Source organism: Papilio xuthus, unplaced genomic scaffold (genome assembly GCF_000836235.2).
Source record: "Papilio xuthus unplaced genomic scaffold, Pxut_1.1 DF825017.1, whole genome shotgun sequence".
Taxonomy (NCBI): Eukaryota; Metazoa; Arthropoda; class Insecta; order Lepidoptera; family Papilionidae; genus Papilio; species Papilio xuthus.
In genome coordinates, this window is record NW_013533632.1 from 3,937,336 (window position 1) to 4,069,774 (window position 132,439).

The 132,439-nt window shown below is 32.5% G+C and overlaps 9 protein-coding genes across 18 annotated transcripts in view; 4 read left to right on the forward strand and 5 right to left on the reverse strand.

Annotated features, from left to right (window-relative positions):
* Positions 1 to 12,346: 12,346 nt before the first annotated feature.
* Positions 12,347 to 17,861, reverse strand: LOC106126259 (N(G),N(G)-dimethylarginine dimethylaminohydrolase 1). Its single transcript, XM_013323794.1, has 5 exons — positions 17,373 to 17,861; positions 16,625 to 16,727; positions 15,869 to 15,966; positions 15,261 to 15,488; positions 12,347 to 14,659 (listed from the first exon to the last, which is right to left on the reverse strand). Exons 1-5 carry the CDS (start codon positions 17,634 to 17,636, stop codon positions 14,552 to 14,554), a joined length of 801 nt encoding a protein of 266 aa, XP_013179248.1. The 5' UTR covers positions 17,637 to 17,861; the 3' UTR covers positions 12,347 to 14,551.
* Positions 17,862 to 18,814: 953 nt separating this feature from the next.
* On the reverse strand, positions 18,815 to 20,670 carry LOC106126258 (transcription initiation factor TFIID subunit 7). Its single transcript, XM_013323793.1, has one exon. The coding sequence runs from the start codon at positions 20,500 to 20,502 to the stop codon at positions 19,312 to 19,314; it is 1,191 nt and encodes a 396-aa protein (XP_013179247.1). The 5' UTR covers positions 20,503 to 20,670; the 3' UTR covers positions 18,815 to 19,311.
* Positions 20,671 to 20,955: 285 nt separating this feature from the next.
* On the forward strand, positions 20,956 to 28,133 carry NUCB1 (Nucleobindin 1). Of its 2 annotated transcripts, none has more exons than XM_013323791.1 (10): positions 20,956 to 21,132; positions 21,476 to 21,595; positions 22,786 to 22,893; positions 22,998 to 23,105; positions 23,541 to 23,711; positions 24,407 to 24,529; positions 25,336 to 25,438; positions 26,716 to 26,949; positions 27,137 to 27,240; positions 27,324 to 28,133. In XM_013323791.1, exons 2-10 carry the CDS (start codon positions 21,482 to 21,484, stop codon positions 27,954 to 27,956), a joined length of 1,698 nt encoding a protein of 565 aa, XP_013179245.1. In that variant the 5' UTR covers positions 20,956 to 21,132; positions 21,476 to 21,481; the 3' UTR covers positions 27,957 to 28,133. The 2 variants fall into 2 exon arrangements, with proteins under 2 accessions (XP_013179245.1, XP_013179246.1); XM_013323792.1 differs by lacking the exon at positions 25,336 to 25,438 and adding an exon at positions 25,183 to 25,282 and having other exon boundaries at positions 20,958 to 21,132.
* A 7,610-nt stretch (positions 28,134 to 35,743) lies between these two features.
* Positions 35,744 to 43,684, forward strand: Idgf (imaginal disk growth factor). Its single transcript, NM_001312778.1, is given in 9 exon segments — positions 35,744 to 35,852; positions 39,798 to 40,048; positions 40,308 to 40,440; positions 40,643 to 40,813; positions 41,512 to 41,680; positions 41,956 to 42,086; positions 42,345 to 42,470; positions 42,979 to 43,078; positions 43,301 to 43,684. Coding segments are annotated over 8 exon segments (1,182 nt in total). The 5' UTR covers positions 35,744 to 35,852; positions 39,798 to 39,808; the 3' UTR covers positions 43,413 to 43,684.
* A 1,004-nt stretch (positions 43,685 to 44,688) lies between these two features.
* On the forward strand, positions 44,689 to 55,013 carry babo (TGF-beta receptor type-1 babo). Of its 3 annotated transcripts, none has more exons than XM_013323858.1 (10): positions 44,689 to 45,027; positions 47,923 to 48,040; positions 48,892 to 49,043; positions 50,848 to 51,078; positions 51,774 to 52,004; positions 52,148 to 52,315; positions 52,404 to 52,576; positions 52,881 to 53,114; positions 53,428 to 53,566; positions 54,044 to 55,013. In XM_013323858.1, the coding sequence occupies exons 1-9, from the start codon at positions 44,928 to 44,930 to the stop codon at positions 53,551 to 53,553; spliced, it is 1,533 nt and encodes a 510-aa protein (XP_013179312.1). In that variant the 5' UTR covers positions 44,689 to 44,927; the 3' UTR covers positions 53,554 to 53,566; positions 54,044 to 55,013. The 3 variants fall into 3 exon arrangements, with proteins under 3 accessions (XP_013179312.1, XP_013179313.1, XP_013179314.1); XM_013323859.1 differs by lacking the exon at positions 48,892 to 49,043 and adding an exon at positions 49,283 to 49,401 and having other exon boundaries at positions 44,690 to 45,027; XM_013323860.1 differs by lacking the exons at positions 44,689 to 45,027; positions 48,892 to 49,043 and having other exon boundaries at positions 47,967 to 48,040.
* A 4,740-nt stretch (positions 55,014 to 59,753) lies between these two features.
* On the reverse strand, positions 59,754 to 61,239 carry wrm1 (wurmchen 1 transmembrane protein). The gene is given in 3 exon segments (NM_001312001.1): positions 59,754 to 60,302; positions 60,748 to 60,976; positions 61,211 to 61,239. Coding segments are annotated over 2 exon segments (420 nt in total). The 5' UTR covers positions 60,953 to 60,976; positions 61,211 to 61,239; the 3' UTR covers positions 59,754 to 60,087.
* Positions 61,240 to 61,797: 558 nt separating this feature from the next.
* syd (JNK-interacting protein syd) lies at positions 61,798 to 81,126 on the forward strand. 3 transcript variants are annotated; one of them, XM_013323938.1, is made up of 24 exons: positions 61,798 to 62,402; positions 63,230 to 63,539; positions 63,859 to 64,046; positions 65,160 to 65,298; positions 65,379 to 65,414; positions 66,619 to 66,636; positions 68,358 to 68,409; positions 68,564 to 68,723; positions 68,830 to 68,952; positions 69,250 to 69,374; positions 70,638 to 70,800; positions 72,914 to 73,056; positions 73,247 to 73,410; positions 73,660 to 73,814; positions 74,154 to 74,300; positions 74,765 to 74,839; positions 75,078 to 75,210; positions 75,427 to 75,613; positions 75,980 to 76,140; positions 76,514 to 76,674; positions 76,900 to 77,176; positions 77,327 to 77,578; positions 78,795 to 78,911; positions 79,592 to 79,683. In XM_013323938.1, the coding sequence occupies exons 1-23, from the start codon at positions 62,073 to 62,075 to the stop codon at positions 78,860 to 78,862; spliced, it is 3,567 nt and encodes a 1,188-aa protein (XP_013179392.1). In that variant the 5' UTR covers positions 61,798 to 62,072; the 3' UTR covers positions 78,863 to 78,911; positions 79,592 to 79,683. The 3 variants fall into 3 exon arrangements, with proteins under 3 accessions (XP_013179392.1, XP_013179390.1, XP_013179391.1); XM_013323936.1 differs by lacking the exon at positions 78,795 to 78,911 and having other exon boundaries at positions 79,592 to 81,126; XM_013323937.1 differs by lacking the exons at positions 66,619 to 66,636; positions 78,795 to 78,911 and having other exon boundaries at positions 79,592 to 81,126.
* Positions 81,127 to 92,507: 11,381 nt separating this feature from the next.
* Positions 92,508 to 120,302, reverse strand: LOC106126101 (transcriptional repressor scratch 2-like). The gene is made up of 2 exons (XM_013323565.1): positions 120,143 to 120,302; positions 92,508 to 93,722 (listed from the first exon to the last, which is right to left on the reverse strand). Exons 1-2 carry the CDS (start codon positions 120,300 to 120,302, stop codon positions 92,647 to 92,649), a joined length of 1,236 nt encoding a protein of 411 aa, XP_013179019.1. The 3' UTR covers positions 92,508 to 92,646.
* A 6,793-nt stretch (positions 120,303 to 127,095) lies between these two features.
* The window catches only part of LOC106126488 (uncharacterized), a 21,299-nt gene continuing 15,955 nt past the window's right edge, over positions 127,096 to 132,439 (reverse strand). For 4 of the 5 annotated variants that reach the window (XM_013324188.1, XM_013324186.1, XM_013324187.1 and 1 more), the window contains 2 exons: positions 129,140 to 129,472; positions 127,096 to 127,928 (listed from right to left, as the gene is read on the reverse strand). In XM_013324188.1, the coding sequence (XP_013179642.1) occupies positions 127,660 to 127,928; positions 129,140 to 129,472 (602 nt within the window). In that variant the 3' untranslated portion in view covers positions 127,096 to 127,659. The remainder of the gene's footprint in view (positions 127,929 to 129,139; positions 129,473 to 132,439) is intronic. The other variant, XM_013324190.1, reaches the window with a different exon arrangement.

Genomic DNA, 132,439 nt, shown 5'->3' on the forward strand with positions numbered 1-132,439 from the left:
TGATAAATTTCACAGAATTGGTAAAGAAAAAACTTGATAGAATAGATTTTATTAGATTACAACAACGAGGATACTCAAAAGTAAACATAGAAGACTATAGTGCCGCGTATAATTATAAGAAAATCATTGAATATTACGTTATAAAGGCTTTTTTGTATCTTGATTTCTATTCCCCATTTTAAAAGGTGTCCTAATTGTGTCTTTCCAACAAAAATTCACATGAAATATAATCACTTAATATAACCACAATAACCAAGCTATTAGTATGAAAAGTAGAGCGAAAAAATAAAATAAAATTATACATCGAAAAAATGTGACAATTTGGCAACTACAACTCTATTATCTGACACAGCAAACCACGTCGCTTGTACTGCACTTACTTCAAATTAACTACTATTAAAAATTTTATTCGACCATTTTTATCGGAAAAAGTACTATTTTCTATTTTATATCCAAATGGCATTCATAACATTTGAAATATCACAAAAAAATGCAACGCTACCATAAATTTAAAATATGAAGCACTTCGTACATAACTAACGTTAATCAAACTCGGCGATTTTAATTGCTCAGCTACTTAAGTCCAATTTTATAGAATTTCCCATAGAGGCACTATAGAGCCATGTTCTTTCGTCGCCAAAATTGATCGTTCGCAACTGGTTTTTCAAAATCATAGTGAGAAAAATTTTTCGAAAGCGATTTTCGAAGAGGTAATTAAGAATGTTACATGGATAATTACGCAAATAAAAAGTAAACTGAAATGATTATATATATTACTTCGTCGGTGATTCTCGTGTTAAGAATAGTTGCAAACTTTTACTTACACAAACGCTACGACATTTCGGGTACTCAAACAGAAAATAGTTTCCAAACATTAAATGAAGCAGTTTCCAATGCCTTTGTCGTTTACCAATTTCTCGTCTTTCTATGTCTGAAATTTGTCGTTTCATCGTTATGCATTTACTGGAAACTTTCCGATGATAGCCAACTGTACTTGTCTATGATTTGACCGAATTAAATTATTCCTGTAATATAGTACTTCTAAACTAGAAATATCTAAACGGTACCCTTCTATAGAACTAAGGCTAGATTAATATGAATACTTTGATTAATGATATCCTATTTAATTTAGTAAAATGTACACAACGTGCCGCACGCGTCTTTGCGTCATAAATATCATAATTCTCTGACCACATGTTATAAATAAGTATGCTTATAATCACCCACGAAAACGTCCAATTACCATACGGTTAAGGTAATACACTACCGATTTATGTATTCGTGGGTTCGATTCCCATCTTTTGACTATTCTCGTAAGCTATATATTAGCACAAATCTAGAGCTCACGAAGAACGACATTATCTTGTATATAAAATTCTCGTGTCACAATTTTCGTTCCCATACTCCTCCGAAATGGCTTGACCGATTCTCATGAATTCTCTTCTCATTTTGTGGGCATATTGAGTAGGTCTGAGAATCGGCTACTACGTATTTTTTATCACGTATTTATTATTTATAGTATCCCGCGCGAACGGAGTCGAGGGCGACAGCTAGTATTACATATATGAATTCTTTCCATGCAAAACCAGGGTGTATCACTAGTTTTGTGATTGTAGTGTAAGTAGATATTGTACCCATTGGCAAACCGCACAGTGAGTCCCCAAGCTAAAGCAATTGTCGAAACTCTGTTTCCGAACATTTGTTATATAAATCAACATAAATTTACTGAATCAGTTACCGAATTGCCAGTCGCGTTACTTCGTTAATATTTGTCCACAACGACCAATTCCCGCACCGTGTATAAATTAGTTTGTGTATATTGTAATTAGCCTTTGGCCGAGGTGCTATATAAATACTTTTAAGTTACTATAAACAGTTTTATTGATTTTTAATGTAACTAAATTTTAAATAAGATTGTTTCTTCCAGATAAACTTAAAACTACTGAACTTGTCTCTGGTTTCTGAGTCCAAAATCCCATTTAAAACATTATTATCTCTGTTTTGTCAAAGATGAAAGACTGGGATGACGATATGTTTTATACATAGATTTTGTCGTCAAAAACCAACCGTTATTCAACAGTTTTAACCTTCGCTAAGCTCTAAATATTTTAATAAAATATTATGATTCATTCATAGTTCCGAATTTTGCTTTTAAACTTGTAGAATCGAAGGTACGTCGGTAGATAAGATAATTTAGCAAGTATGTTCCAAAGTTATTTAAATGCTAGAGCCTTTACAAACCGTTATTCTTCTAAATATATACCTTCAATATAAAAGGTTATAATAACTTTGATTTTACAAAATCACCACAACATTTAACAATCAATTAAAGTAAACCACAATATAAATGCGTATGTTCGGATGGTTGTTTGTGCTAGTTAACATAACAAAACATAGTCTGGAAGAACACATAGGCTACCTATGTTTGATTAACACATTTATTTGATAACTCTGCAATGTTTCTACAAAATCATCATCATCATCAGCTCACTATACGTCCGCTCCGAGGGGCTCGGAGCCTACCCTAAGTTAAGGGTGATTAGGCCATATTCAACTACGCTGGCCAAGTGCGGGTTGGTTGAATTCACTTATCTTTAAATTTATTCTAAGATATGTGCAGGTTGCATCACGATATTTTCCTTCACCGCAAGAACGTCGGATTAATGTTTTCGATTTCTACATAGTTTATTTAAATTTGGCTCAGCTATAGAATATTGTTTCAAATAACTATGGTACTTCTATTAGAAGTTGCGGGCAAAAGCTAGTTTCTGCGTTAAAATGAACGTCATATCACAAGTTTCGTTTTGTATTACCTCTCTTTTTAATTTATCTCAGTAGTATTGAAGTTAATATAATAAAATGAAGTGCAGACGATGTTGGATAACTTTTCAATTTTGAACCTATTAAGCATACGCTTTGAAGTCTGAATAGCAATGAATTAAAAGATACTTGCGTTTCCATTATATCCTTAAATTAATTGCAACTTCTTCAATCTAAACTCGACTTTACAATCCAATGACTAACTTTAAGATATTTTTCATTCCGTCTAGAAAATATTCTAATTAGTTTCATTTTTTAGTTGAAATGCAAAAGTCTGTATGATGTAATACTGCAGTTAAGCAAATAAATCTTTGTAAAAAATAAATGCAGTAAATATATAACTTATTTAGTTCTTAAACATTTTTATGAGATGGAAAGTTGTAGTAATAAAAGACATAAGTGAGTGCCAAGTCTCAGAAGAAGATGTCATGAACAGAGCGAAATGGAAGAGACGGATTGGGAAAGCTGACCCCACCACCTTGTGGGATACAAGCTAGGGAGGGAGAGAGAGAGAGTTCTTAAATATTTTGTGTGATTAACTATTAGAATAACACTTACTACAATGTATCAATGTTATTTTTTTTTTATTAAAATTGTGGCTTAAATTATTTCGTATCATAAGTTAAATTATTTAAAATTTATTTCATATATTTAATAGATTATTTTTTTAAGTACCAAAGATGTCATCAGCTCACTATAAGTACATATATGTAGAGATAAAAATCAGTTTAACTTTAAATGTAGTTTCGAATAAACAAGTTTTTAAATCTCCTTTTAGTCCTTGACAATCTTCGTTTGCTAAAGCGCTTTCAATTCGACTTTGACTCAGTAAATTCAAATCAAATTAAGCCACGAGTATTTTAGGATCCTTAAATCAATAAAATAAACTACGTTATTTAGTGAGATGTAAGTTATAGTGAATAGTATAGAATAAATTTAACTTTATTAACTAACAGTCGCCCGCATCTTTGGCAGGGCGAAATAAAAGAAGCACCAATAGCCTAATAGTTAAGGATACGGATTTCCGATCACGTGATCGAAGATTCGAATCTCGCCATTCGACTATTGTCGTAAACCATATCCAAGCACAAGCCTAGAACTTAGTTGGAATGGTACGTGATATACTATATATATAATTTAATTTACTTAAAGGAAATCTGCTATTATTTCACAAAAAATTATAAAAATCACATAGCCTAAGTAAATCCAACTCAGTCTTAGCTACCTTTCAATAGAAGTCCTGTCAAAATCGGTGCAGCCATTTCAGAGATAACCCAGAACAAAACTGGATTTGCGTACAGAGGCAGAATTTTTAATAATAACGCAAATGTATCGTTTTCCTGAAATAAAGATTTATAATACGATATTATATTTCATTAATTGTATAGATAAATATAACTTGGTTTAAAGAAAAGAAATGATTTGTCTTACACACATGTTTCACATGTGGAAACCTACGCTGATCCAAAGATTATAATTCGGACTAGAAAAATAAATCGGGAGATTAAATGTTACTAATGAAACGAATGAGGACTATGCTGTTAAAAAACTTAGTAACTACATGTCATATTTACTGTTATACTCGTATGACGAGTTATGACACTAACTTTTTACTCTTGGCCTTTAGGTTTTACATTTAAATTTAAAATCTCCTTTCTGATAATTTGAATGATTTACATGAATCAATATTTGGTTTAGAATTAATTTAATTATAATGCAGTTTAATGGTATATTTCAAATAAAAAAAAAAAACAAATGATGCGTTAGACAAAAGCTTCGGTGACGCAAAACACATTCACACATCTCCATAGACTTTTATATCAATGGTAGTACCTGAAAGTATTGTAGGTCGGGCCGCCTCTCTCGCCGGCGGCGGTAACGCTCAATTGAGCGCAATATTCCCGTTTCATCACATCACATTTGTTAGATTAAAATGTTACCTTTTGTACTATATTATAGTTGTATTCAAATATTGTATTAGGTATAAATTAAAATCAATATCTGTAAGTGTGTACCATTTGCCTTCCTGAACCACTGGATAGATTTTAGTGAAACTTCTACAGGTTGTTCTTAAGATTAGCTCAAAAACTAAAACTTGGGGAAGGTTTAAAAGGTGAGAAAATTTGAATAATTGCCGGGAACTAATGATGTTTTTAGGGTTCCGTACCTCATAGGAAAAAAACGGAACCCTTATAGGATAACTTTGTTGTCCGTCCGTCCGTCTGTCAAGACCCTTTTTTTAATAACGCGCGGACGGAATCGCGGGCGACAGCTAGTTTTTAATATAAAAGTATAGTATGTACCTTCCAAGTACTTACCTATCAATTAAGGATTTTATTATAAAACCGTTGATCATGGAAGTTAGTAGTCAAACTATTAAACAGGTAAATCAACTTTAATTGCTTTAAAGGATCTGTGCAACCTTAATAAAGTTAAATTTTATTCTTCGTTGTTTGTATTTATCTGACGCGTTGTGATATTCAAAAGCCAACAAAGTCCAGGGATGTTTAATGAAAGTTTTATGATTTGTAAAAGATCAGTTTTAAAGTAGCAATAACAAAAATGGCGCGGATAAATATTTTAATTGTTTTATGATTGTATCTTTATTAATTTATTCCCATCGCTTTATATATATATATATATATATATATATATATATATATATATATATATATATATATATATATATATATATATATATATATATATATATATATATATATATATAGAGTAACGAAAACTAAATCCTTACAGCGCAAACTTCTTGGCATTTTAACGACTTTGACTTGTAAAAAGAAATGAAAACTTACACGTTTTTAACAAGCAGTATACATGTTCATCTCAATCGATATAACCGCTGCTAGACTGACGTTCTTAGACAACTCAACTAAAATTGATGACCCGCAGATCAACTCACGGTCCACATATATGAAGCAAATCTATGAACCGCATCACAGCTCAGCTCAATTTGTACCTGCATAATTATGATAAACTTATTGAATAATTGAATGCATATATATTCGCGTTTCGAGCTAGAAAATGAGAATCACCAGACAACTGGTGGCTCGTCGACTCTCATAGTTATAGTACATCACGATAAATTGTGAGCTGCCAATTTAGTTTTTGAGCCACTGCTCAACGGTCAACTCTTGTGACCTGAATTTTTGAACCGGTTCAAAGCTGTATTACACACGTCTAGACGTTCCTAATGAGCCTCCCACAACTCGCTTTTGCCTAAGGGAAGGAAACAGCACGGTTATTATGCATAAGTACTTATTTTTTTCTGCACGTTAAACACATACGATATTGATACCCCATAGTAGTTATTAACATCGAACAATACATGATCTTACCAAGTGTTTAACTTTAAAAATAATTTCTTTATAATAGAAACTTCCTCCTTTATTTATACAACGAAGCTAATTATAAACTTCGCAATAAATTATTACTAGCAAAAAGTTAAGAAATAAAAAGCTGCACGGAAAATGAAACATAACTTATTTACAACTTCTTACCAATTATTTCTTTAGATAATGGAGTAAATGGAGTAAGGAATACAATAAATAATGAAATAAATTCTTCGATTTTTTTATAGTTATAATTCAAACTAAAAAGCCTTTAAAAGAGTAAAAGTTTCTTAGTAAAATATACCACCGTAAACATTGTGAGATAGTACAGGGCTCTGTTAGCTATGTGCGAAGAGTTGAGTACTCGGTGCCTATACTCTGGTAAACAGTGAGTCGAGGGAACCAGAGGGGTTTAATGGGTAGGCTCCATGTCACTTTAGGAACGTGGAGATAGTCCCACATAACCGGAGTGTCTTTCCCCGAGGCACGCGGTACGCGTAAAGCAATCCCCCTCTTTAAAAAAAAGGCTCTGTTAGCTCGCCATGATTAAAGTAGTACTTAACTACACTTGTCTTTTTGCTTAATTTAATTATATAGGAATCTTAGCTCTTTGAAAGTAAACGAAGAAGACATATCTCTGAATCTCTTTGGTCTGAGCTTCGCGAGACAATGAAGAAATTCTTTTCTTTGAGTTCGTATTGTTGTAATGTGATAACTGGCTGACGCCATTAATGTCGAGTAAGCACTATTTTTGTAAAATACACTTTAATTTAAAATCTCAGCTCCTTTTAGTTTATTCTATTCCCGACATTTCGTATTTCAATTATTATTTTTTTTAAGAAAGATAAGTAATAATTAGTTTATGTATACTCGTACGAATTTTAACAGGGCCTTTTTTATAAGTTATGTATGAAAATAAAATAATCTACATACTTAAATAAATACTTTCTTAGGAGTTATTTAAAGACGACAACCACATATTAAAAGTACCGTTTGTATCTAAATGCCTTGAAATGAAAATCTCGAGCAACTACTTTTAAATTTCACAAAGCGAAAGGAAATGCAAATAAGCGAGCTGCCTCCGCATTCAGTTTTCGGTTTCCTTTAATTTGTATTTTAAATGTTAGGGTTGTGGTTGGAGCATGTAAATTTATTTAGCAGTAATATAACATTAACTCAATTTTAAGTGTAAACTGGGACTGTGCAAATAACATCTTACTGCAAACATCCACTGGTGTTTGTAACCTAAGTATTAGCTATGATAACATATAATATATATAAATCAATTGCTGTATGTTAGTCTCACTAAAAGTCAACAGCAGCTCAAAGGATTTATCTTATCTTGGTCTTGAAATGTTCGTGGAGGTCAAGGAAAGGAAGGAAGGTACGAATAATTCAAATAATTGCCGGGAACGAATTATGTTTTTTTTTTAATTCTGCGCGGACGGAGTCGCGGGCGACAGCTAATGAATGAGAAAATTCTGTTTTTACAGTTGTTGCTTCTGTAAATTTTTAATCTTTTATCTATGAGTCAGACCTTCTGATAGTCCCTGTACGTTCCTATGGGTATTCCGGGATTCTCACCAGTTGCATTTTAGGCCACCGAGGGGTTTAAGTATCCCTATCTTTCCCCCAGAAGGCAAAGCATCTTTTGAAGATTTCCCGCGCACAAATAAAAGGGAGTCAGACTTACGTGAACCTCTTTCATTATTGAAACTAAAGTGGAACTTAGCATCTCCGTGCAAAACTGTACTTTGCAATTTAATTTACTTTTCTCAGTCATCATCAAAACGGCGTATCTTATGTAATTTTAAAATATACAAAAAACGTAACAATATGCATTTTCGGTAACAAATTAAATTCTCTTGAATAGACACAAACCTTGGAAATTTCTATTTTATTCTCTGCCGGCAACAAATGTTAAGATGTTCCCACGAAAACGGGCCAAGGTGAATAGCTATGCGGTCTATTTGTTTGCAAAGGTACGAATTTTCTAGACTCTTAATGTGCTTTTTGCCACACACAAACAAGCTTAACATTCATGTATCAAAACGAAACAAGACGCTTAAAAACTTACTAGGCAAATGTATACATTTTCTTTAAAACCAGCATAAGCCAATCTTACTTATATAATATTATAAATGCTAATGTATGGATGGATGGTTAGAACGGCTGCATGGATCTCGCTGAAATTTGGCATAGATGTAGAACATAGTCTGGAAGACCACATAGGCTAATATTTTTTTTTAATTTCGCGCGGACAAAGACGACAGCGAGTAAAGTAATAAATGCAAAATATTTATCAAAGCTAACTAGTACATAGGTACATAAAGTTAGTTTGTTTGCTTTGTAAATAATTAACTGTTAATAGAACAACTCTCATGTTCAAGCAGCTCTCTGTTGTACAGTCAGCGTCATATAGATCGTCACAGACAAGATATGCAAATATATAGGTACATCAAAAGTAATCAATTATATCGGTACAACAAAAGTCCTCAAAATAATAGATACATTCACCCTGCTCAAATACATCGGTACATACACAGCGTCAAATATATGAGTACATGCAAGATGCTCATAAATATCGTAGCAGCCACAGCGTCATAAGTAACGAAGCAGTCAAGGTGCGCAAAAATATCGGTACATTTGACAAAATTGAACTCTATCTCTATATACTTGTGATACAATTTGGAATAAACTACTTCTGTTACATTCATTTGACACTTTGCATCAAACCATTTTTCAAAATTTACTAAAAGTGTTCGACGCGGATGACAGATATTAGGTAGATAAAACCAACATCAAATTTAAGTTTGTCATCATATATGCTAGTTTGGTCTCGTGGCCTTACCGTTCGCCGCCGTTGGTACGTAAGGTCGGCGGTTCAAATCCCAAGCCACTATTTTTTTTTGATATTTTAACTTTTTAATTTTAATATCGTAGTTATTAGGTACTTTTTAATATTGCCTTGGACTAATGAGTTTGACCGTTAAAGTACTTTTCTATTTCAAACAAAAATGAAGGAGATAAAGCGATGCTATTGGCATGTAATTTGTTTATTAGTCATGTTTGTTAAACTTGTACCGGTAAAAATAACACTTTTACTTTTACCTTTTACTGATACTGATTATATATAAGAAACAAAGAAAAAAAACTGAATGTCAATATCCAAACTACATCAAATTTTTGGTCGATTGCAATAAACATTCCAGTGTGCGTGGGCGCGCACACATATGTAGATAACACTTGTACGTATAGTTTCCGCGCGTACCATTCTTAAAACCCGCAAAGACAATCCACGCTCCGCCCACTCACTTCACCCGCGATAATCTGACCTAATTGTTGTTAACTTTATTTAAATTTCTTTCTACCCGAGAGCGAAAATTATAAAAAAAAATTGTCGAGCAAAATTTTACATTACCAAATTTTTACTGGTTATGAAAAAATAACCCCGTGATTGATAAAATGAAAAAAAAAATAGCCTGAGATTCGAACCGGTAAACTTACATATTACGGCAAACATACTAGAATACTGCGCCAAACTAGTATATATTGTGACAAGGCAAAATTCGATATTAGTTAATACGTATCTGTCATATTCGGCGTGACAAACTTTTATATTTAAGCGTTATGACAGGAGAAGAAAAATATTGGGTTGCCCAGTAAGTTCGTGCCGCTTTATAAGAAAAATTGAAACCCTGTTCTCTTAAATTTTTGGAAATGTTTTTAAATTATATTGGTACGACTCTATACCTAAAACGTCTTTTATTATTGGATAAAATTTTAAAAATTAGTTTTTATCTCAACCAATGAAATGAAATTATTCACAATATAGAAATTTTTGTGACGTTTGATAATGGTGGAAATCCGAAAATGAATCCACTTCAGCTACAGTCTATTGTAAGCTTTATATCGAAAATCAGAATGAACTTTCCGGACAACCTATAATGTTAATACAAAGTGTCAAATGACTGTAACAGAAGTAGTTTATTCCAAATTGTATCACAAGTATATAGAGATAGAGTTCAATTTTGTCAAATGTACCGATATTTTTGCGCACCTTGACTGCTTCGTTACTTATGACGCTGTGGCTGCTACGATATTTATGAGCATCTTGCATGTACTCATATATTTGACGCTGTGTATGTACCGATGTATTTGAGCAGGGTGAATGTATCTATTATTTTGAGGACTTTTGTTGTACCGATATAATTGATTACTTTTGGTGTACCTATATATTTGCATATCTTGTCTGTGACGATCTATATGACGCTGACTGTACAACAAATTCCACTCGTCCACTAAAACTTAGCTCGTAATTTCTCAAAGTCAGTATCCCGTGGAATCTGATGCTTAAACAAATATCCAGCATAGCTCTCTCACTGGTTACTGCTTTCTATATAAGGAGTATTATTAATAATGCACATTAACTTTAAATATTGTCCAATATGAACAAAAATTGTAATACTTCTAATTTCTTCTTATTTTTAATTGATGAAGGAAATGTACGCCCTTCATATATATACTCGTATAACCACTGAATAAATCTCTTCTGTTTTACCACGTCTAAAATTAGGTGACTTATACCAGTTTTTAGTTATTTTTCTATTGTGCAATGATTAATTACTGATAACTATAAGTTCAACTCTCGTTAAGGTTCTGATCATCAAACAAAGCATTCAGTACTTGTGGAACCTATACCGTCGAAGGCATTAGGGAAGGCCTATGTCTACCAATGGACAGATATTAGCCTATAGCCTTTTACCCAGGTCCATGGTAAAAGAGAGCCCGGTAAAAATCTCGATCAGGGCTTTTTTAGAGATAAAATTATAAATGTTTGAAAAAGGCTTAATATAATTTTTGGGTATTAAAAAGCTGCATTTGAAAGGATTAGGATTACTAACTCTGTATTTTTAATTGCTTTTAACTGGATACAATATTTCAATTTGGCACAAGGTTACAAAAAGGTTATCAATTCGTCTGTATTTTTTTATGTGTTACACCGCGTAGCTCCGCTCTTGATGTTCCAATTTTTTGTGTTTCTTTTCCTAGATATTTGTTATTGCCACCGTTAAGATTCAATCAAAAATATAATTGTTAGTACACATTATTTATTTGCATTACCGATTTTTCTTAAAAAAGATTTTTTTTTATCTTTATGTTTTTGCTGGACAACGTTGACGGGACAAGTAACCAATCATAAACCTGCCCTTATCCCTATCGAGGGTCGGCACAGCATGTACTACTCCTCCATACATCTCTATCAACCGTCATATCAGAGTCTACCCCCTTTTTACGCATATCCTCTTTCACACAGTCATTCCATACTTTTTGCAAGTTAACAATGAAACTACATAATACTCTATTTAATTTTATTTATTAGTTCAAATAGAAAGAATACAGATAAATATGTGTTGGCTAAGCATGAACAAAATACACATTAATACAATGAATAATTTGATATTCTGAAAATATTTATTCGAAAGCTAAAATGAAATTACTAAACAGAGCGAATGATATATATTAAGAATAGAGAGCAAAAATATCTAGCAACTTTCAATTTACTTGTTTACAATTTATTATTTTCACTAATCTATGTCTGAATATAATAGCATAATAATTAAATTTTATGAAATCCACAGATCCTGTTCATTCTGGTTCAAACTGATAAATACACATCACACAATCTAATACAAATGTCATTTTCCAAAGATAAAGCAGAGTAAAACATTAATAATATTCTAGACAATAATATTTCAACTAATATGTTATTTATTGCTACCACGAAAGACGAAGAATGTCATTTGAATTTAAAAAAAAAACAATATTACAATTTAAAAATATGATGCGTAAACTTATTCAAACTATCTAAAAGAATACTAACAAAATAATATAAATAATAATTTATATTATGAATTATATTTTATGCTTGATTTAAAACTCACTGTTTTTCAATTAAACATAATTTGTGCGGCAATGTACGACAAAAATATATGTTATAAGCAAACATAGCAACAAATATACTGTTACTGAATACAAATAGATTAATAAATATGAAGTAATTTAAATTTGCTTTGTATATTTACGACCGAAATCAACTTTTTTAATATTATATAGTGCAAACGAGCGAACGGCCCAGTGACCGTTGCCAATAGACATACGCAATTGCATATGCGTTACCTATAATCGACGGAGGAGGGATATTTAATCATTTTGGCCAACTGCGCTTTTCTTAATTAACTTTTTATTCAAATTCAATCGATTCAAAGATGGCAATATCAATCGATAAACATGATCTGTCTATAAGGAGATTGAGTTGTTGAAATCTGTTTCGTAAAAATTACTAATTTTTGAATTGTAATTTCGGTCGTTAAAACATAAATGTACTACTTTTGCCTACAATTTAATTCAAAGCTAATATAAACAGCTATAACATATATACAAACAACAATAAATAAATAATTTTACGCTAAATCAGTACATCCATTACATGAACATAAAGTGAAAAAATGTCTAATAAATAATCTCCATCTAACATCTATATCGAATTAAAAAAAATTCAATATATATTTCAAAACAGAAGTTTTTTTTTATAATTACCAAAGATTAACAACTTTCAATCGAGAGAAACTATCAAAGATTTTTTAAAATGACAAACATCAAAATATTAATACGTTTTAAACTATACGTGAAATTACAATAAAATATGTTAATAATTTTACATACAATCAATACTTATAGTCTATTTACTAACAGGGTTATATAATTTAAAATATTCAAGTAGTGAATAAAAATTCAATAGCTCACACACAGCAAAAGTACTGAATTAAATTATTTAATGCTCAAAGCATTAGAGATAAACTTTGTCAGTGGCTTCTTATTACGAAAACATTTGCAAAAAAAGCTAATATTTTTGAGATTCACTTTTATTAGTATTTCACCTTTCACAATAAGTCCTCATTCGTACGAGCGCTTTTTTTAACCCAGCGTTAAAACTCGAAAAGCGACTCTGTAGCGACAAATGCTTTAAAATTACTTTTATTCCGTTTAATAGGAATCAAAATACAACAATGCGCGATAAAAAGTACTGTTACAAAAGCGCTGTAGTATAAACAGATATATTGAAATTATTGGTCTATTTGCAAGCTTTTTTAACGCGCGTGAAAAAAACGCTAGTTCGAATGAGGGTTTAATTGAAATGAAAATACACAAATTCTTATAAATATAAAAATAAATAAATTAAAACTTAAAGAAATGCTTATAATACTGAAATATTTAAGAGGAATGTACGTAGCTAACACACATGGAATGTAATAAATATTTGAAATGTATAGTAAAATCCATAGACTATGTTGAGAAGGACTAATTTTTATTCTATGGAAGTCAGTCTTATAACTTAGGGAATGGATAATTTGTGTACTAACTAAGTATGAGGTAAATATAGTTATTTTCTGACGATTACATTAAAATACTGCAAAGATATGAAAGTTACTAATACTAAATATATTTTCCAAGATTGTCATAACTAATTTATAATAGGAAATACTATAGGTCTATTGTTAAATATATTTTTTGCTTCTAAAATGTATATGGAAAATCAAGTCATTATTATTTTATTGTCAATTACTGATTATCTAATTATATTTAATGAGAGCTCTATTTGAAGTTCATCATCATCATCAGCTCACTATACATCCCCACCGAGGGGCTCGGAGCCTACACTAATTTAAGGGTGATATTTAAAGTTGCTACTTGTTATTTATTCAGACTATTTCTGGGTAAATGGAAGTTAAATCGGGAAGTATAAATATAAAGTTCACTGTCAACATGAAATTTTAACCCTTAATTTGACAATATATGTTGTGGCATACATAAGCTTTCAGGAAAACTAAGCTTTTCAAATTTTTTAATTATTTTTTTATAATAGTTTTATGTGTATCAATTACAATTACAACAACAAAAAAAGCTTTTTACTGCGTTTCATACTTTGCGAAATTAAGGGTTAAAGGCAAATTTGATGTCTAGAAATTTCTCAAGATTATTGTTTTGATATAAACCAAATTTTGCAACATCATAAAGATATAGCAAAAGTTGAATAATATTTTAAATGCATATAAATTGAAATTAATAACATTTGCATGAAATTTTAACATTAAATATTAATAATAGAATGCCAAATATTATATTTATTAATTTAATCATTTGTTACTTTAATATAACTGATGCTGCCACTTTTATATAATCAGGCAAAAAGCGCCCATAAAGCGTTATATAAACATTTTATTACAACAATAATTTAGCCACGGCAATAATGTTCAGAAAATCCTCAGGCACACACAGTATCTGAATAACAAAATTCTGTGATGAAATCACATACCAAAGATTTATGTCTTCCTAACAAGAAGAACACATGCGCTGAGACCAGTTGATATCTTAGCCAGTTCCGAGAAACAGATGGATCGTCTGGCAAAATCAATCTTCTCACAGAAGGTCTGAAATTAATATAAATGTGTTATTAATCACCAAATAAGTATTGTTACTGAATTTAGTATCACTATTTATCTTAGCACTTGACTAGCAATCTGCAGGTCCTGGGTTCGAATCCCGCCATGTACCAATGAGTTTTTAAATTTCCGATTTACATATGTACATTTATCCGACGTTCTTACGATGAAGGAAAACATTGTGATGCAACCTGCACATATCTGAGAAGAAATTCAAAGATATGTGTGAAGTCAACCAACCCGCACTCTGCCATCGTGGTTGACTATGGCCTAATCACCCTGAACTTAGGGTAGACTCCGAGCCCCTCGGTGGGGACGTATAGTGAGCTCATGATGATGATGATGATGATTTATCTTAGTTTGTCTCTTACATGGACAATGTATTTACATGTTAGGATTTGTAGATGGCTGAAATAAAGAGAATGTAGGAACTTCAAGTTCTCGGGATCCCACAAAATCTTTTATATAAACCTCCATATTGGACCACTTTCAGACTTTAGAAAGTAAACACTACAACATCAATTTGGTTAAGTAAGTGCAATTATAGTTTGTATGTAGTTTAAAGAGTTTCATATCTTTTAATTCTTACCTTGAAAGAATCAGGTATTTCTTCAATGGCTCTGTGAATAAGCGTCCCGTTGATGTAGAGACAATTTGCAGCCTCATCCTCTGGGACCGTTAGAGTTTGGTAAGAAAAAGTTGCTTCCCTTTCCATTCTTTTCAATAATTCTTGTGCCTCTTTGCTAGCACCTACGCAAAGTATCTCGGGTCCCGCCATAGTAATATAACTCTTCAAATGTCGTGCACCTTTTGACATCTGTAAATAGTAAATGTGTTCTTTACTAGTTATTACCCAGGTTTTTATAAGTTCTCAAGGAATATTTATGAATGTCAAAGTTGTTAATTTTCTTGTCATTATAATACCATGTGTTGTAAACAGCTGGCTGGATTAATAAAATACTGAAATGCCACAGAAAACAATGTAAAATGCAATCTGTGTCAGTAGTTAGGTTGTGTAAACAAACCAAAGAGCACAACAAAGTACCACAGAGTACCAAAAAGTATATATCTCTCAGGTTAGTTGTGGCATTACTAATACTTGTTACGTGAACTTGTAACCTTATCTTAATCCCTGTTTCCCAAACTAATACTTTAATGAGAAAAAATAAACCACCTGTATAAATAAATATAACAAACCTTAATAGGAGTGCAAGGAAATTCCGGAAATGCTTCTGCAACAGCGCTCGCTCCTGCTTCATTGCTTGTATCCGAAATGCCCACAAAAAATTCGCGACCTATGAGAAAACATGATTCAACTTTATTTACGAAAAACTATGACTTTTATCTAAAATATTTTTTTTCTACTTTTCTCTAATTTTATCTAGACTTTTATCTATTATACATTGTTTTAATGATGAATAAGCTTGCACTTGACCATAATCTCACATGATGTTAAGTGATGGTGTCATCGGTAGATGGTATGCATTAGTCTAATAAATGCCTATTCACTCTACTCTTTAAAGTACTAGAATGGTGCAAGCTTGTTGGCTAAGGCTTTGGTCTTTTTTATATGATACTGCCATCACAGCATATCATTATTATGTGTATCTAAGATTCAAATTTAAAATGATTTGTGACAATAAGATGACTCCTTCTAAGACATCACTAGTTAGAACATTCATAATTAAATTGAAAACAATTGCAATAACTGTATTCCCAAATATAAAAAAAAATCTGGATTTATAAATCTTACTAATATTATAAATGCAAAACTTTAGATGAATTGATAGATGTTTGTTTGAAGGTATCTCTAAAATGGCTGAACGGATCTCGATGACTTTTGGCATACATATAGAATATGGTCTGAAAGAACATGTAGGCTACTTTTATTTTTTTCTAACTCAATGCAGACAGAGTTGCGGGCTGACCGCTATAATTTATATAAACATTTACCTGTGAATAATACATCAGAACCATTGACTTTGGCGTAAGGATCCGACAATTCAATCACTGTTTGACCAAGATCTTTTTGCATGACTTCTTTGAGTATTTTAAGCTGTAAAACAAGATAACATTTTGTCATAATGACTGAATGCTTAGTCAGCCCATCTTTAAATACAGACACTATACTAAACCTTTGAAATCCCTAGCTTGAAACTATCCGAGGTGCAAGAAAAATTATTTCAGTTAAATCACCATCATTCTCTGCTTTGTCTTTTCTAATATTACAGATACCAATATTCATGTTTCTGGTTCAAATAATAAATTAACTATTGGTATCACAGCTACAAGTCTTGGTTCAATTATTAACATGTACCGATGAGGTTTTTAAATTTTACACTCATTTATCTTACATTTTTACATTTAAAGAAAACATTGTGACTTGATTTGCACACATTATTTATTTGTATTTGGTACAAATTTGTTAATTTACTGATATTTCTTATACCATTCCAATTAAACTTGAAGAAATGGTTTATGACAATAGAGGAATAGTAGAATTTGAACCATCAACAACAATGTTGAAAATCCTTTCCCTAAATCATTAGGTTGATTTAGACTTGATCACTAAGATAGCAAAGGCTTGAGCCCCTTAAGTAGGGTCTAACACATATGTTACAAACTTAAATTAATAAACAAGAACTCCATTTCAAAGACTGAAGACTATGTTGTTAAGCAAAATCACACCAAAAAAACATACCATATCATCTTCCATGTTAGATGTTGGTTTCATAAGAAGGGCAATACCATGGCAAACGATAGAAATATGTTCTAACAGAGCATTTTCTGGGAATGGATAACCAAAATCAATTTCCACCACTTCCAAATTGAGTTCTCTAAGAAGTCGTAAGAAGCAGTCATGTTGCCGTCGCGCATCGTTAAGATCAGCTCTGTCTGTTATCCTCAAAGCCGGAGTCACTTTACCAACCACAGCGTGTGTGTATTCATGCATTTTGAAGTCCATTTTCGATGCAGATACAACGCCCTTCCAAGTCAATTTTATACAGAGTTTTTGCGATTCTAACGTAAAGTGCTGTATTAACTCCGATTACTAGTTTTTACACCACTTCTAATACGTTTAATTGACAGTTGTATTGAGATTCTAGAAGGTCGCAGTTAAATCTTTTAATTGGGTATTTGGGTAAATTATTATTGAAGATGGGGCGCCATAATTCAATCGTATATTCCAAATCAGTATTGCCATTTAAAAAATTTGAAATCCCGATAGTCAATCTTTATTCTTTATGCCAAATTCATCTATTCTCCCATAACATCAACAACTCCTCATAGTATTTCATTAAAACATTGTCTTATTAAGTTGAAGTAGAATTTAGTTATATATACTGCATTTTTAACTTATAAACTTATCAGGTTAAGAAAAACCCTTTAAATGCATAAATTACAATATATTCGAACCTGGATAAACAAGAAACCTCTATAAGCAAAAGTCATTATCCAATCCTAACGGTCAACCTCCTTAATCGAAAAACCTCTGTCTTCTTCTTATTCTTAAGGTGCCTCTCCGACTAACGAAGGTTGGCGATCAGTTCTCCATATTTAAACCTCTGTAAGCGAGAAAAATATTCATTTTAGATCTTTCAACAGTATTTTAAATCGCACATTGGCCTCACAGCAAAATATTATTTTCCAACCTACCGTTATTTTATGCCGTTTTAACATAAAAATAAACTAGGAAACGAGATGTAGCGCGATTTTGTTTTAATATGACAACACTGCATAATTTTACCCGATTAAGGGTCTTTTGCAGTCTTTTGGGTAAAAAAAATCAATGCAGCCGCACATTCTACACACACAACTAACTTTCACTTTTCACGAAAATGGAAAATAACTGATGGTATGATCATTGTTTAGGATGTCTGCTGTGTTGGCACTAAATTCTAACATCATTTAATGGTTTACAATTACCAAATGAATAGTAAAAGTCTATATCTGCAACATCCCACGACCTTAAAGAATAAGCTGCAATTTATCTATTTTGATGTTTATGAAAATCAGTGTGTTACACTAACACTGAAGAAAAGATATTAATATATTAGAGTAGGTGTTGTAGTTGGTTAAAATAAAACTAAGCATATATTCTAACATTTAATGCATAATAAAAATAACAAAATGATAAAAAATAATAATAAAAACTACATATCCATCATTAACATTGTAATATTTAGATTTTCTACACTATGCATCTACTGCTACTATTATATACCTGAATCGGATTATAAAATACATTTATATTTGACTAAGAGATTCACTTATTCTAATTACAAAATACTTATGCAAATAAGTATAAAAAAAAGTAAGCAAAAGTGTTATAATAGATTAAGACAAAAAATTCCTATGTGATCTTAGAGAAACTAATTACATTCTTATCCATACAGAAGATTAATCTTCAAAATTTGTGCATGGATTGTACTTGATATGTTCTATGTATAATCCTCATAAACTCATTGGAAGTGTATTGTAAAGATCAATTTGACACTAATTTTTAATACATATAAAATAAATGTAGTGGATGTAAATATTAATTTGACAATAATTATTTTAATACATTATAAATAACATGATTTATATCAATAGAGTGCTAATATGTAATAGAATAAATGTATTATATGTATTATAATTTAAATATCATCTGAAGTTTGAAGGGTGATCAAGCCTTGACGCTCCATTTCTTTATACATGATGTCTTGATTCAGAGTGTGTAAAATGTCTTGGAATCTTTGTCGCAAAGTCAAATTTTCCATGCCAGCAATTTCATGTTGAGTTCTTTGTCGACGTTGTTTCAACTCTTCCAATTCAGCTGCTAATTGATCAATTCTAAATTGCATATTGTCTTTAGACATGTCACGTGAATTGTATTCAAGCTCTTCTTCAGAAGAAAGAGTACCACTTTTTGATATTTGGGATGCAGATGTTATAGTACTGTTACGACCAGCAGATTTCTTTGAACTTGGCCCTGCAAACATTTGTGACTCAAACTCAATTTCATATTCTCTTCTTGAGTGTGTATCTCCAATTCCATACATTGAGTTATTGTCGCTCAGTCGGCTATCATATGGTGATAAGCGATCATCCATATCAACATTAGCATTTTCATCATCACTATCACTGACGGCTCCACCAAAAATGTCGTCAACATTTGAAGATCTTTGATTTACAGTCTCTGAAGTAACTGTCTCTTTCTTATGTCTTTCAGACTTTGTTTTGCGTTCTGGCTTAGTATGAGCAGATGTGCTAGCTTCAGGCTTCGGATGTTCGTCTTCATCCTTGATGACTTCCCAATTCACACTTACGGCTTCATTGTCTGCTCGTAGAAGTCTTTTTATTTCTTTTTCTATTTCTGGTGCTTCCACATACTTTTTCTTCAATGTTTTTCTAAATCGCCTCTTTCTAACATTTTTTGTAGGGGGTGTTATACCGTGCGGCCACAAGAACTTTTTGTCAACTTTATATGGATCTTTCTTTTTATTTTTTGATGGTGACTCTTCTTCCACTGTGGGTGTATCTGGTTCATCTTTACAAATCATCATTTGGCATATATCTGCGGTCTTATAGAAACTTTTGTTATCAATAGTTTTCAGGGATTCTACAATGGTCGGCAAATCCATAATTTTAGCATGCATTAACCAGTGGTCGAACCGGACTTCGCCATGTCTCATATCGTTATCGATTTGTATTGTCAAACGATTTTTAAGGTTCTCTCCTGTTTTAAGCACATCACGAAGTAACTTGGCTGGTTCTTCGGGAAGCCTTAACACAAATTGGGACTCTAGTTCTGAGGGATACTCGGGGTCTCTTTTTTCTTTACTCATTGTGAATAATTTACTTATGTTTTATTTAAAAAAATTACTTATATATAGTACCACAAATATAACTGAAGCTTTTTTAAACACCAACTAAATATAAAACTCTTTGTTAAATATTCCATTCCATATTCACTTTTCACTTAAAATCAATATTCTCGTTCGACTGCAAAGTGCACAAACAGTAATCGATAAGATAAGAAGATGTTGCCAGTAGTTAAGAACTACTCGATTCTTTTTTTTTATTAAAAAAAATAGACAATAATTGATTATTTATTTATTATCCTAAGAAGACGACGTACAAATGTGATTGAATTATAATCATTTTTTTCGTTTTGAAACATAGCGCTTACATAATGTGAAAGCTAAGTCTTGTTTAAATAGCATAGGTAAATGCTCTTTGCATAGACCACAAACGATCTTGGACGGTCTCTCGCCTCTCCTAGCTGTGATTGGTTGATCAGTTCTTAATCCTATGATGTGATTTGGACACGTCAATACCAAAATACCAAGAAATTAAAAAAGGTGCATCAAAAATATCAAACGAGTTCATATGACGATTGACGATACATTATATAAAATTAGCGTCTCACTATAGAAATCGTATATTGAAATAAATGATAAGTGATTATAAAAACAGTGAGTACAGATAAACATGTAAATAATTTATATAGATTAATGGTATGAAGTTTGTAGCACATAAAATAAAATAATTAAAAAGTTACATTTTTAAGTAATTAGTATGTATAATTAGTATAGTTGTAATTTGGTCTCGAATATATATTTTACACTCTTCAGATAGTTTATAGTAGATAGGTCGTGTTTTTCCAAATTCTATACCATCATTAAATTTTTATTTGATTATAAGTGTTATGCGTTTCAATTAGCATACTACTATTTGTAGAAAGATTGTCGTTAATTCTATAAACAATTGTACATTGGATTAGTCTATCCTTATATTGTACTTCTCGATTTTTGTCAGACTACAATGAAGATCAAAGAAAGTATCATTTGTCTACTTGTGATATTTCACTGGTCATATGCACCTCCGGTTTCCCAGGATAAATCTAAGGAGCAGGACAGTGAAATAAAGGATGATCTGGTAAGTGTTGTTACCCCATCCATACTTATTATGCACATTGCATATCATGTATATATTATATGTAATACTTCCAATAGGGGACTTCTTAAAATTAATCCATCAAAGTTTCCAAATGAACTGGATGACGGCTATTTAAACTCTGCACACAGAAGATGGACAGTAGCAGATTAATATATACATGTTGCATCACCCCTTAGGAACTTTTTACTCTCTATTATTACCATGATGTATGAATGACCCGCTTAACATGCTACAACCATTTCCCTGTAATTGTTTTGCTGCGTTATTGCCGGTTTTACACACATGTGCAATAAATGATTTGATGCTATGGATCATCATCCATTTGTCTACTTTCTCTGAACTACTAAGCTAGATATTATATAAGTTTTTGACTGCTACCTAAATATAAGTTTTTCAGATATCTTGGTAGCTTTACAGTTTCTGCAAATTGCTGCGCACAATACAAATTTAGTTCTAGCGAGTAGTGGAGAGAGAGTACAATTCATCTGTCTTATTTGGTCATTTTCCTTGTGCATGTATTTACTTAATAAAGTGCTCACTTTAAAAGTGTAATAGGTATACATGTACTTGTTTTCTTTAGAGCTGCTTAGTCGCACACTTATATTGAGAGTGAAATACAAGTCAATTTATACTGGTATATTTCTTAAATATCACAGTTCTTCATGTACGCTGAACTTTTCTTCGTACTTCTTTACAATTTTTTTTATTATTTTTGTTCGTTTATAAACCAGTATTAAATATGAAGGTTATCAAGCAATGTCCTTTTTGTGTTTTTTTAAACAAGTTCTCTTTAACAACTGTGGTCATATTACAGTGGACTTCCACTGCCAAAAACATGTGTGCAAAAACATATAGTTACCTGTGTTATTGCAGTGTAATTAAGAGGGAAAACACAATCTCTTAAATAGATGTTTCATCTGCAAAAGCCCATGTTTGTAATAAATGCGAATTTGAATTGCAGTTGTGACCTTGTTGGGCTTTTCATATTAATAACTACTTAAGATAGGTACTAGTATTATATACCTGGATTGTTTCAAATATATATGTTTTTATACTATAGTATAATAATACAAAAAATCTGAAAATGTTTGGTACAGCCAACAGGCTTGGTGAGTTAATTTTGTAGAGAACATATTAATGTAGTATTTGTATTTGTTTCTTTTTCCTAGGAAGAGTATATGGAATACCACAGATATTTAAAAGAAGTAGTTCAAGCTCTGGAAAGTGATCCAGATTTCAGGGAGCGGTTGGAAAAAGCAGATGAAGAAGATGTAAGAGTAAGTGACCTTGTTATTTCTTAAATTAATATTTGCCTTAATGAATACAATATGTTCTTGCTTGCTGTTTATTCTAGTATTTATATATATTTTATAATCTTTAGTCTGGAAAAATAGCTGAACAATTGGACTTTGTAAATCACAATGTAAGAACTAAATTGGATGAAATTAAACGACGTGAACTGGATAGACTTCGTCACCTAGCTACAAAAGTAAGTATAATATGATGGCATATGTTTTTAATGTTGTGATCAGCTTTAGGCTAGTCATTAGGATGGGACCTTGAAGTATTAAACTAGGTTATTTCAATAACTCTTCATGGTGTCCTTTTATTAATAATCATATTAAAGGAGTTACAAATATAATTCTTATGTTAAAAGTGACGATTTTTTTTATCTATGATAAATTTTCTCTTTTATTTATGGTGTATAAAACAAGTAATTTGAATGTAAAAGTCACTTTAATCTTACTTCTTACTAATATTATAATATAAATGTGAATGGTTAGATGGATGGATGGATGTTTGTATGAAAGTAGCTCCAGAACACATAAGCTTCATCTTAAGCTTTTTTTTTATTCCACGCGAACGTAGTCGCGGGTGACAGCTAGCTACACATATGTTGCAATGATTATGAAATATTTTTCAGCAATTTGAGTTAACTAATGAACTTGAAATAAATACTGGAAAAATACCATCAAATGAACATTTAGATCATGCTAATCCACATACATTTGAAATTGAAGACCTTAAGAAATTGATCAAGAAAACGACATCTGATTTAGAAGAGGCCGACAAGCAGAGAAAGGAAAAGTTCAAGGTCAGTTCATTTTTTCATACTAGTGGTCGCATTTTTATTTCATAATCAAGTAATTTATTTATACAAATATTACACACTTCTCCATATTATCTCAGTGTGTTCACATTCATTTGTTTAATATATTTACTTATAAAGAAACAAAGTTTCCACTTCAAGTGGTATATAATTATATATATGTATATACATAAAGAATGTCCATTTGACTATGACTAAAGGATTATATTGATAAAATTGATTATATTTGTATTGTAATAGATTTATTTAATCACTGTCAACCACTGCATAGATAAGATACTGTAGCAATAAACAATTGGAAAAATGTTTAAAACTAAATAATCTTAAACAACACATACAGCTATATGCTTCGACACATATTTAGGTCCTTTCAAAAGCAACTAAACTTCAAGAAACAGTGTTGCAAAGTTTTTCCAACAAACATTTCTACTCCGAATATGAAAAGTACTGATTTTATATGCTATATAGTATTGGATGTTGATTTAATTAAAATGACGATTCTATTGTTCCTTGATTTGTTTATAGATTAATTGGTGAGTGTCGCAACTGCTATGAGTCGAGACCGAGCCAAATGCAGTGTGGTAAAATGGTTATATTAGCAATCCTTTAGTGAAGGTTTCTGTCACTAAGGGTACACTTGACTAGTAACTATTAGTTATGATTTGTTTTAAATTTTGCAGAAATATGAGATGGAAAAAGAGTTTGAGAAACATCAAAAGCTAGAAGCAATGGATGAGACTAATAAGAAGGAATATATGGAGAAAATTAAGCAAGAGGAAGATGCAAGGAAACATCACCAACCAGTGAGTAATCTAAAAGTAAATAAAAGATTTATAGTCTGTTTGTCCCGCACCACTATAGTTTAAAGTCTTTGTGTTTTCCTATTCACAAAATGTTTTAAAAAAAATGTGGTTTCTGTGATACAATGGAAATTCTTGAAGTTATTTTGAAATCATTTTGTTCAATTTCAATGTGCAATTACCTTTATCAATTGAACTTATTAAGTCGAGGAGAAAATTATGACGCATGTTTGTCATGAGCGGAAAGATAAGGGTTAATTGATTTTTTTATAAACAGATATTGGTAAAGGAATTTGAATGATTTTGTTGATGGTAGTTTTGCTTCAGTGTAACATCTGGTAGGTGTTTATTGATAGTATGGAAGAATAAATATTAAAAATAAATTTATATTAACAAGCCAATCAATAATATAATAAGAGATTTTTTTTCATGAGTATGAACTGTTTTGTTCTGTCTATTCTTTTTAAAAGCTAAGTGGATTGGTAATAATGTTGTAAAACATGTGCTGCGACAATGAAGACTCATCGATGTTATAGACATGCCTTTGTTGTTACCTATCTCGCTATATTCGCTTATTATGTACCTCGCATCTCACCTATTGTTTATGTTATGTGATGTAAATGTAGATAGAAAATTTAGATATTGTATAAACGCAGCTCCATCACCCCGGCTCCAAACAACAGTTGGAGGAAGTGTGGGAAAAGCAGGACCATATGGACCAAGCATTTGATCCCAAAGCGTTCTTCATGATGCACGGTGAGTGATTATCAATACAATTATTAACACTTTATATTTATTATCTGTGACAGTTACATCATCCTGTGACCAGAGAACAATTGTTAGAACTATGGAATAACGCCGACCATATGGATAAAAAAGATTTCAACCCAAAAGCGTTTTTCATGATGCATGGTAAGGTCCATAGACAATAGCTTCATATATGTAGATCGTCGTTTTTTTCCTATTTTTTTTTGTTTTACAATTTGTTAGAAAAGTAAATAAGCTGTTGCTTTTGTGAACCGTTCTATGTAAACATTTTGCACGTTGTTGAATACAGGTTTGATTCCACTCTATTAGTCTTATACAGACATATCAAATGTATATAGAAATTTGATTGTATATGTATGGTCAAAATGACCATACATATATATATAAACAGTTGACAGAAAGTACGTCATTTGTTGTTATCCTACCAATTGTTTCATTGCATTTAATAAATATTTTTTGTTATATATCATTAAAAAAAATTCACCCGTCACTTGTTGCTTATCCACATGTTTTATATTACGCTAATGCATGGACTATATTGTTCTGGTATGAAATTATTTTACGCGGCTTCCGATGACGAGTAGGTATCAACGCGCAAAGGATTATATAGCTAGTCGCGATCTTTCTTTTATAGAGAGTATTCCATTTCCACGTGTCGTTTAAAGGAAATTCTTAAGCGCTCGTTGCATCTTACTCATCTTTTTCTTGAGCGTTTAAATCATCACACTAGTTGTTGTTGTATTGTGTCATTATGTCTATGGTCTTAATTATAAAATAGTTTCACATTATCTCATTCATTACTTATTTGGCTTATTCACTATCATCATTAGCCAAATGATATACAGTTGTATAAAACTCAACCTCATTTTGTTATGTCCTTTATTAGAATTTCAATAAGCATTGTACTGCTTTAAGTCATGATGTTCTTGCTATGTTATCATGTTCTGTGTTACTATAAAACTGTTAAAAACTTTAGTATGCGATGAAATATATTATTCTATGTAAGTAATATTTGTCGATTACAGAAAATTGTATGAAAATTATTGTCTAAAGCGTGTGTAATGCAAAAAAAAAGATTAATGTAAATGGTATTATTTATATACACATTTCAAACCATTTATATTTGTGTTCTGTGGGGTGGGCAGAGAACTACATTTAGCGGGGTAATGACGCACCTCCCTCGCTTTTTCTTCTTTTAAACTACCTAAATAGTAACTTGCCCACGCACCGTACGCGTGGAGTTAAAAGTAAAAACGTAAGAGTCTATGTGTTCATCCAGACTATGTTCTAAATCTATGCTAAATTTTATTGAGATCCGTTGAGCTGTTCTGTGCATACCTTCTAACAAACATCCATCCATCCATATACCTATCGAAACATTCGCATTCATAATATTGGTAAGATTGTCAATGTGAATACAGACGTCGACGGGAACGGCGTTTGGGATGCTGACGAAGTGAAAGCACTGTTTATCAAGGAGTTGGACAAAGCTTACGGACCGGGCGGTCCCAACAAGGATCTGCACGAGAGAGCTGAAGAAATGGAGCGCATGCGCGAACACGTGTTCAAAGAAAACGACCGCAATCGAGACGGACTAATCGACTTCCATGAGTTCATGACTGAGACTCAGAGGGCAGACTTTAATCAGGATGAAGGTGACTTAACTAAGTTTACTTATTCCTTGTACTAAATGAAAACGTACTAAAACTCAAACTCAATTATCAAAATATAGTTATGTTTACCATAGAAAACCACTTCACTCATTTCCCAATATTACATTACCGATTATATAATTACATAATTTACATAATGAGATCTTTGTTATTATTCTGATTGTTAAAGGCTGGAAAACGATTGATGAAAATCAAATTTACACGCAATCGGAGTACGAAGAATTTGAAAGGAGAAGACTCGAAGAACTGAGATACCTTCAACAACGTGGTTTGGTGAGTAGATAGATGTATTCGTTGAGAAGTAATATTACTTGATTGTAATTTAAAATGTCAATTATAATTCATATGATTTCCAGGTTGACGCCCACGGTAGACCGATACCAGGCGCCCAACATCAAATTCATCAAGCTTATCAGCAACAACAGGCATTCCAACAACAACAACAATTCCAACAAGCTCAGCAACAAGGATACCAAGGCCAGCAACAATATTATCAGGGACATCCTCAAGGACAACTTCCCCCACAATATGCACCAGGTCAAGCGCCCCCAGGCTATCATCCAAATCAGATACCACAAGGACAAGCCCAATTCCAAGGTTACCCGCAAGGTCAATTCCAGGGCCAGCCTCAAGGTCAGTTCCAAGGGCATCAGAACCAACCTCAGGTTCAGCAAGGACAGGCACAAAGCCAGCAGCAACACCCAGCTCAAAATCAACAAGGAACCTTGAATCAGGCACCATCAACACAAAATGTGAACCACCCGTCTCAGCAACAAGGACTTCGATCTGACTCCCCTGTCCAAGGCCAGTCCCCACCGCACCAGGGCCAGGGTGGGCAGACTCAAAATAGCCAAGTGCAAGGCCAAAATTATCCATCGCAGATTCAAAACCAGGGTCAGGCTTCGCAAGTCCAAAACCAGGGGCAACCTCCGCAAGGTCAAGCCCCTACCATTCAGGCCCAACCGCCCAACGTAGTTGTTAATCATTAGATTGCTATGTGCGCTATTTTCCTATTAATCACATCACTGCTACTCCCAAATTGGTGCCAAATTGTATTCCACTTTGTAATATCTCATACTCACTTTTATATTTTTTATGCTGCACGAATATTTTAACTTTGCCAGATTGAAATGTACTGTCATTTACTTTATATGTGCTACGATTAACTAAAGACGAGTTACTATCGCAACAGCGCTAGAAATCTGGTTATACTGTAACGTCATTTTTTTATTTATTAACTTGAAAAGGCTAAGTCCGACTGATTTTCCAACAAGTGATTTATTAACACAAATGAAACAATTGGGGCTACAATTAGGGTACACATACATACAAACTTACTTTTTTTGTCAGTCTGGATATTAATTCAAATATTGTCAAAATGTTTCGCATTATTTGGTGTAAAATTAAATGTGGGTAGTGTTGAATTTAGTCGTGTGTTTCCTGCCACTTTAAATTAGCAAGCAAAGTATATTTATTATAAGTTTTATATGTTTTTATAAATTAGTTCATAAAATCTAGTAAAGTTATCAATTCGTACATGCATGTGCGATTGCTTCAAACCGTAGTGTCTTAGTTTTATATTAGAAAATATTGGCTATCGTATTCTTGAATAAATTATTAAAATTATTTATAGTGTATTATTTTTTAATCATTTCCCTCAAAGACAATAGCAGTGAAAATTAAGCCACTGTGATTATAAGAACCAATAATCAGAATTATATATCATAATTTCGGGTAGCAAATACTATGATGCCAAAAAATAAGAAAAAGTGAGAAATTTTAGCTTAAATGATTACAAAGTTCGAATCTTTATTAGAAATGAAAAGTAAGTACGAATTTTAGTACTAGCTGTCCCCCGCGACACAGTCCGCGTGTATAAAATTTCATCAAGATCTATTAAGCCTTTCCAGAGATACCTTCTAACAAACATCCAGCCATCTAAGCTTTCGCTTTTATAATTTTTTTTTTTTTTTTTTTTTTTTTTTTTTTTTTTTAGGCTTTATCTGCGATCAGTATTTAGTACTTTAAGCAGATGTGAAGAAAGAGTAATTTTTTTAGAATATTTTCTCCATCAAGAAAATTTCTTCTTTTAGGTCAATGGGTTATTTATCATATTATGGTGGCCCTTTTAAGTCTCCTTCTGTGGCCACATTTTGGTAAGGTTGCAACAAGGGGATTATAGTGATTTGCAATTCTTGCTTTGTAACGCTCAACGATCACCTTGAGTTCCTGCTGTACGGTGTTCACTTTTAGTACGTCATGTAGCTCTGAGTTTTTAATGAACCAAGGGGCATTCGAAATGTTCTTAAGTATACGATTTTGCACCCTTTGAATAATGTTTAAATTTGAAGCACTTGCGGTACCCCAAACTTGTATACCATATGTCCATATTGGTTTGAGAACAGTATTGTAGAGTAGGAGCTTATTGTCCAGGCTCAGAACTGACCGTCTTCCTAGGAGCCACTGGAGGTTTCGGTACTGTATATTAAGTTGATCTCTTTTCGCTAGAATGTGTGCTCTCCATGTGAGTTTTTTGTCCAGTCTAATACCTAGATACTTGACGACGTCACTGTGTGGAAGTTCTTGATTTCCTAGTTTGACTGCTGGACAGTTTCCATGGCGCAACGTGAAGGTAACTTGGACCGATTTCGAGGCACTGGCTCTTATTCTCCATTTTTTTAACCATTTGTCCACTTCATTTAATCCACTCTGGAGCATTGCAGTAGCAGTCTTTGGGTCCTTGTGACTGGCCAACACAGCCGTGTCATCCGCATATGTTGCAGTTGTTAAATTAGTGCTTACAGGGAAATCTGCGGTGTATAAAGTATATAATACTGGTCCCAGGACCGAGCCTTGCGGAACACCTGCTAGGATGTCGTGGAATGAGGAAGTACTGTCATCTTCTCTAACTTGAAATATTCTATCGGAAAGATATGATTTTAAGATTTCATAAAAAGTATGTGGTAAGAATTGTTTTATTTTGCATAGTAGGCCCCTGTGCCAAACCCTATCGAATGCCTGCTGTATATCTAGAAATGCGCATGAGCAGTATTCTTTATCTTCTAGTGACTTTCTTATTATGTTGCACACTCTATGCACTTGTTCGATGGTTCCATGTTCTTGTCTGAAGCCGAACTGATGGTCTGGTATTACATGTTTTTCGTGTAGTATGGGCATCAATCTCCGGAGAAGTAGTTTTTCAAAAACTTTTGAAACTACCGTTAGCAGACTAATCGGCCTGTAGGAAGAAACATCATTTTCAGGTTTACCTTCTTTGTGAATCATCACCACCTGCGATACTTTCCAGAGTTTGGGATAGTATTTGACTCTAAGAATAGAATTAAAGAGTGCAGTCATGTACATTATAGCTTTTTTCGGAAGCTGTATTAGAACTTCTTTAGTTATTAGATCAAACCCTGGGGCCTTTTTGTTCTTTAGTTTTTGTATCTCGTTCCAGATTTCTTTAGGTGTTATGGGTTTAATGGGTAGGTCTAGCTGGTAATCTTGATTTATCACAGCTTCAATGTCTGATTCATCCATCCCCAGTTCTGGCATATTCGGTACAAACACTTTTGCAAGATGGTCTGCGAAAACTTTAGCCTTTTCATTACTTGTTCTTTTATAATAGTGTAACATTATAACTATTTGTCAGCTGCCAAACCGATCAAGGGCAAAGCTGTCAACAAACAATAACTTCACTTTCCCTTTAAGTTGGAGCACTTATATGGAGGGAATTTGGTTTGCTGTCAAGTCATACGTCAGGCTGGAATACATATTTGGGATTCCCCATTGTATGAAAACGTCAAGGTATACTTCGACTTAATATTATCATAGCAATGTTACCAACTACATATTTTTACTATCCCGATAGGACAGTGTATTTCGCAGATATGAACTATTATTGCTTGTTTATAGTTATATACGTCTATCTTTGTTATATTATAACCTATAGGAGTTAGAAGGTTACAAGCTACAAGGCTAAACTGGTTTTGTGGATTAAGATGTCTATTTTTATTTATTCCAAGTAGTCATGGGTAACTCAACTGCAGATCAACTCACGGTTTACATTTGTGAATCAGATCAGTGAATCGGTTCATAGCTCAGCTCAATTTGTACATTGCGATTCGCTGTGAACTGCCAAGTTAGTTGTTGAATCGCACCTCAGTGGTACAAGCTGACCGGCAGGCTGAACTTTTAAACCGGTTTTGAACATAGCTAAATCCAGGAGTGACATAGGAGTACATAGTATGGCGTAATTTAATTAATAACTATCATATGACGTGTCTTATATTCGTTATTTATTTAATAAACCGTTATCAAATCGAGCTTTCAAGTAAACATTGCACACAATTTGTATTCTCTACAATGCGATAACAAAACTAATGTCAAAGAGTCAAGTAAACAATTTCATCAAGCGATATTACAAGCATACACGTATGAAATCATTTACATAAGAGAAACAGACTATCAGTAGAATTGTATGTTAACTGTGGATTTAGATTGCCTCGTCACTTTTTTATATACTCTGTGGTCTATTAAATTCTCTTTGAAATAAACAGATATAACAATATTTAGTAATACAACTGCCATAGCAGTCGAAACATGCAATAGTACTAGGATAGAATTGAAGGTATACCGGTTAGCTGAAACCCATAACTCAAATTCTTATTAAAGAACACCTAACTGCACTAGAATTATGGTCTATTAACATTTTACATGCCAGTCTAAACGCAGACTTTATGACTAATAATTTCGTATGAAATCAAAGAAATAGAAAAAGGCCATATCAGTAAAACTTGTTTATGCTTATTATTTGTCGCGATAAACAATTACGTTAGTCATTCGTCACTAGTGCATTCGTCATTGTACAAATATAACCGTGTAAATACTTCGCTAAGTTTTGTCACGCGCACGTTTACCTGTACCTTATACCTTCTAGGTTAAAACTGTAGTGCAAAACCTAACGCGTATGACCTACATAAGGGCCTCTTTTTACCACCACAAGTCAGGTGTATCTGGTAATCTAAAAGCAACAAAATAATCTTTAGACGAATCTATTGTCCAAGATTTCAAGAGAAATGTATTTTTTTTTAAACTGACCAGGAAAATTAAGATACAAATACACAGATAGATGGAAATCCCCGCAGACAATGTTGAACTTATCTATTCTTATATTATGTTCCAAGGATAGTCAAGAATAATGTAAACAGACTATGTACTCATTATGTAATACTAAAAGAATATGAGATGGGGTAGCTTTGATAATTTGTTGGGAAAGTACCTCGGCGATTGAAGTCAAGTCCTAAATAAAAGATGTGAGCTAGTTAGACGACGACAAAAAAGGGCCTCTCACCACCCCATGACCACTTGTTTAGTGTTTATCATATTTTTTAAGCGTGACGTAATAACTGTCGAAAGAAAAAGTCTGTGCGCTCATTGTGCGCCTTTCTATCGCCCTTTATACTTACATCGTTCTTTCCTAATAGATTTCTTAAGTTTTAGAAGCTGTTCAATCAATCTTGTGCTGGTTACTTTTTTACACGAAGAAAAACATGTAGTAGGTAGATGTGGGCGTTGATTTGATTTAACAATGAGTCCCGCCGCTGAAGGAAACGGCCGATAACAATAATTTGTTTGCATCACCACCTGACTCACTTCAAAACAGCATTGCCTTTGTATGCAGAGAGCGTCAATCTCGCTTGGCTCGCGGAACAAGGCCGCTATGGCGCACTGCTTCCTATTTTAAAAGTATTTTTTAACGTTTTGCACTGGTTGAATAGGCAACGTTTTTGTGATTTGAAATTAAACCTTAAGTGTTGACTTGTGGATATTCATATGCGATGATCAAAAACTAATAGTTTCATATTATCATCGTTTCAGTAAAGTAATTTCCGAAAGTCCGTTATGTAATTTTATTAAAGAGAAAAAAGAATAACCTTTCAGTAATAACTCATTATGAACCGTAAATTTTCACTGCCTTTTGCTGTTTCCTACCTAAATCATTACGAAGGATGGTATAGACTCGGTAACGATTATTTAGGGGAAACTGGTATTTGTGACAATTCCATGAAACCTTTATTGTTATTTCGTGTCAATTTAGCTAATTATGCTTCGTTTATCTTTTGTTTCTGTTAATAAACATCAATTAATTTATCAACTATTTCCGAGAGGCTAGCTAAGCTACTCTAATTATTGACATCGTTAATAATTCACGTACAGAATTTTTTAACATTCCCGTATGTTGTCAAAAAATAGATAGGTAATCTTTAAATAATTAAGTATCGGGTTGTATTACAAAATATAGGGGTGACCTTGCCTTACTTATTAACGACCTCTTGCTTAACGGTAGGAATAAAGCGCTTCCATAACTACGAGATCGTTGAAGTGGGTTCGAATTATACACAATGTGATTACAACCGAATCTGGATAAATCATCAAAGGGACCGCGACATTTTTCTAGCAAGTTTCGATCTAACTCGAGTTTCTCGCTTACGGAGTTTGTCCATCAGGAGCGGACAATGTTTCTCACTTTGGAGGTTTGTCACATACCCAAGTTCGACTTAATTTACAAAAACTGGAAATGATTAATATCGTGCTACTTTGATGTCGCTAGAGTCGATAAATTGTCTCTCTTTAGTTAAGAAAAATAAAACAATTTTAACATTAATCCTCGATCCAACGACTTGTTTAATTGTCAATGTCGGAACCGAATAGATTGGGATCAGTATTAATCACAGGCAATTACACGCATTACGCAATTAAGGATGGTCATGCGCTATTATTTAACCTTGTTGTTTTAAAGGAACAAATTGTAATATGTAGTACGTTTAGTTTTTTTATAATTTGAGGTAAGCGCGCATACGCACACAGACATCTGCAACATGTTTAAAGTTAGCAAATGCTTTACTTTCCTTATAAAGACAGTGGGGGACGTACTGAAATAGGTATTTAACCTTCTTATGCGACAAAAACGTCATAGTTTTAAACGGCAAAATAATAAAAAAGTACCTCTGCATCGACATCGAAAAGAATTCTTACTTTACGAATATTATGTTTTCCTCCATTTAGTGTTGACCTTAAGGACTCAAGACTACAATCAATATCATAAATAGCTTCTTATATGCAAACAAGATTTGGTGATATCATATATACAATAGTGACAGGCGTGAAGACAGCTGTTCGACGCATCCGTAAAGGCATATCAAGACGAGCACGACCTTCATTCAGTATGAATATGCGAAGAAGAAGAAGAAGATATATAATAGTTTCAATTGTGCCATTAAGGATTTTATTTTAGTTACGACAGGAGGTTTCATATCCCAGGCAAAAGTAATCTTTCAAACAAGTTGTAAATAGCTCCGTACTATAGATAAATCAGAGTTTGCATAGAACATTGTAAAGCTAACGGTTAGAAAGTTTTTATCTAATAATGAATTGGAACCGCCTGTTTTATATATCCATTTCAACCACTAAGATAATACGGTGTTTGAAACACCATTGAATGATTTATTATTAATCAAAACTAGTTGTCGCCCTTGACTATGACCGCGCGGAATTGAAAAAAACTTAATAAGTAGCCTATGTGTTCTTCCAGAATATGATCTAGATTTGTGCCAAAGCTAAGCCGTTCCGGAAATAAATATTCAGCCATCCAGCCATCCATGTAAACTTTCGCATTTATAATATTAGTAAGATCACATGTTATCTGTGGGCTTACTCTGTTGAGACAAATCCCTTTACCATTTTCTATTACGTGCTATTTACTCTTACTGTCTTCTTATTTACTTATTGTTATATAGTTTTTAAGCAATACCGGGTAAAAACATTCGATTCTGTTTTTTTTTCAATGCGAGGAAAAAAACTGGTTGGCCTGGTCGCACAACGTTTGTTAATAATATGACATCATCAATGTAATAATCAAAGACTAACAAATCTCAGCTACTTTAACTTATGCCTACATCTCTTGAACTCCGAGAATGTCTACTTATTTATTTATTTATTTAAGAAATGTTAATGATCAGAAAACTCAAGAATTAGTGTAAGGTATCCATTCTTCTCCCAGGCTGAGTTCTCCGTCGGCGAACAAGATATTATAAAAATAAATTTATGCTACTTTAATATTTATATCAGTCAATTGAAGTAAAAGAATTCAACGTGTAATTTGATAAATGTACATAATGGAGCATACAACAGAACTTTTCATTAGGAATTTGTGCTGTCCTATAACTAGCTCCTTCCCTTAGTAAAAGAGCCTCGAAGCGTAGATTTTAAAGGAAAGTAAATAAGTAGCTTTTAACCTTGAGTAAGTGTGTAAGTCCCTTGCCGCGCTAACACTGGAACTTGATCAGATCGCTTGGATAGAAATCTATCTAAAACATCATCATCAACAGCACCTGCAAAGTATAATTACATTCTACCCCTTAGAGCCTTTTAGAGTTTGTGGAACCTAAATTTAACATTCATTTAGACAATATAGGTCTCGCACACGATTTCCGAAGCATAGTGTTAGTAGGCATGTCAATTTAAAATGAAACTTTAATTATAGAAACAACATTTACAATCACTTAATTATTAAAAACATTTCTTACAATTCCTTAACGATGTTGCAGGTCACAGATTATCGCTGTGGCTGTTGACAATAATCTGATAAATATTGCTTGTACAGCATTCGTTGCTACTCTTTGACCTCACGGTTACGGTCAAACAGGCTGGCCAGAGTTCTAAATATGCTCATTCGCCACTGAAGCGCCGTGCGGATCAGTCGAGTTTCAATATGAAGGCTTTTATCGCCTTTGTCGCTGCCTTAGCGGTTGTCGCTGCCAACACACCGACACCAGTCAGCAAAGTCGTCTGTTACTATGATAGCAGAAGCTATGTCAGAGAATGTAAGTTTACATTTTTATCGCTGTGCGCTTTTATTATATATTTTATTAAATTAGCGAAATTCGTTACATAAATATACGTAAACATAATTTGAAATTTAATATTGTATTTTTCATGAGACAATATTACTAACTCCTATCGTCTAAATCCTAATAGGGTTAATGTTGTTTAAAGGTATTATGTACTTATTATATAAATTGTTCACTGTGAACAATAATAGCCATCGCTCTATCTACAACTATTTTCCTGCAATATTTGGAGAACTTTTCTTAAAATATCATAGGTACTAAATTAAAATGCTTTGTTGCAACGTCTTTATTCACGGCTCAGCATCTAAGATCAGGCTATACTGAGCGAAGGTGAAGTTGTCAGCAGGTATCAGTCGAGTTGATTGTTTATTTGTTCCGGATGTTATTATTATGTTATTATATTAACTGATTTTGAATTTTTTTATCCAATTTAAAAGTATTCATATAATAGAAACGAAACGAGAAACTTGATCCGGCTTATTAAGAAAACATAATAAAAATAAATAAATTATTTTTACTTTAACCATTACCAACTTTAATGTTAGTAGTGAACGCAGAAGTTTCTCGAAGTGTAAGGAAGGACGACGAACTTCTGTGATAAATAATTTCTAGATAAACAAGTTACTGAACTGGGAACCTTAGGTTAAATTACTTATAATAAAGAGTTAATAAATAGAATAATCAAAGTCCATCGAGAAACAAATGATGGAACATGTTCTTTGCCCACCTCTCTACAAACAGTTGACTGTATAGCGGAGATTGCTTACATAACAAGTTTACATAAGATATGAGTCGATAAATACATAACTAACAAAACTCACCGTATGTTGCAATGCCCATCCATGTAAATAAGGTATTCTATAAAATAATTTTAAGTATAGGTGGTATATTAAGATACATTTCAAAATGTGTTTTTGAAAATAAAAAGCACTTTTTTCCGTTTTTTGGACGACAACCTCTAACAAATATAAGCAGCATCTACTTTGTTTTCCAGACTATACTAGATTTATCCTTATAGTGTTTGTAATATAATAAACTGCTTACAATTTGAGTATCGACCTTGAAAGTTTGCTAATAACGGCTAATTTTGAATTTACCTATAGACGACACTATTCTAATGATTAGGTAATAATAGTCGTATTTCTGCCTTTTTTATTTGTGGAAAAAAACGGCTTTAGCCTCCACCAGAGACACGTCGACAGCTGAATTGATGAACATAGCAAAAACTATTACACTGAGATCCTTGTTAAGGGTAATTTAAATCAATTTTAATCAACTAATCATCTTTATATGATCAGCTTCAATTTTTACTCCCTTCTATTTAATATAAGTAATGAAATAGCAGTGGAAAATTGCCCTGCTTACCGTCTTTCACTACCGTCCTGTACATATACGTATTTGCTATACTACTACTCTACTGCTGTAGATATACAATTGTTTCAATTGTATTTTCCTCGTGTAATCACCTACAACAGCACAATATACAAATGTCCACACTGAAAGGCTCGGAACCTACGCTGAGTTGGGGGTGACCATGCTATGCTAAAGGACGCTGGCTCAGTGCGGGTTGGTTGTCTTCACACTTTAAATTTTTTCGTATATGTGTAGATCGCATCACGATGTCTCCTTCACCGTAAGAGAGTCGGATGACTGTACATTTATAAATCTAAAATCGGAAAGCACACTGGTACATGGTGGAATTCGAACCCAGGACCATTACAGGAGGATTACAAGTCATGTAAGCCACCAACGCTCGTTTAACTATATAGGTGTAATAAATGAAGGTGTAATGTTCTACGAATAGTAGAGAAGTGAAGGTGAAGACAAGAAGGTAGCAAAAAGTAATCACACTCTCGCTCTGTATATTATATTTTATTCTGTATAATTACCCATTAAAATTAAAATCATTGTTTTATAATCTAAATACAACATTGCTGTTGTTGTTAATGTTGTTCTTAAAATATATAATATTTTGATAAAAAATATACAGAATGAGATCATATTTCTAGATTTTTAGTTGAAATCAAATTTTGCTTTATTGAAAACAATAAAAATGGCAAATAAAAGTTTGGTATACTATTTTGTTCTAGTTATGTAAACTCAAGCAAAATTGGTAAATGTTTATAGAGGTGGGCGGAAAAAATATCTAGTTAAGAACGGATAGATTGCTATCTATACAAAGATAAGAAGTATTTATTTTTTGTTTTGAAATTGTAACATTTACTTTTATATAAATAAAGAACAGGTCTGCTTGGCTTAGTCATTATAGCATAGGACCTTCACATTCATCAAGAGATGAGGTCAGCAAATGTATACATTTTTTTCCTTTGCAACGAATTTTATTTTAATTTTGAATCGTTTGCCTTGGCCTCGTCATTGTAAAGTATAGATGAACATTGACTTATTCTCGATATAACTACAAATCAATTTAGAAGTACATACAAGACAAAGATAATGGAAATATTCATTCGTTAAATATCTATATAAAAGATTTTGATTCCGAAAAAATTAGGCACATTAGCAAATTAATAAGAAATAAATGAAGGAGAAAATTAAAAAAGAAAAACTGAATTAGATTTAAAAAAAAAGTGTTCTGAATACTATTGACAATACTCATTATCAATACTTTGTGCAAAGGTAGTGAGCGAGATGACAGTATTTTTTTTGTACATGTTTTGTTAATATTAGTGTAATAACATTAAAATTAAGTTGTTATTTACCTTATTTAGCCTTTCAGAGATAATTAATGTACAGTAGATAATAAGTTATTAGTAACAGCGATAGTCTATCAGTTACTAGAACAACAATGACACATGACCTTTATATCGCTGCGTTTAATGACTTTAACAAAACAAACAATTTAAATTGTTCTAGAATGTAACGGTTATTATCTATAGGTAATTATATTTAATAAGGAAATATTATATTATATATATTTGGATTTATGTATAAATCAACCTATCACCAAAGGTTTTTTAACAATTCATTTAAAAATAAAACCAAATTTGGCGCGTTCCTAGCTCAACTCTCTCGTACACATTCCATATTCAAAAATGAAAGCAAAATCTAATCACCATCCAAACTGTTTTGAAAAATATTGAAATACGAAATAAATATAATTTGATATATTCATTTTTGACTTTACCTTTTCCTAAACTTATCTTTGTTAAAGTTTTTAGTGTCCATTTAGCGCATACTTAGTAGTTAAGTGGTTAATTTGAAGGAAACAAAGGAAGGTGTACAAGTGATCTCTGTTTATGCCCACGCATGATTAAACAATCGACCATGTTGTACGGTGTTGTGTTACAAATAACCCATATTGTGTTGTTTGTTACTAACGATACTAGCTATGTCCCGCGGTTTTACAAACCAAGGTTTTAGCCGTTCCTAATCGTAAAAAGTCATTTTACATGTTATTTTAATATTGGTGCAGATGCAGGAATCATATGCTTTTTTACACTGCTGGAACATCTTAAATTATTATTATTTATTGAGTTTTGAGGTTAGAGTACAAGCATAAACTATAGTTTTGCATATCATTTTAGTAACACCAATGAAATAGTAAGACGATATAAAGGTAATATTGGTAATCAATTTACAACACATGAAACAATTGTTTATCGTATACTCGTATAATTCAAAAGATTTAAACTGGTCGACGATAAATACCTACACCAATAACCTAACTACGAATTAGGTGTAGCATGATTAAGATTATTGTTTTACTACCTACATCAGTAATTCTATAGTTATTTGTTACGTAAAATAGTTTCAAATAACCCTCTAAGTAACTACACCTGATATCAATTGATCTTTAACCATAGGCATCGCCTTTTTTCTTTACCACGCCTTTATTAATAACCATTTTGATGAACTGTCTGCTACATCATAATATAGTTGAAGGATGCATTTATCCAGCTCAAGCCCGTATGCTGCCGTTGGACCTGGACCCGGCTCTATCGTTCTGCACGCACTTGATGTACGGATATGCCGGTGTCCACCCCGACACGTACAAGATGGTGCCCCTAAATGAGAACCTCGATGTCGACCGTACACACGCCAACTACCGAGCTATCACCAACTTCAAGGGAAAATACCCCGCTTTGAAACCAATGCTTTCTGTCGGAGGTGACGTCGATACCGAAGATCCTCAAAAGTACAACTTATTGGTAAGCGAATTTTGATTAATTTGGCTGTAATATGGTGTCTTCAAAAGTGCTAAGAAAGACGGACGGTTCCTTCGGTTAATTATTATTCATTCAAAATTACCTACTTATATTGATAGCTGTTGCTTAGTAAAGTTGCTAGAGGGCTTCTCAGATAGGAAAGGTTTCTGCTCTCTTGTAAGGATTTTAACTAGAGTTTCTTGATTATTCTATTCTAGTTTCTATAATAATTCTTTATTTAGCTATATGTTTACTTATGCAGCTGGAATCACCACAAGCTCGTACAGCTTTTGTAAACTCTGCCGTGCTTTTGGCTGAGCAACACGGCTTCGAGGGTATTGACCTCGCCTGGCAGTTCCCCAAAATTAAGCCAAAGAAGATCCGCTCCACATGGGGTAAGAAGAATCATCTCTTTTTTTCATTTTTTCTAGTGTTAAGAAGTACGCGATTATTATATAAGTATAATGACAACAACATTACCTAGTCTCTATACCTAGGTCTTTTTAGATGCATGTCAAAATAGTTAAAAAAGTTATTCGAATGTTTGCTATTTTAAAACTGTACAGTAATTAAAAATTAATATTCTTTATTTTGTAGGATCAATCTGGCATGGAATCAAGAAAACTTTCGCCACAACACCAGTTGACGAGAAAGAAACTGAGCATCGCGAAGGTTTCACGGCTCTCGTGCGGGAAATGAAGCAAGCTCTTAGTCTCAAACCCAACATGCAATTGTCTGTTACTATCCTGCCCAACGTAAATGCTTCTAGTAAGTAAATATACGAACAAAATCTCCATAATTTCACAGGTCTTCAAAAACGGAGTAGAATAGATTAGATACCAAAGCAAACCATGTTACGAGATTTTTCTTACTTTTTTATTAATTTGTGAAATGATGGATGAACAGATTCATATTTGTGTTAAATTCAGATGTTATAGTAGAAATTTGAAAATCATATAAAGTGGAGATGTATTGTTAAAGGAAATAATAAACAAGGCTGTTTCACGTACGTAGTACAAAGTTACGACACATAAAATGCAACCTTTTGCGCGTTCTAGAAACAAATGCCGACAAATACAATTCTTATTGAAGTCAAGTACGTGCATTTATTTACATCATAAGCAAATAAATTGTGTAATATGTTATTTAGCGCTTAATATTAAATGGGGTGAGATGAAATGATTATTTGCAGGAAATTTTTGTTCAGAACTAGATTCTAGAACAATGTCTTATTTATATATGAAATAGTCACGTGCATGTGTCCATGACTAATTAGCTTAGCTAGTAAATTATTTTAGTGTAGGTAACGCGTTTAACTTTGTTGGTTTGAAATTCAAATATCTTAAAATACGAATAACTTTTCGCTTTTATCCCAGCATATATCAAGTCTAAGGTTTAAGCGCTATAACTGTTTAATTTTTAAAGTCTTTGTCTATACTTAATATATATTTTTGATATGATTTTAGTTTACATCGATGTGCCTGCTATCATTAACCACGTAGACTTCGTAAACTTGGAAACTTTCGACTACAGCACCCCGCAGAGGAACCCGAAAGAAGCAGATTACACCGCGCCGATTTACACACCACAAAACAGAAACGAGTTACTTAACACCAATGCAGCTGTTAACTATTTGTAAGTACTTACTCCAAAAAAGAACAAATCTTTAAAAAGTGAAAAATATTTTAACCTGACATCTACATTGTATCGTAACCGCAAAAAATAAACTACACAACTACGCAATAAATATACTTACTTGTGTCTAAAGATTAATTAGGAATTTTTATATAAATTGTCTGGATAGAAATCATCATACCGGTCTACAGAACATCTAGCTAAAGTTTCATAATAATCTGATTAATTGTTTATATACAGTATACAAATATTAATTAATTAATTATTTATTACAGCACACAGGCCGGCGCTCCAACATACAAGATCATTGTAGGTATTGCTACATTTGGTCGTACCTGGGCTCTTGACTCAGACAGTGAAATCGCTGGAGTACCCCCCGTTCATGCTAACGGCCCCGGTGAAGCAGGTTTGTTAATAATTTGTATTTAGCCCATGACATTTAAATTGTCAAGACTGAAAAAGAACTTTCTTATTCCCTATAAATCAAAATGCTCGTATTATTTGAAATGCATGAATGCAAACTTTTTTTTATTGCAATTCTGATTTCGAATGCATTTGTGCACTCCTTATTCTGCATTAAAATGCATGATATGTAATTTTGAGAGTTTACGCATTTTTATCTTTAAATTTGAATTAGAAATATATTTTCGTATTTCTTTTAAAGGGCCATACACAAAAACTGAAGGTCTTCTCAGCTACCCTGAAGTATGCGCTAAGCTGATCAACCCCAATCACCAAAAGGGCATGCGCCCTCACCTGAGGAAGGTGACAGATCCCAGCAAGCGTTTCGGTATGTATTAATAAAATAACATACGCTTCATTGCTAAAAAATATACAGATAATCAATAGTTTTTATTGCGCTTCTACTAAACTATTTGGGAATTAGCAACTGCCTTTAAATTTTCAGAAAAGGGCTTAACCAAGGATGAAGATTTGTCATATATTTTTGGTTGGTACTCATTTATAAGCTTTGAGTGTTGCTTATAGCTTGTAGAACCGATTTAACAAATCCTCATACCTATTGATCTATGTTTCGCAAATTTCTAATAGTTGCTCCTATCATTGATAACATAAAAGTACTCGTATATTTATGGATTGACTGTACCTAAAAATACTTTTTAAGACTGATTTACATGGTTTTGTAGTTTATCACGCTATTCGCGGCTCTATTAACCTGTATTCGCTCGCTCGTAAGTGATAATTAAGCTGTGATTTTTTAATATAAAATTAATTTCTTTATGGATTGTTTTATTATTATCTACTCTAATTGTTTATTGACGCATTGTATTTGTCTACAGGAACTTACGCTTTCCGCGTGCCTGATGACAACGGCGAAGGCGGACTTTGGGTGAGCTATGAAGATCCAGACACGGCCGGACAAAAGGCAGCTTTCGTTAAGTGAGTTATTGATTTTTTATATTTATGTCGTCGTATTAATTAGTTATTTAATATAGTAATATAGTAATTTAGAAAATATTTTTTACCAAAACAAATTATAATTAATTAGAACCTTTGGTATAGTTTCAAATTCCATAATTTACAATACAAATTTAGTGCAGTCTATATTATTTAACTACGTTGATTGTATTAAAATTGTTTGCTCACGATTTTTTTTTTCAGGTCCAGAGGTTTAGGTGGAGTCTCGATCGTCGATCTTGCCATGGACGACTTCCGTGGTCTTTGCACCAGCGATAAGTACCCAATTCTCCGCGCTGCTAAATACCGCCTTTAAGTTTATGTTTTTTTATTTAAAGACGCGTTTAAGATTAAGAGCAAATATATAACATTGAAATGTCATAAATAAGTTAAGATCTCCATAATAATGAATGTTAATGCACTGATTCGTATATTTCTATTTTACATTTTTCGAATCTCTGAGACAGCGTTCTCCTCCTGTCTCCACTTGGCGATGCCAATGGTCACTAATATAGATTCAGGAAAAATCATTACATTTAAGAATACTGTTTATAATTAATAGAATTTTTAAATAAACGTATCCCGATATTATTGTTTTTTTAATAATACACCATCGTTCACGTGAAATATTTCCTCTCCTCACTCCCTAACTCCTACATTCCGAATAGATTAATTTGAATTAAGTGGTTCAAATCACTTTTTATTCTTTTTTTTAGTAGGAGAAAACAAGCATAATATTGACGAATGTGCTGTTACCAAGATTTATGTAGAAAAGAAGGGAAAGTGGATTATCTTACTCCGCTATGAGTACAATGAAGTATGGGGTGCTAAAATAATTCTAATTAACCCCTGTAGTAGTAAAAGATAATAAGCAAGAGGCAAAGCGGACTATCAGGGGCCAAGACCACTGAAGTCTATAGATACCCAGTAATTTTGTATAAAATGAAAATCATAACCGTAAATGCGCTCTAACGAAACATTGGAAAAGAACTAAGGAATTGGAAAGAAGTACATAGGTAACATTATATTGATTTTAGATATAACGGACATTTTCTTGCTAGATCTTTAGATTTCATGGTTCAGCCATCATCAACATCTTGCTATTGGTTTTGGTTTGTATCCGACTTCAAAAAGAAGGAGGTTATGTATATATAGAATAATTAACCCTACTTTAAAAAGTATTATGTGGTAATTAAGTTTGATAAAGTTAGATCCAGAAATACATTCCTCGGTGGCTATTTCCCGACATGATTTATTTGTAGCCAAGCCAAAATATGTACTAAAGACTGCGATATACACTGTAATTTTTAAAATCGATTATATAACTGGCATACTATTTGGCTATGTATAGTCTGGTCTCTAAGACCATAAAACCATAACTCATAGTGTAAAGAATAACCATGAGTAGTAGAATAATTAAAAATTACTTTAGTGTGGTGGTGATTAATTTGGGTACCGTTACACGATTTTTTTGACTGATTTTCTATTATGTATATAATGTAAAATGATGAATGTGGAAACTACATAATATAATGACATAATTCATGGCAACATACTATTTAAATTTTTATCTGTGACGTTCCCTCACGCGAATGAATCTATTTAATCTATCATAGGTCGGAGGGAACTTTATTTTTAATATATTACATTGATTTTCTTTTGAGTCTACTTCGAAGTACTTTCGATATATTTTTAGTATCCAGATTTATTGCTTTATGCACGAATATTTACATTTAATGTAAAAATGTCATTTATTATGCGAACACTACAATGGCCGTGCTATTTGAGTGTCAATAACAAGTGTTTAGTTGTATTGGGACTTTAATTTGCAATGGTTGTATTTAATAATGTGACGATGGATACTTTTCATCAAAAGAAATGGCTGTTACTTTTGATAACTATCGTGTGGCGGGAGCTGGACCTTGTCAATGGTAAGTTATTTGCTTACTACAATTTAATTTTCAAAAGATTTCACGAGTGTATTATAGATAAAATTCATCAATTAAACAAAAGTTGTAAAAAGATAGTTTAACTACAAATTTCCTATTTTAATTGAATAGCACATTTTATGATAAAGTATTTTTATTTACTATTACCACCTAAACTTTTACCAGAACTTCAATAAATTATTTATTTCTATAAGAAAACATATAGTTGTGTTACATTGTGCCTTCTTTTAGATTCAAATAATAGAATATTTTTTAGTTTAATATTTTGCCTATCAACTTTAGTGTTTCATTGATGATAGAATCAAATTCATAATTAAACAGTTTCGCTTACATAATATCAATAAAAATATATTAAAAATATTAAAATATTATTCAAAGTTATTTTATTTATTTTTATTATTATATATAATAAACTTTGAACTTATATATATATATAATAAATTTTTATAACCAGGTTAACCTTCCATGTGCCCTAAGTTGAAATATTTTTTATTGATTAATTCATAAAATACATAAAGATGGCCTCTGTTATTAATAACTTGAGTTAACAAGTAAACTTACAGGTGGAACAATTTAGTAGGTCACATTTGACATCTGTCAATTTCAGTTTCATAGTCAGGTAAGCTGCTAAAAAACAACGAATAAAGTGAATAAATTTATTCAGACATCAAACACATGTGAATCAAATTCAGTTGTTATAAAATATTCACAAATGGGATTGTTTTCAACTAATGGTTTATTCATTTTAAAGCAATGCATTATTACTGTTTTCGGTCAGATTTGAAGTATTCACTGATATGAGGTGGCCAGATCTGACCTTGCTACATTTTAGTTAACAAAATATGTAATAAGTTTTGGATAACTTTTTTTTATTTACATATTAAGATAGTACTGCCTCTACAATATAATATTATATATATATATATATATATATATATATATATATATATATTTATTTATATATTATATTTTTAAATAAATATATAAAACAGTAAACTGACTGACTCAACTATTAGCCCTCAGTCTATATGTCTGGGTCAAAAATTCGAAATTTTGATTAGAAATCTTTCAAAAAATCTTTTACTAAGTTAGCATCACTTAGAAAGAATTTTACGAAATTCATCCCCTAAGGTCCAAAATGAGGGTCCAAAGTTTGTATGAAGCAAATTACATTGGATGAATTTCATGAAAATTGAGATAAATTGTTTTTAGCAGAAATAATTAACCACAGCCTTTAGACTTTTAACAAATTTATACTTATAAGATCTAAAAAGGGCGGTCTTAGCTCTTATTTATATTTTTTCACAGCATAGACACAAATTTTAGAGACTTGAAATTTTATATTTGGGTTTCTATGACTTGAGCGCTATAAATGATGTTGTAACTGTTTGTTTATAAGGTCATTGTCATACATTTTGTGTATAGACTATACTACGGGAATGTGAATTTTACTGTTACAATAGTATGCAAGATGTCTTAAAAAATATTAATTTAAAAATGACAATTGTTTCCACATTTATAAGGTGTCAACTTGTCTTAAATGTTATTCATAAACTGACCATAAACCATGTTTGTTTGATGTCTCTTTGGGAGGAAGAAAGAATATGTGTAATGAGAAATGATTTGATTGTTTGTTTGTATTGAGAAGGCCCCCACTAACATCTAAAAAAAAATTAAAAAACTATTTCGCTGTCGGGAAACTACACTATCTCCAGATGATATAAGCTATATTTATAACTAGATATTTTATATTATACATCACGGACAAAGTCACTGACAAATGCTAGTTATTGATAAATATATTGTATGACTGCATACTGTACCTGCAGTCTTCAACAAAAAAAAAATTAAACAAATGATAAAAATAAAAAAATTTATAACAAACAATGTATTTAATGTTTATGAATTATTCAATAATAATTCTATGACATCAGCAGTGATAACACATAAATAGTCTTGAGTTATTTTGTTTTGTACAAAAACTTTCAATAACAATTTGTACATGATACAATGTGTTATATGAAAAACAACCGCTGAATATATCCCTATGTGATTTTGATTTTAAATGCAAGCACCTTAAAATGGTTATCTAATTTTTCTGTTTAAATATTATATAACCAGATAGAATATTGTGCGGTTATTACCGAGTTTTTAGCAAACTATGATTATTTATTAGCACAAATAATGCCTTTGTTTAATTTATTATTATCTTTTGACTATGGCTACTTCATGTCAACATTTAATATTATAAATATCGTTGTTTAAAATTAGTCCCATAAACATTTCTATTACAACATTGTTATTTAAAGAGAAGTATTGGTTAAATGAATATTGACATTTGTAGTATAACTAGCAATTGTAGTAATAAATATAGCATATATATCACGTGGGTTTAGTCTGACTTCCCAACAATGAAAGAACTATCAATATGAAAGAATATTCAATAGTCTTGAGACTATTTACCGAAAACAAACTATTAGTAGAATCTTTCTTAATATTAGTATAGATAAATATTTAGGGTACTAGAAAGCTACTGTTTATTCATCTACAGTTCTTTGTCAATCACATGTAATATCTATTTTATAGTTAAAGTTATATTAAAGAACTTTCTTCAGTATATCACCACTAAGGAGCTCAATAATAAATTAGGGGTTAGTTTGGTTAGGTTGTAGTTACATGCTAGCCCAGTGCGGATTGGTTGACTTCACAAACATCCCTGAATTTCTTTGTAGAGATATGCAGTTTCCGTTACAGCGGTTTCCTGCAACAAAAGAACATCACATAAATGTATGAATCAAGGTCTTTACCCTATATGCTACAGACAACCAACAAAAAACTTTCTCATTTTAAATATAATTTGAGGTAATAAATTTGCAGGTCTGAAGTGTTATTGCAACAGTGATAGTCCCAGCTGCCCTAACTCAACATGCGAGACAGACGGATTCTGCTATGCATCAACAACATTGGAACATGGAATACAGAAATATTCATACCAGTAAGTAAGCTTCTCAGTGTTGTTGCATAATTTCTGTTTTGTTAGTATTTTTTTACGTTTTTTTAATGTTTTCATGACAATATTTTAATAAATACATCTAACAATATCTTCAAAACTTGATAAAACAAACTCACTAGTAAGTACGAAATAAAAACACTGATATTGAAAAGGTACTGCAGAGGTGCATATTTATTTGAGTGTTCCTCTAAATGGTTGTGATGCATTATTGATAGAATAGTCCCTCAACAATTGGCAAATATTCAACACAAATGTGCATTCTAATGGCTTCAAAATAAAATTGAATATTTTGCAACATTTTTAATCAATTTTATGAAACAATTAGTTATAGAGTGCTGGCCTTAAGGTGTATGAACACGAGCCAAGCCTTGTATCGAGAAGGCTTTCCAATCATATGCACGCAGCCAAGATATTATTGCTGTTTTAAAGATTACTGCAATTCTGATGAGATTTCCCAAGAAATATTAAACACAGTGGTACATACCTCAATCCTGGGTAAGATGTTCTGCACTTGTGGGTGTGTGATACCTACTTGACAATGCAAATTTTGAGTTTGTTTGATGTACTATTAGAATATAATTGCATTGCCACTTCTTCCAGTAAGTTTTGTGTTGAGATGCCAATATTCTAACAAATATCGCTTATGGTTTAGTGATTTGAATATGTACCTACTAAGCGATAAAGGCGACGGCTTCGACCGTAGGCCGGTTATAATTAATTCGTATGTTTTGAATGATGTGCCGTAATGTTAACAAAGACTATTTGCCGAGTGTGCATTGGTTTCGCTTTAACCTACTAAAACGTAATGTCTGCTGGTTCCACTTGCGGCGCAGCTGTATCGAGTTGAAATCACTGATACCCATCGAGCACCCCTTCAGTTGCTCCACGACGAGAACTAGAAATGAATCGGTGGTGATAGAGTGTTGTAAGTCACATGACATGTGCAATCGCGACCTGCGCCTGGAGATCCATAAGAAGCCGGCAGGTAGGAGCGACGTGGCGGTAGTGCCCTCGATGTCTCACTAAGTTGAGCACTCTAGCTTCCTGCCACTGATACCCAATAATATCAGACCCCAGCAGTCCCGCATGGCTAATATACCTACGATTATGTTTTTGTTCTAATATTACTAAGTTTTCTTCTCCGTAGACCGGCATTGATCACCGTATTAGTATATTAGTTCAACGCGTTATTTCGATTGCCTAACGCTCTGATTTGTGATGTAGATGTTGGCCCCAAGAAACGATATTCCCTCCAGGGGATAGGCCTATTTGGTGTCGCGAAGCCGAAAGCGCCGATATGTTTTGCTGCGACACGGACTTCTGTAATGTTGACATCTTTACAGGTACGGAACACGTTGGGAATGTGTCACCGTCAGGGAGCCTGTCAGGGTAGCTTTGTTATGTGACGTCTGCGTAAGCAACATTTACTCGACATGCTCGTTCTCGCGCTCTAATTAAATACCTTAATCGATCATACAAACTGGGATTTTAACAAATAAAAAAAGTACAATGAGTGCATTATAAAATTGCATGAAAATGTTATGATTGGGAAATATTTAAACTTTATTTTTAAATTGGCCACACTGATAATGTAATACATTAAATTATCAGTTTCGTCAATACCTACTTGATTACTTAGGTCACCCAAAAATTGTTTTAAAGTAGGAAAAACTTGCAAGTGTCATCTACAACGTATAAAAATTAGATACATATTTGAACGTGAGTGAATAATAAAAGAATATTGTACTAACGAATGAATATTTGAACAAGATATATAGGAGTTATAATGGTAGGAATAAACGTTGTTATGAATCATTACTTGGTTAGATAAATCGAAATCAATAAAATTAATTAATTATTATTATGTTAAGTAAATATAGAAGAAAGAATGGAAGCAGCGACTGGAAAACGAGTATATAATATAGTGAGATGATTGCGTAGACCTCACGACCTCATGTCATTCGACGATACAGCGATCATGGAATGTTCCACAAGTCAACATTTATACGTGATCATAAGCCGGTATTTTAATATCGTTTAGCTTTTCTATATTAATACTAATTGCATGCAATACTACTACAATCACTTTCTAACAGTTTTTTAAACTTGCTTTTATTTAAACATGCACTATTATAGAAACAAGAGGTTTGAATCATTTGAAATTCATAACTGATAAGGTTATGAAGTGATATAGAGGTGATGGAACTACATAATTGCAATGATTGAACTGTAAATAACTTATTCAATAAAATGTACAATAAAATTGATTAATAATGTACTTGCTTTTTGTTTGTTTATTTGCTGCATGAAGCTTGCTTTGTTCGTATATATTTGTTATTATGCTGATTATGACATATTTACACGCTACCGATGAATGTGTTCTAGTAAGTTTTACTCTAAGAGTATATCGGTGCTAAGGATTGTACAAAGCTACATTCATACAATAAACTCTGTCGATTACTTTACACCTTACTGACAGATGTCTTATCATTGGAGAAAATAATCTTTAAATAACGAATCCATAATATATCCATACTACAAAGTGGCCCTAAAGAGTATACGTTCTTTGGACGATTTTACGATTGGACGCATTTTTTTTCATACCCTTAAATATCATACATTCAAAAATTTGTGCTTTTCATGGTAATGTTAACTGGTGAAGGGTTTGACGTAGATAAATTTATGTTTTATGATATCTGAGCGTATTACACAATCAGATTTATGTATAAATGCTTTTTTAAAAAGCTTTGCACAAAATGAGGTGTGATAATTGTTATTCTGAACCAAAGACACGGGTACGTCAGCGACGGCATGGCAAGTGGTGCCGTGGCTTATGGGTCTGATGGTGCTCGGTGTGTGCGCGGCTATAAGCTTCTGGTGGGCGAAGCGATCAAGCAACGTGAAGGAGAGAGGCTCCCGTCCGCTTTACCCAACCGAGGAGTCTCTGTGCGAGACGCGACATCCGATCACCGCTACTATACGAGACATGATTGAACTTACGACCTCCGGATCTGGATCAGGTGAGTCTTTCATTTGTATGATACCATTTTATCAATTCCTAAAAACATAGACTTAGAAGAAAATTGCAGAAAGAGAGACATACGCAATTCTAATGTATTGTCTCTGTCTAAAACTAAACATTGTACTGTAGAATCTTTGAATTTAAGTAAGTTTATATTTTGGAAACTGAACTAATTGTTTTTGCAATACTTTCATCTGTATTTTATAATCCAATGTCGGTAAGAATTTTGTTACTCCCGGTTTTGTAGTTGTGAGTTTGTTCGATAAGTTTCAAAACGTGCTCTATTTTTACAAGTTAGACGAATCGATAGAGACACGTGTGCCGGATTTGAAATTTCTTGGCCCCTATTTAAATTTCATGAGATCTTATTTCAATGACACGTTTATCTTTTCAGCATTTAAAGAGGATCTATGACGTACAAAGAATTTTTTTTCGATTGAATTCAACATAGATACGTTTTTGCATAATTTTGTCCCATGTCTCTTGTACAAAAGTAATCGTAGCTAATATTTTTAAAATAGCATAGCAATAGGTTACATCGTCTGAACAGACTCCTTTTTTTCAACCATGATAAGCCTTTATTCAGCCTCCTTAGCTAAATATTCATAGAAAAAAAATTCAATCTGATAAAACCATCTGAAATACTACGTACAGGATTTTAGGCACGTTACCAATTATTGTAATTTTTTGTAGGTTTACCCTTACTTGTACAACGATCGATTGCGAGACAGATACAACTAGTGGACATTATTGGTAAGGGGCGCTTCGGTGAGGTATGGCGGGGTCGCTGGAGGGGGGAGAATGTTGCGGTCAAAATATTTTCATCACGAGAAGAATGCTCATGGTTCCGTGAGGCAGAAATATATCAAACTGTAATGTTGCGACATGAAAATATCCTTGGTTTCATCGCTGCGGACAACAAAGGTTAGCGTTTTTTATAAATATTCTACCTAATAGAGAAAGAAATCCATAGTGCTACCTCTCTTAAAAATAGGTCAAACTAAACATCCGCTACTTATTCTGTTAGTTGGTCAGTCCTATCAATTAAAATATAATTTGTATTTTAGATAATGGAACATGGACGCAACTATGGCTAATAACAGATTACCATGAGAACGGTTCGCTTTTTGACTTCCTTACATCGCGCACTATTGACTCCAATACTTTGATTAAGATGTCGTTGTCGATTGCAACAGGATTGGCCCATCTTCATATGGATATTGTTGGCACTAAAGGTATTATAACTTTTTCTGCCATTATTATTCAACAAATCATGTCTACCATTTTCGCTTATTTATTTTTCTATTGGTAATTTATTTTCAGGCAAACCAGCTATAGCGCACAGGGATTTAAAGTCGAAGAATATTCTCGTGAAAAGTAATTTGACATGTGTGATCGGCGATCTCGGTTTGGCGGTGAGACATAATGTAGCGAGTGACTCTGTGGATATACCCTCAACTAATAGAGTTGGCACTAAACGTTACATGGCACCAGAGGTATGTAAATCTTCAAAGAATATTATCTTATTATCAAAATCTTACTTCTTACTAATATTATAAATCCGAATGTTTAGATGGATGGATGTTTGTTTGAAGGCATCTCCAGAACGGCTGAATGGATCTCGATGTAATTTGGCATACATGTAGAACGTAGTTGGAAGAACACATGGTCAACTAATTATGTTTTCTAATTCAGCGCGGACGTAGTCGTAAGCAACAGCTAATAGTCATAAAGTCAGAAGTTGATCTATAAATAGTACAAAAATGCATGTTATTTTGATATACATATCTTATATTCCAGGTTTTGGACGAGAGTATGGATTCTAGGCAATTTGATCCATACAAACGATCGGATGTGTATTCCTTTGGTTTAGTTTTGTGGGAGATGGCACGTAGATGTGGTATAATGCCGGATGAATATCAACCGCCGTATTACGATTGTGTACCTCCAGACCCAAGCCTTGATGATATGAGACGCGTCGTTTGCTTGGAGAAAAGGAGACCCAACGTTCCCAATAGATGGCATTCGGATATTGTAAGTAAATGTCTGACTACTTCTAAAGTTATTGATATTTCTTTTCTTATATTATCCTTACCTTTTAATAATCTTTGCCTTTCTGTCTTTCTGAAGAGGACTAGAATTAGAACTCTGGTATTTATCGAAGAAAATGTCTAATCTATTTCATGCCTATTAGGTTATAGTTCACTGGTCAAGAGTTCTAACACGTCATGATACCCCTATTTATAGAATATAAGACACATATCAATTTATCAGTTTCCCTCAGTTTAATAATAAGCTATTCGTATTGTGAATAATTAGAAATGTTATAAGTAAATGTTTTTTTTAGGTATTGTCAGCGATATCGAAGGTGATGAAGGAATGCTGGTACCAGAATCCGGCGGCGCGGCTCACGGCACTACGGATCAAGAAGACATTGGCTAACATCGCAACTGCGGATCACATCAAACTGTAATTACTCCCAAAAGGTCGGTCCATTTTTCTAATATCATAAACGCGAATGTTTGTATGTATGAATGTTTAAAGGTATCTCCATAACGGCTGCATGGTTCTCGGACAGATGGACAGATGTAGGACATAATCTGGAATAACATATAGTCTACTAATAAAATTTATTTTAATTCGGCGCGGACGGAGTTGCGGGCGACAGCTAGTTTTGTTACTAAAAACATTTTAACTGACCTTATAACATTTTAACTAAGAAGAATACAAATCTTGTGACATCTCTCCAATACTTTACAATTACCAACCTTTTAGGTCTATTAAACTTATTTGAAGTATACTTCAGTTAATGTCACCGTGGGTTTCTGAGATCAAAATCCCTGTTTAAAACATATTGTTATCTCTGTTTTGTCAAAGATAATGACAGGGATGACAATATATTTATACAGATATTTTGATGTCAAAAATCAACAAGTGTGTCTACATAATATCGTTTTCCTCAGATTTTCGACGACATTGGCTGGCTAGTATGCGGTGACTAAAAGAATTCCATGTAATTCCTTTAAGGCGTGTAAAGGATTCCGACCCTACCTCGTAGTTTTATATTCGAGTAAATATCACATTGGAGCATTTATTGTAGTAAAACTTTACACTTTACAGTAGTAGGGACATTCGTTGTAGTGATATTGTTTTGTTACCAACTACGTAGATTTAAGTTTTGTTAAGGCTATTCCGTTTATCGTTTTAATATTATTGAGCATATCGTAAACTAAATCTTAGTGGGGATTTTTATTTTTGTAAAGCTATTTTACTGTGATATAAAGCTAAAATTGCAGCTATTCTTCTCAATTTTGCTTGTAATCGGTTGCAAGTGTGTTGTTTTTATACATAGGGTTTTGTGGGATATCACCCATACCCTATTTTACGCAAATAGTTGATATACAAAATAGTATGTCAATTATTTTCGTAATTTTTTTATCCAATTAAAAAAAAATTGTTATTATCGTCTGTCCGTAAAATCAAGTATCCCGCGTAATATAATGTTCCCGTATCCGCAGGAATACTTTGATTATTATTATTTAAAGTTAATGTTTTACAATTATTTCACAAGGTGAACTTTATTTGCCCCACCCTATGACGTCATCGGCAAAGGTTATCGCATTTTGTGCAAGTGATCAAAACAAAATCGTATCTAAATAATTGATACCGAAAATTAATTAAATTAAAACCTTTTCTGAGATGACTTGTTAAATAATAAATATATCATATTTAATATAAAAAATATCATCTGTATACATGTTGACAGATCTGTTTCTGACTTGTATGTCGGCCAATTTAATTGTTTGTTGTTTTTTTTTAAATTGAAACAGTTATCCTTTATAATTTGACATCAAATCATTAATAGATCTGTAACCTATATCTTGATATTTATTTTCTGTTTACATTCTTTGTAATATTTATAGATCTTAAGACGCGTTTGTTGAGAATAACGGCGACGTGTTTGAGAATTTTTATATCGTACGCGATGGGTTGCCACTGTTGAATAGTTGTATATAAAAATGTCATTTCTGACATTTATGTTTTACGAGAATTTAAACGGTTATTAAACGAGGATATTTAAGAAACTAACCATGGGTTTCTGACATTGAAATCTCTGTATATCGTCATCCCCTTCATTGGCAAAACATAGATGACAATATGTTTTTAACGGAGATTTCGGTCTTAGAAACCCACGGTTAACTGCATTATCTTTCTATTAAGTCCAGTTTTTATCAATAACGATCAAAATTTCTCAAACACATGAGGACGCGTAAAGGTAACTTTTTATACAGATTTAGCTTCTATATATTGTTTTGATTTTGTATATATAATATTATATGTGTGTGTTTTAATGCAATTTTTAAATGATCGTGCACGTTTTATATGTTAATAGGATGTCCCATTTTTCCATAGTACAGTACAGCAAGCAAGTTAGTTATGAACCTAGGATGATATTAGCAGCTTAATTAAGTAGACATTTGACATCCCATAAATACATTCACAATTAGTAAAATGTTTTTAGTGCAATTATTATGTTTTCTAATAGAATCGTGTTGTGTAACACTTCACACATTCAATATGTGTATAAACATATAATTATTCTACCTCATACCACTATTTTAAATTTAAATTGTATTGCTTTTTTATTCTAAAAACAAACAAAAAAATTACACCTTTATACTATCCAAAAATCTTTAAATAAAATTACAAAAATAAGAAAATATAAAAAAAAAATTAGGATGTCGGTTAAGGATTATTTCCTTTTTAGATGTAACAATTTGTACACAATTAGATTTTATATATTTATTTTTAGATTAATATTGTTTTTTCAACATCACCTATCTAGTCCAAAAATCTTTCGATCTACCGTGACTGGGATTTTTTCAATGTTTCAGCATGTTGAATAATTCTGAATTTGCCTTTTAAAATCCTTTGAATCAGGTTTTAATGTTATTGAAGACAAACGACAGTGGACGGCTATCTTTTATATGTAAACTGTCAGTCGTTAAAATATGTATGAAGTGTAACATAACGTTGTTTTTTAGTTTTTTAATGATATATTCCATTGGTAAAGTAATGCGTATTGAAATATGTAATTTGTTGCATGTAGCTGATCGAGATTGTGATTTAAGGCTGAATGTTTTTAAAAATATGATTATACTAAAAAATTAGAAATGCTTACTTCTGTGCAATAAATATGTTTTTATACAAACATAAATAAAAATTAAACAGTTTTTTTGATGCTTATAGTGAAAAGTTCACATTTTTGCAGACATTGATTATCGTATTTATACCACTAAATTATCAAAAAAAAAATTTACAATTTATCTTTCATAAGTTTTAATTATAAAAGTTGAGATATCTATTGTATATGAATAATTGTATTGTGTAATTTAGGTAACACACGTTAGATTTTGCATGACAAGTAAAACCTAACGTGTGTGACCTGCATTATGGGGGAAACGTGAAGTATCAATGTGCGATATACAATAAGCCTAATAATTTTTAGTCGGAACACATATCTCTAACAGTATAATCATACATTTATAAAGGCTATTTAACTTTGGCTGGACAATATCTTTGTACATAATTGGATATTGACATTCGGTAGCGCTAAAAATAGACTGATTTTATATAATAAAACCGTAGTGTGGGCTTATATTAACACATGAAAGTATATCCATGTGATTGTATATAAGGTGTTGCAGTGATTTGTTGTGGAATCATTTATTGTGTGAAATAATGGAAAATAACGACACATTTCGATTGTTAAATATTCATAAATAAAAAGTCATATTGTCATGAATATTTAAAATATTACGTATTCATTTATTAATCGTATTTTTAATATAGTACATTTCATATCCAAAAAAAATGTATACAAAACATATTATAATAAAAATAAAACACCACCGGCTGCGGAATCCCATGACTCAACCAGTGGTCAGGGCTGCAGAGACAGGAATCTTCTTACGATGCATGCGGTTTCTAGGATAACTTCCTTTTGTACCGAGCTCTTAATCCAACTGTTTAGCGAGAGCTTGTGATGTTGGTCGAAACTCTTCGCTATCAGTAGATGTATTCCACAGCATTTCACTCGGTTTAGAAGGTTTGTCAGTGGCTAAATTACCTCAAATTCTAGTAAGCAATAGGTTTTATTGTGATACTATATTTGTCAACATCATTTTTATTGGTGTTATATTTTGGTGTAATGTACTGGGATATGCTTTGCTATGATCCTTTTATTTAAATATTAATTAAATTAAGTTTTTAACCAGTAATTTTGAATTGAATTTTACATGTAATTGTATATTACGATTGCAATTTATTCTTATTGTATTTTCTTACATTAGGTGTTGTTTATATACCATTGTCATCTTATGCTATGATAAGTTATCAATTCTTTTAGAATAATTTTAATAAATGTGTATATACATTTTTAGTACTCACTTTCAGTAAGAATTTATACCAAAAAGAAATTGTTAATTTTGATGCTATACTATATCTTTTAAGGCGTACTATCAAAATAAAACAGGCAAATTTTATATTAGTAATTAACAATTTTGTATACAAGTTGAATAAGACAAACTCTCTGATGTAGGAACCTTTATCGGGTGAAAAAAAAAACTTGGATTGTCTTTTATAGCTAACGAAAACTTTGTTTTGCAAAATTAACCGGAGTGAACCTAAGGTATTCAAATACTGATAACGTCCAGTTATTTGAAAAATATTAAAATTAAGAAACGCATAAAGTCGATAGACTTATAAGAAGAAAGGTTAGATTAAAACGATATTGTAGGTTGCACTAGAAAATGACTAGATCAAGAATGACTGAAATCATGTCTGAGATTCATTTTCCACTAACTGGGCTAGCCGAAAGCGACCGCTATTTCTTTGTGAAATAGTATCATTTTCGCAAGCGTGGCGACTGTTGTATAAATAGCAGTCTTTTGGCTAATCGCTTAGTGGAAATTGGGGTTTAAAATTCTTATCAGTAGTCTTGTGACGTCCGTTAGAAAACTCTCCTTGGCTATCTCTTGTTAAATAGTTCAGGTATATCTCTAGGATAAGATAATGAAATCGGAAATCAATGTTAGTGAATTAGTATAAGTGTGTAACATTAATTTAAGACATGTCTGTTGTTAGATTATACAAAAGAAGTCCGTTCTCATTGCTGCCCGAGAACATGTTAGATGAAGATTTAACAAACATTTCTCATCATCCAATAAGCGTATGCATGCACCTGAGACCGGCAACTTATAAAGACAATTGAAATATAATTCCACCTAAGTCTTTTTTTCACTAAACTTTATGTAGATTTCTAATTACGGGAAACGTATACATATACAGTTTTGTATTAAGTTTAGTTAAAGAATGAGATAAAAGTGTTAGAATTAGACTTAGTTATCAAGTTCAAATGAATGGTAAACAATGAATGTACAAGCATCAAACTGTGCGTTTGAGATGATTTGATGAGCAATACCAAGAGAGTACAAGTAATGTAATTACTTAAATGCAATAACTTAAATTATACGGTCAAAGGCAGTGTCATATCACGAAATCATACGAATTCGATGATTTATTCCAAATATGAATTATTATGTACATACCATTATTTAATTATCCCATTATATAAGTTTTACGAATTGGTGGTTACGGAGTGGACTAATTAATTTGATTAATAAACAAGTGTTTTTATAATCAACTGTTTTATTTCTGTCCTTTCTTTCCATTTAGTTTTTAAGAACTTAACCTTGGCCCTTTACCTTAGTGGGGTAAGCAGGTACATAAGTAAAATAAAAATACATTTTATTCTAATATTTGAACACTTTATTGGACGGAAAAAATTATGACAAAATTAACTTAATCATATTTTATATATAATTAACATTATGTGCTATTGACCTTGTAAAAAATGCGCATATACATTTTTATAATATAAAAATTATACTTAAATCTTTATAATTCTAAATTGATAACACTATAATGTAATCAACGTGGACGGACAATACAAAAAAATTAAAAAACCTTAAAAATATGTTGAATATCCATAAATGTTGAAAAACATTCACATAACTCAATCTAAGAAATTGTTTATTTTTCATACATTTTTGCTATTAATTGCATAAATAATACTGGCTTTACCAAAAAAGTTTAAAAAATACAAAGATAAAAAAAATCACTACAAAGAAAATAAAATAAAAAATCAAGATATACATCACTGTTTCTTCCAGTTTCCACAGTACCAATGTTGTCATGTTTTATACATGAGTTTTGGTAGTGAAGTCATTGTTAACCTGTTAAAACTATATGTAACTTTAAAACAAAAAAGAATAGATGTTTGCTTGAAAACAACTTAACTGCTTACGTAAAGCTAAAATTTTCATATGCAAAATAAATTGTCTTTAAAATAAACACAACAAAAAAATGGAATGCAACATTGTAACAATTGCCATACTGTAGGTTATACAAAAAAAAATTGTTATATTACTTTCCCTAATTCTAAGTCAAATGACATATAAAATTAAATATTCAAATACTTTCATTCATTAATTATACATGGTTTACAACTGTACTCTGACCAAATCACTGTGATAATTGCTAAATACATTCAAAAATGGATAAGTGAGATTTTTCTTGCTTATACAGGTTATTCTCTAACCCGCAGTTATCCAGATTGACTGTCCTTATGTTGTGTTTCAGATGAATTAAGACAGAAGTGTAAATTATTGTTACTTTCAGGACTAATTAAGTAGTGATAAGACTAAATGTTGGCTTATATTGGTTATTTTGTTGCCGTGTTGGTAGCATGTTTATTATCGAGTAATTTAGGCATAAGACACTTTTTGTTCATATGCATCATCTTCATTGTAATAATCTTGATCAGCAAATGTGGTATGACGTAATTTACACCATTGTGCACCAAATCTCAATATCAATATAATAACAGTCAACACAAACATCGCCAGGGCAGCAATTGCAGGATATAGTATTAAAAAAGCCATTTTTATATATCACTCTCTCTTTCGTGTAGATCAAGATATGTCAATGGTTGCTGTGAAATTGATGGTACAACTGACTCGCTTTTACGAACCTCCTGATAATCTTTTGTTGGGTAAGATGCAAATTGGAAAGGTTGACTGTGAACTTCGATCTCGGTGAAATCAAGAGGTGGCTGACGATGTGGAGTTGCTGACCATATAGATACTATCCAACGATTACCTGCAAGTAAGAGTTATAGAATTAATAATAAAATTTACAGATAGCTTTAAAATATGGGTATTGAGGATAACAAAAGACTGAGCTACCTCTATGAAGTAGAACCAAATGTTTTCTTAAATTAAATTATTAGGTTAGTTAGTTCAGATGCCACTCCCAATTGTAACATTCACAGGCTACTGCTATAGGACAATTTATTCCCCAGTTTGTGATTGCATAACAATTTCTTAGGCTTTTGTTTGATGATTATTGAATGATGTTATACATTTATAGAGGTTGTCTGAATGGCTCCTCCTCAAATTCTAAATTATTGCACTTTTTAAAATAATATTTAGTAAGCTTAAAATAATTAGGAATATTCAATTCATCATTAAAAATAAAGTAAATATGTAAGTTTTTGTATATAAACAATTTAACATAACAAGTTTACAATAACAGAAGCACTAACCGGTGTGACGATCTAGCCAATAATCCGAGTACTTCGAGCAGCAGCAAATAATATTTAGTATTATCATAAATGTCAATAGTATTGTACAGATCGCAATCGTAATATAAAATGGTGTAAAGTCACCAATTATTCTGGTCGTTAACGGGTTTAAATCTTTATATGTGCCGTTCTCTGTAAAGTAACCGTGACTTTCATATGCCGACATTTTCTTATTAGTAAAAGTTCCGACCTGCCGAAGAAAAACACCAAGTCAAGAATTTAAAACAGACTGTTTCTGAATTTTAAAATATATTTGGCCATGCATTTATAACGTTTTCCAAAGTTCGGTGACCATTAATTTAGGGCGTGGACCATAGTCTACTTTCGTAGTATGTAATGTACTCTACAAGATTATCCTTACGTATTTACTTATTCTTTTAAACTATTGTAAAACAGAAAAGTAATTCTTAAAAGAAACACGTACCTATAAGTTAAAATTTGATCGAAAAACCGTTTTCTACGTACAAACAACGACGCTAACTTATTCAATGATTACGTACCAACACCAACTATCCAAAAATATATGTCAAATGTCAAACAGTTAAACAATGTCAAAGTCACCCCACAGCGAGAGATACCAACACAATGATAAAAAAGGCAGAATAAATGGAAATGGAATGTTTTGTAGATTTCAGCATAGCGTCAAGAAAATTTATTAAAACAGGAATCAGAAAACGGGAGGAAGAGCTCTGTCGAAAAGATTTAATTTAAAACACTGTTTCCTAATAGTGTACACGGCGGCGTTAAACAAAAAAGTAGCGTTATTATAATATATTGTAGGCAATTTAATGTTGAAATTAAAAGTATTTCTTTGCAATCTTTTAAGTTTATTTCTTTATAAAATTAAGTGCGATAATACAACCACTCGTATAAAAATTTGAGATTGCTATCGTCTCATTGAAAAAAAATTGGTATACAGTGATATACCAATTTTTCTAATGTCCATATCCGGAAATAGATTTCCGTTCTATTCCTTTCCTTTTCCTTCCTTACTGTCAATGTCAATCGAATTGAATGCGTCAATCGAAGCGATGGTGTGAAGTAGTTTTTTATTCTTTTCTACTTTTTACTGCATATTTATATCCAAGAATAGAATATTGCTAATTTGCTCTTTTTCCATCTCTTGTTGCGATGTTCGATGAAATAACTAACATTTTCTGGTACCATTAATCACGACATCATTCAATATTGTACACAAAATTATTCATCATGTTTTCGTCTAAAATTCATTAAAGTAATTGTTGGGAAATAGTGACAAATACATCGTCGCGATACATTTTTTCAAAATGAATTTCGAAAATAGTTCTAGTAGTGGCTATGTCACAAACGAGACCATATATGGGACTCACGAAGATTCCCATGCCGTGATGTCAGAAAAGGTGCAATCTCTGGCTGGCAGTATTTATCAAGAATTCGAGCGTATGATTGCCCGTTACGATGAAGATGTTGTCAAGACATTGATGCCGCTGCTTGTTAACGTCTTGGAGTGCTTAGATTCTGCTTATCAGACTAATCAGGAGCATGAAGTGGAGCTGGAGTTGCTGCGGGAGGATAACGAACAGCTGGTGACGCAGTACGAGCGCGAAAAGGCAGCGCGGAAGCATTCTGAACAAAAAGTAAGCCTCCAATACTTTTCTATCTAAAGACCTTGATTCAATTTCCTTTGTTTCATTTCACAAGGCTGTTAGTGCAATTTTAGTTCATTATTTGACTTTAAACATGAAGAATGTATTATCTGTTGTTTGTGAAATTACATACAATTTGTGATAAATATTTAAGTATGTGCCATCCATTTTGCTACATGAGAATCAAGGTAAATGAGTATAACTTAGGATTTTTAATATTTTTGGGGAAATTTTGTTTTTAATCTAAAAATATTTAAAAAAAAAACTAAAATAATTGTGAGGTAGTCAGATTTTTGCATTGGGAATAATGGTTGTTCCTGTACTGATTATAGACCTTACTTTAATACTTTTGTACGCAAATATTTTATTAAATATTGTGCAAAACTGAAATCATATTGTTGCATTAGCATTGTCTGTAAACAAAAAAGCATGTACCATAAACATAAACTTGCCTGTTACTTATATTTTTGTAAACGTGAAGCTTAAAATGACTGTTACATACAAACATATTGTATGAAAAGCCATTTAAATTTTTATGTTTTTAATCATTACATTATGGGATTTATTTAAATGTAGTCGTGGTAGTGTTAAAAGTAAGTTTTTTTTCCTTCCAAAAGTTTCCAATTATGAACATATTTTGGATATAGACATCAAAAAGCATTTGTATCTTTTATCCTTCTACATTTAATGAATTATTATTAAATAAATAAACATTTGATACTCCTACATACCTCCAAATGCAGTGTCAAGTACAAAAATTGAAATAGTTGACACAGGATACTGTTTATTTATCTATAATATTTGCTATTGTTCAATAGCTCCTTGAAGCTGAAGACCATTTTGAAGGTGAAAGAAAAGATCTAACTGGTCGTTTGGAGGCATTAGACAGTATAGTGCGTATGCTGGAATTAAAGCACAAAAACTCCTTAGACCATGCCAGTAGGCTGGAGGAAAGGGAGAATGAACTAAAGAAAGAGTATGCAAAACTTCATGAGAGATATACTGAGTTATTTAAGACTCATATGGATTATATGGAACGCACAAAACTGTTGCTTAGTACTGCTGCCAATGAGCGTGGTGGAGAAGTTCGTGGTCGGATCAATCTCAACAATGTTAGCCGATCAAGTGGTGAGGATTTCATTTTATTGTTAATAGAAAATATACAAATCACTCCATCATTTATTTTAATTTAGCATACAGTTTGTGGTAACACGTCTTTTTAGCCTTCTAATTGGATTTTAAATACTTATAAGTAGTGAAATTGGATTATTCCCAAAATTTAGCAAGCAATCTTACTTAGTAATGTTAAAACACTTGGTTTTTGTGATAATTTTAGCAGCCTTAGAAATACTTGAAACCTAATATTAATTATGCTAAGATAATAGAAAAAGATTATTAACAATATCCTGTTTATAATTATTTTACTTAATCAGTAACATTTCTTAAGGGCCTATGTCTTTCGGGTTTGCTTCGCTGGAAGGTTCAGTGAATATTGTGGAGCAAACGGAGAGTATTCCCGGAAGCCCTGTGAGCCTGTCTTCCTCACCACCTTCACCGCCAATCGGATCTGAGCTAGCAGCTGTTCGGACTGCTGAACAAAGTCATCAAACTGATCCCATCAGGCAACAAAGTCAAGTAAGTATATTGCTTTTAATGTACACATGGACATTGCAAGACAGTATTTTACTGTTATAATCTGACTAATGTTATAAATGTGAAAGATTAGATGGACAGATGGTTGTTTGTTTCAAGGTATTTCCGGAAAGGCTGAAATTTGGCACACATGTAGAACATCCGGAAGAACACATAGACTACTTATTAATTCCGCGCGGACGGAGTCGCGATTGACAGCTATTTTTTTATAATGGCCAGTGCAGAATATTAAAAAGACTTTAAATGTGAGACGTTTTAGTGTAACACGTGACACACTTCAGTTTTTTTTATTTGATTAATAATCTGTTACACTTTTCGTACAAATATATATACAGAGAATACAAAATTTTATGTAAATATGTAATTTAATGTGTATTCGATTTCCGTTGGCATTGAGACCTCATACACTGGAGGCTTAAACAAAGCAACAAACACGTAAAACTAAATTAATTGCACATTCGCAATAATTAAAATAACAAATAGGCGTTTGGTTTCGTCTTAGTTACTTAACAATTGAAGTCCAAATTGCAAGAGCATATAATATATAAGATATTTGAGCTCTGTTTGTTTTATTGCAACCATCCTTGTTGCATTCGCAAGATAATGAATAATGAATGTTGTTAAATTTTGATAATTCGCAATTTTCTCGAGGCTCATGTTTGTATGCGCACTCTCTTATAATTGATATATCGTTGTCTGGTGTGAACAACTGGACTTGTGATATTAGACGACAAACAGGGCTTTGGTCACTTATATTCACGCATTCTTTCAAATGCTTGCTATCGAGGTTGTAAGAAAAACAGCCTCTATTAAATGTTGTTGTACACTGATAGCATTTTAATGCCCATAATTGTTTGCACATAAGAATTATCGTCACTAACATAAAATTATATTTCATTTTAGTGTTTAATTCAAATTAATATAGTGACAAATATGTCAAGTTTTTTTTTACATTTTCTTATTACAGAGATATTCCGATCAAATAGTTTTTATATGTATTTTTTTAAACTTAACTGCCAAATTAAAAAATCTTATTCCGGTAACAGTAGAGGTAATATCTAAGTAAATAATAATAATAAATATGAAATATCCTAGGCTACATCGCCAGTGGCGCCGCAAGCCAGTACCGGCCGATCCCACACTAAGAGCGAAAAGAGAAGTGCCAACACACTATACCAAGAGTTGGCTTTCCAAGATTCAGATCCGGTAGTTGAAGATGAGACTGACATTACAGGTATTTATTAAAAATCTAGCCTTATACGAAATAAAAAAAAAATGTTCAAAAAATCGTAAAAAAATCAATTTGTGTTGCAGGAAATTGGGTGCATCCCGGCGAATATGCTTCATCAAGTGAGTATTTTTTTTTCTTAATATATGCCCTTGTAAGAAATGGTTGAATGCTTTATGTTGCCAGTATACGGACTGGAAATATTTTTCTGTTACGTATTGTGCAATACTCGCATGAAACGAATTCGTTGCGAGATTTTGTAATTCCTTGTTTTGTAATTTTTATATTATTAGAGATAAGTGATTTATAATTACTAGAGCGCTCTTGAGTGATTTTATAAAAAGAAAAAATGCGAAATAAATATACTAATTAGTTGTTGATACTGCAATAAATACATAATAGGCGTAATATTTAACTTAGGTAGTTTAAATGTACATATAACAAATGTTAATTTCCGTGTACGTGTTTTTTGTGTGCATTTTTTTTGTAAATAATCGACATTTATACTTATATACACAACAGTTATAATATATTATGTATATTTAATAAAATGTTACGTTAGCAAATGTCACATTTCGTATATTGAAATTTAAAATTTTATAAATATTCCATCGTGATACCTACAATATGTTTTTGAATACACTTCAAGGGTAAATCATCACCAAAACCACACTAATGGTTGTTTGCCTCGGTTAACAACCTTAATGGGTTCACATTAGGTTATGTAAATAAATATTTATAATCGTGAGTCAAAACAAAATATTTCTGACCATTACATAACTTAGCTACATTCCACGAAATCACTTTTGTTTTTTGTTGTAATTTGATTTTGAATGTAATTTATTGTTTACGGTGCAATTAAATTAATATATTATATTATTTTATTTTTAAAATAACAACCAAAACAAACTTGTTAACAAATGATTGTGTTAAGTTTGAATGTGAATACGAAATATATGTAAATAGCTGTCATAGACAACAAGTTTTAGTATTTGCTTGATATTTAGTTGAAACATGTTCCTAACAAAACATACCTTTAAGATAAATTGCTAGTTTTACATACGTCATGTGATAATCCTGTCCTCCTACACAATGTAACATTTGATTATCATAATTAATAGAAAAGACAAAAAAGAACTGATAATAAGTTTCGATAAGTAACGTATTATTCCTATATATTTTGTCCATTTTACTAGCGAAATCTCTAATCGAATGATACTTTGTCTATGAGTTCTGGAACAATTTTATGTTATGTTGCTATGTTTTATGAAACTAATGCCTGTCCATTCTATTTTCATGCGTTCTAACCCACGTTGCATCAACCAGTTAACGACAACTACTTCGGTGAGTAACTTTTGCATGTTAAAAGCTTCACTTTGTAATTCAATTTAAGTACTTATATTGTTATAGAGGTTTATACGAGCTTGAGTGTTTTGAAATATTCTATTACATTGTTTTATATTAGTTGGACCGTTCGTGTCCTAACTTTATAGAAGACTCGTGTATTCAATATCTACCTACGCTAATCTCTGAAACCGCACAACCGTTTTAAAGAAACTTAACTGTAATAGTTATTTCGAGATTTTACAGTTCCATTCTCATTCGAAAATTTGTTCCATGTGATGTATTTTTCATGTGATAGAGTCGTTATTAAATTCTAAAGTTATACATTACGAGCTGTCGCCAGAGTCCTTCCGCGCGGTGTCGGAAAACTTGATTAGTAGCCTATGTCTTCCAGATTATGCTCTACATCTATGTCTAATTTTAGGTAGCAATACAGTCGTTCTCGAGATACCTTCAAACAAACATCCTTCAATCCAAAAATTCGCATTTATAATATTAGTAAGATTAATAAGACAGCGCGTTGATTTCTAATGACGGTCTGCTCATGTTGTTTTGCTGCATCTTAATTACTGTCAGTTTTTACATTTACACGTTCCATAGGAACACGCTAAATCCTGAATATGCTAATCTAAAAAAGTAAAGCTAAATATGAGTAATGTTTCGTCTTTAAACCAAAGTACACACGTTAGGTTATAAGTGGATTAGGAAAAATACTTATTGCCTTTGAAGGTGTCTAAGCGAACACGGCTTTCAATGAATAACTCAATTTCCTAACATATCTATTAGGTAGTATTAATAAAAAGCTGAATAAAGATTTTGTTGTATACTTGCTTTGGTCTTGTTACCTATGAATAATATCTTTGTCTATTGATCGATCGGTTTCGGCGACGCTTGCCCTGTCATCTATAAATAGCCATGTCACACTCATGTGTCCCTAATTCGATAGAACATAATCAGTCTTTTATCGGGCTTTATTTTTGGATCAGAAACGACAGAAAATTCGACTAGTTACCGTTATTTAATGAGAGGTAAAAAAGTTAATTTAAACGTGTATCGAATGTTTGGACTCAGTTTTTGTCATAAACATAATTTTGGTGAATAATACTGAAATTTGTAGAAGGATTGCTTCAAATAACTGAGCACTTAGCTAAAGCTGTACTCTTTTACAATTATAATTGATTGACTTAATGACTTAATCTTCTTAAAAACTTATATTTATGAAGGATATTAGTGGAATTTTTAACTTAAAAAAGTTAATTAAATAATTAAATAGTACAATAAATAACTACTGATTAACAAATTCATGTAGTTTTATAGACTTTACTTTTGCTTTCGTTTTGTCTTCAATTGCTTTTAACTTGCATATTTTTTTAACCTTTACTAAGTAACATGTTACTAACTTGTAATTTCCATTCTATTTTCACGCCTTCTAACTTTTGATGGTTAACGAAACAGTTAACGATAACTACTTCGGTAAGCGTAAGTTGATGTTTTTAATATTTATGTGGGAATGCAATGGCCTAACGTCTGGCTTTAACCATGTAAATATTTTTAGTAAATATTTAAATCATTCTAAAATCATTGTACTTAACTTCATTCATATGATTTTGTTTGGTTATTTATTATTTAAGTATTTTAAGCTTATGAAAGCTTGTAGAATGTATTTTTTAAGATTATTATTAATTATTTTTAAAATTAATATATTATTGTTTGGTTAACAGGCAAAGAAGTGGAGAATCTTATTTTGGAGAACAATGAGCTGTTGGCTACTAAGTGAGTTTGTTTGACATGACAGATTTCAAATAATGCTCCTAGATAAAAATTATAAAGAGATTTTTACGTTTGTGAATTTAAAATCATGACTAGCTAAGTGTTTAGTTTTTAAAGTATCTTACATAAAATAACTTGTTTATTTTAATTTTTAAAGGAACGCTTTGAACGTTGTGAAGGACGATTTGATAGTAAAAGTTGATGAATTAACCGGCGAACAAGAGATACTGAGAGAGGAGGTTGCCAATCTGAATGCGGCAAGAGAAACCTTGAGAGAGCGCGTCAATCAACTGGAGGATGAACTCAGGCGTTTGAAAGTGAGTTAGAATAAAATTATTCAATCGGACTGAGATAAATATCTAGGAAATATATTTTGGCGTTTTAATTGTCATTAATATTAATAATTATTTTAATTTAATCCAGGAAACTGTCAGCTCTACCACAAGTGGGGATAATGAAGACGAAGCTGATGTTCCAATGGCGCAAAGAAGGAGATTCACTCGAGTCGAAATGGCACGAGTCCTTATGGAAAGAAATCAATACAAGGTATGCAAATTGTCTGCTATGTATATTTCCTTTAACTAAAATATCGTTGGTAATAAAATTTCAGAAAATACTGCTCTAAATAATACTAAAAGGAATGGCGAATGATCTGTTTGAAGCACTTTTTGACGGTTTAGAAAAATGAATGCCTTATGAATCAACTATATTAGTTTAAAAATTCTTTATACGGATAACCAGTCCTTTTAATGTTGTCACTAAGTTGACTTTATTACTAACATTAGGATTAATTTTTAATAACTTAATTAGCCTACACTTAAGACTATATTATGACGATTTCAGGAACGTTTCATGGAATTGCAAGATGCTGTGCGCTGGACAGAGATGGTGAGGGCGACCCGCGGTGACGCCACCGCCGGCAAGAAGAGTAAACAGAGCATCTGGAAGTTCTTTAGCAATCTACTCAAGTAAATATATATTTTTCTTCTTCTCAGTATTATTTGAATACTAACTACTAACTCCAAAGTTAGCGTTTGCATTTTCGCCTGCGGCTAAGCGTATATTTTTATATTTCATGCTGAATATTTTGTTATTTTCTCAGAACAAATCCATGTAAATTGTAAATTTTGAATACATAAAAATGTTTAATAATTGAAAAAATCAACGGCTTTTAAAAACTGCTGAGCGATACTTCTATGCATTTGATTTAAAACCAAATGATACTTATATATCTTTAGGCATTTATGCGACATTAGCTGTGGCTTGTGACTTTTTCCGCGAGGAATTAAACGTAATTAATATCCTATGTATGCCAAATTTCAGTGAGATCCATTCAGCGGTTCTGGAAATACCTTCAAACAAACATCCATCCATTTAAACATTAACATTTATAATATTAGTAAGAATTGTTATTAAATTTAGGTTAATACTAGGTTTATGGATAAGTAATCAGTGTTAGAAAATATTTCGTAAAAAAAGAAGATTCAAAATAATTATGTATATGTACAAGATATTTTACAGTTTATTATAATTTTTAAACGGGAAATAAATATAGAATAAGAGTTACTTTTAATTTATGCCGTGAACTTTTTTTTATATGTAATTACGATACAATTTGCGAATTATTTGAATCCAGTAATCATTGCCAGTCGCATATATACCTTTTTTCAAAATATTTATAAACTAAATTCAGTCAAAGTTTTCTGTTACCTTAATTTGGAAAAGTAAAGGGTACAAGATGAAACTCTTTTTTAATTTTTTTCATATATTATGAAGCGACTCTATGCATGTAAATTTGGCGAATAAATCCTATTTTGGTATTAGAAATTAAGAGCATTGCAATGTGATTTTTATAAAGGTATTTACATTAACATTGTGTTTTCAGTTTAATATATGTAGAACATTTTCTGTTGCTGTGCGATGTTGCAATCATTTGCACTGGTGAAATATTTACATTATAAGGGAAATTGGACATTTTTGAACAATAAGAATCTAAATTTCTAAATGATGATTTAAATATTAAAGAATACATCGTATAATTTAAAAAACGTTGTAAACTCTAAAATCTATGCAGAAATAAACATTTTAAACTGTACTAGTTATCTCAAGATTTACTTCAAATTAGAGCATTTTTGATGGCATATGATATTCGTATGCTTAAAATATTGAAGCCTATATATAGTAAGAGATATACAGATATACTTTTAATATGTTGATATATATATTTCCAGTCCGAGCGAACGTCCGCAGCGCCCTCTATCGACGCCGCACCTGCGTGCAGTGACGGCACCACAGCCGGCGTTACGTCATTCCCGTACTCAGGGAGATTTCCTTGAGACTCAGCTCACTGACCAGCATCATAGACGACAGGATAGGAACGAACAGTTCCGGCAGGTAAACTTATAATACTATACTAGTGCTTGCCTTTCGGTTTCGACAATAAATCATAAAAGATTTTTTTTATTTAAGATTAAAAATAATTTTATACACTTAATTTCCAATTAACTTTTAAGGTTAATTTAGAAAAATCGGAATCTTACGAACAGTCGACAGTCTCTTCAGAGCAAGACAAATGTATTAGAAATACGTATGTCTCGTTCTGAAGCTGAACGTTTTTCCGGATTGTCTAATTGAATATAACTGGGGATAAAATTTACGTTCATTCGATCTCGAGATTTCCTTAAAAGGGTTACTTACAAAGTATTTCTATTATGATTTAAATAAAATAAGGCGCTATTACTCGAATACCTGGGATCAGAGAGCTTGAATCATTAATGGTATTGTAAAATATAATTTTGAATGAATTTTGATAAATTTGGAGCGTTTTTCTAGATATGCAAGAACATATAGGTTACTTAATCTATCATTTCGCGATATGAACACCATGGCTAGAGGCCATTTTTGTTTCGCAAAAGAGTATTTTCTCTTGACACATTCCATACAACATTTTTTCCTCACTAAAGTGAACTCAAGACAAGTTGGTGGCAATTAAAATGTAAATAATTTTAAAGCCCTATTTCTATTGTCTTCGTCCTAATGCATATATATCTTTAATAGGTGCATATTAAGAATCAAAATGGTGTACATTTCACTAAAAACTCACTTTAAATAATGTAGTCTTCCAGTACCTAATGTAATATCTTGCTTTTGCTTATTACTCATTGTGATTGCCTTTGAATCATACATAATATTCGATTAATCCTACGTAAATAATCGTATCGTACATTTTAACAATTTTCACAATGTTTGAATTTATAAACCCATAGTTGTATTTAAAATAAAATAAAAAAAAAATAACTTTTGTTTATCGTAATTTAATTTTCCATGTAGACAAATTTTATTAATAAAGTTTTAAGTTTTATGGAGTAAATTAAAGGTTTAAACATACGATTATTTACGTGGGTATCATCGAAGTTTGTGTGTTTTCCTTCCCTTTGCATAATTCCAAATCCTTTCTGTTTTCAGTTGAATCAGTGAGTGCAACTTATTAGATCAGTAAATTGAACTAGACATTGTGATATTTAAGAAGTTTTTTTTTTAATTAGGAGCTCAAGTGTGTTGTTCATATGATTCTTAGCTAATATTGTAGGTACAAATTTTTATGTAGTTTTTATTTCATATGTTTACAATTTTATGTATACATTTTGTATTGTCTCTTAAATAAAATTGGGTTTTGTTTGTATTTTATGTTTTTATTATATTTTCACTGTTTTAATCTTCGTTATGCTACAAGCTAGACCTTTCATAAGTACATTAACATCATTGCCTTCAAATTAACATATCCCTTTTCTTTCTAAATCATTCATTAAAAAAATCACCTCGTTTATCATCACATTAAAATTATAATAATGGGTTTTAATCTGCATACTCAGATTTAAATATAATAAAATATAGTAAGTGCCAAATTTACAGGCACTTCAAAATTAAATTATAAAAATGGCGTCATATAAAATTGTCCTTATTCATAACGTCCACTTTTGTAACCACTTATTAAAAAATCAGATGTCTTAGAGCAGCTGTTGCTTCGCTATTTCGGCGAAGTAGCCGCAAACTAGTTTGCCCCCTTATAATACATAAAAAAATTAGCAATGTGCATTGGCAACATATATCTTATTTTATTATATACTATGTGCATAAGATGATATGCATATGCAGAATATTATGAAGTAAGTATAGTCCGATATATGAAATGATGACTCGGTTATTTGCGGATGAATATATAGGAACAACTTTATTTAATATTAAAACTATAAAAAGACGTGAAAGGTGCACCTAAATATTAAGTATATATTCTACATCAATATAGTGGAGAGAAAAAGGGAGTCGTAATCTTATCACTAAATATTATGTTTATTTGAGCAGTAATTGTTTGCCAGCTTCTGTGTCCCGGGATATGTTAAGTAAAAAGTTAGCAATGAATGGATGTTATATATTATATATATCCATTAAGTTGCCTTACTTATTAGAATTGGAAGGGACAAAAATTGACAATAGTATCGACGTTTAGGTGCGGGCTCACGTGCGCAAGGAAGACGGTCGCACTCAAGCTTACGGCTGGAGTCTGCCTGGGAAGAGTGTGCAGGGACAGAAAGGTCCGAGTGTTTCCCTCTCATCAGGAGGCGTGCCTGTACCAGTGCCTATATTCTGCAGGTATGTTTAAATTCAAGAATAAGCTTTCAAGGAATGAAAAGAAACCATACGATCGGTCCATTACGATTTTTTTCTAAAACGAAAATTTACTATTCATGGCGCTAGGATATTTTTGCATGAATGAACATCTTTCTCCTTTCTTTTTCATATTTTTAACAAAAAAAACTAAAACTATCTAATTTTTGTTTAGACCCATAGCAGAAGGCGAGCCTCGTATGAGCCTGCTCTGCGCTGCCGGTGTCAACTTGAACGGAGGACGCACGTCTGACGGTGGCTGCATGATCGGTGACAGTGTCTTCTATCCAAATGACAGCGAAGAAGATAATGATGACGAACAAAACACCATGTGCTTAGGTAAACTATGATTAATTGTCCCGCTACTCCCACCCCGAGGAACTATTATAAATAACTAAATTTATTCTTATATTCTATGTATTCTTCCAGGCTATGTTCTATGTATATGCCAAATTTCAGCGAATTACATACATGCAAACATTCGTATTTGTATATAGGTATTATAACTAACTATTGTCTGTCGATAGAAAATATCACATTACACTTAATTGCCTTTATTTTTTGTATTAATAATGTTTTTATCCACAGCATATGAGATGAATAAGGCGGAATCCGTTCACTCGGCTGAAATAAATCAGATCGATCAACAGCTGCAGTCAACTCGTGCTCCCGAGCACTCCGACAGATATCTATCCTCTCTCGTTTGGATATGCGCTAGTACCCAGAATGATGGGGTTGTTATGGTAAGATTTATACCAAAAATATGAAACATTTGATTAAAAAGAAGTTGCTTATATTTCCGTGTGTTAGCTACCTTCAATGTCCCGTCAAAATCGATCCAGCCGTTCCGTAGATTACCCGGAACAAACGCGATCTTGTGAACAGACAGGCAGACACACGATTAAAAGTTTTGAATATTGGTTATATAAATTTAAAAAGTTTGTTTTTTCTTATCAACTACGCATAAACATTTTTTTATCGTTGTTACACACAGACACTCCAGTTATATTAATATGTATAAATGGAGATACATGATGTTAATGTCGATTATATTAATGAAGTATTTGTATTTTTCCAACTAGATTATTGACGCAAACAATCCAGGGTCAGTGCTTGAGACATTCACTGTACACGAGAAGCACATTTTGTGCATAGCTTCAGTGCCAGGAGCCACAGATGAGGACTACAGGGAGTTCAAAGAACGCGACGCTGAACTTAAAAATGGAAAGGTAATCACACAAAATACAAATCTTTTTCATAGATGTTAAACAAACCTTTTAATAACGAAGTGTCTTAATGGCGAACCTTGGTATATCTATTGTTTGATTGGGGATTAATAAGTCGGTCTGGGATATCAAGAGAGATAAAAAATAAAAAGGGATAAAGGTCGAATTCAATAGAAATTATATTTATACATATCACTGGCTAACAATGTCATAGTCTATAGATTTATTTTGGAAAGTTTTTCAATTGATGTTACCAGCTTTTTTTTAAACTTTATGATGTTATTATTTCCCATTTCTATGAAATTCGATTAAATATTTCCCCTGCAGTTTGACACGTATTTAATTTTTTAAATGTTAAGTATGTCTGCATAAGTTTTAGTACATTGATAATAGATTAGATAAACCGGCAGGTTATAACATGGGAAAGGGACTTTGTTTTAATTTTAGATTTTTAAATTTTGTTATAGCCACAATTTCATGGTCCGGAAAAGGAAGAAGATGAAAATGGGGAGAAGAAAATTGTTGTTGGACGTAGAATGATGGTGAGTACCTTTTTAGATCAACAATGTTGGTAGGCTAGTCTCAGTTCCTTTTCCTATATCCATGGATATCAAACAAGATTAATCCTTTATGTATTTAAGTATTTCTCTTTTTATATTCATTTTTCTATTAACTTTTTCGTAATATTTTTACACTTTTTAAATTACATATTTTTAAAACACAGGGCCTTATCTTTGAACATAGTTTTTTATATCTCAGTAAAGATAATATCTCTTTCAGGTGAAGTCTACTCTACTTTCTCCTTCTGATACTCCGGTGAAAGAGAAAAAGGAGAACGAAGATAAAGATGCTGAGGAAACTGCATCGACTTCTCACAGCCCGCCTCTTAGTTCTACACCTATTAATAATCCAAGTAAGCAATAATTAGTTTCATTTAAAAAACGGGTTCATTTTTCTAAATTTATCAAACTTTGTAGTATGTCACAATGAAATTAATTTTGACCCAAGTTCTAAAAATGATACTATGATGCTGGCCTTATTATTTATCTTTGCTTACTAAATTATGTTCTTTATATTAACAGTCTTAAGGTTAAATATCAAATTGATTCATTTATGTGTTTTGTTCTAGTTATTGAGGTGCCCGAGGATGTACCGGAACAAGGCGTCGCCGCGTACGATGATGAGGAGATTGAGCCTCCAAGCCCCGTATTTGAACCTAGAACTTGTACAATAATGGCGACCATGTGGCTCGGCACTAAAAGCGGCAAGCTTTATATTCATCCAGCGCTCTTTGATTACAAGAAATGTATCACCATGTAAGATTATATCAAAAATAATAGGTCCATTTTAATAGGTCACATTTGACATTTCATCCAAATCCAACAACGTAACGTTGTAACGACGGTCATAATTTTTTTAAGTTCTGCATAATTGCTTACCTTTCAAATTTAGGTTACATATTTATTGTAATCGTGTCAATCGAACGTCGTTACAATGTTTCGTCAGTGAATTATTTTTCTTTTTAAACACTGAGAATGTTACAAAGTGATATTTCTTAACTAAACTCGATTCAAATGTTGACGCTAAAATTAATAGATGTCAAAAATTGCCTATTAAATTATACCACGTAATTATTCACTCTGATCTTTGTGTTTTAAATAACTTTTTTTTCTTCGTTACAGTGTGAAGATGAATGACGCGATACTTTCAATTGTGTCCTGCTATTCTCGTTGTTTGGTCGCGTTGGCTGATGGTACGGTCGCCATATTTGCTCGTGACGGCACTGGCCAGTGGAATTTCAAGGAGTACTTGGTGGTCACACTAGGAGACCCTAAATGTTCAGGTATTTAAATAAAATCTATTATATATTATATTATAATATTTCATAATTATATTTGGACTTGTTTCTTAAACTGACATATGTCTTTCAAAGAGAATGTAGAACGGGGAAGAGAGGTCCTATATTGTTTTTTTAAACAACTAGGCAGTAAGAAGGTCTTCTATTGTTAAGTGACAGTTGGTCATAGACATCCACAACAATATTTTAAAAGATGTTACATAATTTTTTATTATCGTAAAAAATAAACTGAAAAAATTATATTCTTTTTTTACCTGTCGCCTCTCATCATTGAGTCTACCATGAAGTTCGTATATAATTCCACTACAGACGTGTTTGTGCAATGTTGGTAATGTAATTAATATAATTATGTTGGTAGTGCGTTGTCTTTGCGTTGTTGGCAACACTGTGTGGTGCGGGTATCGCAACAAGGTGCATGTAGTGGAACCCCGCACCGGTATGATCGTGCATAAGCTTGAAGCTCATCCCCGACAGGAGAGTCAAGTGCGCCAGATGGCTTGCGATGGAGACGGAGTCTGGGTAAACTGGAATTATACTAAAATTAATATTTACTAGCGAAAAACTTAACAAAAATTTGTCTACCCTCCTTTTTCAAATAAGATGGCTTTATGTTATAGTACAATTTTTTTCTATTATACATTGGAAACTAATGTTAAATATTAAAATACAAAATAATAATAAAAAATTACGGTGAATATAACTTTACAACCAACTTATTGTCACTAATTAATTAAAATTATATAGGTATCCATTAAAATGGATTCCGCGCTGCGCCTGTACCATGCGCATACTTATCAACACCTACGTGACGTTGACATCGAGCCTTACGTCAGTAAGATGCTCGGCACTGGAAAGCTGGGCTTCTCCTTCGTCAGGATTACTGCGCTTCTCATCAGTACAGGTCGGCTCTGGATCGGTACCAGCAATGGTGTGGTCATCTCTGTACCATTGTCAGACACGCAGGGCTCCAGCCGCGACTCCAGTGGTGGCACCGTACGGTCCTCTACTATTGCTACATCAGGTAAACACCACTTTGTAGTCGAATTTAATAATAATTACAGAGATAAATAATATAGAGACAATATTTTTCTTTTACTCTAAATTACCAATCAAACAATCCATCTCTCAGTTTATAATCATGTATACAAATGTAAAATTACTTAAATTTCAGCTACAGGCCGTGTGCGACCGGATTCAACAAGTCCGACCGGTTCTATCCCGTGGTGTTCCATGGCACAAGCTCAGCTAAGCTTCCACGGGCATCGGGATGCGGTCACCTTCTTCGTAGCTGTTCCTGGCAACGCCAACTCTCCCACCCGCACTCCTGATTCACCGCAGAAGACTGAAGAGTCGCCGCAAAAGACCGCTTCACCGCCAATGCTGGTGATGTCGGGTGGTGAAGGATATATCGACTTTAGAATAGGTAATTACCATTTACATACCACTGTAATACTATCATGCACTAGTCCACCCAAACTTTTCTCGTACAGACATATGAAACATAAATAAATACTATAATCAAACAAGGATATCTGTCCTGGTGACAAGCGTTGCTATCGCGGGTAGCTCTGACGTAAAATATAAAAAACACTTAGGCACAGAAAATGCCACGAAAATAGTAAAAAAAAACATATTTTTATTAGTGTAATTTTCTATTAGTCATGTCTTTTCTTTTGATACCCATGTAGGAGTGGTAGTGCTAAAACATGTCATCCGCCATTTTGTAATGACAGCCATCTTGAATTTACAATGAGCAAGTACAACAAGAATCTTCTAATATTTTTTTAAAGAGAATGAGTGGCGCTAGTGAGCTATCATATTAAATTTCACTTATGCCCACCGACGGATAGATATCTTTGTCGTTCGACAGGCACAAAATTCAATTATCAACGAAAGTAAGTATATATAAAAAAAATTATGGAATACATAGATTATTTACCATAGACAAACAATGATATCCAATGCCAAAGTTCTAGGACTTCCATTTATTTTACATTTTAGTTCTAAGACTAAATTATTATTTTAAGACGAACAAGTTTAATGTGATTTTAAAAATGAAAAGCAATATGCACTAAATTGCAATGCAATAATAACTTGATTATTGTTTTTATTTTTTTTACGTGAATTTATAAAACCATTTCACATAGTCCAAGGTGTTTACAAATCGCTTTAACCAGCATTACTTTAAGCCGTTATTAACATAATTCGCAAAACGACGAAAAAAAGACAAGTTAAAACAACTAGGTCTGTAAGACTAGGAAGAATTACAGGCACACTGAGTTTTAAAAAATTGATTTAAAGTTTAAAATCATCTTACTCACTCAATATAATATTACATTTTTCATTAAAGCTTTTATATATTATTCAATACAAATATTGCATATTATATAATAAAAAAACTTTCGCTTGTTATATTTTGGAGGAATTGTAGAAATTAGAAAACACGACCATAATATAGAGCAGGCTTTTCGCATTTAAATAACATCAAAAATGACAATATTGGTTTAAAATATACAAAGCTTTTTGTTTTAATGATTTTTATAATAACCCGCATTAACCTTGGCTTAGTTGTGCCTATTTTTATAACTTTTTTTTTTGGCTTTTCCCATCATTATTTATATATTTTTATTGACCATTAGAAGATCATGGCGATGACCCGGACACAGGCTCCCACCTCATAGCTTGGCAGGTACTAGGCCAACGCTGAACTTACCTGTTACAATATTAAGCAAAAACTTGACACTATGTATGAAACGGTACGTCTTTAGTTTGAATATTGACACAATGAGTATTGGCGCTTGGGACACATTGTAATACAACTAATTTTTACAATATAAGCTAAACTAACTTCTTATTGACATGCATTAAGCACACTTTAACACGTTCAGTGCTATAGAATCGACAGACGTGTCCATCATAGTGGCATAGAACGTGTTAAATCATTGCTTTATTTTATGAAGCTTTAAGCCTGTATTATAAACTGTCTAACATAAAATGGGTGAAGGTTTGATATATATTCTTATTAACATCATTATTGTCACCTGGACATGTATTTGGTTCTCGTTCGTTCTATAGTTTCATTTCTTTACATTATTTCATGTTACTTTTTATATCTGCCAATGTGTATATTGCTAATCATGTTTTATTAAATATACTGTTTTTTATGTACAAAAAAGTATTATGTAAAATGTGTTTATATTTATTGTTCATAATATTGTTGATAGTTTACGTGTACTTTGATGTTTTAAATGGTCGCTAATTGTTTTTAAACTATGTAGATATCGTAACGTAATAACAATTAACATGAGTATTAAAAAATGAATTAGTTAACAGAATTAAAAATAGAAGTATTGTGATATTTGTTAAATTTGGCAAATAAAAATTGTATTTTTTTAATTAAATTACATAACTTATTTGTTGTTAAAATCTTTTCCAGCCGATTCAGAAATGGAGGACAGCGTGGTGGTGGCCGAGGACGGGTCCAGTGGGCACAGCTCTCTTGCTGAGCGGGCTACCAAGAGCCACTTGATAGTTTGGCAAGTAGCAACCGCCTAACGTGAGGCCTGCCGTCCTCGCTTCGATTCCGAGTCAGATTACGTGTACGTATGCACGTCCACCAAACCAGCGACCCCTTACAACGCGTAAGTCGCTACAGTGAATAGGCCGTCTTATACTGGCGATGTGTTTTACAAATTTCATAATTTAAATCAAATAATTCACTTAACATTTTTAATTAGTACTTTCTAGTCATGGGTAAGTCAACTAAAATTGATGACTTGCAAATCAGCTCACAGTTCACACGTGACAAGCGGATCAGTGAACCGGATCACAATTTAGCTCAATATGTATCTGTAGAGTTATTATTGACGTTCTGGTAAACTGTGAGTAAGGAGGAAGCTCTCGGCTTGACTACTTATAGTACTTCACGATGAGCTGTGAGCTGCTGTGTTTAGTCGTTGAACCGCAGCTCATTTATTGAATCGATACAAAACTGATTAACACATGACTAGTACATTCATAACATTCACATCACCAGTAGTTTGGACGTTTAAAGCGATTTTTGTAGTGATGCATCATAATACAAAGTTGATTAATTTTTAATAAAGTTGTACACGAATTCAAATTTCTAATTCTTATAATGTTGAAATATTTTTTACCTGCAAAAATCACTACCTATTCACAGATTTAACTGATTTTATTAATATACGATAACTGATTGTGATGTATATTAATAATTGAGGTTAAATAAACGCCGAATTGTTATTCACACGAACGGCGCATTCTGACTCCGACGATATAGAAGCAGTGCACGGCACCAAAAGGACTTTTAAAACACAGTTTTACATATTATTCACGATATATGTGTGCTTCCCATAGCTATTGTGTACCTTATCGTAGAATACAACTGCCATGACACTTGGAATAATTATCCTGTATGCAGTAAACGGCATTATTTCGCCAAAATATCGAAGTACTGCTAACATCTTGAAGATATGATGCCTACATTTAAAAAGAAGGGGATGCACATTATGAGAAATTTTCCCTTCTTTAGTAATTATTACGCAAAGATGAAAAAGAAGTTATTATTTCAAATGTCAATGCAGTGAAATTCTGCGCTTATCGCTTACTCGTATAGTGTTTTTTGTATAAGATATCAACGTATCAAATATACCAATCGTATAGTTTTTAAGCTTTATCTCATCTAGTAATAATGTACAACATGTAACCACCAAATAAAACATTTTTGTAGTGTTATTAAGTTAATCTAGAATTAAGATATCTCAAGGTAGGAATTTTCTTACCTGTTTTTAATTTGGGCTGTGGTTATTATCTGCAACACAACATTGTTTAGTTTTATTTTAATTTAAGATTATACTTGAAGTGATGTTATTTAAATTTGTCATATTTAATAGAATTAAGTTTTTTTTGTCGTTTATTTTGCTATATAGAGTTGCTATTTCAAAATATTGTAAGGAAAATAAATTTTCAAATTTGGAAATTTGTATGAGATTAATCAAAAAATAATTTCATTTATTTATAAAATGACGATAATTTTTAACAAAATTACTAAACACTAAATAATATGATAGATTTATTTTTATATAGCAACTCGTATTTTCCATAGCACGTTTTTGGTTCATCGCTTTATTTATAACCAATGGTGCAAAATTAATTTAAGTTTTATTTTATTTAATGAATTATCGCCGTGCTATAAATAAGTAATACTTTATACATAGAATAATTTATTTATTTAGTTAGAAGACATTTTTTTTTAATTTAAAGGTAATATTTTAGTCGATTAACCATTAACAAAGTCTAATAGAAGCTGGTAAAGGCATTGAATGATATAAATTAAATAAAAGAACATTTATTCCAATATTTTAATCTCAATTACAATTAGGTATAATTTCGCTGGAAGAATGTTTTCGTAATTACGAATATTCATTTTCAAAATCTATAAAAAAATCTCAACCAACTCGTTGTCTTTGTTTTGAAAAACCACGTTTGTTTTGGTTATGTCTAATTCAATACAGATAAGAAATTATAAGAAATCAAACAATTTAACCTCTATAAGGCTGTAATCATAGACTTAGAAAACGATACGTTTGTGTCATCAATTCAAATAACCATAGACATAAAATGATATTGTCAGCCAATGTGTGTTTATAAAATTTATCATTACAATTGAATTCCAGTGAAAACTAACTCTTACATTTGGAGAAATAGAAGAATTTAACACATAAATATGTCTCGTGCGAACCAAAAGACAAGTAATAGTAATATGTCTGAAATTTAAGTCAGTAATTGTTTTTTGCCCTTTAGTAATGTCATTTAACGAATTTGACTTTTTGAACAGATACAAAATGCCTTTTCACCAGCGTTTCTTCAAAGACCTAGTCAGAATGAAACGATTTAGATGTTACGAATAGGTAATATTGCTAACTATAATAGATTTACTGAATGTTTACTAAGTTTGCTTTACGTCTAACTGGATGACTGCAGTGACAATATTGATACATTGGTCATCTCTTTCATTATCTTTGGAATAACAGAGACAACTATATGTCAATGTGTGTCACTACAATTGAAAGTCACAGCAAAAAATTGCGGGCATTATTATGGTAAGAATTGTGTGTGTTTGCTGCTAAATAAAAACATGTTTCCAGAGAGACTGAGGCACATAGAACATGTTTTCTGTGTGTTTTGGAAAAGTAAATGCATTTTTTATGAATTGTTGACATTAAACATGAATTTAGAACATTCACACTAAAATGTCTTGCCTTTCTTCACCATAATGATGGTGATTAAGCGAGTGACATTTGGAAAGAGATAGTAAGGCATAGTCAAGATAGTTGTTTACACATTATTTCTTAATCAAATTAGACGAAATGCTTGCAATATCAACCAAATACTATAATTATATAGGTATAGAGATATTGTTAACTTTAAATACTTTTATTTTGATTATTAAAATTTACTTTATACTTTTTGTACTTATATCACAGTATGAAATTTTTTTTATTTCTTTTTAAATTTTACCTTTTTAACAAATTTATTTGAAAGTAAGAAGTTTTAGTTATTGTATGTCCGTGTACAAATACAGTTTATAGTAATTTTGTTGGCAACTTTTAACTTTTTTGAAACGTACATCACAAACTATTTAATTTATAGATAATACATAACAAAGGTTGGCCATCATTTAAATATTTATTTTCAATATTTCATTGTGTAACTAGCGATAAATGTTTACGTGTTTGTAATCTTGCTGCATCAAATAAAGGAAAGCTGCTGGAATGTTCGTTTTATTTATAATATACTGCAATTTGGACCAAAACATATTATTCCTTACCGTGGGTTTCAACTACCAAAACTTTTGTAAAAACAACTGTTGTGCTTATTCTTTTAAAAAAAAATGTCAATACAAAAATTGGTGTAAGCGACATCTAGTAGAAAGTGTTCGAAATTGCGCAAAATCATACTGTACGTACGTACACAAAGAGCGCTTGTGAGGCAAAAATTATTTCAACAATAGATGGCGTTGTACCGGAGAAGTTACAAATTACACAATTGTCAAAGTAAATTACGGGGAAACTTTATAATTTTTCTTCAAATTATGTTGCAATACATTTAAACAAGTATCAATGAAACCTTGTGTAAATCCTATGCCTAACCTATTAGCCCTCTATTAGTAAATCCGAATAAGCGTGCCCGCAGTTATGTGGTTGCTATTGTTACGCCTGACAGATGTTTAGGCGCGAAAATGAAACTAAACTTTTAAGAATTTAAATTCCTGTTTTTATTTTTAAGTCAAAAGTAAGCCGCTTTAAGACGAGCGGATTTGGTGAGAAAGTCTTGAGCTCTTACTGAATCCTCCTACGATGTGTTGTGATAAAAAGCAGCAACAGATTCTTTAAATTGTTTTAAAATACGTTGCTAGACACAACTTCGTGTCTCTATTTACTAAAGAGAAATATTGAGATGATTTGAGTTTTTGGCTGTGGAAATTTACTGCAAGAAATATGTATGCGAAATCGTGGAAATTTCCTAAACGATATTCAGTTATTATAAAGTTAAAGTCTTGAAAATTATTATAATACATGTGCATGATTATGAAATGACATGTCTCTCTAAAGTCAGATTCAGTTCTTACATTGTAACATGCAAATGTCTACGATGTTTTGCTTCAAAATGATTCAGTTTGTTTACGCCAAAGTTGTCCTTGTTGCACTAAAGATTTCACCGAATCATGCATACGAAAAATATTATCGTCTCGACTCCCTATTTTACAATCAATATTTGATTTTCATTTCTCGTAAAATACACGAGTAATTATTCGTTAAACAATGTATTTATATTACAAAAGCGTCTAAAGAAGTAGGGTTGAAGACGATTGAACTCGTAATGATTACAGTCCCAAGTACACTAGTTAAATATTTAAACTTCCATTACATTTCGACATTGATATATACCATATACCAATATTTTATAACTAATTCCAATTCTGTGTAATTCCAAACAATAGTGGAAATACAAACATGACATGACACACGAAGGAAAGCCTTTAAAGCCTTTAATGAATATATAATTGCTATTGTCCACTTAGCTACATTGCAGCTATGAAAATTATATCGAGGTCTTGATTTTTATTCTTTGTTGTAGCGATAAACGTTTTACTTCCACTGCTTTTAAGTATATACTATGTAAGTACGATATTTTAAATAAAACACGAATTATATACATTACTGTTTATTTTATGGTTCAATGGCAAAAACAATTCTAAAGCTAAATAATACACACAATGCAAAACAATGGAAATATCTATATGATAATATTGCAAATACATTTCACAGTTGCACATATCCTCTTACTTTATCTTTTTTTTCACAATTTTGACACATATTTTTTTGAAATATAAATATTGCACAATATGCTTTGAGGCATCTTCTTCACAGTTTATTAATACTATTTTCCATTTATTGTATATATTAATTACAAATTGAAAGTAAATAAAAATTGATTAAGCATTTTCCTTATTTTTATTTCCGTTCTAAATATTGTTCGTAGACATACATAATATTTAGGTATGGTTTATATTAATATTGTGTTTCAATACTCGTGCACAATAACATTTTACTTGATTTCGATGACGTCATCGCGTCAAATAATTTCTGTACACTATAAGTAAACTAATAAAAAGTTGTATAGAGAGAAAGGATATTGTGGTATTTTTTCTATAGCTCTGTCTTATGTTGTTTCTGTGCCTAAGTAGATTTCTTGTTTTGAACTGACCACGCCAGATAACCTTGTCGCATAAACATTTCGTCGACAGATTGACGCAGCGTAAGTTGGCCTCTCGCAATATGGACCGATGTCCTTGTCAAGGTTGCGGGAGTGCACTGTATGCGGGCGGCACAGGATTGGGCATTGTGGCAATGATGGGGAAGGCCTACGTTCAGCAGTGGACGAATCCAGGCTTACTATGATGATAATGATAATGATAAACATTTCGTTGCCCGCGGAATTAACATAAGATAAGTGGGTTGGGGAGGAATCATAGTATGTCTTACATTATTGTGCACGAGTTTTACACTTTTTGTGCGCTACTTACTCTAGGATACATGCTTGAATTAGGCGTTACAGAGTCATAAGTTGTAATTTCTACAATACAATCTCCATTTTTCAATACATTCCGTCGAATTATACTTTAACGAAAGTTTTATTAATTAAGATAAATGGTAACCAAAGTATTTTTAAATAGCGTTATAATAAAAAATTAACATGTCATTACTTTTATGCAACATCAAAGATTACGGTCTCAGCCAGATATTAAAAAAATATTGTAGTTACAAGTTGGATATAGATGTAGTTAAAAAACATTCGAAAAATACGTAAAAGGCTTTCAAAACTACGAAGAAAAGTTGATGTTTGATATTTAAATAATATTTTCGCTGCTTGTAGACATATGTTTAGAACATTAAGGCCCTTCGTACATAAGACTACGCAAATCTCTGATACTATTTACCAAATATTTCGTTGCGCGATTTGCGAGTAGACGGCTGACACAAATTACAATGTTATCTTTATAGATTTGATTCGCCATATTGAAAATCGCGACGAGACTAAAATCAACGTGTATCGAAACTTTGTGTACGAGGGGCCTTAATGGTAAACATTTGTGTTGTTAATACGTTTCAAATAAGTCGTGCATTAGCATTGTGACGTTATAGTTCTCAAAAATTAATAATATTTATTTTAAAAAAGGATCTACGAGTTCAAAAAAAAACGAAAATAATGTTTTATTGAAATCTGTAAAATTCTAGTGTGTTTAACAGATAAAAGTTTTTCATGCGTACATACTTATTTGAAACGCTTATTGCTTGTTTTAACCAAACTTTTTTGATTAATTTTGAATGTTAATATTAAACTTAGAGATGCATTGTAATAATGAAGACATCGTCTCGTCTTATGTAAAGTATATACTACGTTACCTAGGCGAAACCTACATTACAACGTAACGCGCTGGACCCTAGTACTTATAGCTTTAATAACACTATTTAAATCGTTAATCCTTAAATATTTGACAAAAATACGTCAAGAAGTTAGTTTACAAATAATTTGCAATAAATGTTTCACTAAATAAAAGCAATTAAATTATGCAATTCCAGACGTTCGTCAGTCGTGACGTATAAACATTTATGTATAAATTATTGCTTTTTTTTAATTCTATTTTTATTATTTAATATTCTACGGATAATTTCGCAGAATAAATTAAAATTTAGCATTACATTCGTAGGAACTGATCCAGTTATCTGGTTATTTAGATAAAATATTAGAATTTAAATTAAATGTTATTAAAGTTATGTATTTTAGAGAAAATATAAAAACAAAATGGAAATTAAATATATATTATATAAAATGGAAATTAAATATATAAATGGTACAATATTCTTCAAAGAGATGACGATTGGAAAATTTTCATTCTAACATAATATTAGAATGCCATAATATATGATGGCTTCATTCGCCCTAATCCTATATATATAAGTTTATGCACATGTATATAACTCATTACTAAGTCTGTAGGTACTTTTGGTACATAGTTACTTATTAGGAAGGAATAATTGAATGAAAAATTGACTTACTACATGTAAATGGGGGATAATTTGTATACTATACATACTAAACTAGATACAAAATTAGCTTTAAGCGTAAACAAGTTACAAATATTCTTAAGTTAAAGTAGAAATTGCAAAAATTTAAATGTATCGAAGTAAAATAAATCAATATTCAATTTGCTGACACATATAAAAATGAACACATTAGATTACTTACGCTTCATCTTTAAACTTATTGAACCTGTTAAGATGTTTTATAGCTATTTTTGTTATTGAAAATTGAAAAAAAAATCCATTTGTTACGCGAAGTATGGACTTTGAATAAAAAAGCATTAAATACTTTGTCACTTTAAAAGTACGTAGGTACATAGTATAATAAAAACACTAGATCTAAACTGTTCGAATAGACTCTTCTTAAAGTTCCGATGCACTTAATTACCTTACATCGATTGCTTATTCCGTACAAAAAAATATTAAGGCCAAGTCATTAATTTCACGATGATCCTATCTGTGCTTAATCTACTAAACGAATCTCTTTCTAAATATACTTCCTACTCACTCCCACATATCTACTGCAATGCATCACATACTTAGTCATCACCCAAGTCTACATCTAGTGTAAATATCATAGAGTCTAAGTTCAGACTAGATTGACTACAGTTTACTATACTCCTAGTTTTACATACGTCTTGATACTTGCCAGTACATAGGCAATTATGTTAATTAAAATGAAATTATACACAATGATTACTTGATTAACTATTTCAATGATTTATTTGGTCTTGTTTGTTAAGTTAAATGAATTATTTGATACATGCTATTTACATAGAATTTAATTAGAATCGAATTTTATTAAGTAAGGGAAGGGGGGGTTTTTCTTTTATTTCCTGATTATATACCGAAATAGTAGCTTCGCCTTCATCACCGAATAATATAACTATTTAAAATTGCTTATATTTAGTTAAACATCATCAATAAAAGTTATCACCTAAATTAACGTCGAATTAATATCCAAAATTTTTTTTCGTTGTTATTCATTTTCGATTGTATTGCTTATTTCATTTATTGCTTTTAATTTCGTATCACAAAATTTATTCGTTAAGTTGAATATCTAAATTATTTAAATATTCAATAAGCTGTACTATAAATTATAATAATACAATATTGTGTTTATACAAGTATTAATGTATAGATAGTTTTAACACATTCAATGTATTTTCATGTATAATAATAAATTTAGTTATAAGTACGATATTTGCTACGTTTTGTGGACGCATCGAGGCCGTCTATTCTGTACCCATGATAAGCCTAAAGACAGACATTAAAAGCAAAGGTGCGTTTCAGAAGACTTCAGATTAGAAACAAAGTTAATAGAAAGGAAGAAATAGATACACGGTAATCTTTTGTCCAAAACGACTAAGCTCTTTTTAATTAGAAAATATTAAAGTTTTTTTTTAATCATATTATAAAATGGCCTGCAATATTTTAAATTGTTTTCATAAATAATTAAAATATCAATTAATTTTATAATTATAACAAGCTTAATATATAACAAAAATTTAACGTAAATAAATTATATGAACATATAGTTTTTGTGATATTTTGTGAACGGATTTAAATAAATTCAGCGCTACGAAGGCTCGCACGATTTTCAGTATTCTCGTAATATAGTATTAACATACATATATATCACTTGATTGCAGTCTCTGTTCCCTATACAATGACAACTACCCATGACAATTATTGCTTCTCAGTAACAGTAATATAATTACCAATCTTAACAATACTTATTAATTTATTGCTCAATATTGATTAATTATAAATTTTCATTAATTTAATATTGCTTCATATACTTCTTATTTTGGACAATTTATTATTTTTTATAATATTATTTTCGATAATTTTTTATAACTGTTTTATTAAGAACAGTTTTTTTTTGTTAATAAACGACCGCTTGTGAATTAAATATACTTGTAGTTTGCACAGTTTGAATACGGATTGTATTATGGATTGGTTTTTATTGATTTTTTTTTATTGTTAAACCAGGTTATCATATATGTATGTTGACACGTGGTGTGGTTATTATATATTTGTTTTAATTTATTTTTTCGTAATAAGGTGTTATTATTTTGTACATATAACTTCATGTACTTAATAAATTGCATTCAATTTGGACAGTATAAACGGAAGTGTGGGCACAAATGAACTCCATTTTCGGGTAAATACTCGCTTCCAACTGTCACCGCAAATGGTTCCAGTAGAGTATGCTCAACTCTGTTCCAATTCGCAAAACCGCATTATTAAATCTGTAAAATTATATCTTTTATCCGGCTTTAAATGTATGGTTGTATGAAAGTAGAATAAGTATAATTTTATATAGAGTAATATCTAGATTATAGTGATTTTTACATTAAGATAATGTTAGTTATATATCACTAAGTCTATAAAAATTGTAAAGAAGGGAACTTGGTACACGGGAAAATATTTACATTTAAATGTAGGTATATGTTTTTTGTATATAAGTTGGTTTTTTTAAATACTAATCGTTACTTAATTTCGTACTGTATAATACCTACAATTATCATAACGTTAGTATAAATATTTGAATATTATATTTTGTCTCAGATCATTTTAAAAGCAATTTTTTTTGCGTTTTCTACGGAAAATTTAAATAATGTGACAGCTAGTTAATTTGGGCGGCAAGGAATTGACTCGCCGGGAATTCACTTTGCAGTAAATATATAGATAAACTAATTTCTACACAATAGTGTCTTCATTAAATCTAATAGACACGTGAAAGATTAATTTATACGTAATTGAAAGATATTGTAACATCTCCAGTTACATTTAACAGATATTTACATAATTTTGAAAAATAATTATCACAATTTTAATGGTTTAAACATTATTCGATGTTAGATTCACTTCACAAGATTTTAAATATAGTACTCACAAGCACCAAAACCTCTATAACTACCAAAATATGTATTATAATAAAAAACATAATCTACTTTCACCCTTAATTATTGCTTATCATTTACTTTACTTTTTAATATTGCTTATTACGCGCAACCATTGTCTGGTTAATGTACATTGTTTAACTGTGAATATTATGTTAGCTTGTTTAAGACTATGTTAAATTTATGTGGCACTACGTCTACTAAAGTCGGATCACTTGACATTCGAGGAATATAATAACTAGGAATGAGAAACATCTCCATTTCATCATCAACTACGTATTGCTATCGCTTTAAATTGACAATAATTATTGCATTTCAATTAACTACAAAAACTATTACTAATACCAATTCCGAAATCAAAATTATAGGTTGTTAAAATAATCGTTAATTTAATTATAATATATAAAAGGGATTTTTTTTAATTGACCAAATTGAAATTAAATTCCTTAATAAATTGACTGTGGAATTATCGAAGTTGACGCAGTGACGATCAAGGAAACTAATTCCATCTATCTCTATCTATAGCTAAATCAGAGTTGTCAGAGTGCTGTGGGGAATTGGGAATTGTGTTCCAAGAAGGAGGAAGAAGGGAACCTGAGAACTACTGGAACTAGGGAACACTAAGGATAAGGTAGGAAAAAGTCTGCAGCGTCTTCATGACAGCAATGCGCGACTTGAATATCTACTTCATTATTGCTTTTTGAATACCCATTTCTTACAGAACACCTCGTGCTCGTCTGACTAAACCTAGAACTAACACTATCTTACATTAATTTATATTATTGCCAGTTATTTGACTTGTCTCTAAACACTCGCACAAACTAAAGGCTTATTAATTGATTCACGCAGTTCAACCCGTCCCAAACGCCGCCCTTTTCCTATATATATTATATTATGTACTATTATAAACTGTTGCTATATTAGAGACGCAACAATGCTAGCGATGCGACAATGAGGCATTCGTTGGTTGTGCGTATTTGTGGCCTACGTTACAGCAAAATCAATCACGTGTTGTGTAGATATATCGCATTGTCTTTGTTGTTCGTATAGGATTGGTTTTCATCATAAGGTAATAATAAGGGACTGTAGTAAAATAAAGAACCTTTTTCGTTGATACGAAAGAAAGTCACGAATTGACAAATAGTTACGTAAACTTACTGCAAGATATGCAGAAGATATTATTTAGTTAGACGTAAGAACTAAATGCTCTATTGTAGATGTCTTTACCAAAACTTAATTTTTGATATGTCACTGATCTGTAAAGTAAACCAATTTGAGAATTTTGAAGAGATGCTGCCTCTTTTCTCTTATTTTCTTTACTCACATTTTAATTTATTTTTTTCAGTTTGAATAGTCCTAGAAAGAAATAGTCCCAGGTGAAAGTACACCGCACTCTACCAATATTACTTTATTTTCAATTGTGTCGACAGTATATTAAATTTGTTAAAAATGTGTAATTTTCATAAGATCAAAAATAGCAAAACTCACTTGCATTATCGTATGCTTTTGTCGGATCCTTGACAAGGCCAAGGTTGTAACGATTTTTTGTAATGTCGTGCCATTTATTATGCATTCGTTCGTGACTTTCTCCTTAGGTATTGGCAATGGTTTTGTTACACATAGCGATTTGTAATGTTCTACTGTCGCGTGTATTGACTTTCCTAGATTGTTTGTAAGGGCGGCTGGGTGGAAGAAATTTTCTTATAAATTTAACATTTTTAACACGTTGCGCGGGACGGGCCCGGACTACTATTGAATCCTCGCCGTTAAGGCACTGTCATGAACTTGGGGATATTTCGAAGCTTGAAGGTACACCTTCACAAAGATGTGACTTATGGCCATCACGCAGAAGACTACGTGATGGTCATAAGTAAAGCTTTTTACAAAATGTAACCGAAACATTTAGGAAATCTAAAATCTATTGAAATTGAATGAATTTACAACACGATGAAAAATATATAGAGATGAAAACTGATAATTAATTCAAATTATAAATCATATCGGTTAAATAAGAAATAAATACAATAAGAAATAAATACATAGAATCACAATATAAACAGTAATGCCTTATCAGTTTTTCTCTTTATAATATATTAATTACGATTTTTATGTCGAAACGTCCCCAAGCAGAGCGGCCAAAGTAAGGGCACTGCTACGCGGTTCAGGCGATGTCGTAGCAGTAACAGTCGACGCGCGTAGCTGCTACGGCGGGTTGTTATACAGCCACATGAGTAGATAAACACCGTTTATCCACTCATGTGGTTCGGCGGCGGCACTTTTACAGATTACTACGCAATAGCGGTGCGAATGCGTCGCGGTGGCGGCGCGATGGCGGCGCGAAGGCGACGCGACGACGACGCGAAGGCGGCGGCGCTGCGGAGCTTCGGACGGAAAGTTTTGGCAAGTTCCTCACCGAGACGGACGACGCGTGCGCCCGAGCGCTCCGCCCCTACCCGCACGGTCTCGGCGCTCGGCTCTCGCATCTAGACGCTTAATTTACTCCGTAATACTCTCTAACCTACATTGCGGTTGTAAAAGTCACCTACAAAAGATATTAGTTTCATTCGTATTTCATTACTTCTATGTATATTAGGGTATAATTTATAGATAAGTATATACATAATTAAATGTTAATCCGGACGTCTGTCGCTACGGCCTAATGCCGCCGCTGTCGGCGCTACGGGGTTCATACATGATTCGTTGTTTGCGAAACGTTGCTCGATTGCGAGTCCCCCGGCCGGCGCTGCGCCATAGCGACGGCTGCGGCGCCGGTCGCGACCTCTTCTTATTGACAATTGTACATTTAATATAATTCTAACAAGCTAAATTCATATTATAATACTTTACGTTTATATGTAAAACATACGGCAGAGATTACGGTCCCAAGATGCGTCTCGAGTGGTGAGGCAAAGTCACTACTCAGCAGCGGCGTCGGACAGGTCGGGTAAGGACTCGGCCGGCGCTGCCTCGTCGTCGCGTACGCACGAAGACTCCTGGTGTTTATTGAGGTAGCTCTTGAGTGCAAATGTCTTATGACAGCGCGAGCATTCGAAGTTTTTATCGGACGAATGCGTCTGCATGTGCGCACGGAGATTGGAGCGATCGGCGAACGCCTTACCGCAATGAGCGCAGCCGTAGGGCTTCTCGCCTGTGTGTGATCGAAGGTGTCCCTGTAGCAGCCAGGGCCGCGAGAATAGTTTGCCGCACACGCCGCACACGTGCGACAGTTGGTGTGTGAGGACATGCATGGCGAGTGCGGGCATGGAAACGTACGCCTTGCCGCATTCGCCGCACCGCTTGGCCGCCACCGAGTCTAGGCTGCGGTGCGTCTGTTTGTGCCGCGAAAGGTTCGATGAGGTCGCGTACCGCTTTCCGCATTCGTTGCACGTGTACTTGGACTTTTGCTCGGGCAGCTGGGCGCACTCCTCCGGGGCGTTGACGAAGTTGCGTCGCTTGGAGCGACCGTCGCTTACGAAGAAAGCGTCGTATGTGTAAGCGATGGTTTTTCGAGGTCGCTCGACCGGCGGCGGTTCCGGAATCGGCGGTTCCGGAACCGCAGGCGGGGGCTCAGGAGGTGCCGGTTCGGGGCGCGGCTGCGTGGATAGAAACACAGCGTGCGCACTCAAATCCAGTATCGCATGAGCCGCGTTGAGATCCTCTTCTGCACGGTGTAGGAACGCATGATCTCCGAGGCAGTAAGGGCGATAAATATCTTTCTTCTTCGGTGGCAAAGATAATATTGCACCCGTACTTGTGTAATACATGGAGAGAGACTTGCCGCTCGCCGGTGGCGGAGGGGGGGAGACAGGCGAAGATTGGAGCTGTACTTGGAGGAAAGACGGTTGAGACGGATCGGATGTGGAAAGTTGTAGAAGGGCATAGGAGACAGGCTGAGGCGCCGGCTGCGAGGCGGGGCCGGGGCCGAACACCGGCCTCACCTCGGTCGGAAGCTGTGCCGTAAACTGCGTGGAAGGCTGCTCGTCGGTGTATCCTGCAAACAAAAAAAGTGTTAAATTTTTGTGCTAACGATATGATTTAATTATTTTTCCCAGAGTAAACTTTTATAAAATGAATTGTAAGAAGCTGCCGCAAAAATATAAACAAGTCAACAGGAAAGTTGCTTCAGTAGTGGTGTGAGGGGCTGGGGCGTAAGGGGTGCGGAGGGTGCGCGGCAGGAGCTCCGCGGCCGTCGTTAATAACTTGCAGGCAACCTGTGGCGCAGAGCACAACCTGTAGCGCTCCTTGCAATGCCCTAACTACCAAGTCACTTTCAAAAAGTCAAGTGCGGAAGGGAAATAATTGTCGTTTTACGCTCAAGCGCTACCTTTGCATCACCGTCATACCCATAAATGGATAAGAAAATAACTAAACAAATTGTTGTGAAATATACAATTATAACTACAACTGTTATTAACTTTTATAAATTAAAACAAAACAATAATTTTTGCAAATAAGTTTTAGGAGTAATTCAAACATTCCGAATAAACAAACAACAGTCGAATAAACAAGTATTCCAATGCAGATGTCATAATTTAAATTCTTCTGAAATTAAAGTCATTATTAGAATTGTCACTGACTTAAATGAAGGTAGGAAGAGAACATAGAAGTGAACTCGTGTGTTGTGAGCACTTAAGCCAGCATCAGACGGAGCACTTAACCCGTCGACATAATAAAGGAAAAGATATATAAATAGAAATCCAAGTGACATGACATAAGCTTTGCGAATAGAGAAGATTACAACTGAGCGAATAAAGTAAATGAAACTCGCTCCCCAGCTGGGGATTAGGCCATGGAAACAGTTACCTCGTACAATGGATACCATATTCTTGTGCGCGGATTACATTTGTACTTATCTATCTGTACATTTGTTCAAAAATACCCTCTCGGAAATCTTAAGAAAGTATTATCTAAAAGTCAGGCGAGTTACGAATGCAGAGCTTCATCTTATACCATTATGAAATATTTATATTCGCAAAAGCTAAATGCAAAGCAATTTTTAAACTTAATAAATAAATTAAATTAAAAACATAAATTATATAGCTATTTTTTGAATATGGAATGAATGGCAATTATTTTTTATTTGGACAAAGGACGTAATATAATTAATATTTTGTAGTATTCTCATTTGTAGCTCTCTAGAGCTTTCATTAAATGAAAGCATTTATTTAGCCACTCAAATATATCAAAATCACATTCATTAAAAGCATCGTATTTCATAAAAGCGAAATGAACATAATAACTAATTTCACAAATTGTTGTGTAAAATTTTAATAAAACAGATATTTTAGTCAGCAGTAATCGCAACTGCTAAATAGGTTTAACGAGTCATTAGTTAATTTTGGTGTTCAAACAAATCGGCTGATGCTGGCCTCTATTTACCGGCGGCATTCGATTAATTGAATACGAGGCCTGTTATCCGAAACTCCACATTTTGCCGATGCGACAACACGATACAAGCGTTGCCCCCACAACGTAATATCGAGCGCTTCTAATCGTTGTATTCTGAGATCAAAATCTCTCTGTAAAACATATCATCCCTGTCTATATATTTGACAAAACAGAGATAACTATATGTTTTAAATAAGGGTTAGTATTAGAAACATAGTAAGACGTTGAAATGAAAATTTAACAAGACATATTTTTAGAATTAATGACTATTTTTCTTTTTAAAAACATTTTATAAATCATATGTTTATATGTTTTACATTTTACGGTGGCATGACTTAGAAGATAGATCGATATGGTGGAGGAAAATCTGATGTGAAGACGTTACGTCACTGTAATAAGAACAGGAAGATGATGATAGTTAAGAGTTAATGTAGTTTTTCAGGAAAAGACAAAGAAAAATAGATGCCGTTCCTGACACAAAAGTACCTTTTTTAGCGATGACAAAAAAAAATATCTTTTATTATTTTGTTTATAAATGGTTGCAGCTGCCATTCAAAACGTGAATGAAAAGAAACGAGTAATACATGTACTTAAAAGGAATTTATTTTTCAATATGAAAGTGAATTACACGAGTATATCCTTATAAAATATTTGTTTATCACAATTATGAAACCAATTATCTACAAGTGAGAATACTAGTGTTTGTGAAACAGAACAATAAATAAATCCATCTGTAAACCACTTTTGATTCACGATTGCATTTCATAGAATAATAAACAGAAATCCGTGTCGCTTATTTATTCCAATAGCGAGACCGCGGCGAGCATTTGTGACGCAGCAGTAAATTTGATCGTATTGTTTTGGAAATGCGCAGGTTAAATATATTTTGTCCATTTATCGCTATTGTTTTCCTTACAACGTCCGATGAATAGCCTTGAAATGAGGCAAGCTAGTATACAAACAATTTTTTATTTAATGATTACATAAATAGTCGCCAAGGGACTCTTTTAACTCCACTTAATTTTTCTGAGTGCGGCAATCATTTATATTTATTACTCTTAATAAAACACGTATTACGAAATACGTATCAAGGACATGTTCTTATAAGTTCACTAAATATTAAAGAGCGTTAAGGTACAGCGAGGTTGTTGGAATCTAAAACGAGGTCGATATTGACAGAGACAGCGAGATATTTGTGCCAGGACTGCACAAAATGGAAATTCTAACTTATTGGCATACGATTGAGATCGCATTTAAATAAAGAAAAATCTGTAAATTTTATAACTGTCTGGGTCGCGGGTTTTATATATCTTTTTTGCATAATGTCCGTTTTTATACATGTTACAACAATTCAGCATTCAAAGGGAAATGTTAAGAAGTTATATCAACGCTTCTTATGTCTGTTGTAGACTATAGCAATTGTCAAGATGTTTTTTTCGATTTATGTTCGATTATTATTGTAATAATTAAAGAGGCACTAGAAGAAATTAATAAGGATTGTGAACATTATAAGCAAAACTGATCAAAATTTCCAATGATATGCATAGACTTTATTTTTGTACTTATTCTAAAGCTAAGAAGTATCTTTGATGTAAATCACTAATCTCTGTCTAATTTCGTCTAAGAAAATTTAATTAGTGGCGGTTTTACATTTTCTTTATTTCTTTGAATGTGGTAATTTTGTATTTTTAATTGAATTAATTATTTAATAATTTAATATATATTATAAACAATTTGTATAAAAAAATATTAGTGTTCTCAGATTTACAATTAAATCTTATTTTTTATATTTTTCATAAAACACATCTGTTAAAAAATGGGTCAAAAGTGAATATATGTACGTAAATTGGAGTCCGTCGTTGTGAATATTATATCTTTCTTTCTCCAAATTTGCCGAAAAAGACAGGCTAATGCCCTTTCAGTAGGCGCTTAAGCGTAATAGTCGTTTTTATCGAGCCCACCCTGATGAAAAATGAACGAAACTTTTGTTGAAAAGAAGGAAAATTTCAAATGGAACGGACCTCGCATCGCTTTGTCTGCCATTGCTCGAAACTCTGTTGTATTCAGACGTATTATTCCTTTGCTTATAGTGGTTAGAACTTTTATTAGAACATTACAAAACCAGATTCTATAGCTTTCTCAATGTAAGTGATCGCGTAGGTGTGCGCACGGCATTTCTAGAACGCGTCGAAGGTAAGCGGCTTTACTGAAGGCTTCAAGTGAAATATACTCTTGTAAATAATTTGCCACAATCCCTCTTACGTTATTTACATTTGAATTTTCGTGGAACAAAGCCTTCTCAAAATGTAGTTCATGCAAGCGTTAATTGTTTCATATAAACCGTTTGTGACAATAATATTATTTTGAAACAGTAAAACTATGATTTTCATTTCGCTTTAAACCCTAGTTATTTCCTGCAAACGTAAATGTTAAAATTAAAAGCTTTTGTGGTTTAAATTGTAAAATTCCATCAGCAATCGAGTTTATTAATGAAATTGATGAATTTGCAAAACAAATGCCGACAGGACTGGGTAATCGAAAATCAATTATGGAGTTTTAATCGCTTTGCATGTGTTGTTTGCCGAATCCTGTTAGTTTTATTGATAAATGATTAAGTTGAGTTATGTTTTAAGTGGTTTATTACAAAAGATAGAAACATATATATAATTTATGTCTTATCAAACTTTATAGACAGGCGGGAACCTTTTTAATGATATTTTGAATAAAGATTAATTGAAATATAAAAGCTGTATGCAGTTTGTGTGTTAGTATATTTCTATTTTTTTCATTATACCTCAATACTGCTATTACAATCGGTTTTTTAGTGACCGTGGAACCAACTAACTTTGGTATAAAATGACAGTGGTAACCTTTCCTATCACAGTTTTATATTTGCATATCCCGAACGTGATACCTTGGAATGAATTTCAAACTGTCCGATTGAAAATTCATATCGAGTATTTGAACATTGTTTTACAAAGGAAAAATTTCTTTATAACTGTAATACATAGTTATATATATTTTATTTGCAATGGGATAAATCTATGCATTCAAAATAAAGATAAAGAAAAGATTTTCAAGATCCTTTAAGCCGTCTAATTTATAATATTAGATAAACAAACATAGTTAATGAGTAAGAAAATAAAAGGAACTGAAAAGCAAAAGCTGCTTTCACGTAAGGTGCAAAGAATTGAACAAGTAAACTGAAACATAAGGAATGTTGTTTAAATGTTCACAGGAATTTAAGGGGAATCAAGTGGAGTCTTACGAGATAGTGGTAGCACGAGTGCTTAAGAAAAGATTCACATCTTTTGTAAAAGATATATTCCTGTATAATTTCCTTTATTTCAAAATCTATCTAGTTAATTCGGTTTACTTATAATAGTTCTTTTTTAATTCTACACATATGTAAAGATACTGTGAACAACTATCTCGCACGGCTCGCGCTTGCCAAATCGTTTGAGGCGTACTCAGCTCTTCACACTATTCGATATTCCGATATTCTGATTCCGAGCTAAATTTGTCAAATTAAACAACCTGTTAGGCAAGGTTTGCTATTATGAGCTTATGAAGTAAGAACCTGGCAACACGGGGTTGTAAAACATTCGACTTAGCGTACAAAAAGATGTTTACCACCGCATAAATATGATGCTCTTCTCAGTCGGGAAAATATAAATTTAATTATTAAAACAATCTATCTTCCTTTAAATATGAAATACATATATATAGTCCTGTTTAAAATGCTAATGCAGTTCACAGCGGTTCACGTCTCGCACACCTATACATACATATTTGAGTCGAGCGGTTGCTCCGCGCCGCACAGCGAGAGCACAAGTTCAACATGTTGTTTACATAAAATGCGGCAACTTTGAAATTCTGAACATTTGTTCCTCAAAAGTATTTGCGTACTCACAATGGGTGCATTTACAGAACTGAACCCTGAAGGGCTTCATACAGCTTTATGAAAGCCGGTGTGTTTATGTTTTCGTTGTTATTTCAAAGTTGTTTTTGCTATATTTTATGCACTGATTATTCTTTAACGAATGTTGATGCGATTTTGTTTTGAATCTAAAGAGACGGAAGAACGAACAAATTAATTCATTCCAATAATGTATAGAAGAGACAGAGAGGAAGAGAGGAAAACGTTGGTGGTATAAAGTTTGCCTATTAACGATTTTTTCTTTCAATATTGTAATTAAACTTTTCAGTAAGCCACACAATAATTAAGATTTATTAGATACATATTTAATTCGTAGATTTAATCGTTCACCGTGTTTATATATTCCATGCCTACTCTAATTATTAGTTACGATGTTATTCGAAGTTTTATTTAGATATAATTACTAGCCTCGTTTTAAAACAGTGAACAATTATTTTTACTTTTATTAATGCCTTTGTAATTGTCTTTTCTCTATTATTATTTTCGTCGCTTAATTGTATAGCTAGCTGTGACAAATTAAATTTTCAAATCCATCTTACAATCGAAATTAATTTTTAATATGAAAATGAAAATGAAAAATGATTTATTGCTTAAATAAATATGGTACATACTAATATTTGTGCCGGGACTTCTATTTAAGCATCCATAACGGGCTTGTGATTGGAAGTCCCCCTCATCCATTTTTAATTATATTACTATGAAATAAAACTAAGATATTAAAAGATTAAAAAAACTAAAATATTTACTGCTACATACTAAATTAAATTTAAGTATTTGTTTATGAAAAGTCGTGTAGGAAAACCGTCATTAAATTATTGAATTAAAAAGCAATCATTTATTATTTTATATATGATAAATAAACGAATACAGGTAGATTTTTTTTATATTAAATCACGGATAAGATATTTAAAAAATAAGGTGTGGGATGCAAAAGTATGTATATCGGATATGCGGTTCCACGATTTAAAATAAACCTTGCAAAACTTCACTTTAACAAACTTACTAACGAACTAACCGGCAAAGTTGAATAATAGCTCGTAAAAGGTGGCGCGACATTAAATTTTCGCAAACTTTGCAGCAATTATTTTAACACTTTTTCGACCTAGGAATTTTGATTTGTTTTCTCAATGTAATTTATACGATATATAATTATATTACAATAAAATTGTAAATGTTAGCGTACTAACCTGTGTTAATAAATCCAGGATATATGTAAGGTTGGAAAAGTCCTTCAAAATTAGATGCAATTGCCACAAACATCTCGATTACGAGTTAATCACAATAAACTGTCGTCGCGGACGAAATAAGAAATAAATAAACTGAATAATACCGTAGCTATCCTTATTAAAGGCGCTGGTAGAAAACAAACTCAACAAAATCAACGCGTAGCGTGCCAACTGTGCGCCGCGGATACAATAGCAAAACAAACCCGGACAGTGGGATGAGCGGAGGGGTACGCCGCATTGCACCAGTTGAATCTCGACCCCTACACACCCCAGGGGCGCCCTCCTCCTCACCTCCCCCGCCGTCCGCAAACCCTCCCCTCCCATTCCCTCCCCCACCCTCCCCTACCCCTCCCCTACCCCCCAAGGCCCGTTTACCATAACCCCGCCAAAGAGGGGAATACGCCTCTATAGCGTTGTTGTTGACGTACCTTCGCACGGTACCCAGTCGCTTAATACTCGTAAGTAAGTAGATTGATTCAAAAGCAAGCGACCTACGAAACCTTAGCTCTTGTAGAATTCAAACACAAATTCACCTTTTTCACGTCATTAAGATTTATTTGAAACTCTGTTATTTCAGTTTTAAAGTTTCAAACAATGGAAAATCACGTAAAACGTGGAGTGCTTTAAACGCGGAACGGGAGGAACAATAAAACTGCCATTACGTGTTCACTGTAGGAACAAAGTTACGAATTTTTAACGAAAAAAAAAACCGTACCGGCACACACAAATTCTAACCGGGACTGAATTAAATAAATGTGTCGGATCGAACACAAAAGAAGTCGTTGCTCGCAGGACGCCTTCTGTTATCTGAGAAATACATATATCTATACCATGTGTCCGATTCTCTTATTTGGATCTTCGTGATAATACATGCAATGGCAGACTTGTGTAGTATGGAAATGATTCATCGTAAATTCCAATTGAAAAGTAGCAATAAAAATTTTCCACACAAAAAGTTTATTTTTAAAATTGATATTCGTCAATATTTGAACGGTGAAGTAACAATTTTGCCAATTAATAAGTTGTCGCACAGCATCGGATATATTCTGCGTGACGTCCCTCCTGGTGTGAAAATCAATTTCAACGGTCCAGTTGAACAGTTGCGGATGGGAGACGAGAAATCAATTCGATTAATCAGAACGTGCACGCTCTCCCACGTCAAAAATTACCGCCGTACGTCGGATACCCTGCGGCGTGTGTACTCTACAATATGATGTAACTGATAGCTGGAAATATCACTGCTTTAAAAAATATTTTTCTTTCTGCATAATCTCTTGACAATTTATTACAAATGCGAATGTTTGCATGTTTGGATGACTGGATAAATGGATGTATGTAAGAAATTTGACATAGATGTAGTTTGGAAAAACACATAGGCTACTAATTCAGTTTTCTTTTAATTCCTCGAGGTCGGAGTCTGGTGTGACAGCTAGTTTTATTATAAATGATTGAATACCTATACCTAATTTTTTTTTAATATACAGTATAACTTTTAAATTTAGTGAACGACAGTTAGGAGAATTTTTTAGCAGAATTATTTGAACATTAATAAAATAAATTTTAACATTAATTATTATAATATTTGTCAAAATATTTTCGCTTAATTTTTAAAATAATAATAATAATTTACTAACATGCTAATAAATACATCAATTAAGTAAAAATTGTTCTAGAAGATAGTTTGCGGCTACGGCCAATATAACCTTACTCTTATTCTTAAGGGCATTGAGGCTTGTAAAGGGACCGACGATCCTCTAGCCATTATGAGAGTTCATTGGATGAGCGGCGGAAATAGTAGTGATCTGTTTGTATTGTTCAGTGTACTTGAATTAAAATCAATCTTTTTAGTGACAATGTGTACAGACCTTTTTTTAACAAGGTGTAGGACTAAGTTTTCGTTGGAAGTGTTTTTGTAGTATAATTTCTACACGATCGGTAATTGCTACGCGAGGTACAGTCGCGCTGGCAAGTGGAAACGTCTCGCAGCTGGCACCGCATCCGTATTTTCTCACGATTAAGTGTACACTTGTCTGCTTTCCACCGTACTTACTGTCGTTCTCGCTACGAGAAGGTAACAAACATAGTTATCATATTAGATTTACCCGAAGAGTCTCTATTTGAAATTCAAACTATATTTTTAATATATTTTGTGTTTTCCTTGTACCTTAAAATACACAATTATATTGTAAATGTGAGAAATTGCTGAGTTTTTGCTATTAAAATGCAGGGAAATTTAAAATGTATTAAAAAATGTGTTACATTAAGTATATTAAAAGAAGTACTTATAAGTAACATTGTAGCATCGCTAATACGAGTATTAGCTATCTCTATCTCTCGCTGCGTGTGAGAAAAGGATAAGGCGATATTCCGAGCTCTTTATTACGGAGGGATGATTCAGCTTTCTAGGTCAACGGGCAGCCGGGGCCAGGTACAGTGCTGTAGTTGTTACTATAAAGTTAGTTATCTCTATATTAAAATAAACTATTGAAAAACTTTGAGAATGGAAAAGACACAGAAGAAAAACGGAAATTATATAATTACGTGTATAGAAGACTATAGCATGCAGTATAACTCAGAGTTCGTTGAACTCCTTAATAAATTCAATATTTAAAACTGCACAAAAAATACTGCGACGACTTTGTATAATAAATACTACTTGAAACCTGAATTTATGTTTACCAAATCTTATGAAAGACTTAACTATACGTATACTTATGGTTTGTTGACTTCTCTTTGGGGAATTGTATCACCCCTGTTTGTTTTGATATTCTGGATATTATTTAGATATCAACTTAAGAACAGATCAATACTTAACATATTATCTAAGCAATAACGATGAGACTAAAATAATTAATTCAAACTGCCTAAAATCCTTTACAGAGGACTGCAAAAGAGCATGTATGCTTAAAATTGCTTTTTTGATTTTAATTTGAAATTCGGTGTAAACGGAGAGAAGGCAGCCAGGACGTCAGAGATGTAAATGACTGAATAATATTAAGAGATATGACGCTCTTAAACTTTAAAAAAAACGATGTAAAGCTATAGTATGTTTATTAGAACGCACTAAGCTTAGGATCTACATAAAGGATTTGAATATTCATTATTGTTTTAACCTATTTAATATCGTGATTGGTTTCTTATAAGCTAAGATTATAGAAAAACATGCTATAAATGAAACATATAGATTTATTTCTACTTCTGTGAACTCTTAATAACATAACACTTATATACAAAAACAACAAAAGAAAAGATACAGTATATTTTCAACGTTGAACTCTTAACCAATTTGTTTCATTCAATAAATTGCTCAAGTGAAGTACACAAGTAATACAATGTACTTTCCAATCGAACTGCAAGTGCAACCGCTCTTTCAAATTGTCTTTTGTGACGGTTTCTAAGTGTTGCCGGAGCTCCACTTTTGCACTGTACCCACTCTTCCTTCAATGTCGTAAAAGGCATCTTAGAGCTTGACATACTTTTGCTATTTATTTAGCTACCTACTAGTCACTTTGCTTTTGGCATTTGTTTCTTATTTTCTTTATCCGAATTTCTACATCATATCGTCAACCTGTATTATAATAACAGGTAAAAGAACCTTTTGTTTTTTTTGTACTCCTATGTTAAAAATGTGATACTTAATTTCAACACTATCAATTTTGTAATGCCTCAGTTTAGCTTGTTTTGCAAATAAACTTTGCCCCTTGCGTTCAAACTGTTAAAATATAACACTCCGATGCTTCTTTACGCCTTAACGAACATGTTCCCGGTAATCCGTCTGTACATATGTAGAAGTATGACGCATGTCACAGCCAGTGCCTTCACGAACAGGGAGACAAGTTAGTAACATCTGTTAGTAAAAATAAATTTTGGCACATAAGGAAAATTGCCTCAGCGAAAACATCATTCCGCTTCGCCGTGCAGACATATACATGTATTTCTTTATTTAATATTCTGCATAATATTTTCTTTTTCTTATTTTTAACTTTCTACCGATACGAATAAATAGAATCGCTTGGTATCCATCGTCGCATTGATGACATTACTTGTCATCGTCGACAGATTTAGATCTTTTGAGGAAAATATTTTTATTGCATGAACAAATAGATGCAAGAAAAACTTCACAAGCAAAAGAACGATATGAACAAGCCGGCTTACTGAAACTCGAAGGCGGTATCTTAATAAGAAGGAATAACACAAGCGGGAGTTCTGAAACATTTTTCTATTTTTTTTACCGTATAAAATTACAAGAACACTTGAGTGTGATAAACGTGAACAATTTAACGGACGGCCGACACGAGAACTGTCGCAAAGCTGGCGCGAGGGCGGGGGGTAAGCGGGGTGCGGGTGCCGGAGCCGCTATAATTTGAGAATTAAGTAGAGCTCTTAGGAACCCGGGCGTGGGCTCACCGCACTCGAGCGATCCGATTTAGGTGGCAACGTCACCGGCAAATCGTGTACACCGCCCGTTTCTAATTTTCCCCGGAAAATTGCAAGAACAAAGCAAATTATATAAGGTTATCATATCCGTATTTCGATTATATATATTTGGACATTTTGTAAAGGTAACAATTCATCGGCTGTATCTTTTTTAAAGTCAAAATCTCGGTCTGTCAATCAGTAAAATCACCAGCTTTCCAATAAAACGGCAATTATAAAAATTACTCAATAATGTCATGTTACATTAAGGTGGAAGTTTAATATGCAATTTACATAGTCTACGATTTACCAGGGCAAATTACAAACGGGCGTTGGCGTACACTATTTGCCGGTGACAGCAATACAAGTATGACGCCGATCCAAACTAAGTGCTGTTGTAACGCAACTCCCCAGAATATTGTATGTGTGTCCCGTTCCTATTGAATAACGCGGAGCATGTGTATTATCTCTTCGAATCGTCGCAACGCGTCTTGGCAAATAATTTTCTATTCAAAAACAAAATATATTTTATTTATAATAAATTAAAACAGGCGGTTACCATGATTAAGATGTGAAAGAATTTTAAGTTAAGAACCCTTACATAACATTTGAGTATTTCCTTGCATTCGATTAGCATACGTATTTGCATTAAAATACCTAATTTAAGAATATTAGGTTTGTATAGTTAAAAGAAATGTAGTAAACATTCATTTCACAGCAAACTAATTTGTATTTGAACTCTTACTGTATTTTATTCTATATTTTTATATAATAGTGTTGTACCGCAATTGATTCCCCTTGGAAAGTATTTTCACAGCGCGGTAATGAAGCTAAAGCAATAAAATGGAGTTGAGCGCTGCGCCACCGGCAGCGTAATTCGCCACCGATGTTTTTATTTCTTTTAAAAACTCACTCTTAATGATCGCTTTTAGTGTTAAACTATCTTTGAATTTCGATGGCGCTACAATATAATATTACTAATATTATAAACGCGAATATTTGGATAGTGGATGAACGGATGTTTGTTAGAAGGTATCTCCAGAACGGCTCGATGGATCTCGTGGAAATTTGGCATAGATGTAAATCGTCGCCTGGAAGAGAACATAGGCTACTAATTAAGTTTTTTTTGTAAATCCGCGCCGACGGAGACGCGGTTTCTAGCTAGTACTTAAATAAAACTTGTCTTCTACATATATATTTCACGGTATATATATTCATTTTCCGACTAATGATTCAGATTAATTTTAAAAATAATCACCAAAAATGAAAAGAAATAAGTAAATGTTAATTAAAATAACAAATTTTCCCTTGAAAAGCATAACTGCTGTGTCTGTAACACAAACTCAATTATTGAATTGAGTAAAATGTTTGATTTATTTGAAATATAGGCAATAAATTATATTGCCCAAACGGAGACTCAACCGCACATGCAAAAATTCTGTTTGATTGTAAATTTGTTATAACCTCAAAGCAATACAGTGCCGGATTCATTTCAATTTTCAATCGATTTACATTTCAATTTAACTTGTACGTATTTACTTAAAATATATATTGGTACTTGCGTAATTGGTCCGCAATTGGTTTGCAACGGAGTTTTATTTACTGCGGTATGTACGTATAATATGTATGATGATATGTTTAGAGTATCGACAACTTAACTATTCAAAATAATTAATTTAAACCTAGTGAAAGGTATCACTGATATGGATCTTGATACTCATGTCTTGTGACTAATTTTAACAAAGTTTTCTGATTGTACAGTCTTGGAAGTAAAGTATCATAAAGTTAAATGTTAACTAATAACTTAATGTGAAGAAATTCTGTTATGTACTTCGTTATTTACTTCAGAAAAGGTTAGTCTAATAAGAAAAAAAAACCCAAAGCGATCTATTTCAGAATAGTTAAGATAATACTGTAAAAGACATATATTTATTTATTTATATTTGTAAGCATTATTTATTAGAAACTGACAGGAATAACGAATAAAAAGCCATATTTTTTTTCCTTTGAAACGTATTTTTTTATAATTGACTAAATAAATAAAGGCATGCAGGTGTTGCATCGCTTCAATTGTGTTTGTGAAGTTGAATATGTGATCTGTTTTTGAAAAATATTATTTTTTGGAGACTGGTCGGTGCTCGTCCTTTGTTATATTTGGAGACTAAAATGTTTGGTAAAAACCGTACAACGTTTGCTAACGCAGTTAACTGACTTGGAAAGGTAAGCGTTTTTTTTTAAATCTATGCGTATATTCCTATTGACTTCTTGATCACTAGTTTTACGTTAAAGAGAGTTAACTTATATCACTTGTCAATCGATGTCGGCATTTTAAACCTTGACTTTTTTTCTACAATCTGACATCCGCGAGGTCGCATGCAATAAATTGTTAATACTAGCACTGAGATAGGATATAACTTGATTATATTATTGTGCAATCAATAAGAGGCAAGGTTTTTATTGATTCAAATCTCATTTGTTTACAGAACTTGTTGAAAGTCACGTTGGCGGTTGCAAATATTTTTTACATCTCTACGAAGGAAGTAAAGGAGAAGATAAAAACACTAGCCCATTTCTCAATTTTTTTCATTAACCTCACATCTACCCAGTTTGAATGGCTTTTTATTTTATTGTATAAAAATCTTAATTCCAGTTTTCTACTTTAATTTTTAGATATGAGATAAGATCGTTTTAAAATATCTCCGAAAGACATTCAGTAAATCATTTTGTAACGAAATGATTCTTCACAGACATTGAATTAACTTCGCCTCACAATACAAATCCCAAATAAAGTAATTAATCTGAACTGTAACTGAACAGAACTGTACGGTTGGTATTTTAATAGAACACCCCATTCTCACTATGTTATTTAAGTTTGAAATTCCATGATTTAATAGGGAAATGTGCGAATATTAAAGCAAAATTATTATCGCCTGAGGTACGGTCAGAAAATAAATAGAGAGCCACTAGAAACACAAACTAGTGCAACGTTAGTTTGCACAAAATTAGACATTGTTGGATCTACACGCGGGAGTGATGTTGAACTTAATTGATAAATTTCACGTTTCGCTTAACCGTTTGCAAATTACAATTTCCTTTGGTTGATTACTATGGATACTTCAGATGTGTATTTCAATGGATTATTGTATGAACAAGGTGTATAGTATATTTGTAAAGAAGCTTAAAAGATATTTCTCCATCTATTTCGTTATATAATCACTTATTTATTTAGTTGTAGATTTTTTGGACCAGAAATAATCGCGCGTTACTCGTTAAGGATAAATCAATTTATTATTACTCTTGAATTGTTTTATACTACACAGATAAAAACATGTATTGATTTCTATTTATAAAAATTAACTACACATCTTAAAAGTAATGTTGAAGGAAAATAAGAAAATTTTATTATAAAGTTATTGAAAAGACCATAAGCCTCTCATGTCGAGAATAGACTTCTGTTAAAATGATTTTCTATTAAATAATACCAGTGACGGTTATTGAAATTCGATTTCATTTAAAGATTGTGGTGGAAAGAGGATACTGGAAATGAAAGGGGCTCAAGTTTTCAATTTGCCGAGTTCAAGTCGGATCTTAAGAGGAAAACAACACTGTCACTCGACGCTAACTTATTGACTTTATTATATTATTGTCTTAGATTTGATTCTCAACGACTTATAGATACATTTCAACTACTTATAATTTTGTCAGATATCAGAACAAACGGACTTTAAAGTTTTTTTACAAAATATACATATTTGTGAATTCATTCGGCTCTGTACAAGGAACATGCTTTTATACTTTTCGATTAATTAATTTGTTTTTCATTATTGTGATTGTACACAATTTTTGTAAAATCGTCAATGTTGTATTGACAAAAATTTAATCCTATTAAAATACCTATATGCTTTCATTGAGATTTTTTTAAATACGAAATATATTTTTAAAATGCTGAAAGGATGCTAATTTGCTGATAGAAAAGCTGTCAGGAAGTCTTATTCAGGCTTCAATTATAGATATTTTACCGCCTTTCAAAGAACTTTTAATGGAGCGAAATACATTTTATTTTAAAAATACTATTTTGGTCTATGCAATAATTATTACACGTAGTATTTAAGACTGACTAAGCATTTTGTGTTACATTATATACTTACAAGTACATTTATAATAACCTTAATTAGTAGTAAACGTATTGTTCCTGACTGTACTCTTCATCTATACCAAATTTCAGCGATATCCATGCAAACTTTCTGAAGTTATGTTCTAATATCCATCCAAACAGTCGTATTTAGTATATTATTAGTGTAAGACGTAATTAATTTCTTGCTAAATATCTTGATAAAAGTAAAATGTGACCGAAGAATATGCAGGCTAGCTCGACCCGACCACCCGGAGCTTGCTATTCCAACGGTGAGCGAGCAAAGTATTTTTGCTATTCCATGTTGCAAGCTTGCATACCTGCATGTTCAACCGTAGCGGAATCAAGACTATGTCTCTGGAATCTTCGCTCTTGGATATTTGTATACAGGAAAAGAATTCTCCTAACAATTTATTATTCTTTAGTTAATATTCGAAGTTATTAAATTCTTTAACGTACGTTTACAACGCAAGCAAAGTTAAACGATAAAAGATTTTAAACGATAAAGTATAATAAAATAGTTTAAATTGTAAACCCTTCGATTCACAATTTACGAAACATCAATTACTTAAAGTAAACATTAACCTAACTATCCTTTACACGCGTGACAACATTACTATAATATTGTGTAAAACCAGCAATATATCTACACGGTCGTTTGCAAATTAAACAAGCAAACAACACTACAACCAAAATAAACAATTAACCTCCGAAAACATCACTTAGAAATTTTAAATAACCGCAGGGGAGTACACTGTATAATCAGGTGAACACGGGAGACGTGGAAAACCGGTTTAACTTTGTCCTTGCAAACGTGAATTCCGGTAGAAGCGATGCATTTAGTTGGCCCAACTCAACTGACAGCTTTAGACAAATCTCGAACTTTAACATCCGACAATATTAATATCCGAGTGCTTAATTTAACGTTGCAATATAACAAATGAATAATTTTCATACTAAAGGCCTTGAGGGAAACGTTTTCGTAGCATGTGTGCTACGAGTTAGTTATTTTGAAACGCTTTTGCGGATTCCCGTGTGCGTTGGAAAGTTTGCAACTGAAATATAACTTTATGTCTTAATTCGTATCGTATCGTAGGATTTGTATCAACCTTCACCTTTGTTCCTTGTTTAGCTTAATACATTTCAATTATGGGCGACTGGATTATTGCAAAGTTTGGACATTGCTTAATAAATGGATGTTCTTTTTGTTTAATTAGACCGCCGGGGAACTCCTGGTTTTTATCGTCCACATTTATTAACCTTTACCTTTAATGTTTTGATTACTATAAAAGATAGTAAGACTTAGAATAATATTATAAATGCGAATGTTTGGATAGATGGATGGATGGAGGGTTGAAAGCATCACCAGAACGGCTACATGGAATTTAGTGACACTTGGCATAGATGCATAACATAATTTGGAAGACCACATAGGCTTTAAATAAGTTTTTTTAACACTGCGCGGACGGAGTCGCGGTCGACAGCTCGTATAGCTAAGGCGTTTCATCGTTATAATAATAACGATGAAACGCCTTTTTGAAATAACACATGTTATTTACATGTTATAAAATAAAGCTTCAAATTAAAGTGGTCAGAAAATAAAACAGTCGCGATGAAGCCGAGTTTTTCAAAAAGAATTAATTCCATATTTGCGGTTTAGATGCGCAACGAACTCGCAAAACATGGAGAAGGAATTTTTTTATTCTATTTTTCGAATGTTCGATTCCATTCGTCGTGTGTTCTTTCTGTTTTATTTTAAAATCCATTTCCGATATTGTCTTTATTATGTTACTCTCAGTAAGTCACTTACTTAAGTAATATTGCTATATTTATGCTCGAGAAATCTTGTTGAATTTGGCTTTTAATAGCTTGTTTATATTTAAAAAAAAAAAATTCCTATTTACTCGACATAAAAAAGATGTGAAGACGAAGGACGCTACGAAAAGGCTGTTTATCTCTGAGCATTAGACATATACGAGTATGGTACACAGTTGTACAACCTCTTAAGAGAATCTTAGTTTGAGTTTATAAAACAAGGGTGGAAAAATTAAAACTTTAATAGTTTCTAAGAGCTTTATTAGTACTTAGACAAGTGGCAGAGACAGGCGTGAAAATTTTCTGAATTTATTCAACACTTTTAACTAAACTTTACTTCATCTACGCAATTTTCTTGCTCAGAAGTCGGTGACAATACCGTAGGTTATACGAGTAAGTGAAGAAAAACGCTATTATTGCCACATTACTGCGATGTAAATTCTTTCCATCCTTCTAGTAATTAAGTGTATACGCAGCTTATTAGGTTACCATCAAGTTATATAAATCTTATGTTCAAAACTATTTTATAATTGTTTATTTACTTATGATATGTAAGATTCACAATTAGGAATTCCAATTTAGTTCCACGTATCATTAAGACTAGCAAATATCAATTACTGTAAGCGTGCTTTGTACACAGTCCACAATTACATTGGCTTACTGTCTGACTTAATTTATTAGTGGCCGCTATTGCGCTGGATTGCGTTAATCCCCTCAAAGGCAAGTCGACACTGCATTCGGACCGTCCCTCGTTTAGTTTTATTTCAAACTAGCTGTTGACTACAGCTTTGTCCGTGGAAACAAATATTAAAATATTTTTTCAACTGGCAAAATCTATACGAGCAATTCAACACAAAACTATCTCTTAATAAAACTATCTGTATTATCAAAGCCCATGCTAATACGGGTGACGGTTCCATATTTTGTGAAATCCCTAAAATGAAATAAGCCTATGTTAATCCAGCATACATCAGCTTTGTTCTATTAAAAGACCTATTAAAATTGTCCACCCGCTTCGGAGTTCGCGAACAACAACGAACTTGCGAACAGGCAGAAAAAGACATAAAAAAATTAAAACAATCTTGTTAATGTTATGTACATGCAATACGAAAATTTTATTTTGTTATAACATACAGACACACCGATTTTATTTATCTGTGTAGATTGTATATTTCCGCATGGTTGCGACGAAATGCAATTGACTTTCAATCGCGCCGTGCAAAGCCTTTTAAGTGATTAATAGGGATTGTGTTCCAAAAAAACAATTCAGTGCAAAATCCTTTGTAAGATCACATGTTTTTTGCTTTCGAAACTGAAACATGAACGTTTAACGAAATACACAGAACAATTGATTGGAATACATAATAGATGGGCGTGTTGTTGATGAATTCATAACCAGTATTGTCTATATTGATGACATTATCACGAGTACTCGTAGCTGTCCGGTATCCGTAAGTGTCTGGATATTAAGAGGATTGATTGTAAAGCGGCATGCGTTGCGCTCGGAGCCTACTCAATGTTAGGGGTGACTAGGCTATAGGCAACCACGCTAGCCTAGGGCGGGTTTTAAGTTATCAAAATGTATTATGTCACAAATCACTTTTAATTGATACTAATAAAGAAAAATCTACAGGTCTATGGATTTTTACTTTTAATTTTTATATTATTCCAAGTGTAATATTTTATTAAATTAATTAAGTAGTTAATAAATCAACGTTTGATGCTTGCACTTACTGAATTAAAGTAGAATTGGAAGTATCCAGCGTTACCGGGTTCCACAAAACGCTTTAGATTTTCACAATAGACTGGTTAGCTGTCTAGAATGGCGTCCCTCGCCTCAAATTCGCCTTTGTCGATCGCCTCGCTAACCGTATCGCTTTATTTGACCACTCTCGATCGACACAAAGGCTTCCCCACTGACAGCTACCTAACATGAACACACCAAGCAACTGACAAACATTACCCTCAACTTCAATATGTCAATTAATCTGATACTGTGTAGCCAATAGGTAAAACTAAGCTTATGACATTTTCGTTTATATTTTTACGGGCTTACTTAATTACTGTTTATAATAAATATTTCTTATCTTAGTAATAGAGATCAAGATCGTCGTGAGAAAAGACGCTGCAACTTTCAAGTTGTTCCACCATTTTGAATATCTCGCGTCGTTGATTCAACGTTGTGTCTACGCAATACTACAAAAAATATTAGTTACGAAGATTTACATATATAAAAGTGTACGAGGAGATTTACATATATAAAAGTGTAAGTAAAAATAATCGGATAAAAGTTGTCACCTACTTTTACGTGTACACAAATGAGTAGGCGGTAACTTTGTTACAGCATAAATATCTGCAGTGTCAGACATTCTGTGGAAATACATTGAACAATGCTCAGTGATCAATTATCACCATTTATGGCTTCGTTTTATATAAAAAATTGTTTTCAATTCATAGTATTTTCAATATTTAATGTGAGATCTTTTTGTGAGTTTAAAATTTTTCGCCACAATTGAATAAATATTTGCAAAATTATTGCTATTCGACAAGTATTAAAATTTTCACAGATTTTATTTAAATGTAAATATTATTTTATACAGTTGAAAATTTATTTTAAAAATACATATTTTAACTTATTCAAAGTTGAAATGGGTTCGAATGTAAGTAAAGTGAGAAATAACTCTTGGATACATTTCGATGCCAGATCGCTTGGTTTTCGTCAGGGTAGCTCTGGCAGTGGTACAATGTGTATTGCGCCAAAATGACGTCATAGCATGCGGCTCCATCGGCCTCCCGCAAAATTTGAACATAGCCTACTTGAAAACTATACGCTACGAAGCCATAAACATGCTTTAAATTATCACCTCTTTATAGGATTATGATTTGCTTTTTAACCTGTCTTGTGTCGCACGTAAATAAAAATATAAAACGCAAAAAAAAATCTAAAAACAATAGAAAACGATACATCTAATAATAATTTAGGAATCGATAAAAAATAAATCTTCGAGCAACGGCATTAGCGAAGAATTTTTTTTATTAAATTTAGTCTTTCGTGGTGAGGTCTAATACTTTTAGCGAATTTATATTCCAGGCCTTTTGAGACTCTTCTAAAAGATTTATTTCGTTTGCCAATAACTTTGTATCGCAGCATAAGTTCTTGCCGTTAAGATTGATTTGTGTAAAAGAACAACTCTTAAAAATAACTCAAGGCACATTGGAATTGGGAAAGTGAAATATGGGTGTTCCATTCAACTTCGTTATGACATATTACAGCTTTACGATTTTTTTATCTTAAATATTCATAGTACATGATCTGTTACTTCCGGTAAGAAGATTATATCAAGAACAGTAACATACTTCAAGCAACATAAATAATGTGAAATATTATAACGAGAATTATAAAACATCAAAGTGTTCTTTACGATCCCGTAAATGTAATAAAGGTATCGCTTGGCAACATGGTGTAGACTCATCATATACAAATTTCAGTATGAATAGATATCGAATTTCCGCAAGAATCGATTGCGTCAATTTAATCAAAGGGCTAGAAATACAATATCTCGAGTAGGCCGATGCGCTCTCGGGACCCGCTCGCCCCTACGTTAACGAGGTTTCCTGCGGTGTATAGTATGAAATGAACGTATAGTCTTGCGGGATTGTATTAGGTTGGTGTATCTGTAACCATTAGACCGTCCTTTGTCTAAAATTCTCTGTCTATTTTCAGAATAGCGAATACGTTACATGCACACGTCCCAGTAATCTATTGGTTTATAACACTGCTTGTTACTAACGGCAACACTTATTAAAATGGAAAGAAAATTTAATATAATAATGAATTGTCGTAATATAGTAGTGTTTGTCGATTGGATGTGAATATGGCGATTGTCTTGGATAAAATTTTCGATTTCTTATAAAATAATCATGTAATTTGTTCCTAAAGACGTCAAGTTAGGAGACTGCCTTATATGTGAAATTGGTTTTTTCGAGTGAAGCCCTGGCTATGAAAGGTGAGACGCTAACGCACGCGTAGGTAGTATGTAAAACATGCGAGATATCTGGCCACAGGCGCGTAGCTTAGTGCTACCGCGCCGCGGTGTAATTGGTTACATCCGGCACGGGCTAGCCAGAAAATCAATATAACAGCGGTGACCCTCATTTCACTGAAACGACCTCCAAAGCCGAACCAGCCGAAAAAAATGTTTTCAGATATCGCTTCGGCACTTAAATGAGAATAATTGAGCTCGCTTTCACCCCGCGTGAATACAATATTCGTTTATATCATTATTTTACTTCTACTGTATTACATTTTAAGTTAATTGGATGTCCACAATGGAAAGCTTTTGTTGATTGCGTCGATCAATCTTTGTTGAAAGCAAACCAATCAGTCTTTTATTCACAGTGAATTTTAAATTTGTATTACATTTTCCTTTTGAATACGAAAGCACTACTGATTAAAGAGATTCAAATTTGGTTGCACTACGAGGTTGACGCGCACTCATCGTCGTAGCTCGAGTAAATATTGTTTGTGTAATCGAAACGCTTCAACTGGAAAATCGTTTGTGTCTAAATTACAACTCGTTAAACCACTGCCCGTTTAAGTTTATGTAATTAAGTTGTTTCTAATTTGTTATTGTAAATAAATATTTGTATTCGTATAAATTTACATTCACGACAGACGAAAATCAGTACAGCAAATGTTCCTTAACATAATGGAACATACAACGTTTTGTTACTCATATAGACATACACATATGTATGTTGACATTTTCACTGGGTGTCAAAAAATCGGAACAGTATTCGACAGACCGTAGATTAACTTGTTGTGTTCAAAGCGAACAGTTGAAACACCGCGTAGCAATGTCTACAGTTCACTGATTTCGACAAGCCTATTGTTATGTCCTAAAAATGTCAGTGCAAAGGGAAAAATACATCAAAGCTGTGTGTTTTTTTCTATTTTTTAAAATGTTCAGTCTATTCTGTCGACAATGGAAAAATATCATCATTTTAATTTGACATTTACAAACCTATGGATATATTTTTAACATGATATAGACAAAATATAAAAGGACGTTTATATAAACCGTAGTTCAAAGGAAAAGTTGTGATTAGATTTAGGTACGGATATTTCGATGAAGCGCCTGTATGTTAGGTAAAAGAGAATATTTTTGATTAAAAAGTTGTCAACTACGCCCACAGTGGATACCAAAGGCAACCAGACCTTCGAGTAGAGCACACCAACGTGGAAAATATCGATGGTGAATATTCACTTAGATATTAGTTTAAAAAGTCATCGGATATACTTGTGTGGAACTTTACTTTCCAAATTTTTTAAATTAAAAATATTCAACGATATTATAAATGAAACTGAAATATAGTAACAAACAATGAGTCTTCAACTGAATGTTAAATGTTTTATGAAGTCTAGCGTTTGGTACAGGTAATTTCAGAGGATTTGAAGTCCTATAATACTTTGCATTCAAACAATTTCAAACGCACGCTGTAATCCGATTTGCTGTCGAAATGAACATTCCGGCGAGCGGTTTACATTCAGGGACTTTAATTTCCTACCCACTTCGGTGAAAAGTTTTGTCAAAGCTCAGAATTTAATTATATCAAAAACTTGTGTAGTGCTAAATTATAGCGTAAATATATTATATTTTTCAGTTTTATTACAGAGGCTGAACCTGAAAACAATAAGACTGCTGAACGTTATACGATACTAAGCTGGGAAGTGAATTTAATTCTTTGACTGCACACAATCCTACGAACCCCCGGGGCCATCTTCTCGTGTGGTTGTTCGACCGATTCATTTCAAAGCTCAATGGTACTCTGTGTATATAAAGTACGGTGCATGTACACATACGTGTTTCCGCTTTGAATTACCTAATGGGAGTGCAATTAAAACGTCATGTCCGAATTCTAATTTGCAAAGGGGATATCTAGGGGAGATATCGGCCGCGTTGATTAACAACCGAATACCTAAAACATGCATACATGACAAAAAGCTTAGTCTCTCGTCTGTGTAATTAGAATTTGCTTGATACGTTATTTCAAAGGGAGTATTACATTATTATGATATTAATTACGACGTGTTCGCGGCCGCTGTCCACTGCGTGATTTTACATTGCACTAATAGTGTTTCTGCATAGTTAAACAGGAATGTATGTATAATTAATGCATTATTTCTATTACTTTTAGTTTACTCAACATAAATACGTGTCTTTGTAATCAATATAATGTGTAGGAATTTATTATTTAAGTACGTATTAGAATATTTATTTGTTTACATAAACTATTTATTTGATTTAAAGGATTTCTTTTACCATGCTCACGGTTCTGAAAGCGTAAACAATTGCTGCAAGAAATGTGCTCTCCCGCTAATTAAGCTTTGTAAAATGGGACCTATAAAAACTTTCCTTTAAGTAGCAAGTGCTTCATTGAAACTTGGTGAGGACTTTTAACCCAACAAATACTTTTAGGAAAATATTATTTATCAGTCAATGAAGTTTAACAAAATTACTCTGCATTTTTTTAATTATACAATGATTTTAAAAGAATGAATAAAAAATAAGATCTTATATTTTTAGGGGATAAAAGTAAAATTTTCGGTCAACATCTTAAGAAGTTCGTTTAAAAGCGTTAATAAATTATCGAATCTTGTCTGTCACCGAGAGGGATAGACAGCGTTTTCACTGCCAATGAACCTACACATAAACATGCTGTCTCTCGGATTCTCTAGAAAAACAGAGATGGAAAACTTTTTTTTCGTATAGATATTTTGGCAAGAGGAAACCTACGATTTGGCCGTGACTCTGTCAGCGCAGTATTAAAAAACAACTTACTAGTCTTTATGTTACAGTTACATCTATCAAAATTTCAGAGCCTTTATGGAAATACGTAGTAACAAATATCCATCCAAACATTCACATTTATAAGATTTACGTAATGCAAACAATATAAAAATTGCTACTGGCCGTGTTACACTACTTCTTTTAAAATATGAATGTATCGTTTAAAAACGATTATTATCAAATTTTAATGATTTCTAGGAAAACTATCGCTGAGGAATTAACGACAACTTTTTCTGTGTAGTTATAACACTTGGTAGCTATTAGAGGAAATAAAAAATTATAGGTAAAAAACTAACTATCGTGTTTAATTGTTTTATCATAATCATATATTTCATCTTACTTGTTACTAATATTACAAATAGGAATGTTTAGATGGATGGATGCACGTTTGTTTGAAGTTATCTCCGGAACGGCTCTACGAATTGTAATGAAATTTAGCGCAGATGTAGAACATAGTCTTGAAGAACACGTATTATTTTTTTAAAAATTCTACGCGGACGGTGACGCAGGTTAGTTATTACATATAGAATAATGAAAAAATAGAAAGCTACATAAAGAAAATGGGATTTAAATGTGTAATCGTCCGATACATTTGGTTAGTTTAAATCCTCTCGTTTAAGTTTGATCCAATCACAACAGTCCCTGATGCCGTAAATCAGTAAGATCCTCATAAAATGATACAGCAACGTTCAGACAATATCACGACACACAGTTTATGACCGATTTAGTTGGCGTCACAACTTGGACGTTAATTTTCGTTTTATAATTATTACTAGCTGTAGCACGCGACTTCGGCCGCGTGTTATTAAAACAAATGAGAATTTATTTCATTACTAGCTGTCGCCCGCGACTTATGTATTTTTCCAGGCTACGTTTCACATCTATGCCAATTTTTATCGAGATCCATGCAGTCGTTCTGGAGTTACTTTCTAACAGATATCCATCCATCCATATATTAAACATTCGCATTTAATGTTAGTTATTATTAAGAGTTTGTATCGATCAAGTTTTTATTATTAAGAGTTCGTATTGAAAAGGTAGTTACTCCAACCATTTTGAAACATCCATCTATCTATCCATCCATCCAGACATCCAGTCATGATTTTATATGTTACTTGTGACTTTTCCCACAGACAGATAATGAGCTTGGACTTAAACTGTAGCATTGGTGAAAATGTCAGAATCAGAGGTCAAAGAGAGGTCGTAGGATTGTAGATAGACCTTTAAACGGACCTTTGATCAGGTTGTAACAGTACCTACGATGTGGATACCAGAGAACTGATCTATATGACAGTCAATAGAACTATGTCCAGCATTAGGAATACCGGAGTAAACGATAATGAAGACGTTAGAACTATAAAGTCGGTAAGTTTTTGAAGTTGAAAATGTTTTTATTATCAAGTTTTTAACATAGTATAAGCATAAGCATTAAGTAGTCTCCGAATATCATTTTAGTGTATTTCTGTGTGGATTTAAGAATCCACTTATCTGTAAGAATAGTCTTTAAGATACTTAGTTTGCGAATAAACAGTTCTCTGTAAGGACGATCTACAAGTTATACCTGTTGTATTGAAGCCTTACGTAATAATGTCAACATGGTAACGCCTAATGAATTGACATTTGTGGCGGTGTATTAACATTAAATTGAAGATTATATATACTTTTTCCAAATACCAATTGTATATTTTTTTTCTATCAAATTGAAGTGTTGTTAAAATCATTTCAATATAGCGTGTAAAAAGTTTTGGAATTACGTTCCGCAGGTGGCGTTGCTAAAAACCTTTTCGAATAAAAACTTATTTGAGCGCTTTATGTAGGTGAAAAATGTTCATCCAATTATTTTTACCAACAAGCGTTTATTTTTCTGTTATAGTTTGATTTTCACTTCGGACGTTTTATGCAACTTTTCGATTGCAAATTTTAATATGGTGTATTGTTAATCATTTTATCTGATCAATATAAGGATTTTCTTTCGTAACTCAAATATGAATATTTTGTTAGTTGATCCATGATGTTTATTTACAATTATATTTTATGTTTTAGTGTTAATGTTTACCTTGTACTAATGTATAACGATAAGTTCTAGCATTTAGTACCTTTTTTTCTTGTATAATTCAATGTGTTTTATATGCATGTCTGATATACGTCAAATGTTTTACTTGGAAAGTAACGAAAATTTATTATAATTTTATAAAAATAAATGAATACAAATTTCGAGTCAAAAGTCGCGGGCGCGAAGCATTTGTATAATCGACTCACATAAAACATGAAGAGTCTATTTTTTTTAAATAATGAATTCGCAAAAATATCAGGCGATCGCGTCTGGCAAAGCATTGATGAATTGTTATGAACAAAATAAAATATGAAATGGCGTAATTTGCGAAAGTTTTACGAAATGCGCTAAGAACTTAAGTTGTAAAATGAAACACGTGTTCTCCTCGTGGGCCCGCTACAGTCTAAATGTCGATGACTGCTCATCTGGTGGACTGCGTTTCTGACCTAAAGGAAAAAATGGAAGAGTGTTTGGTCTTCTTCTCGCACGTTGTATGTTGCTGGATCCGGGTGATGATATGGGAGTCTTCTCTGGTCTCTGCTGATGTTTCCAACGGCTAGGGCAAAACATGATTAAAACGGTATGCTTACCATTGTAGAGGAGTGTGGGCTCAGGATCTCGGGGCGACGGGCCCGGAGCAGTGGCAGCAGGCGCGGGACTCCGGCCGCGCCCCTCGCCCACCACGTCGATCTCCTCGTCCGTGTCGTCAGCCAGCTCCGCCGCAGGAGCCGCCTTCCACTTCTTGGCCATGAGGCAGCGCGGCATGGCGGTGCCTGCATCGGCTTCAGCGCGGCCGCATCAGCGAGAAACAGACGAACAGAGAAAAAGAGAGAAAAGAGAAAGAGCGGCGCCCCGGGCGAGCGGCGTTGTAGGCTATCGCGCGCGTTCTCTTGCGTTGTGGAAGGTACACGACAGGCACGCGGTATATATGCGGCATGGGGTGGTGCGCGCGCCGCGGGTTCGATCGATGTGGGCGGCGGGCGGATAACACCACGTCGCACAAACTTTGCCGCGCCAACTTAGAGGGACACTTTTGGGGACCGCGACCCCGCGCGCGATCAACCAGTGGGAGCGCTAAGGCCCTCGCTCGCACATGCACCTCGAGCGCGCTCAATCACCTTTACTACTTATATTACTTTGCGCATTCACTAACTTTTCCCTTATAGCTGGCATATTAAACTTTTAAGTTTGGCTTTGAAATTTTTCCAATCCAATTAATTTTTTTTTTCAATAAATACTCAAATAAAATAAAAAATAAAAACTTGTTAGTAGATATAAACTCTAAACTAAATATCCAATGTTATAAAAATCATCGAATACTTAAAATTATATGTGGAAACCTTTTGTTTTCCCAGTCATGTCTCGCAACAAGCATGCCATCGTAAAAGGTCCCCCGTTTTATAACTCCTCAGTGACCCATAAAGTCAAAGCCGCAGCTTTCCTTTACAGTAAGAATATTTTTGTAATCTAAACCAAGTGATGTAGCAATGTTAAGACCATTGTATTATTAAAACAATTATTTTAGTAAATAACCCTATAAATAAAAAAATATACTTACAATATTACCAAACATATTTATAATTTTAGACGTCTTAATCCTAAGTATGAATGAAATTCCACAGAAGTGTAAATTATTAGAGCAAAATTGTCAGACAATAGGAATCTGCACACTACGGCGGTTTAGTCGTCGCCTAATATTTGAAAGCCTGGCGGGAAGACCTGCGTGGGACTTATCATAATACCACTATAGAATACTATTTGAACATTTTCTCTTTGTTATCTCAAATCGTCTGTAAATTTATTTGCTTCGACTCTCATTTGTTTCTAAGTTGACTAATAATTCGATAAATCGGTACTAAAATTAGTTCTCATAGGTACATAAATTTTTGTATCTCACAATTACCATTTTATACTCAAATATAACCGTTTATATATCAACTTGCAATTTCCAGGATTATAATTCGATCTTCTTTTCTTTTTGTAGGGAATACAAATAAGCAAACGATATGAAACTATTATCTGACATCACCTATTTATCAAAATTGCTCTTAACAAGAGATGGTTTGTTAATATAAAGGAAAGGACTTTCGAGTTTTAGGTGCTTCATTCTCTAAAAATAAATCACGTGCACGAGTTTAGGCGTTCTGTAAGTTCTGAATATTTCTACCGCTTCGCAATTCTACGTACTTACCCGGTCCAGTCCGCCCCTCATCGCCTGTTGCTACTTCAACTTATACCGTCCTGTTAATTTTGACATAATCGGATTTATATTTTTACTTATATTCAATCATATTTCAAATAAGGAAAAATATTCGAATAATTCGATTCACCTTGTTTATCACAACCTGTTTGATCTCACCTTTCCCTGTAAATTATTTTATTAACTAATGTCTAATTTTATTTGTAGTGTAGTTTGTAATTTCTCTCAACTATTTCTCTATTATTTTAAGTGAAATAAAAATCATAAAAAGAAAAATAAAAATGTATAATTGAAGAGCACTTTGCTTGCTCACGGCACTTTAATTCAACAGCAAAAGCCTATAAATACTTGACTGGGAGTCATTGTTTCAAATGACACGCTGCCATGTTAAGGACTCTACAATTTAAACGTTGAATTACTGATCCATATTTATTTTATAACGTTAAAAGATGACCGATTATTTTCGAATATTTTATGATTAATCTTCTCCTATAAAATTATTGTTAAAAAAATTAACTGTGTGTTTTATTAAGAAAAAAAATTACCTTTCAAGGACTGCGAAATCGATTCACTTTTCAAGACGTGCTATATTATATTTAAGAAACAGATTTGAATGCTACATATTATAGGGGTTATTAACAAAAACACATTTATATTCCCGAAAATTATTATTTTTAATTAATGAAAATCCTCATAATTTCTAAATAACATCTTAGAATAACTATCGTGTTGTTAAAATAACATTATCTTATATTTATTTATTGCTTTTCGAAGTTTCACAATTACTTTTGTTTATTAAGTTTTCTTTACGTTAGTAAGAAGTACTAAATTATGTTTCTTGTATATGTATTATATTATGTATAATAATTGATTAGAAATGTTAATTTCTTTTAAAAGTTCATCAAAATACTTCTATTATTCTATTTGTAATATTGTGTTTTAATATAAAAACTTTTAAAATAATTGTTTTAATTCTGAATAAATTTTATTAATTATATTGTTTGCAATAATTCAGAACTTTTGTATATTATTTATGTATAAAATAAACTGAATTCCGCGATATTGCTTCATGATTTCAGTCTATCAGTGATATTCGTCGAATACATTACACAATTATAATAATTATTATTCAATCAAATTAATAATAGCAATAAACAGATATCGATAATTTTTTTTTGAAATCTTTAAATAAAGAAGGATCTATATTTCTATGTATTTTAATAACCTCTAACAAATAATATAAAAATCTTTGTAATGACCAATTTATATATCTATTTATTTATGTATATTTTATATATTGCGATTAGATATTAAATCTATAATATCGACCTAAAATCTTCGAGACTTCGTTGTTTCAATTTCCTTAGTGGCGTATACCTAAGTGCTACGTACATATGCAGTTTGCCCGTTTAAAATGTGTGATGAGGTGAGTACATTATGAATATCTTATGAGAGAAAATGCGTGTGAAATGTTCAAGAATAATTACAATATTATTATAAGATATGCTTCGAATTTTTAAAATGCATATAATATCATGTTATTAAATTCTTATATCAATAAATAGTACTTAACTGCCCAAATTAATATTCGATTTTAAACTATTTTTGCCTACACGCGGTATTTTCTAAAGATGGTTCATTGGTTGAATCATTTTTGTATAGTTAAAGTAATTAAAATCATTTTCGGATCCATCTCAATGATAGAATATTAATTTCTGTCGTAATGGGATTATAAAATTGTCAGCTTAAATATGATTATTGTGTTGTCTTCAATTGTAAATGTCGCTGTATTGTGTTTACGTCTGATGGATCACGTTAAAGAAATAAAAAGTTTTACGCGATTCCATTAGACGTTGTCATACTTCCTAGTGCGAGTTAAAATACTTCCTAGTTTACGTCAGTTAATTTTTGGTCAGCATCTGATGATTTCTCAATTCTGCGAAGTTCTAACACTGCTTTTTTAAATACCTTAATTTAATGTATAATAACATTTTCATCTTTGAATAGTGACCCACAAAACAGTAATGAAAATCATATTTTCCTTAGGGTAATTGACTTTATGAGATATTTCGATAAGACTTGTTTATAATGACCTTTCATGTTCTTTTATACTACCGTACTATCATCCCATTGCGTTTAAAATTCTTCCTTTAATGCCCGGTTTCTGAAGTTTCCATTTATTTTTTTATTATCTAGTGAGTGTTAACTATAAGATAGCTTTACTTGTCTTTCTCAGTTTCAAACGAAACGTTCAATCGCTTTCGAACCGATTAGTAGTTACACTTTCCGCTGATAGATAACTCTGTAATTAGAATGCTTTTGAAATTGATTTTACCCTTGTAATTTTTCAAAAAATATAGGAAGTAAAATTAGGAAATTTGTTGTTTTGTTTTTTTTTGTTGTGTTTTTTTCGTATAATTTTATTGTCAATATGATAGTTGTCACTTGTAAGTTAACGATACAAACTAAAAAGGAATTTTCGTTGCTTAGTTACAGTGTGTAAACGTCCGTGAATAATGACAATTTTGTGCAAAAAACGTCGATATACAAGTTTCCTATCAATTAACCTCGAAAATTAGTTAGTTAAATCAAACTAAGTTTCAACGCAGTAAAACTTAAGATACGTAGATCGAAAACACATTCTTTGAAGTTATCGAATCATAAACACTATGAAATGGATAAAAGAACTTCAGAAACCAGGCAGTTATTAATTTCTTTCAATCATATCATGTTTACTCCACATAAAATATTTATTTATAAAATTTTAATATTCCTTATCTCTCATACCTACGCACGTGTTTTTAAAAATGTGCCTAAAATTTACTCTGCGTGTATTTAATATATAACAATGTAACATGTGGCGATAAATGATATTTTTTTTATGAATACTACTGTGAAATTTGTGTTCAAGCGAACTACCTAATTGTGCCTAATATCTCTACCAAACTTGCGGAAAAACTGTCAAACTAAATGCTGTACTTAACGTCATTCAAACCTCTACTAAAATTTATATTACGTTATCTACAATGAAAACGCAATTCAGTTCTTCACGTAAAAAGTTCTCATTAATATTAAAATAAATAAACTTACCTTGATTTCATGGTTCCATCTTCGTTGTTTATGCGCATACCAAAAACAGGCATTTTGATTTGAACTTCGTCGTGATTTTATGTTTATTTTCGTAGCTGATACATCGAACAACTGAATTAAGATTACTTCATCTTCGAACATGCTGTAAATTACTTAATTATCTTGCCATTAATGTTAGCTTCAGGACAATCGCAAGAGGTGTCCAACAAACAGGAAATCAGTCGCGTCATGATCTTCAAAGCCAATAATTGACACACCAGATTTTAGTACCTATTTTAAGTACACCAACACCCTGTACCAGTAACGCAAGTAGCCGCACGACTCGGGTTACGAGTAATTATTTATCAAAGTCATGTTACATGCCATGGCCACATTCTAAAGATGGCCACTTTATGTGGCCATCGGATTCATAGAATAATTTAATTTCATAAAAAGGTACTATTCAGCCCTAAGTGGCCAATATCAAAACCCTGGCCACGATATATTTACCATTATTACAAAATCAAATGTTCAAATGTTAAGAAACCTATTTAAGAGTGTATCTACTCCTTAGTTTTCACTGTGTACAACTTCCCAGTGGTAAACATATGCGGCATCCTTTGCAAACTTTGAAGCAGAGGCATTCCTTTGACGCTAGTCTAAACAGCCAGTATGCAGAGTAAATACATTATGTATTCCTGCAATTCAGTTTGGATCTGTACTATTGCATTTGAAATTACTTATCTGATTGATTTATACATATACATTTCTAAAACTAGATACATTTTTAATATATCATTATGAAACAAAATTAAAATTATATAGGTAATAGTTTTTATCTCATGTTCTCTCTGCTCACGTTGAATTTTTGTGAATAATTTAAATTAAACCCTCTAACAAAATCCAGTTTTTTTTCTGCCCAGTGTACTACAATAAATTAGTTAACTTTTTAAGATATAATGAGAAATACGAAGTAACTTGTATATACATAAAGACAAATAAATATAAACACATCAACTTATCCACAGATTACATTTATTTCATATAGAATACAATTTTTAAAGTGTAATTAATACAACTTTGAAACTTAGTCGTTGTAAGTAAATACAGTTGAATTGTGCTAAGTTTACGTACTTCACAAAAATCTTAAACACAAATTGAAAACATTGTAAAATTTTTACTTAGTAAATAATATTACATATTTGAAAGTTAAATCATTTTTAAATAAAAAAAAATCAACAGTAAAACAGTAATAAATAAAAAAAATCATCATTCGAATCAACTTTGGAATACGAATAAAATAAACATATTATGCGATATTTTCAAGCAAATTTCAATAACCTTACGGCATACTTTGTCTGGCCGCTTAGGCAGCCTGTTGCCACCGACGAGGGCAATTTAAATTTTAAATTTGACAACTTTAGGCACGCACGATGATATCTACTTCCAAATATCAAGTCAATGCCCGTATTTTTAATACAATATCTGTGTAATTATAATGTATTTTTGTAAAATAAAATTCAAGTAGAAAAAATATATATAAGTAGTAAAAAATTAAAGATTTAAATAGAATGAAGTCATTACAGTTAACACCATGTTTTCTAGTGTCGCGATTTTTTAAACCGCATAATTATATTATAATAAACAGTTCATTAGCAAAATACTAGGAAAAGCATATCAAAAACAAATTACAGACATATCATATATAGGTTTATATATATTTTAACATGAACAAAAATATGAAGGAAATTTTTTGGCACTACAATGTACACGTATTTTATACTCATAGTTCAAGTTCAAGCAACATTGGATGGCATCACATAAGATGACCAAAGATTTTTGTCAAAATTTCCAATTGCCATTGAAGGACAGTGAGAGATTGACTTACATTTATTTTATATTCGTTATAAATTTTGCTAATGTTTTAAAACTTGTAAATAACCAGTTCATCAAAAAAAAATCTTCAATATTTTAAATGAAGATTAAAAACTTATCTATGTACACCAAGTGCAGCTTGTAGCCGTTATTAATATATAGAAATAAAAAGATGCACCGCAACTAAGTTTTAGAGGAAACTGGGATTACACAAATGCGCACATTGCGACTATCGAGACACGGAACAGTATGAGAGAAATTGATAGAACCCCAGTTTCATGCCTAAACATTAAATATTTTTAAAAGGTTATAATACCTTCTTTCATTTATATTTTACAAAGTCTTAACTGTTTCAATTTTTCAAAAAAATTAATATACCTACTAAGTAACGACAAAAACATATTTTTTAACATACGTATAATTTAAATCATTGAATAAATAAATAGATTGTTGTTATTAAATTATAGATCGAGACAATACAACGGAACGCGTGTTGACCAAAATGTTCTTGGAAAATGACTCATTTTTAGCCGTGTTAATGTGGGTACTACGTAGTTGTATTGAATGTTCTTTGACAAGTACACTCGAATACAACAATGGCAACAGGAGAGCTTTTATTAAATAACCCTATAACCGATAAAAAAATCAAATCAAATCGCATGATTATTAGTAATCAGTCATTATTAATAATATGTAATGTCAGAAAAAAAAATAATGAACTATATTTGCGCAGTATAATAAGTTTCTATTTAGATGTCTTCTACTATAATCAAACAGCAAGAAATACACAATGCTCATGTTAAACATTTATACACACATTAAAAAATTGACTGAAACGATTGACATGAGGTCAGTTGCCAGGAAAACGAAATAAACTGTTGTAATGCGTAGATATAAAATAAAGTAAATACTACTACAAAGATGCAATAATGAATTACGTCATTAGAAATTAACGCGGGCATCTTACATCTTCTTCCGCTTCGGAGAAGCTGAAGTTTTTTCCTTCTGCGGCGTCTCCAACGTCCTCTTCTTTGCTTGTATGCGAGCAAGAAAGACGTTTTCATCGCTGGAGCTGCTGTCCGAAGAAGTTTCTACTTTTTTGGTCTTGCGTCGACGCCTTTGCTTCGGCTTGGAGAGATCGTACAAGATCAGCGACGGCATCGCTACAGCCTCCCTTGTATCCATAGATTGCGAACCCGACGGCCCGGCAACAGCGTCATCAACCTCATCCACTGAAAAAACCAGAACGTTATTTATACAAACCAAAGTAGTTTTAAATAAAATTGGTGGATTGAATATTCATAACCAAAGAAAAATGATTTAAAGTAGATATAAGTAGAGAACTGCTCTATTCTCTATAATTACTTCTAGTTTAGCCTTAAAATACTATATGATTCAAATACAAATGTAAAGAGATAATTAAATGCTTGTTCAGTGCAGCTAGTACTATATATATATATTTTTTTTTAATTTAACTCCAATAACCGTGTGGTGTAGGATACCGATGATACAACATTGAACGTAATATCCCAAGCTGCCATATAACTACTGTCTATGAACTAACTAAAGAAGTTTAAAAAATTCTAGCAATCATAAAATAAAAACACAGTAAAAAAAATATACATACATTAATGATGACGAAGAAGAGGTCGGTTTCAACCACAAAAATATCACCAAATAACAAACTCTGTACTATTATCTAAATATCTATCATGTCACAAGAAGATTGCTAAATAGATTGCCTTAAGCTAAAATATTTTGAGTCAAAGAAAGTGCAACATAAAATAATGGTATGGTACATAAAATAATCTGTTTTATTAGATAGTGAGTACGCGAAAATATAGAACAATTTCCTAGTCGATTTTATATCATTTTGCAAGAGTAAATATGACAACATTGTAATAATTATTGCTTATAAGTTAGAATGCTATCGCAATTTGGAGTGCCGACAACAATTTTATCTCACATAAAGGTGTAAAGAAGTAAATAGTGAAATTATTCGTTGCAAACAATTCGTTGTCAGAGTTTAATTAATTAGTAGGAAGACGCGCACATGCCGACTCGTAATGTTTATTCAGGTAAGTTTTGAGGGCAAAAGTTTTGTTACAACGCATGCACTCAAATTTCTTATCAGGGGAGTGTGTTTGTAGATGAGCTCGAAGATTGGACCTATCAGCGAAAGATTTTCCACAAACGATACATTTATAAGGCTTCTCGCCAGTGTGCAAGCGCAGATGTCCGCGCAGCAACCAGGGCCGCGAGAACTGTTTGCCGCACTCGCGGCACGCGTGACGCATGCGGTGCGTCAGCGTGTGCATGGCCAGCGCTGACATCGACACGTACACCTTATTACAATCGCGACAACGCTGAGCTAACTCAGAGTTCAAGCTGCGGTGCGTCTGCTTATGGCGCGACAAATTAGAAGAGGTCGCATAATATTTACCACATTGATCACAGTCGAATCTAGCCGGCTTCTCGCTTGATGTACCCTCTGAACTGCTTGTATCATCAATATAGATCGCTTGTTCTCTATTTCCAAGACTCCAACTCGAAGGCCACGATGGAATAGAGGCACTCGTATCAGATGATGGATGTGAAGATGCATCATCTTGTGTAGGAGCTTCGTAGCTATTTGGTTCAGGTGGCTGCGCTGTGGATATTGCAGACCGTTGACTATTTTGCGCCATCATAATTAATGTAAGGACGGCTTCTGAATCGTCAGGAGAAAGTAGTAAGTTATACCCGGTGATGGGGTCGTCAATGGTACCGGCACATTCTGTAGAATGAATAAAGGAAATGCTTAAGAATGTGCCCTCTCCTCGCGGGACTCATTATTACGCATTTTCTCGACGCTCAGGGTTACTTAAAGGCAAGAGAGAGGACAATGTGATTGGTGTCTTTCTGCCAAATCGCATCAGATATAAGGTCTGTAGCGAAATAAAAAAATAGATTTTTAGAGGAAAACAAGGGCCAAAGAGCCTCTCGTTGGCAGGTGAGAATTTGTGAATGAAAATCATGCATATGATAGACGTATCTCATTTGCTGTGAGGTGATCATTGCTGGGCAGCGTGAGTTGGTGTGTAGGTGGTACCAACGAAAAAAGTACAGAATAGGCGTTGGTGTGAATGCCTGACAGCAATAGTTAGTGTCATCATGCAATATAGCCACTTTTCCCTTAGCGTTTTTTAATTTGCCAATAATTTATATTTCATATTGCGAAGCTTAACATAATCCACCTGCCTCTGTACATTAGCGTTTAGTCTGTGGAATTGGGTGAGAATTGGGGACCTTTAAGATGAACCTTGTTGTCATCAATAAATACATCTTCCTTACTCCTGATTCATTTACTAACTGATATAATATGACCTTGATGGTGTACTCTCTCACGAATTCACTCATACCATTAAGCATTATCTTCTCTTTCTCTTAATCAATTTTTGAGTTCCGCTTCTGTTGCCTTGGACAATCTTTCACTCTTAACTCGACCTTGACTTGAAGTTAAATTTTGGCTACATGTTCAGTTTTCGATTCTTTTTTCACTCATCGTTTCTTCTTCACACATTCTTTGCTAGACATTCTCATTTTTTAAGACTCATCTACTAAGTATTCTACATTCTTACCAGGGCAATAATAAAAAATTAAAATCATTCATGATGATAGAAAATAATTCTGTTTAACTTTAATTCTTTAGGGTTCTTTCAATTTTAACCTACGACATTATTAATGTTCCATAAAAAATGTTTACTTTTACTTAAAATTTTACTTCTAAGTGACCTTTACAATTCCGCTTTTAGTGGTAAAAATAGTGTAAATATTTTTTTTACTAAAATATAACATTTGTTTGTGGTAATACGACAGTTACATTAGTTACAGTACCATTTAGCAGTACAAAAATATGCTCTCAAAAGGAAAATGACAAAATGATATTTAACACAAACATACAATGAAAGTTGACAATGGCCTAATCACCCTTAACTTTAGGGTAGGCTCCGAGCCCCTCGGTGGGGACGTATAGTGAGCTGTTGATGATGACAATGAAAAATCGTAGAATTAAGAAAACTTTTTTATTTTAAATTATTAAAATATCGCATTTGCGTAAAAAGGATTATTTCTAATATTTCTACAAACTTTCGCATCAAAAACATCCTGTACCAGTACTAGATTTTACCCGCGACGTGAAAATACCAAAGAAACTTTCACTCCCTGTTAAAATATTTACAGGGCAAATTAAACAAAGCCAAAAAAAAAATCACTGTGTACATGCCAATTTTCAAGCTGCTGAAGGTTTTTATAAAACAAATAAAGGAAAAAAAATTTCGCTGTCATCGCAAATACAATATTTTTCACAATAATTTAAAAAAAATATCGTCAAGAATTGTACTGAAGGATAGTTGTGTACCTCATGGCTCTGAGCCATGTGGAGCCTGATTTGGGACGCTTTCTGCCGCGTTATGGTATAAATTGGTGAGCCACCACAAAAAATTAAATAGAAAAAAAAACAAAGAAAAATAACATAAAAAGGAAAAAAACAAAACAGCGACACCATTTATAAGCGAAAAAAAGAAAAGAGTAGCTTTAGCATACTTGATATTGAAATTTATTTTTCCTTTAAACATATTACAATGTTGGACAGATACAGGGCCGCACAAGGTTACCTTGTGGGTAAGTAAGAAGAAGGGGGTAAAATGTTCCATATTTTTCTGGAAGCAAAATTAAAACTTCCTGAATAGCTGGCACTCTCATATTTGAAAATTTTATGAAAGTCTCAATTTTTCTAGACATAGTTTTATTGAGTGCATCTTGGAAGCAATCAAATTTTGTGCATAAGCGTGATGGCTTTTACGATTTGATTATTTTATAAGTACACCAGGAAAAGTGTAATTCTCTTATCGATGCCATATTTAAGATTTCTTGTGCGTTTAGATATGGAGTGATATGGGAAAATTTTGGGATATTATGAAAAAAACTTATACATGCTATTTGCACACGCTGTATATTCTTTTTTGTCTCGCTTGTAATTCTAGGTTCATAAATAATGTCTTAGTAATTGAAAATGTAAAGAACGATCGATTCTTGATTTATTTTTGTGATGATCAAGAATTTTCGGAATTGCTACTGATACTTATATTATAAAAATGTATTTAATCTTGTCGTTCATCTATTACGTACTTTCCCATCCATCATTAGTCCTAAATTTTTCCATTCACAAAATAACGCTACTCCATACAAATTTCTCCCCTCACTTTAATTCTTTAGGGTATGAATTTTGTAAAAACTTTTTACAGTGCCCAGCTACGCAGTAACAGCAACATCTATGCAAATTTTCAAGTCTCTGTACTTTGTATTAACGTTGTAAAAATATTTCTAGATAGATACATTCACCCCCTTGTTAGATCTTTACATGATAAGTTATAAGACAGCTCTAATAGATAGTTAATTTAGATAGTTAATTCCGAAAACGATTGATGATTTCTTAGTAGTCACCTGTGTAGACATTTAAGTGAAAAATTTCAAGACCAGTAGATTTGGCTATGCGTTAATACAACATTCAGTCAGTCAGTCAATAAATTAATGAATAAGATGAACAAACGACAATGAGCGTTAGGAACAGCCAACACAACATTCGCTTATAGTATACCTTGTCTAATATAAGTTGACGACGATCATAGTAAAGAGAACTACAAAAGGCAGTTATTTTAGAAACGGCGCGTACTATGAGAATGTTCCTGTCTTTGCGTCCCTG

Bases quoted from the DNA above. Each gene is read 5' to 3' on its own strand.
- LOC106126259 (XM_013323794.1), bottom strand. From the start codon at position 17,636: ATGGACTTCAAAATGCATGAATACACACACGCTGTGGTTGGTAAAGTG. The intron at 16,728-17,372 runs GTATGTTTTTTT...CTTGTTTTACAG, and splicing joins CTAACATGGAAGATGATATG to CTTAAAATACTCAAAGAAGT. The intron at 15,489-15,868 runs GTTTGTTATATT...TACTATTTACAG, and splicing joins TTCCTTGCACTCCTATTAAG to ATGTCAAAAGGTGCACGACA.
- LOC106126258 (XM_013323793.1), bottom strand. From the start codon at position 20,502: ATGAGTAAAGAAAAAAGAGACCCCGAGTATCCCTCAGAACTAGAGTCC.
- NUCB1 (XM_013323791.1), top strand. From the start codon at position 21,482: ATGAAGATCAAAGAAAGTATCATTTGTCTACTTGTGATATTTCACTGG. The intron at 21,596-22,785 runs GTAAGTGTTGTT...TCTTTTTCCTAG, and splicing joins GTGAAATAAAGGATGATCTG to GAAGAGTATATGGAATACCA. The intron at 22,894-22,997 runs GTAAGTGACCTT...TATAATCTTTAG, and splicing joins CAGATGAAGAAGATGTAAGA to TCTGGAAAAATAGCTGAACA.
- babo (XM_013323858.1), top strand. From the start codon at position 44,928: ATGGTTGTATTTAATAATGTGACGATGGATACTTTTCATCAAAAGAAA. The intron at 49,044-50,847 runs GTAGGAGCGACG...TCTGAACCAAAG, and splicing joins GATCCATAAGAAGCCGGCAG to ACACGGGTACGTCAGCGACG. The intron at 52,005-52,147 runs GTTAGCGTTTTT...TTTGTATTTTAG, and splicing joins CATCGCTGCGGACAACAAAG to ATAATGGAACATGGACGCAA.
- syd (XM_013323936.1), top strand. From the start codon at position 62,073: ATGAATTTCGAAAATAGTTCTAGTAGTGGCTATGTCACAAACGAGACC. The intron at 64,047-65,159 runs GTAAGTATATTG...GAAATATCCTAG, and splicing joins CCATCAGGCAACAAAGTCAA to GCTACATCGCCAGTGGCGCC. The intron at 70,801-72,913 runs GTAAACTTATAA...ATCGACGTTTAG, and splicing joins GGAACGAACAGTTCCGGCAG to GTGCGGGCTCACGTGCGCAA.
- LOC106126101 (XM_013323565.1), bottom strand. From the start codon at position 120,302: ATGGCCAAGAAGTGGAAGGCGGCTCCTGCGGCGGAGCTGGCTGACGAC. The intron at 93,723-120,142 runs GTAAGCATACCG...TTTTGTTTGCAG, and splicing joins GCCCACACTCCTCTACAATG to GATACACCGACGAGCAGCCT.